Genomic DNA, 144,179 nt, shown 5'->3' with positions numbered 1-144,179 from the left:
GTCACCATCTGTGACCGATCAGTGTATTTCTGAAACACATTCATGGGTGTTATGGTTAACAGCACACAGATAGTCTGTCTATTTGCATGCAGCAAGGATGCAGTTATAAAGCACACATTAACCCTCGCCTGGGGCTAGCACAATGCTCTCTTTTTAATTCAATATCCTATCAAATTGCTCCTTTCTGAATAGCCTGATTAATGTGGAGAGGATGTATCACAATCAAGTATAATGAGAGAAAATAAAATGAATAATATGTTCACTTGTGGCAGCTATGCTGAGTAGCATCTGAAATAAATCATTGTATAGCTTGTTTCAAATATTTAATTATATGTGATCTGATTAGAAGTGTTTTGCAATAAAGTGATTGGTAACCCTCTAAATCAGATACCAACTATTCCTAAGGGACAGTAGAACTACACACTCCATCCACGTGATTGCCAGGAAGGCTCCACAGGCAATTTGCTGCACAATATTTCAGTATCAATACAATACAAAGCAATACTGATTTGCCACTTATTTTATGGGCAAGAGGAAGGCTGGTGTTGGGGTTGAGGCACTGGACAGGAACTTGGGAGCTCTAGATTAATTTCCTGGCTTAGCCACAAGCTTCTTCTGTGACTTTGGGTGAATTTCTTAATCACCATTACTGAGCTCTCCATCCATGAAATGGAATTAGTTCCCTGCACCACAGCACTATAGAAAAAACAACTACATTAATGATTGTGTGACCCTGATACAGGGATGATATGAGTCATAAAATAGGGCTGCAGAGAATGAAATCTGTCCCCCTCAGAGATAGAGGAAAGAACTCCATTCACAACGTGACTCTCTTCTAACTTCAAGCCAGAGCCCTGTAGATTTTTTTTAACTGTTGCTGATGTCTCATGGAAAGCTTTTGATAAAGAGTCAAGGTCTGATCTTCATATATGCTGAACACACTCTACTCTCACTTAGAGAAACAGTGCTTTGTAAGTACAAAGATTACCTAGGCTGTACCTGTCCTGGTGTGCTTGGTCAGCAATCAGAAAAGTGACAGGAACTCAGGTTGATATGCCCACACTAGCATGGTTAAAACAACTAGGCTTCTTGCGTGAGTAATATGCAAATGAGGCTAAATGTGGAATATCACCGAGCCTCATTTGCATACCTAATGAGCCACCATTTTTTTCAGAAGAGGCTCTTGCGCAAGAAGGAGCATTTACACTGCCCCTTCTTGCGCAAGAAAAACCCTCTTGCACAATGCCATTCTTCCTGAAAAGTAATAGGTGTAACGGCATTGCGCAAGAGAGTTATTCTTGAGCAAGAAGGGGCAATGTAAATGCTCCTTCTTGCGCAAGAGCCTCTTCTGAAAAAAATGGTGGCTCACTAGGTATGCAAATGAGGCTCGGCGATATTCCACACTTCGCCTCATTTGCATATTACTCGTGCAAGAAGCCGCGAGTGTAGACATAGCTCTAGTGTTTACACACAATCAGGGGTTCAGTGCAGTTGGTAAAAGCACACAGTGAATCCTGTGTACCTATTCAGGTTGCTGACCTTCCTCTATTGCTACTACACTGCTGTTTTTTAACCATGCCAATGCAGGTATTGCAATCACACATCAGATTGCACTCTAGACATGGCCATAGCATAATGGCCTTATCATCCTTCTCAACCTGCCATACCAGAAATGCATGACAAAAACCCACAGTGAGACACAAAATAATTATGCTTTGAGCATCATTCCTTTAATTTACAGAACATGCCCTCAACTTCAGTTGCATCATTTTTTATTTCTGATGTAAACCATAAGAGGGAGGAGACACAGTCAACGTGAAAAATGAACTTACCTTTAGGATTAGAATGTATGATATGTGAAAGGTATGTCGTTTACAACTAAGTGATAGTTATTAGTATCTGCAATGACGACTCTAATCCAATTAAAGACCTATGCACTGTGGAATCAGAGTGATTCTACCCAGCATAGGGAGTGGTGTGTGGGGAACTCCTGCATACAAAATTTCAGATCCCATTTTTCCACATGGATTCAATGAAAAAAATATTTGGGAATTAGAACAAGCTGGGAAAGAGGAGTGGAGTAGCTCTGGTGGATTCATATCTCTCACAGACCATGAGCGAACTGTCCAATCACCACAAGATCCATAAATGCATAAAGGCATCCAGTCAATTTATTGTTGACAAAGCACAGTGATAACACCTGGCAGACATTATGAGGCTAATAAGACATGGTATGCCCATGACAATGGACATAGCTCAGTGAATGGTGCGACTTTTCATTCTCCCGCTCAGCTGGCCAAAAGTAGAATCATAGAATCATAGAATACTAGGACTGGAAGGGACCTCGAGAGGTCATTGAGTCCAGTCTCCTGCTCTCATGGCAGGACCAAATACTGTCTAGACTATTCCTGATAGACATTTATCTAACCTACTCTTAAATATCTCCAGAGATGGAGATTCCACAACCTCACTGGGCAATTTATTCCAGTGTTTGACTACCCTGACAGTTAGGAATTTTTTCCTAATGTCCAACCTAAACCTCCCTTGTTGCAGTTTAAGCCCATTGCTTCGTGTTCTATCCTCGGAGGCCAAGATGAACAAGTTTTCTCCTTCCTCCTTATGACACCCTTTTAGATACCTGAAAACTGCTATCATGTCCCCTCTCAATCTTCTCTTTTCTAAACTAAACAAACCCAACTCTTTCAGCCTTCCTTCATAGGTCATGTTCTCTAGACCTTTAATCATTCTTGTTGCTCTTCTCTGGACCCGCTCCAATTTCTCCACATCCTTATTGAAATGCGGTGCCCAGAACTGGACACACTACTCCAACTGAGGCCTAACTAGCGCAGAGTACTCCCTCCAAGACTCTGTTTTATACACCAACACAAACAACTCTGCTCATCTCACATAGCTTGTGACTGTCTCCAACCTGGGTGTAGCTTAGGTTTAGTTACGCATTATAGATAGCATTGATAAATATAGTACCAATCACTTGTTTATTCAAGTCACATATAGAAGTAACGTACTGAGTACATGAAAGGAAAATAAGGAGTCAATGATAGAAATGTCTTCCTAATTTCCACATGTTCCCTGATGCTAGATTAATTGGAACTGTGAGATGTAAAACTTTAGTTGAATACTTGAGTTAGAGAGGGTGAAACAATTACATGATGGCAGAAACTGTACATAGACAATGTTAAAACAATAATTGTATAGGACTAATCTAAAAAATGGCAGAACAGCGATGCAGGGAAAAAACACAGGGGGAGGGATAGCTCAGTGGTTTGAACATTGGCCTGCTAAACCCGCAGTTGTGAGCTCAATCCTTGAGGGGCCCATTTAGGGATCTGGGGCAAATCTGTCAGGGATGGTATTTGGTCCTGCCAGGAGAGCAGGGGACTGGACTTGATGACCTCTCAAGGATCCTTCCAGTTCTATGAGATAGGTATATCTCCATTTATTATTATTATCCTTTTCATAAAGAAACTGAAGAGCTGCTCCATTTCAGCTGCTCTGGCTTTAGGGATTATATTTAGGCCCTGAGGGCCACAAGCTGCTAGAATGATAGGAGCATAGGAATTACCATACAGGATCAGAACAGTGGACTGCGTAATTGGACACCTTGTCTGACAATGACGGCTCAATGACGGCTGCGTCAGAGGGAAATGCAAGAAACGATCAGGTAGACAATTATGGAAAACACATCCCCAGGAAAAATTTCTTCCTAACCGTTCTTAGTAGATATAGAGATTGGCCACAAGATAAGAAGCTGTACATTTTCAGGCCCTCAGATGATATTATGATGGTCCTCAGGTACCATTATGATGGTCACCATAACAGAATCCAAGTAAATATATTCTGCAGTCTGTGGAATAAGCTGTGGTCTTCTATCTTTATTGGATGTAGGAGTCTAGCTCTGGGTCCTGGGATCAAATAGTTGGCTGAACCTGATTTATCTTCAAAATACCATTCATTTGTTTATTTAGTCTCCTCACAAATAATAATGCAGCATACTCCCCTGGGCGTTAGACTCACATTTGGTCAGCACTCAGACCCTGTGCTCAGTCTCTTTCAACCCAAGATTTGTCTTCAAGGTACCCAGACTTCCATCTCTTTATACATACAGAGAAGATTTTTTGAGTTAAAGATGCCATTTTTGTAGAGTTGGACCAAGTTTATAGACCTAACGCAAAATCCTGGATTAGACAAGGACTGCAAGACAAAGCCTTTTGTTTTTAGAGGTTATAAGAGTTGTGCAGTGATTACTGCAGAGCCTCGTCTTTGTATGTGGGGTCCTCTGTCATCATACATGCACTGAAAGTGCAGTTGCACTTGTGATCTGCATGACTTATTTGGCATTTTAGTTGCTCATTCTTGCAGTTATTAGTCGCACATTTCCTAGAAGCATTAGACTGCTTCAGGAAGCACTGCCTTTCTTAGTCTTGCACTGTATAAGAAGCTATTTTGAAACATAAGGCTCTGAATCAAAAGTCCTTTAAAAATAATTTAGGAATAAATTCTGCATGCATTTGCATCCATCTAGCTGGAGCAACCAGCAGAGATATTGCCAATCTATACTGGAATAAGCTTTTCTGTGCTGGTTTAAATTAATATGTTTTCAGATTGTCAGACAACAAATGACTCATCAAAAACAAAGGATGTTTTGGGTTGTTCGTAGGGGTTAATGTCTCACTGGGAGGAGTTGATGACTCAAAGCATCACTGTTGGCCCATTAATCCCAAACAGTCAATCCTCAGGAAACGCCCTGTGCCAACATCATTATTCTTATTAATTGTTATTTAAAATGTGCATGGATGTTTACATGTGTAAGATAGTTATGGTTGGTACATATATGACATTTCTTGATCATTAATGCCCTATACATACAGATTGTTTAAAATCACCTCTCACACTTATCCTCATTTTATAATCCATTTTATTCTGGATGATAGGTATTTTGTGCTTCCAAAGAAGGACATTTTAAATCACTGTTCTTTCTTTTTTACATAGTCATGTAGCTGAACTCATATAAACATGCCAAACATGACTCCAGTAAAAGCCAAGAGAATGAATTATAGGTAAATTACAAATTAATTAAATGGTTTTCAGGATGTTGCAGGATAATTATATGTACAAGCAGTAGAACTAGGCAAATAAACATGTTGCAAATTACTAAGAACAGAAATACGTACAAGGTATTTTAAATCCAATACAAATTCAAAATACTTTAAAATGGGTACAGTGCTGTTGAAAATATGTAAGTGACGTTCTCAAAGAAAAATGGCTGGTTCGGGAAATTGACACTGTGATACAAGCTTTATTCTATGGCTATTGTCCCCCAGCTCAAATCTTGCCAGGTCATTATCTGAGTGGGAATGAAGCATGGGCTATCCTCTTGATCTTAGCTGTGGTCACTTCAAGTCATGGTAGAGACACCGTGGCAGTGCAGTGAAGAGACTGTGCTACCCAGGTGGGATCCAACTTGAGTCTGTCTGCACATGCCTGTTTAGCACCTTTCACAACTTCTATACTCACTTCATGAAGCATTTAAAAAAATGAAGATGTCATTGGGTTTCTGAGTAGTACTGCTGAGGCTTACCGTGAGCGGCCCATCAGCATTTGCAATCCAATCCTCTGAAAGACCTAGGATGAGGATCTCTTCCTGTCCCTCTACGGCTGCCAGAGGACATCTATTCTTCTCTCTCTGCTCCTCCCCCATCCTGCTTAATCCTCCCTCATGCCTTCCTATGAAATCTGTTCCTTTTCCCCTATCCCTCAACCTGTCCTTTTTTCTGAATAATGAAATAAAGCCTCAACTAAGTTTAATAGATTCTTAAATCAGAAGGGACCATTGTGATGATCTAGAGTGTGATTACCTGAATAGGTCAGGCCAATGAATTTCCCTGAAATAATTCCTTCAGCATAACTTTTAGCAACATATCCAATCTTGATTTCAAAATTAGAGATTCCATCATGACTCTTGCTAAATTGTTCCAATGGTTAATTCATCTCACCATTAAAAATTACACCTTATTTCCAATCTGAACTTGTGTAGCTTCAGCTTTCAGCATGGGGTCACATTATACCTTTCTCTGATAAACTGAAGAGCTCATTATAAAATATTTTCCCCGTGTATGTACTCTCAGACTAATCAAGTCACCCCTTAACCTTCTCTTTAGTAAGCTAAATGGGTTGAGCCCTATTGAAGTTATCATCAAAAGGCAGGTTATCTAATCCTTTAAGCATTCTCATGGCTCGTCTCTGAACCCTCTCCAAATGATCAACATCCAGCTTGAATTGCAGGCACAAGAAATGGATAAAGTATTTCAGCATTGTTATCAGCAGTGTCAAATACAGAGATTACATCACCTGTCTCCTCCCATTCTAGATTCTCCTATTTCTGCATCCCAGGATTGTGTTAGTCCTTTTGGCCATGCATCACACTGGCAGCTCATATTCAGCTGATTATCCACCACAACTTCTGTGCCTTTTGCAGAGCTACTGCTTTCTAGGATAGAACCTCCTACTCTGAAAGTATCATCTACATTCTTTCTTCCTGGCTGTATACATTTGCATTTAGCCAGACTGAAATGCACATTGTTTGCTTGAATCCAGTTTACCAGGCAAGTAAGTAAACTCTGAGTCAGTGATCTGTCCTCTTCATTATTTACCACACTCCCAGTTCTTGGGTCATCTACACATTTTGTTAGTGAAGATTTTATATTTACTTCCAGGTCATTGATAAAAATGTTAAACATGGAGCTAAGAACCAGTCCTTACAGGACCCCACTAGAAACATGTACAAGGTATTTTATACCTTGCTTGATGAGGATTCTCATTTTACAGTTACATTTTGAAACTTCTCCATTAGCCAGTTTTTAATCCATTTAATGTGTGTCATGTTGATTAAAAAAACCAGAAAGCTATCAAATTAACATGTCATGTGGCACCAAATTCAATGGTTTAGAGAAAGGTGAATGTATTATATCAATACAATTACATTTATCAAACATAAAAAATGATAGCCAGTTAGTTTAACAGGATCTATTTTCCACAAACCCAGGTTGATTGCATTAATTATATTCCCTTCCTTAGCTATTCTATCTTGCAAGGGATTGATGTTAGATTGACAGGCCTATAATTACGTGGGTCATCCCATTTACCCAGCGCTTTTAAAAGTCTTAGATGCAAGTTATATGGATCTGAGAATTTAAAAATGTTGAGCTTCAGTAGCTTCTGTTTATTATCCCACCAGAGCTCCTACTGGAATGGAAAGTATGTCATCACCATCTGATGAGACTAGATCATCTGTCCCCCCCCCCCCAGTAACACGGAAGATAAATCTTTACTGAATACCTCTATCTTCTTTGCATGATTATTAATAATTCTACCATTTCCATCTAGTAACAGATCAAAAGCAATGTTAGGGTCCCTGTTGTTCCTAATATATTTCAAAATATTCCTTCTTGTCCTCTGTGGCACCTTCAAACACCAAAGGTCTATACAAACAAACTAGATACCATCCCAGCGGCAAAATAGACCTTTGGGCAATTTCACAAAGGTCATCAATTACATTGCAATGAGAAATTAATCTATATTCTCAATATGGAGGAAGGCCAGGAAGAATAAGTAAATCCAAGCAAGAGTAAAATTTTCAAATTAAATAGGCACCTAAGTTGTGCCGATAGTACTTAGATACAGGCAGTCCCCAGGTTACGTACAAGATAGAGACCGTAGGTTTGTTCTTAAGTTGAATTTGTATGTAAGTCGGAACTGGCGTCCAGATTCAGCTGCTGTTGAAACTGACCAGCAGCGGCTGAATCGGACACGCCTGGGGCAGAGCAGCTGGGGTGCTGCTGGGTCGGTCCCGCAGCGCCGCTCCTCGGCGATACTGGACCAACCCAGCAGCACCCCAGCTGCTCTGCCCCAGGTGTTCCCAAGTCAGCCGCTGCTGAAACTGACCAGCGGTTGACTACAGGAAGCCCGAGGCAGAGCTGCTCTGCCCCGGGCTTCCTGGAATCAGCTGTTGATCAACAGCGGCTGAATCTGGACGCCTGGGACAGAGCAGCTGGGGTGCTGCCGGGTAGGTCCCCACAGCGCCGCACCTCGGCACTGCAGGGACCGACCCGGCAGCACCCCAGCTGCTCTGTCCCAGGTGTCCCCAAGTCAGCCGCTGCTGAAACTGATCAACGGCTGGTTCCAGGAAGCCCGGGGCAGAGCAGCTCTGCCTCGGGCTTCCTGTAGTCAGCCGCTGATCAGTTTCAGCAGCGGCTGACTTGGGGACGCCTGGGGTAGAGCAGCTGGGGTGCTGCTGGGTTGGTCCAGTAGCGCCTCACCTCGGCGCTGTGGGACCAGCCCGGCAGCCCCCCAGCTGCTATACCCTAGGCGTTGGTGAGAAAAGCCTGGTCTGCTGGGGGGGGGGCACACTAGCTGCGCCCCTCCTCCCCCAGCAGACCAGGGAGACGCGGAGCGGCTTTTCTCACTGTGGAGGACGCAGGCAGCGGGACCTCGGCGCGTCTCAGCGGTCCCACCGCCCACGTCCTCCGCGGCGAGAAAAGCTGCTCCGCGTCTCCCTGGTCTGCTGGGGGGGGGGCCGCTAGCTCCTCATCTCCCTGGTCTGCTGGGGGGAAGCGCCCCCCATGCCACCGAAGGCGGCGACAGTGCGGGAGGCACCCTGCACTAGCGGGGCCCCCCCTCCGGTTCGTAACTAGGGGTCTGACTTAAGTCAGACTGACGTAACCCGGGGACTGCCTGTATATCAATTTGGCATAGATGTCAGCAAGTGCAAAAATAGGAAAATTACCCAATCTACAGGTGCTAGTGTTTGGTTGGCTGATTAGTTGGTTGGTTTTTTTTTTTTTTTTTGGTCATGGTCACATGTTCATGTGCACAAAGTTTAGAGCTCCAATCCTACAATGAACTCTTCTGGGCCTCACATACTTGTTTTTGGTGACACGGCCCTTAAATGCCTCTTCAGAATAATTGAGATTTCCATGAACTTTGCTCAGAAATGTGCAAAAAGATTTCCAAGTAATAAACATGCTTTTGTAATTTACTGAAACTTCGCCCTTGTGTTCCTGAGAAGCAATGTCCCCATTACTCACCAGAGAGGCACGCGAGCCAAGGAAGGAAGGAAAGGGAATCAGCTAATAAAAACAGGCAATTCCCTCCTTCAGTGTCTACAGTTAAACAAACAAACCAAAAAATAGAAATGAAATCCAGACTTTTTCCAAATGTGTCAATACCTGGATTAGGATTGTTTTAAATTGTGCCTTGGTCATAATTAGTGTGTTATACAATTAGTTACCAGGCTAAAATAATAATGCTACCACATCTGCTATCATCTGAACTGTTCAACCTTTGAGGCACTATGGATCTTTCCAAAGAAATATAGTCTCCTGCATTTTACACTTATCTTTTTATACTTCTTGTGGTAATCAATGAAAAATATTCCCCATTAAGCATTTTTGCCAGATTATAATTTTACTCAAATGTGAACTGAATTCAATGCATAAAGTATGGATCCAAGCCAAATCAAATCCAAATTCAAGGGTATTTGAGTCTCATGTCATTCAGAATATTGGGGGCTGGGAAGCCTAGATTCTAACTTTCAGTGTTCAAAGATGTTTGGACCTGGAGTTCTGGTTCATGCTTCTCACCAGGGAATTATTGAGTGATGTTCTATGGCTTGTTTTAGGCAAGAGGCCAGACTAGATTGTCATAATGGTCCCTTCTGGCCTTACAATTTAGGAATCTGAAGATATGTCTACACTACCACCCTAGTTCGAACTATGGTGGTAATGTAGGCAACCGGAGTTGCAAATGAAGCCCGGGATTTGAATTTCCTGGGCTTCATTTGCATAAAGCTGGACGCCGCCATTTTTAAATGTCCGCTAGTGCGGACTCCGTGCCGCGTGGCTACACTAGCGGACATTTAAAAATGGCGGCGTCTGGCTTTATGCAAATGAAGCCCGGGAAATTCAAATCCCGGGCTTCATTTGCAACTCCGGTTGCCTACATTACCACCCTAGTTCGAACTAGGGTGGTAGTGTAGACATACCCTAATAGAAAAACTGAACTTTCAATGTAAACTTTCATATTGGTTTCATCCAATATGTGATTAAACCTTTACTAGCTTCACATTTCATAGAGCCACAAGCAAACATTTAGTTTTTCATTCTGCAAGGAAGCACTCTGTAAGGTACTGAGTAGCATATATTATATACCTGTAGCTGGAGAGACAATTTCTAGAAAGTTTTCCAACTGGGGTAAAGTGAGTGGGAGATATTGAAAACAAGAAAAAAAATCTAGTTCTTTTTATTTATACTTAGCCTGAATTCCTTCATTTAAAAAATACTGGAAAGATTTTTTGGCATCTCCTATTTGCTTTCCACATACAAAATCGTCATAGCATGTGAGTTCATAATAAAGTGAACTTCCCAAATCTCACATGTGCAGGGAGCAGTTTCCATTTGTTAGGAACAAAGAAAGTGCAGCAAGATTTGTTGGTGCCAAGACAACAATCACTCAAATGACAATGGGCTAATAATGAGTACTACCAAAAGCTGTAAATTCTACTGCTAGTCAGCTGCAGGTAAAGCCGTATTAATTTTTTTGAATCTGTGGAAACAGAAATAATTTCCAACGCATGCTTATCAATTACAGCTCACACTGATAACTGTACATTTGTAAGCATATTGATATCCATTTCAGGTCCTGTGTTTTGGATGGCAGACAGACCTTGCTTCTTAGTTCCCCTCCTTCCTCATCTAACTGTTCACAGAGTCAACCTACTCTGAAATAAACTCACTATCTCAGTTATCGATGTGCTTAAATAACAGGCCAAAGCAAGCAGCTTCCTCCAAGTCACTGATATCAATGTTTTAAACTCAGTATTAGTAGCACATGCAGCAGCAGGAATCCCAGTATGAGTACTTATAGCAGTAAAGTGAAGCACTGCATGAGGATTAATGCTCTAACTCCTATATAACAGCCATGCTGCAGAAAGCTGTTCTAATGTGAATAACGTTTACCAACATGTTGGTTTCCCCCACACCCCAGAGACAGTCCTGCAGCGTATGAACAGTCAGGCTGAATCAGGCACCTCGTCCTCACTAATCAACCATTTCTCAGAGCAGCACAGATAACTTTTTTAAAAATATAGGAAAATGGAGGAGAGAGGATGAAGAGCTGGTATTTATTTAATGTCCTCTGGGGCAATGGGGAGCAGGAAGTAAAACTAGCACTGCCTCGGGCTCACAGATCAAGTTTATCCTTTGCATCCATCCCTAAAATATCCACATGTCAAGAGAGCCATGGTAATTTTAATCTCTTTATGGATAGCTCCATGTTGAGAAATGCATCTTTAGACATGTCTGGTGTGAGGAATATGAATAGGTGTCCCTGTAGTTTAGAATCAGGCACAGAGGGACTGGCTTGCCTGTTAAGCAAGTTGCCAACTTGTGTTGTAGCATCTTGGAGCACATGTCCTCTAGGCCCCTTTGGAATTCTTAGACATAGTGCGTGGAGTATCAGCGGTCCAAGAGCCACCGGTTAAAAACCACTGCTCTAGACAATGTCCACAATCAGCTGTTTGTTTTCTTGGTGGATCTATGTGTGTTCAAATACATGAATTCCCAGATGAATATTGACAGTTTAGTGAAGGGATGGGCAGAGGGCTTACTTCCTCCTCCGCTAGTTACAGGGGGAGGTGTCAATCAAGTATCTTGATTTACTACCCAGCTGATGTTTTAATGTGACAAGAGACTCAGGAGGTGAACGCAGGCCTGCATCTGTCCTCATATGTAGGTATGTCTGCTCCATGCACTAAGCCCAGGGTTTGGTTCAGCTTTAAGCCAAAGACTCCTTCTGTCTTCGCAGAAATTAGTCTGCCTTGGGCCAGAAACCCCACTTGACTCAGGTCAATGGACCCACTGGAGGATAAAGTCAGATTTCAGGCATTTTGCAGTATGGATGCTGTGCTTCCCAGCCCTTCAACTCCAAAACTTGCCACTCACTTCCCGGGAACAGAAAGCATCCTGTAAGTTCAAATGCAGCTGCTCAATGTTTAACCCTTCATTTCCACAGTCAGCTCACCAGGAAACCACAGTCAAAGCTAATACATATTAGCTATGATCGACAGCAAGAGGAAGTTCTGACTCAAGCACACTGCTAGTAAGTGGCCAGAAGAACATAGCCAGATTTTGGTTCACCTCTGGTATGAGGTGAGCAAGATGCTAGCCTTAAAGAAAAGCTTGAGAAACGATCATATGAATGTAAGAATGACCATGCTGGGTAAGAACAATGATCCATCTTGCCCGGTATCCTGTCTTCTAACGGTGGCTGATGCTTCAGAGTGAATGACCAGAACAAGGCAATCCATCCCATCATTGGCTCCCAGCATCTGGCAGTGAGGGGCTTAGTGACACCCATAACATGGAGTTGCAATCCTGACCATCTTGGCTAATAGACATGGATGGACCGATCCTCCTTGAACTCATTTAATTCTTTTTTAAATCCACTTATACTTGTGGCCTCCATAGCATTCCTTGGTAATGAGGTTGACTCTGCACTGTGTAAAGAAATATTTCCTTTTGTTTGTTTTAAATCTGCAGCCTATTAATTTCACGGGATGACTCCTGCCTCTTATGCTATGTGAAGGGGTAAACAGTGCTTCTTTATTCACTTTCTCCACAGCATTCACGATTTTGTAGGCGTTTATCTTATCCACCTTTAGTAATCTCTTTTCTAAATGGAAGAGTTCCTGTCTTATCAATCTCTCCTCATATGGAAGCTGTTCCACCCCCAAATCATTGTTGTTGCCTCTACTTTTTTCAATTCCAATACATCGTTTTTGAGATGGAGTGACCAGAACTTCAGGCAGTGTTCTAGGGGTGGACCCTGCTACCAATATATATAGTGCCATCATCTTTTCTGTTTTATCTATCCCTTTCCTAATGGTTCCTAATATTCTTTAGCTTTTTCAACTGCTGCTGCAAAATGAGCAGATGTTTTCGGAGAAATATCCACGAGGAATCCAAGATCTTTTTCTTGAGTGATATTATGGTTTCCAGTGTACATCACTTTGCATTTATCCACATTGAATTTCATCTGCATTTTGTTGTCTAGTTACTCAGGTTAGTGTGATGCCTTTGCTACTCTTCACAGTCATCTTTGGGCTTAGCTACCTTGAGTAGTTTTGTAACATCTGGAAGCTTTGCCACCTCACTGTTTACTCCTTTTCCTAGATCATTTCTGAATATGTTGAACAGCAGTGATGCCACTACATATCCTTGGGGGCCCCTATTATTCACATCTGTTCATTTTGGGCACATCTAGACTCATTATTTCATTATGAGCATTATTTCAAAATAATTCACGTTATTTAAAAATAACAAGGCGAGCATCCACACAGCAAATCTCTTATTTCAAAATGATTTCAAAATAACCGGCTTCTTATTTCAAAATAATAAACCCTCATTTCATGAGGAATAATGATTATTTCGAAATTGCTATTTGAAATAGCAGCAGTGTGGACATTCCACTGCTACCATTTCAAAATAGCTCCTTTCCAGAGCCATTCAAAGTAATAACTCCCCAGTGCTTCCTGGGACTCTAAATTGAGGTAGCACGTCCACATTAGGGGAGCATGCCTCGGACTAATTTTGAGGCTTCCCTGTAGTGTGGATGTGCTATTTCAAAATAGTTATTTGGGGAGTTATAATTCCGAAATAGCTTATTTTGAAATACATGCGTAGGGTAGACATACCCTTTGAAAGCTGACCATTTATCTCCTATTTTTAACTCCATGAAGACCTTCCCTCTTATCCCATGACTCCTCATTTTGCTTAAGAGCTTTTGGTGAGGGACCTTGACAAAGACTGAGAGTCCATGTACACTAAATCCACTGAATCTCCTTTGTCTGTGTGTATTTGTTGATACTCTCAATATTCTTTTAGGGATTCTTTACCATGTATATAAAATGGTATGTGAACAGCTGCCAACATTGGAGATCTGCATAGTAAATCAATGCAGAGTGGATCAAGTGGCTGAAGACAGAATACTGAAGAGGCAAGGATGCTGATGGTACCTCTGAAAACTACCCATCTTCTTGCAGATTTTACAAGGAATTTGTTTGGATAATGGGAACTGTATGAAACTTTCAGCCGTACATGCTTCTGCTGAGCTAGAACTGTAACCTTATAATTTCTCCCCTCCCGTGCACGTGCACACACACACACACACACACACACACACACACACACGAGCTAGCTGCCAGATGAAGGGCAAGAAGTGACCATGGAATTCAAGTCGGTAACCAAGGAATCTGTGATGATGCTACACCACACCACACCCTAGGTCTATAGTCAAGAGGTTCTTGTCATATAAGAAGCAATACATGGGGCCTGCAGCTCAGCAGGCTGGGATGGAAGTTTCCATCCTTGCTATACACAGCTTAATACAACCTTGAACCCTGCAAATGCAAACACCAGCTGGCCCTTATCAGCTTTAACCTATGCACTTGAGCTGGGAAACCACTAAAGCGGTAATCAAATGTGACCTCAGTCTTAGCTCATAAGAGTGATAAGAATGGTGTTGAGCCAGTATGCGCACACCCGGTAAAGAACTGTAATATAACTAGTAAAGGGAGTCCCGTGCCTAGTGAGTTTCACCAGGGACCTAGACCTCAGAGGGTGCCCTGGTTTCCCCCAGCTGGAGCCATGTCGACCTGGCCCTTGAAGCAAGGATCAGGGATGGGACTCCCCACGGTAGAAGGCACATAAGCATTACAAGTGTCTTTTACCCTTATATGCATTTCTCTGTAGTGCTTGTAATGTGAACTCTGTAATAGCTGTATAACAACAATTCAGCAACATTAACTCTGTAGTAGCAGTGACACAGTGAGACTAATAAAACAAATTATCCCTAATAGACTCTGTGTTGAAGCAAATCCATAACCCTGTTTGTCCATGGCCCTGTGAGTTGACAGTTCTATACGGGGAAAACATTAAGGAGCAACTCACAGCAGAATGTATGCTATAATCCGTAATGGAATGCTAAATTATATTCTATTGTTCAGCTACTATGTAGTATCATAATATACCTTATTTGAAATAGTCAGACAGAACCAGCCACTACAATTCAGATCTTACAATGAACAGATCTCTGGTGTATCTCTCCGCAAAAGAAGCTCTGTAGCCAACCCATATCTAGTACAGTAGACTGACTTACTAGTAGAGACATAAAGTCTACCTTGTACAGAAAAAACATGATATTATGTCAGAAGTAAAGGAGAGGGAGAGGCAAATAGAAAGAAAAGGAAAGCAGCTACAAAGGTTGCAGGATCAATCTACCAACATGTCATTCTTCAGTCACAGGATACTAGAACTGGAAGAGACCTCGAGAGGTCATCAAGCCCAATCCCCTTCCCTCATGGCTGGTCCAACCACCATCTAGATCATCCCTGACAGATGTCTATCCAACCTGCTGTAGCCAGACATACTAACCCCATATCATCCATCTTATTTGCCTCTCTGAAGCACAGGGCAGAGAAGGAGCAATAATATCAGCATAGTCTATGCTGGCTCATCTGATCCTGAGAAGCTGAAACACAGATATGTGGATAGAGAGCAGTTAAGTCAATAAGCTGGCCTCGAGGCTGCGGCTGGCACCTATGTTGATTCGAACACACACAGTCCCAGGAAGAGGAATTTCCCACTGAGAAAACAATGTCCTGTACTTCCAATTTAATCATCTCAATTCTCTCTTACAAGTGTAAATTAAGTTCACAACTCCCTTGTAAGAACTGGTCTCACAGCAGACAGACCAGCATCAATTGGCATTATAGATAAGAAAGAGAAATACGTGACCCCATGATTATAAAAGATGGGCCCAGCATACACTCACTTGGAGTGTCATTCTACCCTCTACCTGCTGGTCGGGTTAGGTGTTTGACCTCCCGAGGTTCTATGGGGACGCCCACCTCGTATTTTCGTCTTTCCTAGGAATTGAGGGACCGGCCCTGGCCTGACATGCTGGAGTCGAGAGGCACAGAAGGGGGTAAAAATGGTACCTGGATGTGGTCCTCTGTCTTAAGTGTACACATAGAAAGAGTAAGCTGTTACTTGGTACCATTATTTCTATTTTTCTATCTTTATCTTCTTTGTAACCATTTTTAAGACCTATATTTTGCTAATAGTTAAGAAATAGAACAATAGCCATTGCAACCATATGATTTATAAGCTTCCTCAAATAAACCTGTAACTGTTTAAGCTTTAACCTGCCTCCTTCAGTTGCTGTAACAGAACCAAGCACAATTTAAAAGAACTTCAGCCGGTCTAAAGGGACAGTTATAGGAAGAGCTTGGGCGTTTGGATCTGTGTCACTCCCAGGTGACAGGATCCACTGGGGCATCTTTCAGTCTTTCCCCAAGGCTGCCCGCTGCGAAGGAATTATGAAATTCTAGCAGCTGAAATCTAAGATGTAATAAGCTCTTCCTATATAACGGGGCGTCTGTTGGCCTGCTGGCCACCCTCTGCGATGGGACCCCGGTCCTAGCAGTAAAGGCACGGACGTTAAACCTTTTCTCGGAAACATACACACACACACTGCCCTGACCGTCGGCTGACACCTGCTCTTAAATGTCTCCAGTGATGGAGATTCCACAACCCCCGTAGACAATTTATTAAAGTGTTTAACCACTCTCACAGTGAGGAAATTTTCCTAATGTCCAACCTAAACCTCCCTTGCTGAAATTTAAGCCCAGTGCCTTGTAACACCCTTTTAGATACTTGAAAACTGCTACCATGTCCCCTTTCAGTCTTCTCTTCTCTAAACTAAACCAGTCCAGTTCTTTCAGTCTTCCCTCATAGGTCATGTTATCTAAACCTTTAATAATTTTTGTTGCTCTTTTACTAAAGCTTCAGAAGGCCGAACTGGAAACATTTTGCAAGATTCTGCATTGCAAACAAACTCCACGAGGAAACAGGAGACATTCAGCTATCAGTCAAAGAAAAGCTTGGCCTTGTTCAGAACACACTCGCTTTTTACCCCTCCCACAAGCTACAAAAGGGGTGGGATGAAGACCCCAGACTCACAACCCTCCAAAATGAGATGTGACCATAAATTGTAAGAGGTGGGATTAGGGGCATGTATGGCAGGAATGTGTGGGCCTGCTATGAAGGAGGAGGGGAAGGGAGAATGGGGATACAGGCAATGCTCTTAAGTGTCAGAGCTGGGATGAGGGATATGAGGTTAATGCTCTGTGGCATCAGAACTGGGAACAGAACACTGGGAAACAGTCTCTGCCGGCATGTAAAACTATGGATACACTTGCTTGGAATTAACCCCAATAAATATCACGTTGCCTGCACTTTGCACTCTTGTCTGCATGACAAGAACCAGAGGAGAGGGTGAAGGGAAAGCCCTCTAACAATAAACACATTCTAGAGCTGATCTGTCAGTTTAAGGCCATGAAAGATGGCCGAGCTTCTCAAAGAAGGAAGTGGCTGACTTGGAAGACAGAGTCACAGTGCTAGAGACTGACTTCAGAGAAGCAAGTGAGAAAGAAACAGAGCTGCATTGCTCCATCACTGCTAAGAGACTAAGAGAAAGATGCAGGTTAAAACTGAATGATGCAGAAAATAGATCAAGAAGACCAGAATTAAGAGCCTGCCTGAAAATGCTGAAGGAGAAAACCTAGTTTGGTATGTAAAACTGATTGTGGAGATGTTACAGCTGAGCTTTCTGGAAGAGGTGAAAGTGGAGAGAGAGCAGTGAGTGCTGCTCCTCCTGACCTGGGCCTCAATAATAATCAACCCAGAGACCTCACTGATTATCATCAGAAAAATTTAATTTTAAAAAAAGCCAGCGAGCTTGACAAGTTCATACTGAAAAGCCACAAGCTTCACATTTTCCATTACCTCTTTGCTCTTTTTTTTTTTTAAGAGAAGAGTACAGGAGAAATTCGCAGCAGCACTCTGGAGAGCAGATACCTGCTACAAATGGGTATTTCCATTCAAACTCTCATTCAGCTCCCAAAAATCAAGTATTATACAATATTGTTAATAAAGAAAAAAAACTACACACATGAGGGATATGGGATAGAAAGCACAAACTCAGACGTACAAGAAGACTCTCCAGAGTTACAGATAAGATGCTGGAAAACTCTTGGCAAATGGGAAAACCCAAGAAAAAGACAACAGGAAAATAAAGAGACAGACAAAACACTCTAATGACTATACTGGTGATGTCAGAAGTGAAAGAGAGCAAGACAACTCAGATACCCAAGTAGTCATTCAAAAGTAACTAGAATGGGACTTTTTGGGAGTCACTAGGAACGAGCAACTGGACAAGTAACCATGTTCATGTTATAAAGAGAATAATACAAAATGTACTTAAATTGAGGCAATCAGGTCTTTATTTTAAATTGGAGGAAATAAAGGCACTTTGGAGGGCTTATTTCAAGGTTGCAAAAGACTGTAGAAAAACAGAAAAGGTAAAAGAAGGAGCCTGTAGGCATTTTGTATATACCCAAATGATCACATAGCAATAAATCCTTAGGGTCAAGGCCCATAAGTGGAAAATATATGTCCCTTGGATTGCAAGAGCTGTCAAGTGCTCATTAGCAGGGTTTAGTTTCAGAAAAGCACAGTAATTTGGAACTGTGTTATGTTGGTATATCATTTGCGGATTTAGAGTAAAAGGGATGCAAAAGAAGGGGGGGAGTGGGGAAGGCTGAGGAGAATTAATACAAGAAGCAAATATGGAAGTTTACAATCAGAAAGTAAGACATATTTAGGCATACAATAGTGAATGTAACAGTTAAAAACTAGAGAAATATTGGCAACACCAGGGTTCATGCCATCAAAGAGCTAGACAATCACAGTAATTTCAGGTTTTTCAGTAAGTCAAATAGTTACTCTCAGTGTCTCTTCCTTTGAAAGTAACAACTTTGAATGTCAAAGGACTAAATAATGTCATTGAAAGGGGGAAAAAAGTCTTCCTAGAACTAATCTAAGAGTGGTTTGTGTTTTAATTCTACTTCAAGAAACTCATTTTCAGTGGGAGTTAATTATGGGCGTAAGGTAACCAGTTTCATCAGACATATTTTGCTTCAACTAAAGGAAATACAAGACAAGACAAGAAGATTGGGTATATTTGCTAAACATGTACCTTTCAGATTAAAGATTAGTTTAAAAGATAAGGAGGGATGAGTTATATTGTTAAAGGGCACAATTGCTGGGTTATTAATAACAGTGGGCTCAGTCTAAGCTCCTATGAATAGTTACCAATTCCATGGATGCTCCGGGGTTGGAGAACCCCTGGAAAAAAAAATTAGCGGGAGCTGAGCACTCACTGGCAACCTCCTATCAGTTCTTCCCCTTGTTCTTCAGCACCTCCCTGCACCAGCAGTCCTGCCAATCATCTCCTCTTCCACCCTCTCAGCACTTCTGACCTGTGGCAATCAGCATTTCTGTGGCACGCAGGAGGCACTGGAAGAGAGCAGGAGGAGCAGAGAAAGGGTGTACTTATAGGAGGTGGTTGAGCTGGACAGAAAGAGGGAGGCAGGGGTGAGGGCTTGGGGAAGGGGTGGAATGAAGGTAGGGCAGTGTGCAGAGTGGGAGTTAAGCACCCCTGGGGCAAGAAGGAAGCTGCCACACCAAAAAAAAAAAATTAATGACTTCTTTACAACATGGCAAGACTTTGGGGAAGGGTAAATTACAGTGCTTGTAGGAAACTCCTTACTGGGACAGAGCTGGAAAAAAGAGCCATGGCAGAAGCTGATTCAGTCTCTCATTGCTGGCAAGAATTGTATCAGGGAATTGCAAGAATCTGTAGTTGCATACTAGAACAGATTTAATGGTAATCTCTAAATCTTTAATGAAGCAGACTAAAAATCATGCACCAGCAGAAGTAATATTTGATGGCTAAGCTGGGTTAGAAAGATCACTTTATTGGAAAATGAATGGCTTGTTTTGGCACGCCAGAGATCAGGTTGCAGCAATTAAAGAGATTGTTCACTACCTCTAAATAAATCGCACTGACAATATAAATAGAGCCCTTCTCTAGAAACCAGGTAAAGAGGTATTTAGGGGTCAGTTGATAAACACAGCTTCAACTGAAAAAAAGAAAGAGCTCAAGAAAAAGTAGAACTAGAACAGGAAATTTTTAAAAATTACAAGACAGTCATAAAAACACATATGTTCAAAAAACCCACTGCAAAAATTTACTAATATTGGAGGGAAATTGAATACGTTGATGACAGATGCCACTGAAAAAGCCCTTAGGCATACCAAGCAGATGTCCTACGAAAAGGGAAATAAGTGATTGGCTATTGGCTCAAAGGCTTAAAATGGATTCAAAGGCAATATACTATACAAGCAAATAAGAACAGTCACCAAAATCACCATAATGAAATATGTGCAACTTCTGCTGCGGATTATAAAAATCTCTAGGACCTCAGATACTTTGAAGCTATGTTGAGGTCTCTGGAAGTGGAAAGTTGGTCAAAGGTAAGCAAAATGTATAAAGATACTTTGGGTAAAGAAATAACAGAAGTAGAAATCTTAGAGGCCATGTGAAGTGTGAAATTGGATAAGACTCTAGGACCTAATTGCTTTCCATTTGATTTTTACAAGATACTTAAGGAGGTATTGGTGGGTCCTTTGAGAAGTGTCTTCCATACTATTCTATTTGAGGGGCAAATGTCCACAACCTATGGTAAAAGGTACTGTGGTTGCTTTCCCTAGAAATGGAAGAGTTTCATCAACTGCTTATGCAGTTCCTATAAGCCCATCATTCCTAATGGCATATTTAAAAAGATCAATTCCACTTGTCAGCCATAGATCTAGAGAAAGCATTGACAGAATAGAGTGGAACTTTATGTTTCAAGTCTTGTCCCATATGTACTTTGACCCCCAGCTCCTTGAATGGATAACTGCTTTTTTAACCAGTCCAAAAGCATCTGTGCAAGTTAACGGGTAAATCTCTCTTTTCCGAATTACCCTCAGGGACTAGGTAGAGATATCTGCTACCTGTTTTAACTTTTTTGCAATGACTAGGGAGCCTTTTGCACAGAGAACAAGGAATAGCGAGTTCCTCACAGGAATTAAACTTGCAGGAATACATTAGAAACTACAAATAATATTCCATCATCTTCATATAATACTGTCTAAACCAAATATTTCCCAAAAGTTAGTTTTTAAAGAAACCCAAGATTTTAGGAAAGCATTTGGATTTAACGTAAATTATTCTAAATCTGAAATATTAGCTATAAACTTTCCAGACTTTGAAAAGTCATTCCTATAGAGAACATCAGTAAAAAAACAGGCAACAAATTCCATAAGATACCTGGGAATTCAAATCTCAAACAATCTAGAAGAGCTCTATAATTCAGATGTCAAACCTCTACTTCAGTAAATAAAAGAAGGTAGAGGGGGTTGGGGAGAGTAGGCCATTTCTTGATTGGGAAGAGCAGCCACAGTCAAAACGATTATTCTGCCAATGATGTCCATATAAAACCTTAGCAGGAATACAAAGGATGCTTTTAGAATTTAAAAGGAACAAGAAAGACCAAGAGTGATAACAGATGCCATGCAAACCAGCCAGCTTGAAGAAGTAGCGGGGCTAGTGGTGTTGTAACCCAACCAAATACCAATTCTCTATTGAACAAAAAAATTGCATCAGTTTAAACATTTCTAGGCTACCATGGATTAAATTTACACACACACACCCTTAGCAACAGCTACTCTATAGATTTGGGACAGAATGAGAGATAAAATCAGTTATTTTCCCTCACAATGACACCCATTGAAAATAAGCCAGATTTTAACCTAAATTTTGAACCAGAGAGCTTCAAGGACTGGGAGAGCCATGGAACACACAGTTGGCCAGCTATTCTGTAAAGAAACTTTTCTAACTTATTTAGAGATCCAAGCTAACTTTGAACTAGCCAACTCTCCCCTGATATCAGTAGTTTCACGGAAAGTACTTTATTACTTAACTTTCTAGAAAACCTGCTTTATATAAAAGCTAACTTCAATAGAAGTGGTGGCATCTGGTCAATTAGGAAACAAAAAAATATATAACTAGTTTATATCAATCTTTGCAGACAACTTTCCTCATAAAAATGTGTCAATTTATGATGTGGTAGGAAAAGGATGCAGATAGATAAATTGTCCCAGAAGAATGGAGGTTGATCTAGAAAAGATGACCAGAAATGTCTTTAAGATACTGTTTCAACAGTACCTTATACCAATCAAGTTTAAAAAAAAAGTGTGAGACTGAATGGGAATAAGTGTTGGAAAAACTGTGGTGAAGGAGGATATTCTACCCAAATATTGTGGAAGTATCCAGTCATTAACAAGTACTGGAATGCAATCTGTAACCAAATATCAGAAATTGTTGTATATTTAGTATTAGTAGCCTCTCATTGCAGAAAGAGAAACAGCTGACCTAGTGAGGAATAGTTCAAAAATATGAGAGGCTGTGGTTATAGAAAAATTCACACACTAATTGCATATCCTGCAAAACTGAAGATTAGCACTTAGATATGTTTTATCTTTTATTCAATACTTAAAAAAAAAAAAAGCACACCTATCCATCTTTAAAAATATTGGTCTTTGCTAGACATACTGGTCTATCAAAACAATATTGCCTTTGGATTGATTTTCACTAGAAATAACATTGATGTTGTAATGATTCTCACTCTCTAATATGGTCACTCCGTGTTAAATAGACATCTAATGACTATGTTCCTGTATAATGCCTCTTTAAACATTGTTGTAATGATTGTTGAGTTTCTGATATTTACATGGCAAGGATTTATAAACCTGTTAAAACACACAAACTTTATTTTATATGTACATGAAATAATGGATTAGAGGGACCTAACACGGTACGGCATTGTTGAGAAACTGAGTGCACTTTTCTCATTTCAGTATTCTAGGATAGACAATGGACTATAATTCACTGCAGCAGAATGTAAATCATTCCAAAGGAAATATGATTTTGGTCACATTATTAGCAGCCCACACTATCCACGAGACATTGAAGATTAAGGTTATATCTACACTTGCACCCTCTTTCGAGAGAGGGATGCAAATGAAGACATTTGAAATTTCAAATGAAGCCGGGATTTAAATATCTCATGCTTCATTTGCATACTCATGTTATGGTGCTATTTCGAAATAGTGCTATTTCAAAATAAGACGCTAAGACATGGTTATTTTGAGAGAAAACCTCTCTCTCGAAAGAACACTTATTCCTCATACAATGAAGTTTACCAGTTATTTCAAGTAAAGGGTTTTCTCTCGAAATAACCGCATCTTAACAGCGTCTGTTATTTCGAAATAGCTCGATAACGCAAATATGCAAATGAAGTGAGGGATATTTAAATCCCGACTTCATTTGCAATTTCGAATGTCTTCATATTCATCTCTCTCTCGAAAGAGGGTGCAAGTGTAGACATACCCTAATAAAGCTTTACCAACAACCAAAAAAGTCCTACAGCAGGAAGATCAATTCCCTGTTCTTCTGAGTTATAGATCAACACCAACAGCCGCTACTGGATATAGTCTAGCACAACTCCAGATAGAAAGACACTCAAAACTACTGTTCCAGACTCTTTCCTAAAGATACCTCCAAAGTGGCCAGACATGAAGAGAATAGCCAAATAATATAAAAAGGCAACAGGAGTTTACGAACACTTTTAAAGCAGACAGAGTGCCATCAGTAAGCTGATGACTTGTTTGTATCAATCTGGATGAGGAAAAAGAATGGACAGTCCAGCTGTTAGAGAAAAAGAATTCAGCATGCAGAGTATATGACAGTGGATAGTTCGACAGAAGCCGTCAACACCTAGAGTTTGTTCTTCAGAAAGAACAATCAACAGAGCAAACTTCACAAATGTCGTCATTGTGCCCTGCGGGCTGACAACAATAAGATTCCAAACCAACCAGAGACAGTCATTGCAACTAATGGACAGTCAGATGTCCAACTTGCTTTATGCCTGTGGGTTCATGTGATTAGAAAACCATTCTGATTCAGAGACACCTAACAAATTGATACATACTGAAGTTTAAAGATAGCATAATCATGTACATTTTGTAAAACATCATAAGTGGAAGGAATGGAAAACTTAAAGGAGAGGACTACTCATTGTTTTTAAAGTTACAGACTAACATAGCTCCCCCTCTGAGACTTATCTGAGCTAGTTACTGCTAGAACCAACCACTTCATTAAAGGATCTTATAGCTAATGCATCTCTAGTGTAGCTCTCTGGCAAGGAAGTTTTATAGCCAGCCCATATCTGTTATAAACAGCCCTACTTGTACAAGTAGTATGCAAGGTAAGTTTCTTTCGTCATATTTCTCACTGAAATACAGATAGGAGGGATTTCTGGATATTGGGCCTCTTAGTTTGTTAATACAGCCCAGGATTTCTGAGTGCTTCCATTCTAGACAATATCCATGGCATTCTCCGAACACCCACTCTTTTTTCCTGATACCATATGGGATTCAGAATAGATACTAGAAAGAAAGGGAAAAAGGTAAACATAAATAAGCAATACATATTTTAGTACTTACTTGATAGTGGTATATATATTAGAGATGTTAGATATCTAATATTCAGTTACATGACTATTCAATAGTCATGTGACCACATGACGTCTTAGTGGTTACATGACTATTTGATAGTCCCGAGGGGAGGTGCTGTAGGCCAGTGAGCTCCAGCTCCATTGCCGGGGAGCCCCCTGCATTCCCTCCCTGCTGCCTCTATATCAGAGGCAGCAGTACAGGGTGGCAGCAGGCCTTGTCTTCTGGGGGTCTGAACTCCCCACAGACAGAGGCTTCTCCAACCCCCACGGACAGCAGTCTTGGACAATAGACATGAAGCAGATTGGCTTGGGCATTTTAGCCTAGTTTCTGGTTTCAGATTAATGCTCTCTGTATCTTTTGGAAATTCTGAATTACAGAAGAGACACATTTCCAACTAATCTGTGCACTGTATTTAGGAATAATGCTTTAGAAATTTATACCTGGTTCTCCCTTTCCTTCTTTGCAATGTGCCCGAGACAGAAATGGAACTTTTAATCAGTTTCTGTGCAATCACATCTGTTGTCCCTGACCCTCTTCTCCTCAGTCCCTAGTTGCTCTATATTAAAAGTTTAATCTGTCTATTATAACACACCAAAAAGTATTTAGTCTCGTGAATTTTCTCTTCAAACACTTCACAGAACCATATACTCTGGAAGTAGGTTGAAGCATGAGCACTGAAGGAAGAACTTGGACAGTTATTGGTCTCAATAGTTGCTCTCCACAGATACTGCAGAAGCACCTTCTACCACTTTATAAGTAGCATCCAAAAGCTTTCACAGAAACATCTCTTGCCAAGTAGGAGCTAAGCACTCTTCCTGGCCTCCATTTAGTGACTGCATCTGATGAAGTGGGTCTTTGGCCACGAAAGTGTATGCTCCAACACTTCAGTTAGTCTATAAGGTGCCACAGGACTCCTCGCTCGAGGAGACTTAGGAAATAGCATCAACACTGGGACCTTGAAAGAATTCTCCCAAGGAATTATGGGAGTTTTCCAAAAAAATATGGGACTTTTAAACTCTTCACACATCATTTCCCTGAGTCCCCCAAAGCCTACCATTAATTGGAACTCTGAGACAGGTCTCCAGGGGCAATGTGACTATAGTAATAGATACACAAAAAGTGGGTAAGGCAATATCTTTTATTGGACTAACTTAAGTCACTGAATGTAACATAAGGTATTTTTACTACTTTTCTTTTTAGTCCATTTTGCCACTCTAACTTTTCCAAAAGTAGAGGAAGTTTTTAACAGTCACAAAATGACAAAAGGGAAATTGAAACTTTGCCACAGTATCTGGAGTTTTGAAAAGCTAGAGGGAAGGGAAAAGGAAAATAGGGATGGGGTAGAACACTGGGCAGCATTCGTTGTAGTAAGTTCAGAGGCAAAAAGAAAAAAGTGGAGAAAAGTTATAAATCCTTTATTTTTAAATAAAAAAATGTTTCTTTTCAAATCCATTAGTAAAAACATGAAAAGAAGATTTTTTTCCTGGATATTTTTAACCTGGTCTGCCTTTCAGAGCCCTGAAGCAAGGAACTTAAGTTTGTTCCTCATACTACCTGTAAGAGTTTAGAAAATGACATGAGTAAGAGATGCTGACATCCATGAGCCACAGAAGAGCTTATTTACTGTATAAGAATGTCGCTTTGGAACCAAAAAAAAGTGTGCTTGAGGAAATTTGACCATCTTGCTACAGGAAGTTGAATTATCTGGTGAATAGTGAATCCTTTGTTTTTATTTCATATCCCCATCACCTCCACTCCCTTTACCTCAGTTCTTCCTTCTTTGCCCTCACCTTACTTTTCCTGTGGTTGGCTTATCTTTTCTCAGGTTTGCTATTTTCTTCCCCATTTTATCCTTTTCCTTTCTCCATTTCCTCTCTCCTCCCCACACTGATTACTGTTATCATTCCTCCCTTTTATCAGTCCTTTGCCTTCCAATTTCATTAATTTTATTGGCATGAGTAGTTTCAGGAGAAGTCTTTCCACTTGATGCCACAGGAATCTGTATTTGAAAACAGCTGAAGTAAAAACAGCAGAGAAGCTCTTTGCTAGCTGGGACATACAGAAAGCTGTTCCTGTCAAGTCCTTGCTGTGGGTCTGTGTCATGCAGCGTTTGCTATTTTATTTAGTATCAGGTCTCTTCAGAGTTATTGCTGCAGGGACTCTACCTACTTTTAATAATAAATAATAAATAATAATAATAGCAGGTGATTTTCAGAGACCCAAGATTCCTGATCATCCTGCAGTCATGGCAAATTTAACCGCAGGGAGGAGAAATGGCTTGGCAGTTGCCAAAATAAAGATGGAAATACTGTAATAGTGCTCATAGGCTTCAAAGAAATGTTGAGTGGTGAGTGTCACAAGCTAGGTACTTATTTTTTTGTTTGTTTGTTTTGATAAATCAAGCCCATGATTCCTTAGGGTAAATCGGGAATTAATCATCACACAGTCGAAAAACATTCTTCCTTATTCAAGTAACATCACTTCAGTATGACAACCCCATCTCTTTAATGGGAAGATAAGGCAAAATAATCAAGACTACTTTAAAATGGTCTTATTACTTTTTATTATTCAGAGCTGCAAGTGTTATGAGCATGTGGAAGCAATGCAGAGCTGCCTGCACTCTCCATGTTCCATGAAGAAACCAAATGAGCAGGTGATTCATAGGTTCTAAGATCAGAAGGGAGTACAACAACTTATTCTATGTATAACCTAAGCATACACAGGTTGTAGAATTTCTCTTAGAAGTTGGATTGAAGCATGTGTTTTAGAAAGATATCTAATCTCACTTTAAAAGCTCCAAGTTGCAGTGCACCCATCACCTCCCTGGTAAACTATTTCAATGTTTAGTTACCCTTACAGAGAAAAAGGTGGTACTTATTTCAAGAATGCATTTATCTGACATCAATTGCCTGCCACTGTACCAGTTATACATTTGTCAGCAAAACTGATGAGCCCTCCTGCCCCACCTGTATTCCACTAATAGGTAGGTCTTCCGCGTGGGTCAATACATGTGGTAAATTGAATTACTAGAGTTTTTAACCCTTGTCTCGTGAGACTTGATTTCAAGTTCTTGGATCACTTCAGTGGCCCTCCCTTTGAACTCTCTTCAGTCTATCCACGTCTTTTTTAAAAAGTGTGCATATCAGAACTGGACACAGATGTTCTAGAACTGATCTTACCAACCGTGTGTGTAATGAGGAAGATCACTTCCCTACTTTTTCGGGATATTCCCTTTCTATACATCCAAGAACTGTGTTAACTATTTTTGCCACAGCATTGCACTGAGAGCTCATCTTGAGAGAATAATCTACAGTGATCCCCAAGTCACTTCTTTCTGACACAGAAAGAGCCTTCATATTTTTAAATTCTCAAACATAATATCCTGCATTTGGATGCATTAAAATGCATTTTGTTGAATGGTGACCATTTGACTAAGTGATTCAGAACAGTAGCCTGTCCTCATTTTTACTTTGTGTCATCTAGAAACTTTGAGCAAAGATTTTATCTTATCACTTACATCATTGATGAGAAGTTTAAATAACATTGGTTCTAAGAACTGATCCCTGGGAAACCCCAGTAGAAGCCGCTCCCACTCGTTATTGAGATCTCCCCATTAACAGCTATGTAACTGGATAGTGTAAGCCACAAGAATGAGGGTAAAAACAGCATCTGACTTACGTGAAGACTTCCAAGCTGCTTTTTGTTCAAGAATGGTTTGTGGTCTAACCACTATTTTCCACACTCATTGCCTAATGAATAGGCTACACTGAGCTCTGGGATCTCTTACCCCTTCACAGCAGTTAATGCATTACCGCTTGTGAGGTAGGTATGTTTCTTGGAACCAGCCCCTAGGAGGTGTTGAGCTCTGAGCATTCTAATTGACTTCAGCTGGGGCCTGGAGTGCTCAGCTCTTTTGCTTCCCACCCACCAATCCAGATAAAATCAAGATTTAACAGGATACAATCTGCTGTTGACTAGGCAGGCAGGCAGGCAGGCTGGCTGAGGACTGATACCTCCCACTCCCCAATTTACTATCCTATTAATCTTCCCAGTTTAAGAAACTGAACTTGGAGTCCTTCACCAGCTTCCCATTCAACTTCTTAAAACTGCAAAGTGTAGGAGAGGAATGAGTCCAGAGGGAGATAGTGGGAGAAAGAGAAAGAAAAGGGAGAAGAGAGATTATGGCAGTTTTGAGAGGAAACTGCAGGAATCCACTAGCTTTTGAAATGAAAATTACAGAGAAGGGGGGAAATTTTTTGCCCATATTTTCATTTTTGTAGTACATTAACATAATAGGCAAAGAGATTTCCCCCTTGGGTTTAAGCTGAGGGATCAGCTATGCATTGCTGGAAACCAGCACACATACCTATCGCCTAAAGAATCATCCCTATCATGAAAACATAAATGTTCAACTTGTCATACAATACCTCTCAACCCCTGCTGCCAGCAGATGTCCTACAGGTAGCCAAGCCTGATGTTAGTGGTCCTGGCATAGCTTTGCTTTTGCTAGTTGATGGCAACAGGGCCTGGCTTGGAAAGGAGGATTTGTCCAAGACTTGCACATTCCCCAGAAATGGATCTCCCAGTTATCACATCCCTATTCAACAGTCATATTTTTACCAGCTCCAACAGAAGTTTAGCCTCTGCTATGCTTCCCTTTAGAAGGGGATTACAAGAATAAAAGAAGCAATGTACAAATCATCTTACCTACACTTAACATTTCCCTCAAGATTATGGTAGGCCCAAATTTTCCCAGCATCCAGGAACAGAGTCCAGTCTGCTTAGCACCACATCTTATCTCCCCCTCCCGTTTCAGGGCTGAGATATTTTCATAGTTTCCAAGATCCTTGTTCCAATGTCCTCCTTTCCTTTGCCAAAGGCACCTGGTGAACATGCCAAGGAACCAAGACAGACCATCGAGGTGACTGAGCTATCTACAATCATTGTCAGACTTCCTGCAGACTTGTAAAACTACCCATAAGAGTATTAACTCTTTGCACTCACATAGCAGATAGTAAAAAAAGTCAGAAAATATAATACATATTACATAAAATATATACTCCCATTCTATCCAACCCACATCTTTAATCTATGGCAAACTTCATACAACATTGAAGTGGCTGTGATTTGCTAACAAAATAGGGATTAAGGAACACCTTATCCAGGATGGGTACTACAAGATAATATTACTGCTTTTATCTTCTTTCCTATGTTACTGGAGTATAGAGAACACATTGCAGAATGTTTCTGCATGAATCTTGTTAGTGATTGAATACTGAATTTCCTATTTATTTGACTCTAACTTCAAATACAATGTGTTTACTCAATTATGAAGTAGATGTTATACTGGGGAAAATAGTCTCAGAAAGAACTGGACTGATCCAACAACCATAGAAAGTAGTGCAAACCTTCTCATAAACTTCACTGAACATTGGCTCAGACCTATAGAGAGACATACAATACAGAGGTGCGTGTACATACTAGTCATGGGGAGAGAGCGAGAGACACGCTGCCTTTGCACCAGACAGTGTTTTGAAGATAACCGTGGGCATTGTGGATGCAGAGAATTAATGTATTGTAAAGTGATACTGAATGAAATTAAAACAACAGGATGCTGCGTTTCATCTACTCATACTCATCAGCGCTGAGTGCTAAGGTGATAGAGCACATTTTCTGGGAGGCTCAGAATCTCAGAGCAAATCCTTCTGTTGTTTTACTTTTCTCTGGGTTTTGTTGTGTTTCATGCTTCAGGTCACACTTGTGTGCACACCACATGAGGACCACACTCTCCTCTAAAGCACTGGGCCCTCTGAGGCAGTGTGCTGAGTGATGGTTCTGTTCCACTAAAGCACTTCATGCATTTCGCTTATTCCTGATTTGAAAACCATTCCTAATTTCAGGCTTGAGATTTAAGACTGAACTAAAATATAGCTCAGCCTAATCATGTCAAACTTTGAAGTATATCATCTATTAGCCTATGCTATTATATTTAGTTTCTGAGGGCAAGTGGGAAGTGCAATCATGCAAGCCATAAATCAGATGCATACTTTTGGTAAGTGCAGGAAATCCTTTAAATACATTAACCTTTACGTTTCACAGCCCTGTTTAGAACAACATGGATTTATTGGCATTGACAAAGTTTTCTGAAGGACCATCCGTGAAGGCATTTACAGAAGTAGAATCGCCAAAAGGAAAGATAGGTATGTGCATGTGCCCATGCACATGCCTAAAAACAGTAACAAATCTTTGTCTCCTTACCCATTTGGTATCTTTAAAAAAGAAAACTGGTGATTATTTATGTACGTACTGCTTGAGAAGATTCACATTGTGATGATGGAAACATTAGAAATGTAACTTAGCACAAATCGTGTGTGAGCATGTCTATTTGGAAGCAATCTGTTTTTTGTGACTAACTCTGTGGAGAAAGCTTGGCAAGTTGCCAACATGGAAATATCCCTGCATCTATGCAGGAAATCGTTTTTAGCAAACCAGAGCTGATCTGGGAGATTGTAAACTTTGCACATGACATTACATTCTTATTGGAACAGATTACAGAAAACGCAAGGCAGCACATTATGGATGATGCCGAAGCAAAATTAAGAATGCAACAAAATGGTGAAGCAATTCATTAAAACAAATTTTTAGCCATTGCACAAGGTAGTGTTTTAAACTCCCATGCTTTTTTACAATAATATGGAGAAGGCTGCTTAGAAAAACAACCTGGCTTGCAAAGGACATTCCTTCAGTTCCTCTTGAAAGTTTGACTAACTCCTTGATAGGAAAATACTATTGAGCAGCCAATGCTTTCCACATTTGGCTAAATGTGATACCCAAAATACACAGAACACTACTTCACTCTGAAAGGATTTCAATACTCCTATCTGAGTCATCTGAAAACAAATAAAATGAGACCTAAACAAATAAACCTAGTTGTGCATGGAAACATATCCAGCTCTCCAGCTTGGCTGATGTTCTGTTTTTGTTAGTTTAAAGCCAACACATGCAATTTTAGTGGCATCAGGAGTTATGCAAATATTGACAACAAATTGCCCAATGTGCTTTTTCCCCCTGTAGGTGACTGTCAAGAAGACTAGGTGGTGCTTCTAAGCACCTTCTGCATTGGACAATTTTCAAAATCCCATGGGATTAGGGTCAATTTCAGGAACTTTCTATAGAGCATATTTTCAACATAGCAATTATGCTGATTTAAGATATTTATGATTGCTATCCTCTGGGACTTTATTTTTCACCAGGAATTTAGCTGAAGTCAAACCAAACTTTCAAATCATATTTCACATATTTGCACTGGATCCAGGGCTGCTGTCACATGTTTATGCCCCGTGATTGGTTGCTAGTTTGTGTCTGCTTTAATCTGCTTTTGGTGGTTGGACTGACCAAGAGAAATTTGATGGTGAAAAGTGAGAAAATCAAGCTGTGCTCTGAAATTGTAACATATCTGCCATTAAAATTTTGTCACTAACTTATTCCACTGAGAGGCAAAATAAAAAACTCATTTCCTACAACCCAGAAGCAATTAATCATTAAAAAAAACAGATGCTGATCAAATTCATTTAAACGCTTTATTGTCCGCATGGAAGAGGGATGAACTTGTCAAATCTGGAATTGCTGTAAGCTAAAGAAGAAATTAGTGAGTGAGGTAGAATGATTTTGCACTTGATTGTTAATTAAACAAAGGCATGGGTTTACACAAAATCATTATTATAAAGTTTCTTCTTTCTCTCAGAATCAAAAGACCTAGCCATCATCATAATGTCAGCTAGTTTTACATTCCACTGTTCTGCCACTGCATTAGTGCTCTTCAGATTTAGGGCTTGATCTTGCAATTTATCCACATGTCCAATCAGGGAGCATTTGAAGCAAGGGTTGTGATATTTAATGCAGATTTCTCTACAAAGGCATTTATGTACTACATTCATCACCATTGTGTCTGAGCTCTTCACAGAGAAGAATGGAACATTAAATTAGTGGAAGCCATAAGGGAGAACACTGCCACCTGTGATCCTGTAGGGAAACCCTGTCCCTCCCCCCCCCCCCCCCCCACACTGTGTCATTAGAACTCAACCTGCATAAAACCCAGATTGCTAGGCAGTGTCCATGCTGTGGGAAAACAGGGAAATATGACAAGTCAGGGTAGCTCCCCCCTCAAGCCATGCCAAGTTACATGATATTTTAACAGCTGCCATAAATTGCAATTCAAATCTACCAACTGGCGAGAGCAAATCACAAAAAGCAAAATCACAAAAGCAAAAATCCCCCCAGAAATGCAACATTATCTCAGTCAGGAAATTCAAAATTCTAATCCTTACAACAACCACAATACAGGCCTCAAGTATGTATGTGCAGACTGATAATGCAGCTGCGTGGCAAGGTTTGAATTTGATGACTTTGGTGCATACAAAATCTCCACAATGACCTCTCCAAGTATATTTTCTTTGTACAATTCTTCACCTTTAAAAAAAAAAAAGGGAAAACAATGCGATGGGAAAGTGAAATGACTGCACAGGGCCATATATAGCTATTCTTCTATAGACTCTATTTGGGTGAACTCCCATCTTCTGCAAAATCCTGAGTAATCTTGTTTTTCTCAGGAGAAGAGCGAGGAGTAAAAGTAAAGGGTTGAATCTCTTTCCAACCTAGATTGCTTGGTTCTCTATTGCAGCTTCAGTATCATATTCAGCACTTACTAGCTCACCTGCATATAGGAGGAGGAGCCATTGGATTTGGATTTGCTTAAACGCCACCTGTTCCCCTTGGGCAGCAGGTTGCACTGAACTCCTGTAGTAGGGGCATCCCCCCTTGCATGGTTGCTGAAATTCTGTCCTTCACAACACAAATGCACTTCAAACTCCTCTGCAGGCATCACAGAAAGGTCAGGATTTGCCCTGTGGTGCACAGGGGAATGGTGTACCATGGAGTGCTCTCTCTCATCTCGCTGGGAACTTGTTCACTCTCCAGTCAGTTTGTATCTGACTTAGCAAAGAACCTTTTCCTCAGGGAGATTGTCATTAAAACCAACTCTGAACTTTAAATCTAGAGGGAGTTAGCCAAGAGAAAGGGGGCAGGGGAGGAAGAGCATCTGAAGCTTTCCATAATGTGAGACTAGGCATCATGTTTGGATAACAGAACAGCCAAAGAGAATTTCACCCTTTCCACCCCCACACATAAGAGAGCTTTCAACCCACGGACAAATTTTCGTAAAGGTTATAGGCTTCTAAAAGGGAGGCTTAAGAAGGAAACTGCTTCTTCACCCATAACTGCTGCCATGATGCTCTGAGACAGTTGGGCCCAGACTGTCATTTCCCCTGTTCAAACTGAATAGCACTTTATTCTGCAAATAGTAAATTTGGGTTGTCTGCTCAGTGACAGTGAAGGTTGTAAGAATCTGGCTCTAAATCGTTATGTAGCCTCTATCACTGTAGGAATCTAAGCTCTTTCAGAGTGTAACAGGGCAAACTGTTCTTTTCCTGCCTTTCTCTCACTGTGGGTGGTCATATCACTGTTTTATCATTTGCAAAGTATGATTACCTTTTAAACTGCACAAAAGGTTCCATACAGTATGTTAAGGAAAACATCACGTTGAGAGCCTTGTGCTTACAAGGCTGTATTTAGGAGCATTGCTATATATCAAATCTACATAGAGCCATTGGGTGTATTTTACTTGATCCTTCTGTGTTATTTTGCAGAGATGATGAGAAAATGCACACTTCTCATAGTTCATGTAAACTGAGGTCATGGAGTTGTTGCACTTTCATGGGCTACATTCAGAGCACTCTGTATGCACGGATTCTGCCCGATATTAGTAACATATTTACCTGAGTTTTCCCCCTCCTTTTTATTGGCCTGTTTCATTAGCTTCTATCACTCTTCCCTCTCTCTCTCTCTCTCTTTCTCTTTTGGTGTTTCTAGGATATCCGTCACTTTAGTAGCTGAGCTTCCTGTGCTAGTTAACTAGGACCTACTACTTCTGACATTTCTCAGCAAGTAAGATGCATTGCTAACATGACATAAGTTCCTTTCCTCCCCCGAGCTGTCTGGTTTTCTCCATCTAGTCTGGCTGAAGTGACAGACTTTCTCCCCCAGTCAAACATTTGTTTTAGGAGGTATTTATATACTATCACTTCTCCCCTGCATCTTCCCCACCCACCACTCACAAACATATGCCATGGTGGGAGGACATTCTAGTTTCACACCATTTGCAACACTGAAATGACACATTTTCCTACCTCTAAGTTATTTCTTTCAGTAGAGAGGTTTCTAATTGCAAAGGACTGGGCTCTCTTCAGGTCTACCATGCTCTGCTAGGAGATTTATTTCTTAGAATTTGTCTGGAAAAGTCTAATAGACACAAAGGCTATGTCTAGACTGGCATGATTTTCTGCAAATGCTTTTAACGGAAAAGTTTTCCGTTAAAAGCATTTGCGGAAAAGAGCGTCTAGATTGGCACGGACACTTTTCTGCAAAAGCACTTTTTGCGGAAAAGCGTCCGTGCCAATCTAGATGCGCTTTTGCGCAAAAAAGCCCTGCTCGCCATTTTCGCGATCAGGGCTTTTTTGCGCAAAACAAATCTGAGCTGTCTACACTGGCCCTTTTGCGCAAAAGCTTTGCGCAAAAGGACTTTTGCCCAAATGGGAGCAGCATAGTATTTCCGCAAGAAGCACTGATTTCTTACATGAGATCGTCAGTGTTCTTGCGGAAATTCAAGCGGCCAGTGTAGACAGCTGGCAAGTTTTTCCGCAAAAGCAAGTGCTTTTGCGGAAAAACTTGCCAGTCTAGACGCAGCCAAAGGAAATAGTGATTATGCTGTAGATTTAACCAAGAATTCTATTACAGTAGGATTATTCAAAAATCTATAGAAAGGATTAAGTTGTCTAAAATGTGAGAATAATTTTGATGTATCCTTGTGATGATATTTTCATGAATCAGGCAAAATCATCAACCCCCTGACTTTGTTAGTTCATTTCATTACATCTCTCCTCATGACAAAATATACCAACAGCCATATCCATAATAGATAGTGGCCTTAGCATCAGGTTTAGAATTCTTCAAAATCATGTTGAGATTAAAAACTGTGATTATTCCATATTAGATACACTGAACCATATCAAGTGTGGTTGCACATGGATGCCATACCACTGAAAGCGACAGAATTATCCCTGCTTACACTGGGATTGACTTTGGCTCACTGAGCTCCAAAAAAATTTAGTATGGAGCGGGAAGGGTCTTTAAGAAGTTTTCATGTCTGTTCAGCATATCAGCATACCCCCGGATATTTCTCATACAGGGGTGAGTCTTACCCCATGTCATTGGCCCAAATTTCCATGGTAAGGATGGTGTTCATATCTTCTTGGCTGCACTATGTGAACAGGTCTTGGTTTGAGATTGTTCTAGGCCAAAAGATGTGGAAGATTTTTCTGAAGTGCGTTGCATGGCATGAAGACAGTTTGGACATGTCATACTTTGTCATTTCCCCATTATTCTGCACTATAAAAAAGTGTTGAAAGTACACAGGCCTGATACATCTTAAGTTTGGTTATGGTGTTATATTTCCAGACTGTATTTAAACTTCTGATGGTGTTGTTGGGTTTATTGATTCTGTTACAGATACCCTGGCTTTTTCCACCATTCCAGCTGATGGTGCTGTCCAAGTTTTCAAATGTTTCTATTAGTGAGAACATAATTCCCTGTCCATACTGGTGATGAGGTGACAATATTAAATATTTAAAATCAACCTGTCTTATTATGGTTGATGTTCAGCCCAATTTGCTGGATAAGAAGGGTATACATTCAGTGCCTCTTGGCCTGTCTTCTGTTGTATGCCACATTACCCAGGTGATAATGTTGAAAATGACTGCAGACATGACAGAGGTTTGATGGGAGCATGTAACAAAAGCCAACAGGTAGGTAAAAAACATGGAAATCTTGGAGAAGGATTGGAATGTGGGAAGAGTATGAGCTGTTAAATCAGGGATAAGGAAGAGACAAGAGAGAAGATAGGGGGAAAATCCAATCAGAGTCTTAGATTAGTCTGTGTATTATGTGAGAAATATGGGGAATAAGCAAGAACTTGAAATGCTAGTTAATACATATGATTGGCATCACAGAGACTTGGTGAGATGACACACATTACAGGAATATTGGTATAGAGGGGTACAGCTTGCTCAGGAATAACAGACAAGGAAAAAGGAAGAAGCATTTCTTTACATATTAAAAATCTATGCACTTGGACTCAGGTTGAGGTAGGTATAGGAGACAGACTTGTTGAAAGTCTCTGGGTAAGAATAAAGAGCTATAATACAAGGATGATGTTGTGGTAGCAGTCTATTACAGACAGACAATCTAGTCAGACAGAAGTGGTGGATGAGGCTTTTTTTAAAACCACTAACAAAGTTATACGACGCACAGGAACTGGTAGTGAGAGGGGACTTCAACTACCTAGACACCTATTGGGAAAATAACACAGCAGGGCACAGATTATCCAAGAAATTATTGGAATGTATTGAAGACTTTTTATTTTGAAAGGTAGAAAAAGCTACTAGGGGAGATGCAGTTCTAGGTTTGACTTTAACAAACAGGGAGGAACTAGTTGAGAATTTGAAATTGGAAGGCAGCTTGGGTGAAAGTGCTTATGAAATTAAGATACAGTTTATAATTCTAAGGAATTGGAAAAAGAGGAAGTTAGCACAATAAAGATAATAGATTTCAAGAAGGCAGACTTTAGCCCACTCAGGGTACGTCTACACTTGCACCTTAGTTCAAACTAGGGATGCAAATGTAGGCGACTGAAATTGCTAATGAAATGGGTATTTAAATATCCCATGCTTCATTAGCATAATCTCTCCCGCACGCTATTCCGATCACCAACTGATTCGAACCAGGAAGTTCACTCCGGGCCACATTAGTTTGAATCAAACCCCTTGGTTCGAACTAACATTACTCCTCACTTTTTAGAAAGATAATAGAACAACTAATTAAGCAACTGATTTCCTAGCATTTAGAAGATAAGGTGCTAAGTGAAAAGTCACCATGGATTTGTCAAGAACAAACTGTGTCAAATCAATATAAAAGCTTCTTGGACAAGGTAATAAGCTTTGTAGATGGGGAGAAGTGGTATATCTTGACTTTATAAGAAGGTAATGAGAGACACTATCAAAAACCTTACTAAACAGCCATATAAATACAACCTAAGTAGAGTTACTATGAGGTGGGTGCATAACTGGTTGGAAAACCATTCCTAGAGAGTAGTTATCAATGGTTCACAGTCAACCTGGAGGCGCATAATGAATGGGGTCCTTCAGGGCTCAGTTCTGAATTTGTTCATTATCTTCATCAATGGTGTAGATAATGGCAAAGAGAGTACACTTACAAACTTTGCAGATGATACCAAGCTAGGTAGGGTTGCTAGTGCTTTAGAGGAGAGGATTAAAATTCAAAATGATCTGGACAAACAGAAGAAATGTTGTGAAGTAAATAGGATGAAATTCAATAAAATACATGCAAAGTACCCCATTTCTGACAGAATAATCAGTGGCATACCTACAAATTGGGAACTTAGGAAGGAGTAATGCAGAAAGGCAGTGGGCTTAAATTGCAGCAAGGAAGGTTTATGTTCGACATTAGGAAAAACTTATCAGGGTAGTTAAGCACAGGAATAATTTGCATAGGGAGGTTGTGGAATTTCTATCACTGGAGATGTTTAAAAACAGATCAGACAAACACATATCAAGGATAGACTAGGATATGCTTAGTCCTGCCATGAATGCAGAGGACTGGACTTGATTACTTCTCGAGGGCCCTTCCAATCCTGTGATGGTGAAAGACAGGACATGAACAAATTGATGTGTACGATAAACAACATGGAACCTCTTTCACCACATAATTCTATGGCTCCATCCACACAGATGGAAGAAACTTTATACAGTGGTATCTCCCAGGAAAAAACATTTCAAAGGATGACTAGACTGTAAAAGTGAGTGACAGAACACCTCAGGAACTCATTCTCTTTCACCTGAGAAGGTAAATGAAGCAGGACTCTGACCTGAGAATTTGGTCAACCTTGTTGCTAGGTATATTTACTTAACCAAATCTAATTTGTTTAAATGTTGTTAAAGTATTTTATTTTTCTTGTAATCATTTCTGACAAATACTTACACTCAATTAAAAGTGGTTCCTTTTTAGTTGAATAAACTTGTTTCATTCTTTAATCAAATTAATTCAGTGTTCTGTTTAAACTGAATTGCAACTAACTTCTAATATTTGGACTATCTAGGAGAGGGCTAGACAATGCAGAACACGCATTTGGGGAGGGAGGTGGAATCCAGGAATAGGAATGTTTTGGGGTCACCCTGCTAAAGGTAGCCAAGAAAGGTGGAAGCCAGAGGACATTTGGAGTGTGCTAGGAGGCTGCAGATACACACAGATGCTTGGGTATGACCTGCTTGCGAGGGGCCCAGGCTGAAAGTTACAACATCAAAGCATTATGAGATACCCAAGGCTGCAGGGCAGGTGATGACAGGCCCTCACTGATCTGGATTGCACCCCAGAATGTCATAATTCCACTCTAGGAAGTATTTATCCTTTCAATGTCCCTCTGGGGAACAGAGGTGGTACTGATATGCATTTTACCCATAGGGAATTGAGATACAGAGGGTATGTCTGCAGTGCAAATGGGAGAATCTCAGCTCACATAGACAAGGTCAGGCTAGTGGGGTTCAAGCTAGTGCACTAAAAATAGCAGCGTGGATATTGTGGCTCTGGTGCAGACTCAGGTTAGCCACCAAGCTCAGGTTTATGTGGGCTTCAGTGCACAGGCATCCACCTGATAGGGAACAGTGTGGGAAAAGGCAGGAGAGGGAAGGAGAAAACAAAAGGAGGTAGAAGGTGAGGAGAGCAGTGAATTCAAAGGATTGTGAGAGTGAATAGACAAGGAATGAAATGAAAACACTGAAGAGTATGAACTTTCTGCATAATACATTGAGCTAGTGAAGAGACATGCAGCATATAGTGTGCGCAATATGGTCTCATGGCAGGAGCCAAGTATTTAATGGACTGGTGACTACATTGAGGGGGAGAGTCAGAGAATCTGGACAGAAGGCTATTGCAGGAATCTAGGGAAGAGAACAATGAATCAAGATTTTGACAGTGGATGGAAATAAAGCGTTTTAAGAAAAGGTTCACAGAGAGGGAGAAACAATAAGACTTGGTGATAGCCTGGGTCTGAGTAAGAGGGAGAAGTCAAAGCAACTCTTGAGTGACATGAAGGCCTGGGGAGTATAAACTGTTTCCCAGCAGAATAAGTTGAGTTAGAACAACACCCTAACACCATGCATTGTACATTTGGAAACACTGGACCAGATCCTACTCATGTACATCACTGTACAGCCAGGGTAATTTCACTGTCTCTAGATTTACACTAAAGATCATCTCATCTGAAGAACTGGGTATTTTTGTTAGTCTCTAAGGTGCCACAGAATTATTCCTGTTTTTTAAAGTGTTTTTAGAGTTACAATGGAGTACGTGGGTATTTTGCAATTTAATCTCCAATTAACCATATGTTTGGAAACCTATGGACTAACATAAGTCACGTTTGGAAAGAAATAATCCTGTTATGTCAAAAAACAAAACAGAAAAGCCCAAACAAACACCAGTGCGCTGTACAAAAGCAGAAAACCCCAAACCTCGGAGAAAATGTAGCTGGGGGGAGAAAGGGGGGAAGGAAGGGGGGGGAAGAGGTCTATAGAGGCTCACGGGTGCTATCTAGTGGTCAAAGCAAGACTTTACCTCCATTATGCTAAAACGAAATGTAGCATTATTAAGGCGCCATATTCAGCAAAGCACTGACACATTTCTTATTATGAACATGTGCTTAAATCTCATTGACTTCAATGGGATTTAAATATATGCTTGCATGCGTTACCAAATTGGAACTTAACACAGGTTGTTCATCATGGCATGGAGCAAATAGTCATGGCTTATTTATGGCAAAACATGTCATCTTTATTTAAAAAGGAAATAATGGGATATTCAAGTAATGGGAAATTTAGAAATTCAATAAATCTATTATATTTTACATTAAAATGTGTTAAAATGACTTAATACTGTATTATTGTTTACAGAACCAAAGAGGCACATTTGGAAGAAAAATGAAACCTTGCTCAAATGTGGGTGAGGTTGCCAGACATTATGGTGTTTTATGGAATAAAAAGAAAAGGTTACATCCTTTATAGTAACAGTAATTCTTCCAGATGTATTTTCCACATACATTCCACTGCTGGTGCACTTGTACTTTTCTGAACTCAAGTTCAGATTTTATAGGCCAGTAGTGTTCATTGGTGGAGGGGGCTTCATATGCAACCTCAGGGTATGTCAACATTGCATTTGCATTCCTCTCTCGAAGGAGGAATGCAAATGCAAACAAACAAAATTGCAAATGAAGCGCGGATTTGAATCTCTGCGCTTCATTTGCATAATGGCAGCCGGCCGCTTTTCCGAAATAGTGTATTTTGAGAAAAAAATTGGGTTATTTTGAAAAGAAACCCTTCCTTCCAAATAACTCTTAAACTGAATTTTTTAAGGCATAAGGGTTATTTTGAAGGGTTTCTTTTCAAAATAACCCCCTTTTTCCCCCCCTCAAAATACGCTATTTCGGAAGAGCGTCTGGCCGCCATTATGCAAATGTAGCACGGGAAATTCAAATCGGTGCTTTATTTGCAATTCTGTTTGTTAGCATTTGCATTCCTCTCTTGAAGGAGGAATGCAATGTAGACATACCCTCAGTGTCCACATGCTGTCTACTGGAAGCATAAAAGGCAGTGTGACCCTAGCCATTCCTCAGTTCCTTCACCAATACAGAATGCAGGTGTTATAAGAGTCTATAGTAACAAGGAAGTAGTGCAGGTTATGGAATATATTATAGAAGGACAACTACTCAAAGAACCACAATTACTGTAAAGTAAATGTTTTGATCAGTCAAATAATGTTTGGAGAATTTACATGATCTGTTTCGCTGGTGACCTTAATGGTAAGTAGAATAAAGAAAGAGGTAGGACGGACGGACGGACGGACACACACACACGAAACAAAGGTCTGAAACACAAATGCTTCTAAGGTGAGCATATTTTCCCACTGAACACACAAGTATTGAATAACTATAACTAAATTTTGATCTACCCTTGATCTTTTTGGAAATGCCCCATTCACATCCATGGGATTATGGATTTGAGTTCATTTCACACTTCTGAAGTATAGTACCTTCTATTCCTATTTATAGATGGGTAAACTGAGAAATAGCAAAGTTAAGTCATTTATCCAAAGTCACACAGAAAGAACAGTCAGAGGCAAAAAGAGAATTCAAACTTCAGGGCCAGGACCATGTAATCTTAATAGATGTACACTTCGCTTACAGATTTAAGATTCCAGTTTTGAAAATTGTAATGATTTAAGACTTTAGGCTGTAAGCTTGTTTTTACCCACCAGTTATGTCATACACACATACAATGTTTACAGTACTTTTTCAGAATCTTCAATGTTTTTTCCCCTATCAAACGTGATCTCCATTTAGCAAACAAGTTGCTGTACAGAAGCCTACAGATGATCTCTGTTTACTCCTCTGTCTGCGTAGTAGCATAACTGAGGTCAGTAAGACTGTACACAGTTCTGGGAAAACAAGTGGTCAATCATTACTAGAATACAAGAAGGGAAAGCTCACCTGATTTATTTTTGTGTAGAAAAACAGCCAAGTCATGAGGACTGCTCTTTTTTGGCTTTTACAATTAAAAATTGACGAGCACGCCAAACAAATCACATTCACCATACCAGCTTGAATAGTTCCACTGACATGAGTGAAATTATCTGCATGATGTTACAAAGGGTCAAAACCTTCTTGTCTATTTGTATACTCTGATCAATTGATTCATAGCAGTTGGCATGTTCATTCTTCTTCAGAAGTTTACGTTTGATTGTTTCACCATATTATACAAGTCTATGACTCTTCAAGTCTGTTGCATGCCATCCAAATGACCTGGATGGAAAGTTTCAACCACCTGTTTCAAAGTAGTATGCAGTGTAGTTGTAACACCGTTGGTCCCAGATTATTAAAACAAAATGGGTGAGGTTATATATTTTACTGGATCAAATGTTGATCCAAATAAAGGATATTATGTCATCCCCCTTGTCTATTTCAAAGTAGCTCAAAACCAGACAGCCAACATTAATATACAAAAAAACCTACTTACTTCTATTATGTTACTGAACCAACTTTTCACTGCCAATTGTTTCAATTCAGATGCTATCCAAAATGTTAGTCCCATAAGTCTGGGTCTGAAGTTAAATTTTCTGTTTTTACATCAACTATAGAAAAATATATTGACTGTCTAAAATAATCAGGAAGGTAAATTTGATCTATTTAAAAAAAAACTGGAAAAAAAATGAATTTCTAGTGAAATGTTCTCTCCAGTTATCTTACAGGATCAATTCAGAAGAAGAGAAGAATGTAGCCTAAACAGTCAAAGCTATCTTTGCTGTAAATACAAGATGAATTCCTCTCTCCCCAGAGCTGCCTTAGTATAATGCTCATTGAATTGCTTGGTTGAGATTAATATTTTCTTACTGCATTTTCCAATGTTTTGAGATGTATGTACCAGAGCTAATGAAAATATAGAAAATTTTGCTTTTCTAAACAGAAAAGAGTTGGTCCACTATAGTCTCCCATTCATCTAACTCCACCCTTAGGAAAACAATCAGGGAAGAGAAGGGCTTTGCATGATGGTCTAATTCAATGAAACCAGGTACCATGAAATGCCAGGTTTGAGGACCTTCCGATAAGATAGGCACTGCCAGCTCAAGCACCCAGCTAATTTCCGCTATTCAAGAAGCACTGTAAGGTAGAAACCAAGCAACATACAACACTACATGATAAAAAGACAATACTTAATTGCACATAGCAGCAATAGGAAGGGAGAATGTTCCTTGCAACTGATGCTAACAGGCAGACACACCTGCTGCTGTAATCTACCTTTGGAGGCTACTTAAAAGTATCAGCAAACCCTGGAAGGAGATATGTTTGCTCTTTCTTAAAGAAGCATTGTATGCATATGAAATATATTGAACATAGAAGATGTTGGTGAATGCTGTATGTTGATCACACAAATCAACCTGCGTGCACTGAAATTAATCCCAGAAGAAAATGAAGACCATATACATCAGTGTAAACTTAAATAGAGTCATTGTTTCCTATTTGTATATTCTGCTTGTTAACTTATATGTGAATTGAAGTTGTGTTATTTTTTTCTTAGGATATTAATAACTGTGTAAAAGATCTTGAAAGTAAAAATCAATTAATATGTAATGTTGTTCATATTCAAAATGCTTTAAACATTAACCAATTTTCACATGAGAACAGAGCTAAGAGACTCAGATTCTGAATCAGCATATGCTAGCACAGACACCTTAGCCCCAGATAAGTGTTGGCATCTGAATTAACGAATTTCCATGTCTGATCAGAACATAAAGGAACTGCCCACCAACAAGAAGAATGGTGGCAGAACCAGGACTAGAATCCTTGTCTCACCAACTACAGAACATGCAATTCAATCAGCTCTTTCAAAGCTTTTCAGAACTCTCTGCCCCACACACCATTTATACTGTAAAGATTAATGATTTATACCCACCTACCAGAGGTGGAAACATTGCACATTGTTTACTCTGTTTTTTATGTCAGTACTTGTAGAAGAAATGCTGTCCAATGTTCTCTCTAATCTTTTCCATCCATGTGTGGAATAATTTTATGTGTACAAAAGCATGTGTATGTGCACCACCAGTAAAAAACAAAAAACTGTGGGCACTCTGCTAGTCACTGGGCAGCATCTAAATCTCTCCTGAGCACCCACACAAACACTCACTTAACAGGGAACACTGATGCTTTCCTTTAGAAATTGCTTCCAAATATTTTGTTCTACAGTGCCTCCAGCCATCTTTAAATGTACATATTTATTCTGTGTGTGATTAAAGGTATGAAACATACATATAGCTATGTTGATAGGTATGATTTCTCTCAAAAGATCAATATTACTTTCATATGAGGTAGAACGAGCCCCCCTCCTGTTCTAGTGCCTAACCGCATTGTTCATCCTTATGCTATTCCCCCTTCAAGAAGAAAGTTGTTACAGTAACATCAAATATGACTGAAATTTATAGATTAATATACTGTAAAGCCAGAGGAAACCTTCTGCGCAAGATACCACAGAATTTCACCCAGTAATTCCGGTATCAAGCCAAGAGATACATGGCTGAATTATAGCACATCCTATCAAAATTGTGTATTTTTTTAAAATCTATTGATGGGGAATCAGCCACATGTATTGTCAAACTGTTGTAGTGCTTAATTACATTCATTGTAAAAAAGTGACTTTACAGAAAGACCTTATAAGACACCTCTACTCCCACTGACACAGTCACTCCCAATTCCTGTTTACAAAATAAACATAATGAAATGGAGAAAATGCACACTAGTTTAAATAAAAACATGATTTTAATATTGTTTACAGATTTACAATTATATCACATTACATTCTTTCTGCATCGTTCATCCCTCCTGCATATATTATGTCTTTCATTTCATCTGTACAGGTGGGACCTCCCAGGTCCAGCACTCTTGGAACCTGAACAGTTCCAAACCACAGAGCTTGCAAGACCAGCGAGGTCAAGTGTCTCCTCCCGGCTTTCGGCCCTGCTCCCTGCCAGTCCCGCTACCCCAACCCAGCCAGAGCTGCCCTCCCGACCCAGCTGGCCTCAGCCAGGATTTTACTGCTGGTCCTCACCAGTTGGGACTGAACTCTCAGGTGCCGGCCCTGGTAATTGGGCCACTTCCCCGCCACCACCCCCAGTTGTGCTCCCCTTCACACCAGACCCCTTGTTGCTGGGGCTGAATTCCTCACTACCAGCTCAGGCCCTAAACCTGGACAGCTGGGGCTCTCTGGTCTAGCAATATCCTGCCGGACCACAGAAGTGCCGGACCAGAAAATTCCAGATTTTAGAGGTTCAACCTGTATGTATAAATTCAAAAAGAAGTAGACAAACGGTGCAGTAAGGTACAATGATCTGCATAATGTATTCTGCTAATACTTATAAGTGGCTACACATTAAGTCTAGTAATAAAGTACTCCTCTCTTCCCTCTAACATATGAAGAAGTGTTTAGCGCTAAACTCAAAGATCATTCAGTCATCTCACAGTCAGTCCATTTTGTTCCACTACGTACTGAACTCTAAAGAAAAATTTAGTATTAATCTTCAGAATCAGCAACATTCACTGAAGTTCCTACCCAAGGACCATATTGAGACTGAGAATCCATCTCCAGCAACACCTAAACAATACACTCATTAGTATATGAATCAAAACAGTTGTTTCGAACATATGCATCTTCAAGCACAACTTGTGATGTACACAATGTTATTTCCTTCCAAATGGATCAGACCACACTTTTAACCCTACAAATCAAGAAAAGAAAGAAAGAAAAACACCATCAAGAATTTATAGGTTTTATATAGGTCAGAATAAATAGATCATTATAATTATTGTCTGACCTCCTGCATGAGAGGTCAAAGAGCTACACACAATAATTTCTGAATCAAATCCATAGCTTCTATTTGAGTTATAGCAGTGGTATCCAACATGCTAGCCACATGTAGCTAACTGGACTGAATAATATGGCTATTTGGCCAGCTGAATGTGGCTAGTTCCGTATAGTGGCTACTGCTTCAGAACTGGTTGGACATCATGGAGCTATAGCATATCATTAAGACAGACATCCTGTCCTGATTTAAAGAATTCAAGCAATGGAGAATCCAGGCAACTTGTTCCCATGGTTAATTACTTTCACACTACATCTACACTACGAGCCTCTTCCACAAGAGGAAATGCAAATAGAGCGCTCATTTGCATATGCCACACTCTCATTTGCATTTCCTCCTCGGATTCCTCTTGTGCAAAAGGGATCCAAGGAGGAAATGCAAATGAGAGTGCAACATACGAAAATGAGCACTCCATTTGCATTTCCTCTTATGAAAGAGGCTCGTGTAGATACAGCCTCAGGGTTAAAAAGCTGCACCTTATTTCTAGTCTGAATTTATCTAGCTTCCATCTATGATGTCTTTTTCTGCTAGGTTACAGAGCTATTATCAGACATGAAGCAAAATACAGGACTATGTAGCACTTTAAAGACTAACAAGATGGTTTATTAGGTGATGAGCTTTCGTGGGCCAGACCCACTTCCTCAGATCAAATAGTGGAAGAAAATAGTCACAACCATATATACCAAAGGATACACTTTAAAAAAAATGAACACATATGAAAAGGACAAATCACATTTCGGAACAGGAAGGGGATGCGGGGGAGGGGGGAGGAAGGAAGGTAAGTGTCTGTGAATTGATGATATTAGAGGTGGTACTAATATCACTTTATTTACTTGTAGACCTAAATGAGATCCAGTCACTGCCTAACTTTTTGGATAAACAGACTGAGCTTTAGTTTCAATCTATAAAGCAAGTCTTCCAAGCCACAAATCATTCTTATAGTTCTTTTCTGAAACAATCAAGTTTTCAACATCTTATTTGAAGTGTGGCCTTGGCTCATCTGTTACCGTGCACAGTTACATGCAGCCGGGGCTCATCACTTACCAGGTCCTCAAGGGTACCTGCTCCCATGGAGCCACCTCCCTCCGCTGCGCTACTGCCTCTATTTCAGAAGCAGCAGCAGCACAGGAGGAAAGCAGGAGCTGACCCCTCCCACACAGTATTTAAATGTGTGACACTTCAATTTTTTTCAGTGGTTACATGTTTACTTGAACACATGAATTTTAACATCCCTAATCCAACAAATAATGCTGTAATACATCTTAATAGATATGGGCTATTTCAGATACACAAATAGCCCGTTGTCTACAAGAACAAATTGCCAACCTTGAATAGCTAGTACCTTAAAACTAGTCCTCCCATTGCAATCACATTTTCTTTATCTATCAGCAAGTCTTTTTTACTGGCATAGTAAGACAGAGAAACTAGATGGAAATTATAACAGTACTTATTAATTAAATATTTCTGATAATGGAAACACTCAGTACTACATAGTTCCATGGTGAGAGCATCTATTCAGCAATGGAGTGCGCAAATGTACGTTTTTATAGTAAAGTAAAGTCCACACAGAAACTAAATTCATTTTAATTAGTTTAAAAATCGATAGTTTAATCTGTACAACCCCTCTGCATGGATATTCTGACACTGGTTTAAAAGTGGCAGAAATCTTCACACAAAGAGGTTGCAATTTCAAAACCAAATTATTCTAATAGGTATAGTTTCTGTGCAATGAAGATGCCTGAGAAAGTGGTTAGTACTAAAATTACATATTACAATCCTTTAAAAAAAGAAAAACACTGAATAATTAAATGGGCAAATTATTTTAACATACTTGCTTTTAAAATATGCTTAAATGCTGAAAATATATTTTTCAATTAGTGTTTTATTAAATACCATAAAAACAGAAATATACAAACTGATATACCTGGAGGCTGAACATCCTCTTGAACAATACCAGATCGATTTATTGCCTGTTCCTTCCCTAGTAAACACAACAAACTGTAAAATCACACAGAAAAGAAACAGCACATATTCTTACAATAGCTAATAAAATGCTATGAATCAGAACATGTGATAGTCTGATGCATTGGTGAACATCAGTCTATCCAGCAAAAATATAATAATCATACAACATGAAAGATTGCATCTTAGACCAATAAGAGCAAGTCTTTTTTGGATACTATAACCAAACCAAAAAGAGATAATGTAAAGGTAGGAGTACCTGTGTTTCTATGATTCAGTCTCAACTAGGGATGTCAATATGCAGTAGGATTAACTGATAATCCTAGATTTATTGGTTAATCTTGTCAACTAAACGTATTTTCCTCCCCCCCCCCCCGCTGCCTCGGTGTCAGAGGCAGCCAGCTGGGGAGGGGGAGCAGGAGCCAGTGCTCTTAAAAGCCGATTCCCCCCAGTACCTGCTCTGTGATGCCACTTTCCGCCTCCCCTGCACTGCTGCCTCTGTCATAGGCAACAGCGGGTGAAAGCGGACAGGAAGACTGCCATGAAACAGCCTCTGTCCCCAGGGCATCTGTACTTCCTCTGGACAGAGACTGCTCTGCCTCTCAGGATGCAGCCTCTGACCGTGGTGCAGCCTGGGCCCTCCGCAGACAAAAGCTCATACCCAACAGCAACCAGTATCGGGGGGCGGGGGGGCAAGGAAGGGGTCTAAGCTCCCCACGGACAGAGGCTTCTGTGGGGAGGGATGCTGGGGAGACTGCCATGAAGCTGCCCCAGATGGCTACGGACAGAGGCTGGTTCCCAGCAGAAGCCCCTGTCCACGGCAGGCCCAGGCTAGAGACAGAGCAGCCTGTCAGTGGGGAGCTCGGTGCTGGGGGGGGGAAAACCAGCTTTTAAGCCAGCTCCCCCCAGCACTGGCTTCTGCTTCTCCCCATTTGCTGCCACTGATAGAGAGGCAGCGAGGGAGAGAGAGGAAAATGTGTGTAGTTGTCAAGATTAACCGATAAACCTAGGCTTATCAGTTAACCATATAGTTGACTACATGGTGATATACCTAGAACAGGATGCTGATTTTTTAATATAGCTTCAGAAATGATGCTGGCAACTACAGGCCAGTAAGCCTAACTTTGATACCAAAGAAAGTGGTTGAAATTATATTAACAAACATGTATCAGAGACAAAGTCAATATGTTGAGAAAGAGTCAACATGGTTTTTTTTAAAAGGAAATTATGCCTCACTAATCTATTAGAATTCTTTGAGAAGAGTCAAACGAACATGTGGACAAGGATGATCCAATCAGTACCATGCATTCAGATTTCAGAAAGCCTTTGACAAGGTCCCTAATCAAAAACTATCAAGTAAAGTAAGCAGTCATGTGATAAGAGGGAAGGTATTCTCATGGATCAGTAACTGAGTAAAAGATATAAAATAAAATCTAGGAATAAATGGTAAGTTTTCATACTGTAGAGAGGTACAGAAGGCCCCCCAAAAATCTGTGCTGTTGTATGTATTCGTTAGTGATCTGGAAAAGGGGGTGAACAGTAAGTGGCAAAATTTGCAAGTGACACAAAATTTCTCAAGATAGTTCAAAGCTGACTGCAAAGTGCCACAAAGGGATCTCACTAAATGGAGTAACTAGGCAACAAAATGGCACATGAAATTCAACACTCATAAGTGCAAGATAATGCACATTGGAAAAAATAATCCCAATTATACACACAAAATGGTAGGATCTGAATTATTTGTTATTACTCAAGAGTGATATTGGAGTCATTATAGACAGTCCTCTGAAAACATCTATTCAATGTGCAATGTTAGGCAAAAAAGCAAATAGAATGTTAGACACCACAAGAAAAGGGATAGATAATAAAATATAAAATACCATAATGTTAGTATATAAATGCACAGTACATCCACACCTTGAATAATGCCTGCAGATCTGGGCACCCTGCGCCCTCCCCCCCATTTAAAAAAATGATGTTAGAATTCTAAGTGGTACAGAAAAGGGCAACAAACATAATTAGGAGTATGTAACAACTTCTATATGAGATGAGATTAAAAGAAAGACTGGAACTGTCCAAATTAGAAAAGAGAATCATAAAAGGAAAATCTAATAAAGGTCTAAAAAATCATGAATGGTATGGAGAAAATGAATATGGAAGTGTTATTTATTCCTTAACATAAAACAATAACTAGAAATCACACAATTAAATTAATGGGCAGAAAGATTAAAACAAAAAGAAAGTACTTGTACTTCTTCACACAACACACAGTAAACCTATGGAACTCATTGCCATAGGTTGTTGAAAAGGACAAAAGTATAACTGGGTTCAAAAAAGAATCCAATATTTTTATGAATAGTCCATTAATGGCTATTCGTCCAAGTGGTCAGGATATAATTCCATGCTCCGTGTATTTCTAAACATCCATATGCAAGAAGCTGGACTGGACAATGGGATGGATCATGCAATAATTGCCTGTTCTCAGCATTCCCTCTGAAGTATCTGGCACTGGTCACTGATGGAAAGCAATATACTGGGCTAGATGGACCACTAGTCTGACCCAGGATAGTCATTTTTACAAAATGGGAGTGTGGTTTTATAATATTATAATGTATCTTATTATAGACTGGGCTAGTATAGTAGCACTGCACATTAAAGTTTCTGTTCTATTTCCCCATCAAAAACTGATCACTTTTCTCTATATCCTGTTCCTCTTTACAATGCAGTTTTAAATATAAACTGCACACACAACATAAGGGACATGTTTAAGGTGCAACGTCAAGCATTCAAAAGTTCAGAAATTCTAGAATTAAGGCACTTCCCAATAGAAAGAACCTCTTTGTAATGATGTTCAACGTTTAAATATCTGGATGGAAAATTTCTGTTGGTATCTGCCACAGCTTCACCCTCCCTCACTCAGAAGAGTGAGAGGGAGAGAAACTGAGACAGACAGGGAAGAGGAGACTGACATCTGTTGGCCAAAGAGACTAAAAATAGAAGCTAAAGAGCAAGAGAAGCAGGCTGGGACTAGAAGTGGAAATATTAGTAGGATCATCACATGAGGAGCAGGGAGATGGACTATATTAAAATGTATATGGACAAGGGGGAGTGAATTAACATTGAACAGGCAACCTTAATTCTAGCATTTCTGAACTTTTGAATGCTTGACTTTGTACCTTAAGCATGTTCCTTATAATGTTGTGTGTGCAATTTATATTTAAAACTGCAATGTAAAAAGGAACAGGATATAGAGAAAAATGATCAGTTTTTGATAGGAAATAGAACAGAAAATATCAGAGGGGTAGCCGTGTTAGCCTGAATCTGCAAAAGCGGCGAGGAGTCCTGTGGCACCTTATAGACTAACTGAAGTGTAGGAGCATAAGCTTTCGTGGGCAAAGATGCATGCATCTGACGAAGTGGGTCTTTGCCCACGAAAGCTTATGCTCCTACACTTCAGTTAGTCTATAAGGTGCCACAGGACTCCTCACCGCTAGAACAGAAAATGTATCTTTATGGGAAGCTTCAGTCTGAGTAAATGCAGATTCTCAAACAGATCATAGGTTCTTACCAATCAGCATGACATTTAAACTGAAATAAAATGAAGGTCCCTCTGAAATTAATGTTACACTTTCCCTTCTATGATTCATAAATATTTTAAAATTCTTTTAATCAATGAATCACTATAAAATTTGTGTTAGAACAGAAATGTAAAATGTAGCAATCAGATCCTTTGTCGTCCATTATTAGTTGTCCCTTCTTAAAAATTAATATAAAATTTCTGTGCTTAAATTTGATCTATATTTTGCAACTTTTTTTCATCTAAGTTGTTATATGGCTCTTTGTGAATGTTGAAACAACAATCAACTCTGAAATCAACTGAAAGTTAGTTTATGCTCCCCCTGCTGGTTCTGCAACAGCAGAACACTTTTGACTTAGATAAGTCATGCATTAAAACAAATTGCTTTTTAAAAAATTGTTTATAGAATAGTTTAGCAGCAAGTTTAAAAATGATTTAAGAGACAAAGGAACAGTACATTAGAAAAGTACCATATTCTAAAAAATTAACTATAAAAAATAAAGAAGATAGATAATATAGTTTGACTAGCATTCAAGGAAATACTTACAATGTTCTAGTCACTCGAGTTAGCATAAATAGTAACTAAATTATCCCTTAAATTCACATTAAATAAAGATTATGTAGCATACTTATGGGAAGTTTTATGCACCTCTCAAGCTTCAAATACTCTCCTCTGTCTCATTCAAATCACTCCTTAAAACTCACTTCTACTGCAATATTATTCAGAATTGAGGGGGAGGAAGAAAAGATTTTTTTAAATAATACAGATTAAATAAAGCCTCCTCGGGACTGGTTCCTGGGGAGATGTGTGGGCTTAAAGTAATACAGATTTCAAGATATGTTCATGCCTCACAGGTAGGGATGTAAGGGAGTAGTCAACCAGTCGATTACCTGATAATCATAGGCTTATTAGGTAGTCCAGTCAACTACTTGCTCCCCTTCCTTGCTGCCTCTCCAGCCAGGCTCCATATAGCATTTCAATCTTTGAAACATACAAGAGTCGCTGCTGGGTCTCTTGTACATTTCAAAGGTGGAACAACAGGTGGCACTTCCGCCTTTGAAACGTAGCAACAGCCCAGTGGACTCTTGCTACATTTCAAAGCAGAAGTGCCCTTATTGATTAATCAAATAGTCAATGGAAATTCCAGTGACTATTTGATTAGTTGACTAATTAAAGCCGTCTCAGCGGGAGGCAGAGGCACAGCGGGAAATGGTGCGAGTGGGGACTGCTTCAGTTCCTGCTAGCACCGGTTCCTACTACAGGCGCTTCACATTTCAAAAGCAGAAGTACTGCAGGGAACACAGGATGAGCAGGGACTCAAGCAGTCCCCGCTTGCTCCATGCTCTCTGGTGCCCTCCTCTCCTCTCCTCCCTCCCCCCTGCTGCCTCTATGAAAAGCAGCAAGGGGGGGCAGGAATTGGTGCTGGGGGAAGGCAGCTTAAAAGCCAGTTCCTCCAGCACCGTCTCCAGGGTGCCATCTGCCCTCCCTCCCCCATCAGAGGCAGTGGGGGGGAGGGGAGGAAGATAGGGGATGAAGCTGTCCACAGGGGTCCCAGAGAGGAGCTGCCCCCGCCCTCTGCAGATGGGGCTGTTGCCACCAGGCAACCCCTATTCACGCTGGCCAGGACCAGGGGCTGGTGCTGGAGCACTCTCTGTTCACAGCAGCTAGTGCTGGTTACTGCAAACAGAGGCTGTTCTGGCACCAGCCCATTGGTGGCAGCCAGGGCTGGTCACGAACAGGGACTGCTGCCTGAGCAGCGTCTGCCCACAGCCAGACCTGGCCAGCACAAACAAAGGTTGTTCTGGTACCAGCCCCTGTTTGCGGTGGACAGTACTGTCCACTGCACTCAGGGACTGCTGGACTCAGCGCAAGCCAGGACTGAGCAGTTCCAGCTCATGCTGATTGCTGCACTTCTGTATTTTAAATGTAGTAAGAGCCCAGCATTTAAAATGAAGAGCCATAGCACAGGTGGCTCTGGAGTGGGCATGAGCTAGGACTGCTCAGTCCTGGCTTGAGTCAGCTCCTCTGGAGCTACCCCTGCTGCGGCTCTGCAGAAGTGTTTATTGACAAATTGTATTGACTATATGATTAGCCAAATAATCGCATTTAACATCCTTATTCTGGACTAGAGAGGTTCAACCTGTACTAGCTTGTTTCTAGTAAGTTTGTTGCTCTCTGTGTCTATATATGTATATTCCAGACACCATGGGAGGCTCTCTAGCAAGCAAACTAGCAAGTGTTATAGATATGAAACCCACAATCACACTACAGTTTACAATATAAAAGATTTTTTTTTAAATCACCATTCTACTGCTCAAGTAAAATGTCTTAAACAACAGTAATTCCAAGAGACCATACGTAGAATCATAGAAATGGAAAGGACCTTAAGATATCATCTAGTACAGTTCTCCTGCACTCATGGTAGGACTAAATATTATTTAGAATGGGGTGGAGAGCCTCAGGCCAGCCCGCAGCTTGCTCCCCCACTATCTCACCACAGGACTGGAGCACATAAAATCTAATAGCCTGGGCCCTTCTGGGTCTTAGGCTCTGATTTGCAAGAGGAATGTGGGGAGTGCCTTTTCCCCTTCTCAGTCAGGGATCAGGTGAGTGAGGGGTTTTTTTTTTGTTTTGTTTTTGCCCCCAACTGATTATTCTGTGGATCAGCAGCCCCCTAAACCCAAAAGTTTCCCCACCCAAATCTAGACCATTAGGTGTTTGTCCAACCTGCTCTTAAAAATCTCCAATAATGGATATTCCACAACTCCCTAGGCAATTGGTCTCAGTGGTTAACTACCCTAACAGGAAGTTTTTCGTAACGTCCAACATACACCTTCCTTGATGCAATTTAAGCCCATTGCTTTTTGTCCTTCTCTCAGAGATTAAGCAGAACTATTTTTCTCCCCCTCTCTCTGTAACAACTTATGTTGTTGAAAACGCTTATAATGCTCTCTCACGTCTTTTCTTTTACAGACAAAATAAACCCAATTTTTTCCAATCTTTGCTCATAGGTCATGTTTTCTAGACCTTTAATCATTTTTGTTTGCTCTTCTCTGAACTTTCTCCAATTTTCCACATCTCTCCTCAAATGTGGTGCTCAGAACTGAGCACTTGAAACCTAAGCAGCACAGAGTAGAGTGGAAGAATTACTTCTCACGTCTTGTTGAAAACATTCTTATTAATACATCTCAGAAATATATATATTTATTTTTATTGCAACAAACAGTGTCACACTGTTGATTTATACATATCTTGTGGTCCACTATGACCCCCAGATACCTTTCTACACTACTCCTTCCTAGGTAATCATTTCCCATTTTGTATGTGCGCAACTGATTCTTCCTTCCTAAGTAGAGAACTTTGTATTTGTCCTTATTGAATTTCATCCTATTTATTTCAGACCATTTCTTCAATTTGTCCAGATAATTTTGAATTTTAATCCTATTTCTCAAAGTCCTCCCAACTTGGTATCATCTGCAAATTTTACAAGTGTACTCACTATGCCATTATCTATACAATGGATAAAGGTAATGTACAGAACCAGTCTTACACCTGATTCCTGTGGGATCCTACTCGTTATGGCCTTCCAACATCACTCCACCAATAACTATTCTCTGGGAATGGTTTTCCAGCCAGTTTTTCACCCACCTTACATAGTAACTCCATATAAGCTGTATGTCTCTAGTTTTTTTATGAGAAGGCCATGAGAGACAATATCAAAAGCTTTATTGAAGTCACATCAACCACTTCAGTATGCAGCATGGAGAGAATTATTTGGGGGTGATGATGCTAGGATTAGTGATACAAGTAGGGATGTTAAAGTGTACCCAGTTAGCCATTTAATTGATAAATGGATTCTTATTGGTGTCAGTTGCGCTCAGTTCTCCAGGGAGGCAGCTTTGCTGTGAAAAGGCAGCAAAGTCTCCTCTCCAGAAGCCAGGCCGGCAAGGGCTACCCACTCTGATCCTGGGGAGAAAGATTCGGTGCCACAGCAAAGCCCCCACACCTCCCCAGGAGCCAGACCTGGGGAGGCTTTGCTGTGGGCCCTCCAGTATAAAGCTAAGCTTTACATTGCAGAGTCCACAGCAGGTGTAACCATGTAACCACTGAGATTTTCAGAAGTTACGCAGCTATCTTATTACACGATTTTCAACATCCCTAGTGCTAAAACCAGATCTATATTACACTTGGAAGGCTGGCTTAATTACAACTACATAAATACAATTACAGCAACATAAATAATGGAGCTGGAGTCGATGTACCTTAAGCCGAGCTATCTCCATAGCAGGAAGTCAACGGGAGCAAATGCTCCCGTCAACTTCCCTTACTCCTCGTGAATCAAGGAGTAGCAGTGGTGACCGGACAGTGCCCTCATAATTTAATTGAGCAGGTCTTTAGTAGTCCCTCTAAACCAAACACCAGAAGATGAATCTCTGGCCCATAAGTATAGTCAGATGAAGAACAGGGTTGCACCCATTAAAGCTCACAATACCATCTACATGTTTCGTTCGTCTTTAAAATGCTATCAGACTATTCGTTGTTTTTAAGGATGTAAAATCCCGTTTAAAAGGTACCTGGTTAACCGGCGCGGGCAGGAGGCTGGTTTACTGGTTACCCCTTTGTACCCAAGTAATGACTAGGCGAGTCAGGGAGGAATCACTGAGCAAACGAAGCGCTGTCTGCAGGGCAGGGAGCAGCACAGAGAGGGGGCGTGAGGGCGAGGCCCAGGGATTACACAGGGAGGGGAGCTCGGTGGCGGATACACCATGGGGAGGCTGCTCCCTGGGGCCCGTGGCACGCCCGGGAGGGCGGGGACAGGGAGCTGGGCACCTGGAGCGAGGGTGAGGGGCGCAGCCCGGCGGAAGCGCTGCGCGGAGAGCGGCGCGGGGCTCACGCCAGGCTCGGCGGGGCCGTACTCACTATATTGGTCCACCTGCCGCAGCGGCCGGAAGTAGATGGGGTAAAACGCCGCCCCCACTACGGCCACGAACCCGCCGAAGATGAGCAGCGTGCGGGAGTGTCGCCCCATAGCTAGGCAAGGCGAGGGGCAGACCTCCACCCTCTGACCTCTCACCTTCGACTGCAGTTTACCCGCTTCCGCTTCCGGGGCAAGTGCAGGCGCCACTGAGAAGCTAAGCCCCGCCCCTTCCCGAAGTCTCCCGCTTCCTCGCTGTGGCAGCCCCGCCCCCCACTTCTGCAGGCGCCTCGGGGCGCGTCCCCCGCTGCGTCGTAGAGGCGGGCTGCGAGCTCCGGGGGGCGGGGCTCGTCACCTCGCTTCAGTGCGGCCTGTGCCGGGATGGGGGCTCCTTGGCGGGGCTATGGCAGCAGCGGGGACCTCACGCGTCTCCAAGGCCGCGACGTGCGCCGGGCTTTGCACTCCAGCGGTAGCGATGGGGCTGGTGCAGAAGCCCCGTCGGATGCACAGACAGACAGACAGGAACTGGGGGGGAGAGGGGTGCAGTCAGCTGAGCGCAATAGAACAGCTGTTCAACACCATTTGACAGCCCGTGACGTGAATGATAATATACCCCATGGAAACCACTCATACATTCTGACTCCAATCTTTTCGTAGTTCCACCATCACCGTGCCTGTGCCTTCAGACACAGTAGAACAAGCAAACTAAGTTCGTGAGCTTTGTATTACATTTTTATCTCTCCAAAGATGCCAAAGTGGCTTTTTTGCAGATAACCAGCCCGATACTGCTTGTCCCGGAATCCAGTTCCTTGGGTACTTTGAATGTAACCTGTGCAAAGAAAGAAATTACTTGTAAGAGCACTATCAATCATTTTCTGCCAGGAAGATTTATTTGAGAAAAGGTTATGTTCTGCTTTTTTATATGTATAACAAATATCAATTAAGGTTGTCAGTCTTTGCTGGTTTTGCTGGAGGTCTTCTTGGACATACCAGATAAGGATAAGAGATTTCTTAGTTTTTAACAGAAGGCAAGATAATGTTCAATATTTTACAGCTTTTTCTGCCCTGCGTGATAAGGTGTTAGAGTTGTATATATTTCAAAAACTGAATAATAAAAGTCATTGTCCCTTTAATCAACTTTCACTTGAATGGTGACTCATAAATCTACAATTTTAGGATAAGCACATTGGACACAATCTGAATCTTTAATGTAAAAAGTAGGTTTTCCAATGCTCTTAGAAGGAAAAATAAACCCAAAACTTTTCAGGCTTTTATTTTGCATCATAAAAATGGAAAATAATGGTATACACTAAATTTTCAGTTTTGGATATTAAAAAGGACTAGTATTTGTAGTATGAGAAGACGGCATATTTGTCAACCTAAAGGCTGTGTCCTTTCCAGACAGATACAAGTGTTTTCAATGACAGAACTTGTACATAGTACAATACTTCAGATGTTGGGAAGTAGTATTTGCCAAATCCTGTTGGTAATGAAGCTGGTGGGAATTTGATGGGGAGCAGAATAAGGGTCATATCCTGTAAGGCTAAAATTCAACAGAGAGTAAAGGAACCTCGTGTAGCCCTACATACCACCTGCATTAAGGGCTCCACATATCTGTAAGAGATCTGTCAAAGCATATTGATTAGGACCAAGGCCTTAGTCCCGGGAGGGCAGGAAGCCTACAAGTCTTTCTATGGGTGTACATAAATGACAGATAATATTGAACTTCATCATCTAATGCAGCTCTTAATTACAATGTTTCAGGAACATATATTAAACAATAATTTTATCTCTATTATTAAATTGGCACAGTCATGCCATATGTTTAAGTTTGAAAGTATAAGTAAATAGTACAATTTATGTGAGTTGTTCATGGTAGCTACTATGCCTTCCTATGTGTGTGGACAGTTCCTAACTTCCTATAGGCTCTAGCATAATGCAGATAATATAATAGTAATAACATGTACCAAGGATTTCAGACCATGCAATGTCTTTTTATTGTAATTTCTATAATTCTGAGGTTATTATTAATAACTAATACAATTACAAGGTGCACTTTTCTAGAGATGTGACAAATGTTCTCAGAGCTCTTTACTGGCATTCCTATTTGACTGATGGCTTCCTGAGGAAGTCATCATGGGAAGTCTATTAAGGCAAAAAAATCCAGGAAACCTAAAGACAGGCATAAGATTATGGGAACTGTTAGATGGATCAAGCTCCCAGGTTCAGCTAATCCAGTATCTGACAGAGGCCGGGGTGTGTATCTACATCGGGACCAAAGGCTTCAGAACGAAATGCAAGAACTCCCACGGCAACAGCTTTGAAATAATCTGTTTCACGTAGGTCCCATCGTGGGCTCTAACAGCAATTGGTTAAACTTTAAATCCTGAAGTATGAGAATTAATAGCTCTTCTGTAATGTTACACACTAGCAGGGCTACCCCTCTGAGATTTCTGTGATGTGTTAGCACAAATCATTGTAACTCTTGGTCCATGTAAATGCATGAGCCCTTCTATCAGAGGCTCAGAGCACCTGCAAACTAAGGTATTTTTAATTCTCTCCCTTTCTCCCACTCCCCCATCCCGAGAGCGGCAGTTGGAGGAGAAACAATACACACAATTCACACTATACACAGGCCAGCGTGTCAGGCAGTGCTGGGCAGTCCCAGCAGCATCCACAGACTCAGATAAATAGCTCTAGGGGCGAGCAAAACGAGCGGGTTGTCCCCCTCCACACCGTTACACCCAGGGGAAGGTCAACGAGACTGAGGGAGGGAACAAAGGAGGAGCAGGTGCGCCTGGCGTCCCCAGCTCGGCTCATCCTTTCGTGCTGCACCTGCTCAGCGAGACTCCAGCCCCGCCCGGGCGGAGCCTCCTCCCCCCGCAGCGGCTGAGCTCCAGGAAGCAGGATCTGCCTAGTCCCCGTGGCCGGATTCCCCCGGCGGCCGCGCGCTCTGGCTGCCCTGAGCCGGCACCGACCTGCAGCAGCAAGTGCCGCTCTGGGCCTCGACCCGCCGCGTGCCGGCCCCGCGTCGCCCATGGGAGCAGCCGGCGCCTGAGCCCCATCGGAACCATGTGGCGCCCAGCGGAGCCCCGGCCAGTGCCCCGTGGGGGCCTCCTTCTGCTCTGGCTGCTGGTGAGCCCGCCTCCCCCACTCCCCGCACACCTGCTGCCGCGCCGCTGCGGGGCTGGCCGGGACCTACTGCCGGGGGCTCTGGGCTGGGCTGGGCTGCCAGCCCCTTTGCCCCGCAGCAGGCACTTCTGTCGCTGCCAGCCCCGGAAGCTGGGCAGGAGCCCGCTGTGCTCTCCGGTATCCTCTCTCCCTCCCTTCGCATCACACCCCTCGCACTCCCAGTACTCCCCCAGCTTCTATCACACTTCTCTCCATGCACCCCCTAGCACAGTCCCTAGTCACCCTCCCTCCACCCCAGCACACTCAAATGACCCCCCAGCAATGCTCACCCCCTACACCACCCCAGCGCACTCCAATGCTCCCCCAGCAAGCCCCCATATACTCCTCCATCCACTCCAGCACACCCACAGTTACAGCTCTCCAGCTGTCCCAGTATACTCCTCCACCTACCTCAACACACTCCCAATACCCTGTCCCAATACACACGCTATCCAACACAACACATTCCCTATGCACTCTTCCTTTCCTATACACCTCTCCTTCCACCCCACATTGCTAATACAGCCACATCCTTCTGCACTTCTCCATCCACCCCAGCATACATCCAATATGCATACCTCTGTCCACCTCAATACACTCTTAGTATACTCCACCAAACCAGTTCATACTTCCTTCTGTGAACTCCGACACAGTTCCAGTACATTTATCTTTCCATCCACCCCCAACCCATTACCAATGCTCTCCTGCACCCCAGTACACCCCTCTATCCACTCCAACATACTCCCAGTACAATCCCAAACATATCTCCAGTAAATTTGCCACACCCATATCCCTAATGAATGCCCTTTCTCCAATGCACAAAAATCCTGGTTCTACTCTGACATCTCTTCATTATTCTGCCCCACTACCACACACCTCTTGCTCCTTTATAATCCTTCTCTTTCTTCCCTTTTTTTCTGCTGCCCCAAAATACACATCTGTTCCCTTAAGAGCCTTTTCCCCTGTGCCTACCCAACTGCACCCTCTCCTGTCAACACACCACCCTCCTGCCAACCCTCATCAAAACATACTCTGATTTCTATTCCCAGGGATGATGATGATGACTTCCCCTGCCACCTCTTCCAATTTTTTCTAATACTGATTTTAAAAAAAAAACAGAATATTTTAGTTTTCAACTGACAGTATTTTAAACAAAGTATTAGCTTATTTACAGAATTAAATGTATATATCTAGAATCTAGAAAATTATATTTTTATCATTTGCACAGTAATTTATACACTTACTTGTCACTTTTTCACAGATCTATATTTCAGCCATCAAGCATAAAAAAGTTACAAATCTAGATCGCATATTGAAAGCACTTAAGGACCGTTCTTGTCCAGGGTTCTGGACTCCTACTCATGATCAATCATTATTAAAAAGAAGAATCCAATTATTTTCCATAGGGCTATATTCACTTCAATCCTAGGAATAGAGGGTTGGGAGGGACCTCTAGAATTCATCATGTCCAGTCCCCTGCACAAAAGCAGAATCAAGTAAAATCAGACTATCTATGACAGGTGCGTGTTCAACCTGTTCATAAAAAACCTCCAGAAATGGGGATTCTTCAGCTTCCCTTAGAAGACCATGTCAGAGCGTAACTATCCTTATAGCTTGAAAGTTTTTGGTATTACATAATCTTTAAATCTCCTTTGCTGAAGATTGATGCCATTACTTCGTGTCCTACCTTCAGTGGACATGAAGAACAATTGATCACAATCCTCTTTGTAACAACCCTTAATATATTTGAAGACTGTTACCATTCTCAAGACTACATAGGCACAGTTGTTTTAACCTTTCCTTGTAAGTCCACATCTTCTATTGGCCACCCACCCAATAGTAATATGATAACATTTAACTAGTTTTCTTATGAGAGGGTCATGTAGGACTGTGTCAAAAGCTTCACTAATATCAAGCTATATCTTGTCTCCATTAGACCAGTGATTCTGACAAAGACAGAAATGAGATTGGTTTGACATGATTTGTTCTTGACAAATACATTTTGGCTATTTCTTGTAACCCTGTTATGCTCTAGGTGCTTATAAAGTGACTGTTTAATAATTTGTTCAGGTGTCTTTCCAAGTATCAAAGTTAGGTTGACTGTTCTGTAATCCCCAAATCCTCTTTGTTCCTCTTTTTAAAGATAGGTCCTATGTTTGCCCTTGTCCAGCCCTCTGGGACGTCATCCTGTTCTTTAGGATTTTTTGAGATAATTACTAATGGTTCTGAGATTGCTTCAGTGAGTTCTTTAACTATCTTAGGATGGATCTCATTAAGCCCTGCCAATTTTGAATACATTTATCTGAATATTCTTCAACCTGTACTCATATTTTGATGAAGGATAGTGTGTGAGATTAAGAGTTGAAGAGTTGTGAGTCATTAATCTGGTAATTTATACCTAATGAAGACTAACTACCCTGGGCAAGATTTTCACAAGATTTTCAGCGCTTCGCAATCAAGCCCACATTTTCAAAGGAGTTCAGTGCTATAAAACCTGGCCATAAACATTAATCTGGAAGCCAAGATGCTGTATCCTGAATGTTTTTGGAAAACTGGCTTTATGTAGGTGCTTAAATGGGAGTTTTCCAAATCTGGCCCCAGTTGTGGGTTCTGAACATCTGACCTACTGCTTTGTAAAAGAACTTGGCTTCAGATTTCTAAATTATTGTGCCCTTCAACAGGCAACATACATAACTCTTATTGACACCATTTTAAAATTATTATTACATGTAGCTATTTTTTGTATGCATAAAAGGAGGGGGGAACTTCTCTTCTTGGTTTCTTATCTGATTGTCAAAATGTATCTTGAGAATGTTACATGTTTGCTGCCTGTGCTACCCCTACAGAAAAGACTGTGTTTATCTCTGCTGCCTACTCCTAAATCAGGTTTTAGATTACCATCTTTGCCTCTTACAACAACAGTTGCAAATTATAAAGTGGGAAATGTCACATTGCCTGTTAACTCTGTAGTGATATTAATCTTAAAAATGTGACCTTTTAAAAGAGGATCCTCATTTTGGCCAGACATATTTATCTCCTCTTATACAAACTTAGGAGTTGTTCACTATTTCTTTTTGCAGTTATTTTCAAACTTTTTTTCCTCATACGCAGGAGGCAGGGGTGGATATAGGGCACGGTGAACGGGGCGGCCGCCCTGGGCTCTGCGCTTAAAAAAGCCCCGCGCATGCGCTGTGGCGTCACGGCGCATGCGCCGTGGCAAAGGGGGGGCCCCGCAGAGTTATGATGCCCGGGGCCCCGCAAAACAGTCATCTGCCCCTGCCAGGAGGCATAAGGGATCTGTCGAAAAAGGCTTTCTTTCTCAACAGATCCCCCTCTAGACTGCTGCGTTTTGCTGACAAAGTGCTGAGTCGGCAAAAACGTTGGCCATTTTTATGCAAATTAAGCACGGGATATTTAAATCCCTGCTTCATTTGCAATGTCGACCTGCCTAATCTACATCGCTCTGCCGACAGAGGGATGCAGTCTAGACATACCCTCTGTGACCCAGGACTGGGTCGCATCCCATGCTTTGAAAACCACTTTCTTAGTGTACATTATTGATTTAGGAAACAATGAGTGATAACATTAATGTGATAAGTTTTGTGCAGTAAGTGCCATTAAAAACTCAACCTTTTCCATTCCTGAGGGATTGTGGTATTGTGGATTCTCCTCTTTTACAAGTAACTTATTATCCTTATTGCCAATACCTAGGTGGTAGTAAATAATGAGCTTTTAATGGCACCCACAATTTAAAGCAGCATAATTTTAGGACTCTGCTTTTACTCTCTTGGCCTCTCACTGAAGTCACTGGGGATTGTTTTGCTTTTGATATAGAATGAGCCCTTTGTGCTCATATTGGATCATTTGCACGCATCTTAAAATTCAGCATGACCCAATAGAGAACAGTGGGCCATGTTCAGATCTTGTGTAAACAGATACAGTTTCACTGAGGTCAGTGGAGTTTCTCCAGAGCTGAATTTGATCCAAGAATATTAAGAATCCCCCCACCCCCCAACAACTTGTTCGTTATCCTCAGCCTTTTTTCTTTTTGTTGCCTAGTATCAGTGATGTTTCATAGGTTAAAAGTCCACTTTCTCACCCATCACAGGTGAATATGGTTCTTCCCCTGAAATCTGGGTTGTGATAGAACTGTTGCAGTAAAAATCAGTGAAGTCTAACTGCCCCTCAAATTAAGAAAAATACTATAACCCTTATGGATGTGAAAATAACTATGTGAATCCATTATAAATTAATGCAGTGTTGTCATTCTGACTCTGTGGAGAGTTAGACTGTTAAATTAGCAGGACACTGTTCTGTTTTACTATTTCTGTGCCAAACCACGTGCATAATAGTGAAATTGTCAAGAATTTTGCCACTTAATAGTGCCTGTCTTGAGGTTTACATAACCCCCTTGCTGGCCTGGTAACCAGAGGTAATGCAGCAACTCCCAAGCAGCTCTGATTGACAGCCTCACAGCAGCTGGGAGAATAAAAGACCAGAGATGCAAAGGGATTGGGTGGCTGCCTGAGGAGCAAACAGGCTAAAGAAGAAAAATCATTCCAGCAAACTGGTGAGAAATTACCCAGAGACAATCCCACAAAGAAAGGATGATCAGAAACATAGGCATAAGAAGCCCACAGTACCAAAAAAAGTAGGAAGAAGCTCAGTGGGGAGAACTGTGTATTGATTCTGCCTGCCTGGTTTAAGGGCTAGGAATGAGAATCAGTGTAGTGTGTTGGTTTGGAGACTCAAATACCAAAAGGGGCTCCCAGCCCGGATGAGGCCCAAGTCCAGAAAAATCCCACCAGCTATAAAGGGAAACCTCTACACCCCAGAGGGACAGAAACTAAACACTTCATAGTCCAGAAGAGGACAATCACAGACACTCAGGCGATAAGGGCTGAATCACTGTCCTGCTGGACTAAGCAGATTGAGACTGACCAAAGCAGGAGGCTGATACATTAGTGCACTAACCCACACATGGAACTAAAGTTCGCTCTTTGCCTAACGTAACCCTGCCACTGATATACAAACTCTTGACAATGCCTAAGAGGGAGGAAACACTCAATAATAGAGCGGAAGGCCTCTGCTTTGAATGATCAAGCAATGGCGCAGGACCAACACAATGGCAGATACAAACCTTGATGCTACAGTTGCTGTCATTGCAAATAAGCCACCAGCAGCCACTCAGCCAGAGGTCCAAGCTGCAGCAGAACAGAAAAGGCAACAAATATTGGACATGAATAGCAACAGCAGCAGGATAATTGGATGAGGGCAGCACCCAGGACAGCCCTGTCCCCACTAGCTATGATTAGTTCATTAAGTGGCCCTGTACTGTCCAAGATGGGACATTAGGAAGACCTGGAGCCTTTTTAATGCCTTGCCATTAGTGCCCACTGGCACCTCTGCCAAGCATCTATATGAATAGGGGAAGCATAGATAGCCTATCAGGCCTTCAATCAACAATCCACTCTCAACTTCTAGAATCACAGAATACTAGAACTTTCAGGAACCTTGAGAGGGCATCAAGTCTGGTCCCTGCCCTCATGGCAGGACCAAGCACCATCTAAATCACCCTGATAGATGTCTATCCAACCTGCTCTTAAATATCTCCAGAGATGGAGATTCCACAACCTCCCTAGCAATTTATGCCAGTGTTTAACCACCCTGACAGGAAGTTTTTCCTAATGTGCAGCCTAATCTTCCCTTGCTGCAATTTTAAGCCTATTGTTTCTTGTCCTATCATCCAAGGCCAAGGAGAACCATTTTTCTCCTTCTTCCTTGTAACACTCTTTTAGGTATTTGGAAACTGCTATCATGTCCCCTCTCAGTCCTCTCTTTTCTAAACTAAACAAGCCTAGAATGGTAAAGGCAATATATTTGACCAGTTATGATTAAGGGAAGAGACTTACTGCTGCCATTTCAGAGAGCAGAGATTTACCCTGTCCATGTGGCCCTGGGCACTGGCATAGAAACTCTGAGATGTCAGAAGGAAGCACAAGAGGCCTGAAGCCAGACTGAGGAGGCAGCCAAACTGATGGTCCTCAAAGACCTCAAAGGTCCTCTGTGTCCTCCCCACTGCTGTGCAAGACTGGGTGCAGAGGCATTGACCAGAGACTCTAAAAGAAGGGGTAAGCCTAGCAGAATACTACTTCGAGACTGACATCCCGAAAACACAATCCAGGAGGCACCTGCCTCTTCTGGTTTGACTAGGGTTGCTCTTAAAGAGTGTGGCTGAACTGAGACTACAGGATGAGAGTCAGCCTCACCCCCTACAGATTAGATCTCACACTAGAATTTAGCCATAGCTTATTCTCTACCCTCTTCTCTGATGTCCAGACTATGGAGCTATGACAGAATAAGACCTTGAGTATATTGTCATTATAATATTGACCGGGGAATGTGATCAAAGCGCCTTAATTGCCCTGGTGACGGGGGAGCGTGCGAAGCCTCTCCCGCCTTGCCAGGAGCAAGTGGCGCTTTGAAGCCCTGCGTGCTGCTCGCAGGGCAGCGGGGAAACCGGAGGGGGTGGGGGAGCTGCGTGAAGGTTTCTTCACCCTTCCCCAGCCCTGCGAGGAGCCCGCAGCACTTCAAAGTGCCACATGCTCCTCGCAGGGTGGGAGGAGGCTTCCCAGGCTCCCCCACCCCCAGGCCCTCATTGGCCTGGGGTAGGGGAGCATGCCAAGCCTCTTCCAGGGCATGGGTGCCTAGTGGGAAGGGGAGGCAAAGGGGCTCCCCCACCCCCAGACCAATTATAGTAGCCCCACCTTTCTCATTTAGGCCCTGCCCCTTCTGGGGTGGCTTGGGGCTACTTCAAAAATTTTTGAAGTGGCCCCCAGGCAAAAATTATTGCCCATCCCTGCCATAGCGCATGTTAATGACCTAGATTTAAAAGCAGTACTGGATTTGGGTGGTGAAGTTCAATGAGAAGGAAAAATGTCCCTGAGGTGTCTCCATAGGGACTAGCCCTGCACTAAAGTCTCTCTAATGGCAGGTAGACAAACAAGCCACCCCATGGTAGGCCCAGCATGTAAACTACTTACTTGCTCCTGGTAAGAAGGTATTGGCCCCATTTCAAGACATTTTTAAAACAAACTCTTTTGAAAAGCCAAATAGGGATAGCTAGTTTAACAGATTAGAATCTCAGCAACCTCTGTACCTTTGAAGATGAGGTCTTTTCTCTACTGCAAATGAAGGCCAGTCGACCAGGGTGAGAAACAAGCTACTAGATGGGAGGGATGGGACCTATGCCAAAGAGACTGAGGCTGTTTGAACAAATGTGATGACTCCACTGGAATGGAGTAGATTCAAAGAAACTGTTGAGATCATCTAACCTGCAGGTTGAGCAAGAGAGTCTGGAGGCTTTATGAGATTTTGAGAAACAGAAACTATAAAGAGCTCAAGCAACTAAGGAGCAGAACAATAACAAGGGGGCCTGACTAAGGGAGTTCTGGCCTGGTGACCAAGTCTTAGTATTATTACCCAGTTGAAACTGATGGGCAAAAGACAGGGCCTGTATGAGAGTATTCACCAGATTGGGCCAATGAATTATGAAATCTGTCAGCCAGATCAGAAAAAAAAGGCAACTCTATGATGGCAACTTGCTATAACTGAGGACATCTTGAGAAGGACTATTTATAGCACTACAACTCTACAAGCCAAAGCTAGGATCACAGACAGTGTTATCAAAGGCAGACTCAGAAGTTGAGAAAACACTTGACCCACAAACAAAAGAGGGAGGGCAACCTCCAGGACAAATCATCACAGAATTACAAAGTATGTGGTACAGTCCAGTAGTCCTAATCCACAAGCCTAACAGCTCAGTCAGGTTTTTTATAGCTTTCTGTAAATTAAACAAATTATGGAAGTTTGATGCCTATCCAGTGTCTTGAGTAGACAACCTCATTGTACAGCTAGGATAAGCACATATTATATAATGACCTTAGAGTTCACAAAGAAGTATTGGTAGATCCCCCTACCAGTGCTGACTGACAGGTTCACAGCAACTGAGGGTATGTCTACACTACCCTCCTAATTCGAACTAGGAGGGCAATGTAGGCATACCGCACTTGCAAATGAAGCCCGGGATTTGAATTTCCCGGGCTTCATTTGCATAAAGCCGGCCGGCGCCATTTTTAAATGCTGGCAGTTCGAACCCCGTGCCGCGCGGCTACACGCGGCACAGAGTAGCTAGTTCGGATTAGGCTTCCTAATCCGAACTAGCTGTACTCCTCATTCCACGAGGAGTACAGCTAGTTCGGATTAGGAAGTCTAATCCGAACTAGCTACTCCGTGCCGTATGCCCTCCTAGTTCGATTAGGAGGGTAGTGTAGACATACCCTGAGAGAATAAAGCAGATGAGAAGCAAAGGAACGGGGAGCTTGCCAGAGCAGTTGGCAGGGTAGAGAAGGAAAGTCCTGCCAAGAAATTGGTGACAAGCTGCCCAGAGACAACACCCAGAGAAGGAATGACTGTAAATACGGTCTGAAGAAACCCATAAAGCCAAGTAACATAGGAAGGAATTCTTGGTACAGAAGGAGGAATTGTTGGGATTGATTGTGCCTGACTAGTTTTAAGAGCCCCGAGCTGGAACCCAGTGGAGTGGGTTAGCATGGGTTCACCTACTGACCCCTCAATGGAAATTTAAGGGGTTTCCAGCACTGTTGAGCATCACAACCAGCTAGCCTCAACCAAATATAAGGGGGAACCTGTACACACCAGAATGATGCAAACATACAGTCTTCATAGTCTAGAATAGGATTATCATAGAGACTCTGACAGGAAAGGCTGACTGACTGCCCCTCCAGACTATGCAACAATTCCCTTTGACCAGAGCAGAGGAACTGACACGTTAGAACCCCAGACAATGCAGCTGGAAATCATGACTGCTGTACTTTCCAAGTAGATTTCCAACTAGTAAGTGCATGGCCATTCTGCGTTTCATTCTTGCAATACACTTTTGGATACATTACAAACATGAATTATAACAAAACTGAGACTGGAAATTGGAAAGTCCCCACTTAATAGATTACTAATTTAAAAGTTTCTATAGTAGGAACATTTATTTTTAAAATTGTATTACCACAAAGTTAACTAAACAAAAACAAAACAAGGGTACAAATCCTATAAATTACAATAGGAGTGCTGATGATCTAGTCCTACAATGTGCTTAAGTGCCTTCTAGAGTAAGTCATATTCTTGGTGGATAGGACCTTATGTATCTGTAGGTATATGTGTTTGTGTATGTAATTCTAAAATTTAAACTGGCCAAATATTAGCCTAAAGATTCTAACAGTGTTTCTTCAATAATCCATCATTAGGCCCTGTATGAAAGGGTGTTTACATTTTGGATGTCTAGTACTATATTTAACATTTTAAATGGAAATGAAGCATGTGTAACATATCATTATGAAAACTATATTATTAATGAAGTTTAACACAGGCAGCTGGATATAACATTTTGAATTTTCTTTTCCAGAATTTTGTGCCATCTTTTGGAAAGGAGACACTCCTGACGACATCAGTTATCCCACAGTCTGACCAAAACATGGTTTATGAAGATTTTATTCACTTAAATGTTTTAGAAAAAAGAGTTCTTAATGATTCCGAAGTTTCAGTTCAGTATTTATGTTCTAAGCCTTGCACTGTCACTTTGGAAGCAGTCGCTTCATCAGAGTTCAGAACTGGTGTGCCAGTATATAAGAAGAGATGGAAGAATGAGAAGCATCTTCATATAAGTAGAACTCAAATAGTGCATTTGAAATTTCCAAGTATCATGGTTTACAGAGATGATTATTTCATCAGACATTCTATAGTAGTGCATACTGTGATACTATATGCATGGATTAGTCACAAACCCATTGGGGGTTATGATGCCAAGAGGAATGAAAGCTACCAACAGGCAGTTGCCAGGAATTATACTGTGTTGGAAACAGTTCCACCTTCTAAGCGTCCATATAAAGATCACAAAGTATGTTTTAAGTGGAACTCTGAGTATATGTGGAGGCTGCAGGCAAACAGGATACCTCAATGTCCCCATGAGAATGGTAGGTACAATTACATATTTCCTTTTTTTAGAGAGCTAAAATGAGACCAAAAAGGGACATTGTATAAGTTGTTATAAAAGTATATATAATTATCAGCAAAAATATTTGCCAGAGGGATTTACGTTTGGTAGCAAAATGATTAAAATCCATGATTTAAATAGCTTTGAATTAAATAATACACCCTGCTTCATTGGGTACAAGAATGATAAGATCAGGTCCTAAAATGGATCTCCCCCCTTAGAGAAGATGAGCCTTTGCACTGAGTGTGCATATGTGAAGTTTCTGCCTAGAAGGAAACTTTTGATGATACATAAACATCTAAAAATAGGGTTTAGAATACGATATCCATTTAATCTATAACTGTATCTCTGCTATGCTACACTTATCTATAAACAAAATCTTTTTTGTTCTAGAAAGGAATAAAAATGAGATAAAATATGGTGGGTCAGATTATGCTTTCATTTACACCCACAGACCCCTTTTAAAGACAGTGTATGGTACAGAAGTAGTACAAAATGTAATCCATTGTTTCAGAAGAAAGTCTATTATCACTGAAGCTGAACAGTTTTTGCCATACAGGCAGTCCCCGGATTACGTACAAGATAGGGACTGTAGGTTTGTTCTTAAGTTGAATTTGTATGTAAGTTGGAACTGGCGTCCAGATTCAGCCGCTGCTGAAACTGACCAGCGGCTGACTACAGGAAGCTGGAGGCAGAGTTGCTCTGCCCTGGGCTTCCTGGAATCAGCTGCTGATCAGTTTCAACAGCGGCTGAATTTGGACGCCTGGGACAGAGCAGCTGGGGCGCTGCCGGGTAGGTCCCCGCAGCGCCGCACCTCAGCGCTGCGGGGACCAACCCGGCAGCACCCCAGCTGCTCTACCCCTGGTGTCCCCAAGTCAGCCGCTGCTGAAACTGATCAGCGGCTGATTCCAGGAAGCCTGGGGCAGAGCAACTCTGCCTCGGGCTTCCTGTAGTCATCTGCTGGTCAGTTTCAGCAGCAGCTGACTTGGGGACGCCTGGGGCAGAGCAGCTGGGGTGCTGCTGGGTTGGTCCAGTAGCGCCGAGGAGTAGCACTGCAGGACCAACCCGGCAGCGCCCCAGCTGCTCTACCCCAGGCATCGTCGGCGAGAAAAGCCTGGTCTGCTGGGGGAGGGGGACACTAGCTGCGCCTCCCCCCAGCAGACCAGGGAGACGCGGGTGGCGGGACCGCTGAGACGCACCGCGGTCCCACCCGCATCCTCCGCGGTTTTGCTCCGCGTCTCCCTGGTCTGCTGGGGGGGGCTCCCCCCAGCAGACCAGGGAGACACAGAGCAAAGCCGCGGAGGACGCGGGCAGCGGGACAGCCCAGACACGCCATGGCTGTCCCGCTGCTGGCGTCCTCCGAGGCTTTGCTTCACGTCTCCCTGGTCTGCTGGGGGGGGCGCTCCCCCCCAGCAGACTAGGGAGACGGGGAGCAGCTTTTCTCGCCCCGGAGGACGCGGGCGGCGGGACCACAGTGCATCTGGGCATCCCGCCGCTCGCGTCCTCCGGGGCGAGAAAAGCCCCGTTTGTAACTGCGGATCCAACGTAAGTCGGATTCGCGTAACTCGGGGACTGCCTGTATTAGGCTTTAATGGCCCCTTACATTGGTATTGTTGCCAGTGCAATCCATGGGAGTACATTCATGTACTACTTTGTTCCTAAGTAGTTTAGTATGCTCTTACTTTATTCTAGCCTAAAACTGTGATGAGGCCATTTTAGTGAACAAAACGTTTGTCTCCAATAAAACTGAGCATTTGCTATAACATAATCAAATGGCAAGGGATCCAAGAGTTGCTTCTTCTTTAGTATGTTCCTTAGTACAGCCGTCGTATGTTGTGATCCAATGTGGCATCACAAAAGTATGCTATCACATTGAGATGCAACGTGACAACATCTCATGCTTTGGTTTAGCCATGATTGTTCCCCAAACACAGCTTGCAGAATACAGGATATGTGTAGAAATCGAATAGATGCACACATCTTGGTGCATCTAGGGAAACCAACATTCTGTCAGAAGTTCATTGGGTTCCTATTGGGAAGATCTGTATCTAACTACTGCAATTCCCTCCCACCCCTTTTTTTTTACCTTAGTACCACCAATTCTAGCTTCAAAACAGCCATGAGGAATGGACCCTATAAGTAACCTTCTCCAGGCTATAGTAAATTGTGTAAAGGAGAGTTGGCCAAACATTAGGAATTTGTTGTGTATTTGTGAACTGTCAGATCATAATGTTTGACCTATGTTTCAAGGTAGTTAATTTAAACATTTAACAGTATGTGAACATGGGGTGTCAATGTGGATTGACATTTCTTGGCAAACTAAGAATGATTACATTTGGCAGATGCTGTTGAGATCCTCAGTTTTCCATATGCATCAAGCGGAGAGAAAACAGGAATCGTGAAGAAGTTCAAGAAATTTCACAATAGAGAGCTTGAGACAATCAGACAGCATCAGATCGATTACCCAATGTAAGCAAATGCAAACCTTGGAAGATGAGTATATTTAATTTCTAAAGGCTAAAATCTGTTTTCACAGCCACCCTTGCACAGAATAATTACATGGTAAAGCAGTGTTTCTTAAACTGTGTTCTGAGGCACACCCATGTGCCACGAGGCAGTTGGAGGTGTGCCGTGGAGAACAACAGAATTTAAAATGGCCTCCCGTAAAGGGGCGGGTGACTTTTTTTTTTTGCTCAATAACTTCCTCCTGACCCTTTTTTTTCCTTAATAATTTTTCCCCGACCCTTTTCCCCCGACCCTTTTCCCCCCAGATTTTTTTTTCCTCAACCAAAAATCCTTGGTGTTCCTCATAAAAAAAAATATTGTTTGGTGTTCCTCGGCCTTAAAAAGTTTAAGAAACACTGAGGTAAAGGGACTCTATCCACCAGTTCAAGAAAGTGATAGGGCAGTTTGCCTTCTCGTTGCTTATAAGGGGGTTTTCAGCAGAGGAGAAGTGATAGGGCTCAGATTTGCCACACCAAATAAAGTTGAGCTCCCTTCTCCTCCAAATAAAGTTGAGCTCCCTCTTAATATTCCAGAAGGACAGAAATAAGGCCTCCCAGCTTCTAAACACCTTCCCAGGATATACAGAGAAGCTGTACTTAATGAAGAACACCAACACCTTTCCAGAAGCTTTCTCAAGCTCCATTGCTCTTTAGTCTCATGTAGGGATCTGAGGAGAAAAGAGGAGGATCTCCACCCATTCTCTGGTCTCCTGTTTCTCCCTAAGCTTCCCTCTGTGCCATATGGTTTTGGAAATGGAAAATTATCACTAGATTAGTATATCACCCTTGTGTACTAATGGACAAGAGATGTGGCTGCCAAACTTGTTGAGGATCCATGAGAATTAGTAGTTCTAGACATAGGGCTCTTATATCATCCATGTCTAGAAGCTCTATTTTAATGCACTTTCTACCTCCTTGTCTTTTTACACCTGGTAGCATGGCTGGCTCATGTGCCATGGTAGCAGTGGCTCATACACTGTAGCTACATTCAGCCTCTATGATGGCTTGTTTTGTCCCAAGCACTTGTAACTTCCCTGACTTCTGTTTGGAAGATCAAAGGAGTACATGAGCTTTGCTAAACTAAAGTGGAAAACGTGCCTTTGATTTTTATCTGCTTAGGTTTAAGTATCTATTCCCCAGATACTTACTGATGCTCTGTCTCCCACCCTCCTCCCTTATTCCCTGGCCCCCCTCCCCCATTCCCCTCTACTATTTATTTCGAGTGTTCACATCCCAAATTCATAACTCTGGTCATCTGAAGAAGCGGGCTGTGCCCATGAAAGCTCATGAAACCATCTACATGTTTTGTTAGTCTATAAGGGTATGTCTACACTACAGCATTATTTCAAAATAGCTTATTTCAAAATAACACGTCTAGACACAAAATGCATTTCAAAATAGTGTTTTGCTACTTCGAAATAGCGTGTTCACACTGATTGGATGCTGAATTGCATTTAAGGCTGGCCAGAACCAGTTCTGGCAGGGCATCAGGTCAGGAGTTACCTTTTGTGGCTGCTGCCTGAGGCTATCTGAGACTTGTGTTTAAAGGGCAACCCCCCCTCCCCAGACAGCCGGTTCTAAGGTTTTCCTGCTTGCTTGCCTACCTCGCTGAGGGACAGCAAAGCATTTTTTTCTCTGTGTGTTCTGGTTGCCCTCACTCAGGACACCACAGCACTCTGCAGCATGGAGCCGGAGCCACCCCTGGGCAATCTGGTGCTTCTCCTGGACATGTTGCTGCAACCTTGGCAGCATGTTCTGCAGGCATTAACACTCTCCCTGGTGTGCCCCATTGGGGGCTTGTGCCTCATTCCTCCCTCACGTCCTTCCACTTACCCCTCCCTAACCTCCCTTCCTGCTGTACAATAAAAGACACATGTGCTCATTAAAACAAAGCCTCTTCATTGAACAAAACTGGGGGAAGGGAAGGGAAATGAAACTCTGGTGAGACTGGGGAAAGGAGGCAGGAGAGGGGAGAAAAGAGGGTGGGAGAGGGAAACCTGGGAGGAGGGAGCTGGAAGGAGGAATCAAGGGGAAGAAGGGAGAAGTGAAGCTCAGGGCTCAGGGTTGGGGATCTCGCTGGACCCACTTGATTTTCATGCAAACCTGCTCCTGGGTTTGCATGTGGCCTTTGGTGGCCAGGCTGGCAGCTATCCTGCCTTAGACGGTCGTGTTCCTCTGTCTAGCCCAGAGATCATGGGTGTTGGGGGCATCCCCCCCACAAACCTGAATAAGGACCACGATCTCCACTTTGGACCAGGAAGGCACCCGCCTTCTCTGGGCCTTGGCAGGCTCCTGGGAGCTGGCAGACTGCTCCTGGGGAGTGGTGGAGGGCTGGCTGCCAGTGGCTTGTTGGCTCATGTTTTGGGGCCATTGGGTTGGGTCAGTGACTGCTGGCTCCGGGCTGGCAGGCTTGGAGCTGGCACAGGCACTGTGGCCAGAGTCAACCCCTTTAAGGGCTCCGGGAAGGTGGGAGGGAGAGGAGCGTTCTTGGTTGAGACTGAAGTGGCCACCAGGGCACCCTAGGAAGGCTGGAGACCCCCTATTTCGATATGTGTCTACGCAGCACTTATTTTGAAATAGCTATTTCGAATTTGGCGTTATTCCTCATAGAATGAGGTTTACCAAATTTGAAATAAGCGCTCGGCTATTTCAAATTAATTTCGAAATAGCGGTTTGGCTGTGTAGATGCTAGTAAAGTTATTTCGAAATAACAGCTGTTACTTTGAAATAACTTTGCTGTGTAGACATACCCTAAAGTGCTACCAGACCATTTGTTGTTTTTTTCTTAAAAAAATGTAGAATGTAAAAATCAATATGATCCATCTCCTCAGAGTGGGTTGTTTGTTTCTTTTGTACTTATGCAGGTTCACTATTTCAGTTTGGCTTTATTTACTCAATCACTGCGAAAAGAATCTGTGTGGAATATTCTACTTTATTGACCCAGAAGAAATGTATAGTACTCCTGCTGTATTTCTGAATGAAGAAGGTAATAATAGTATAAGGCTTTATAGAGTTACCTTACCGTCCCTGTCCCATAACAAAGAATGACATTTACAAACAGTTTTTTCATGTCTATTGTGCTAAACTCATGTCTGGCAGAATGCTTCATTTTGGCCCTGTGTGTTTGAAAACAAAAAATATCCAATGTATAACAGAATTTCAATAATCCTTACATCAAGCCTGCTTTAATTGAGCTATAGTTTATTTTTAAATAAAAGTATCAGTCCCATGTTATGCAGAGCATCAAACTCACTCTCTCTCTCTCTCTCTCTGGTGGCTTCAGACTAGATGATCGTAATACTCCATTCTGATGTTAAAATCTTGAATTCTGTTAATCTGATTTCTGTGATTCTTAGTAGTACAGTCAATTTATCACTGCATTGCTTTACAGGACAGGGTTATTGTGAATGACATTTAGGAAGCTAGCCTTAGCTTTAATATTTTTGTGTTTTTATACTCATTTCCTTGTTTTCATTTGTTGCTGTGTTTGTCAGGTTATGTTCATATACAGATGCATCTGGTCAAAGGAGAAGACCTTGCTGTGAAAACTAGCTTCAGCCTTTCTCTGAAACAGTGGTTTCGACTAGATCTCTCTTTTAATGGAGGACAGGTATGTCTGATGTCACACTGCCATCTTATAGCTGATGACGAGGGTACTACTCTCGGGGTTGGCAGAGGGCTATTTATATTTGGTTATTCTACCACTATCCCCTTTTACAGAATGGTCAAATAGAGGTTATATGATTTGCACATATTCTCACAGCAAAAGAATGAGAGATCTGAGATTTGAAAATAGGTGGTGGTGATTTAGAAGCCAATGTTTATCACACAAACCACACACCTTAGTAGTCATTGCTAGCTCTAGTGTAGCTGTGGCTGGTGCTAGAAAAGAGAAAGTTTTCCAGTGCAATGAAGGACTGGTTTCTGTGTTTGTTTTTCCATCTATTAAGTACACTTTTCACCTTCTCTTCCTCCAGCTCCTGTATCTTTCAATATTCTAAAAGTTACCCTTACCAAAAGCAAATCTCCCAGCATCTTTCACTCCTATAGAACTAAATAGTCATACCCCCTATTCAGTTTCCTAAGCTTTGCATTCATTTAGAGAACCAGTAGAGTACTGTTGTGAGGTCACATTACAAAATCCACTGCCCTTAGATGAAATTCAAATTTTACAACCTTATAACGTTAACAAACCACAGTCAGTTTACGCCAGCTCACTAAAAGGCACATCTAGGTCACTCTCCCTGCCCCACTTCTAATCTCTATAATAAACCACTAAAACACAAGAACTCTTCAAAATGTTTGTATCTTTTAAATATGTACATTTATTCTCTTTATTCCTGAAAACGGCTGAATTGGTTTCACTCAAAGTTTAAAAAAAAAAACCAAATTCATGGATTAAAAGAACTCCACCGTCCAGTTTAGCTCCAAAAGTAAAAACATTGACAAAACTGAAAATTACACTTTAAATGAAAATAGTTGTACAACCTTAACTCCAGGCATCTGTCTATAAATATATAAATGGGGAAGGCCAAGGTTTTACAAAGCTGCCTGATTTTTTTTCAAAGAAATAAAATAGAAATGTACATTTATTTTTAATTTAAATGACTACCTCATTTTAACATGTGTTTTGTCTTCCTTTCTACTATTTAAATAGGAAATTAAAAAAAATGTTTTGCTGAATAATTTTAGGTGTTTTTGTTTTAGCTTGCTTAAATTGTGCTGTGTAATTTTGGCCTTCACTCCTCGAAGCAGGAGTGGATTTGGCCAGAAGCCCAGTTCAAGGTGCAAATGTGAATGTTATTGTCAATATTAACATTAGGTGAATAAGTCATTTCCTGTTGAAGAGGATTGCATATTGTCACTTGGATGGCTATCTCAAGATATTATTCTGCACTCTTAGGGCTGAGTTAGTTAACATAGATTTGAAGTAAAATTTGATGCTTCTCTCTATGAGTTGATATGAAGGGAGCATAAAAAGGTTCATCAAAGCTCCTGAAACTATGGCCTTGTCTATACTACTGCGGGCTGTTGCCCTAATTTACACAACTTCAGCTACATGAACAATGTAGCTAAAGTCAACATACTTAGGTCTTCTTACTGCGGTATGTTTATACTCTTCTTGTTTTGCTGGAGTACCGGAGTCAATGGGAGAGTACTCCGTAGTGGATTTATTGCATCTGTACTAGACATGATAAATTGACATCCTCCCCCCACTGAATTGATTGCTGCCTGTCAGTACAGCGGGTAGTAAAAGACATACCCTATGGAAAGACAGGAGCAACAAAGTCAGATGAGGAGGACAGTCCAGAGCTTAGAGTGATAACCTGGAACTTAGAAGATTCAGGCTTCATTCCCTGCTCTGCCAGAGTCAAGTTGCTTAGTCTGGCTGTGCTTCAGTTGCTCATCTTTAACAATAGCCCCTATCTCAGGGTATGTCTACACTACCCTCCTAGTTCGAACTAGCGGGGTAATGTAGGCATACCGCACTTGCAAATGAAGCCCGGGATTTGAATTTCCCGGGCTTCATTTGCATAAGCGGGGAGCCGCCATTTTTAAATCCCCACTGGTTCGAACCCCGTGTAGCGCGGCTACACGGGGCTCGAACTAGGTAGTTCGGACTAGAGGGATGTTGGGAGGGTAAATGCATACTGTGTGAGGCACTCAGATATTACAGCAGTGGGAGTCCAATATGTACCTAAGATGGATGGAAGCAGCATGGCCTGGTCTAGCCCTGCAGAAGTCTCCACAGGACCACTACAAGGCTGGGAGCAACTTCTCTACAAGGCACACCTCTACACTCCCCTCCAAGACAGGTGTTTTTGAAAATCCCATCAGGCTATTTGACTGTGTCCTTCTTAAAATATCAAAAGATGAAACAGGATGCAAATTACAAAACTAAAAGCTAATGTATATCGAGTTATATTATGGCAGTTAGCCTGCAATACTTAGTCTATCACAACTAATATTTAATATTTTCCATTCCTTTAGATAGAAGTAACCTGTTCTGGGAAGAATATGAAAAGTTACCAGCATCAGTCTTTTAAGTAAGAGTAATTTTACCCTTTGCATAATAATGAGATCGGTTTTTGGTTGTGGAGCGGAGCTATGGCAGGAGAGAGGGGTGTAACTGAATCCAAAACTGCTTTTCCAAATATTTATACCCTACCTCTCTGACACTGTTCATCTGCTCACTCATGACACAACAATAATCATAGGGCGACATTATATTACCTGTACACATGTTAAATACATCATGAGTAATCTTTCTGAAGTTAATGAGACTATTTGAGATGTAAGTTACTGCTCAGCATAAGTATAGGTATTGCAGTCTGGTTCATGGGTTCTGATCAAAAACCACTTAAACTAATACAGTAAAATTTACTTCAGTGAGCTTTGAATCAGGCTCTTAAGGTGAAACCTTGGCCCCACTGAAATCAATGGCAAAACTGCCATTGACTTAAAGGAGCCAGGATTTCACTGGTAAGGTCCAGATCTGTTCCTCTTAAGTAGAGGACAAAATTTCCTTCAGCTTCAGGGGCATGAGGACCATGTCTCTAGTATCCACAGTCGGGGTAGCTCCTTCATTTGTGCTGTTCCAAAGAGAGAGTTAAAAGATAGGGAACAGAAGTAGATGTTGGGGATGAATTTAAAGTAGTCTCTTCCAAACTACGACAGGGTTATTGTTTGCTTTATGATACCTTCAAATTCACAGAGTACTGTATTGATCTGTCTTGCTTTCTAGTTTTAGAGAAGATTTCTATTATGATGACACGGCTGGATACTTTGTCCTTGGAGGCAGTGGGTACGCACCTGGCATTGAAGGGTTCTTTGGACCCATGAAATACTACCGTCTCAATATTCTGGAAGGAAAACAGGTACATGTAGTTTGCATGTGTCAAAGTATTGAGGCCAAGTTCAGCCATCATGTCATTTACGGAGTTTCCACTGATGTCACAGAGTTCTGAGTAAAGACTGATGACAAGATCAGACCCTTACGGAAGCAACAGCAAACATAACCTGTCACTAACAGGTTGAATTTGAGTGTTGAATTTGTTGAATTTAAGAGTTTCATCAATATGTGATCATGGGTTCTGTTAAGATCTAGTTACTTTAGATGCCTACAATATGTGTATACCTGCTAATAGATTTTAAGTGTCTTGATATTTTAAAAAATGCGGAGTGCTCTTTAGTTATAGCTGACATGATATTGAACACAAGGGATGAAATTCTGCCTTCCTTAAAATTTTAATAGCAAACGTCCTATTGATTGCAGCCCATTGCCCATTGCATCCTGATCTACACTGACTGCTCAGTATGGTCTGGTATGATCTGCATCATGCCATCTGACTCAAAACAAGTGCAAAAAGCATGATATAGTTTTGTTGTAAATAGTCCTTCTTCAAGTGCTTGCATGTGTCCATTCCAGTGGCATGTGCACTCACTCTGAGAACAGCTGCCAGAAAGTTTTCCCTCAAGGTTTGTGTTCATTCAATTCTGGTGTTCCCTGGAGTCGTGCACTCATAGCATCGGTATAAAGAGTCCCACCAACCCACAGCCCCTTCGGTTCCTTTTTACTGCCCATGACAGTCACTGAAACTACCTTGTCCTTGCAATCTATTTCTGTTATTAGATCACTAAGCAGAGTTTTGCTAACCTGAGTTAGTCTCTGTCTGGTGCCAGGCATGTCTTGGTCTCTGAGCTTTTAGCATCTGCTTGTGAGTGACTGCCATTCCAACCATCTTAAACACTTGTAGGAAGCTCACATGAGGGAATGATATAAGACCTGTAAAGAATTTAGGCCTCACACCAAAGAGGATAGAGACACCAGACCAGAAATTTATCCTCATGCAGGCAGCACTAAGACATCTCTTGGAGCTGGGTCACTTGGACTTAACACTGAGCACATCAGCCTCAGTAAGGTGAGCTCCAGCTACTGTTCTGCACTCTCAGTGCTGTTCTTCATCACCGGTAATAGATGGTCCTTCCACTTCTTGAGAGCCTCATCCCTGTACACCATCTGCAGTGCTAAAAAAAGTGCTCTTGCAAGAGAACCTTGCCACTGTTCACTATTCCCAGTGCCAAGGAAGAAACAGAAGATTGATAGACTCTTGGGGCAGGGAGAGTAGAGTGTGACTGACATTGTGCCATTCTGTGGCTCCAATAGCCCATGAAGCAACGTTGACTCTGGCCTCAGAGCAGGTACCACTATGTACTCAGCAACATCAGAGAGCCCCCATGACAGACTTACTTCCTCTGTTGGTACTGGCATCTCTGGCGAGGCAGGAGTTGACAGCAGCAGTACTGGCTGGAAGGTCCTCTATGACATGTAGGCCTCAGGTGCCTTTTAAAGGGAATAGTGATGGTCCATCCTCCCTCTCAGCAATGGTCACTGGCACCTGTCAGCTCTGTATCTCCCTGGTCTCAGAGAAAGGAGTCTTTAGAGCCAGACTTAGGAGGCAGAGTCATGTGTATCTGAACAAAGCCATCACCATCATTCCAGTTGTCATTATTGTCCCATGGACCCAGGCCATGGCATCCCACCCATGATGTGGCCACTGGAGTGGTGGCAGATGCCAGAACAGTGGCCATTATGGAACCACTGGCCTTTCCTATTGATGCAGGGGCCTCAGTCCAGATGTGATAGTCTGTGGCATCTGAGTCCAGAGCCACTACTATGGTACCAATCAGTGCAGGATCCAGGACCTATGCCTTGATACCAAGTACCAACATCTGGAGACCTATCCAGTGTTAAAGGTGAAGAACAATGCCCTCTACTGGTACAGATGTCTTCCTCCTCTTCTGATGAGGCAGTGATGGGAGGAGATAAAGCACCCTCTCAGGATGAATATAGGGTTCATTAGGAACTTGATAAGAAAGGCCCAAACCCTGGGGATCCAGATAGAGGAGGTCAGGGAGTTCTCCCATTCTTTGGCAGTTATTCTACTATCAACCCATCAAGAGTGATACTGTCTCTTAATGAAGCCGTTATGGACCTTGTCAAAGCATCGTGGCAAACCCCAGCTTCCATTTAGCGGACCGCAAGGAAAGCTGAAAAGAAGTACATCTTCCCAGATAAGGGTTATGAATTCCTATACACATATCCACAGCCCTGTCATTCCCATTCATTGGCTGTGTCAGGGGCTATAAGGGCCATGATTCAAAGCCAAAGATGCAAAAAAAAATTAGACTTTTTTAGCAGAAAGTCTATTTAATAGGTGGCCTTCAGCTTAGGATCATGAACCAATAAGCACTCCAGAGCAGATTTGGTTTTAATTCCTGGAACTTTGTGCTGATATTTATGGAGCTGTTACATGAGGAATCCAGACAAGGGTTTTTATCTCTCATGGAAGAAGACAAATCAGCCACAAAGGCATCCTTCAAACAGCCATGAATGCAATTGCAGCCTGATCTGTAGCCTCAGCAGTGGCAATGCACAAAAACTCATGGCTTCAGTCCTCACGCCTGCCACATGAGGTCCAACAGACTCTGATGGATCTTCATTTTGAGGGCATGCCACTCTTTTCCAAGGTGATGGACTCCAAGCTGCACAGCTTAAAGGATTCCAGGGACACCTGGAAGTCCCTAGCATTTTATACATCAGCAACCACAAAGAAAAATAAATAAACCTCAACCAGCCTCTCAATTCCTCACTCCACCTGCCCTGCAGGACTCTCCCAGGAAAGGGAGCAGGGGCTTTAGGAGAAGACTTCTTCAATCCTTGTGCACATCCATGCTGGCTCCTGCCCAGATGCTCTGGTGGGTCCAAGCAAGTCTTCTAATGGGTCACTTGGTGACAATGCACAAGCATAAAACTTGGATGCAACCTCTCCTGTATTTGTGGACAGTTGATCCCATTTCTATCAAGTCTGGGCCTTTATTACAGCAGACTGCTGGGTGCTAAGCATGATAACAGTGGGATATACCCTTCAATTCACTACTTCTCCTCCTCTCTCCCAACCCATGCTCTTCAGAGACCTTCTCAGGAGCATCTTCCAGCCAAATAAGTGCAGTCTCTGATAAGTGTGCAAACCATAGAAGAGATTCCACCAGAATTAAGGGGCCAAGCATTCCACTGATATTTCCTAATCCCAAAAGTCAGTGGTGGTCTCAGATACATGAAGAAGCTAAATGGCCACAAAGTCTCTTTGGTTTCACTCATTCCCTTTCTGGATCCAGGGGATTAGTATGCCTCCCCCCCCTTGATTTGAAGGATACTTACTTCCACATCTTGGCTTTTCTGGGATATAGGAGGTTCCTCAGGTTCCTTGTGAACCATGTGCACTACCAATTTGCAGTTCTCCCATTTGGCCTGTCAGCGACCCGTCAGATGGCAGTCACAGCTTTCCTGAGGTGGAAAGGGATTCAGGTCTCCCCTTACCTTGATGATTGGCTGGTCAGAAGTCAGACCAAGGGCCAGTTGGAGTCCTATATAAAGTGATTCCAGTCAGGATTCCAGCACTTAGGTCTGCTGGTAAACATGCAGAAATCACCCATTACAACAGTAAAAAGCTCCTTGAAGCCCCTGGCCCACATAGCCTCATGCACCTATGTGGTGCAGCATGTGAGACTTCAACTCAGACCTCTCCAGGTTCACCTGGCATCCTTATACTTGCCAAATTGATGCCATTTGGCTGCGGTTATCACAGTTCCATTAACGGTGATTGCCACCCTCAATTGGTGGCTAGACCATCTGGTGGTGCATGCAGAAGTCTCATTTTCAAGACCTCAGCCATTATTGTCTCTCATTACAGATGATTCAGTGATGGGCTGGGGTTATTACTTGGGTTCCCTCAGAACTCAGGGCCCTGGTCTTTAGGAGAGCTCTTGCTGCACGTCAATGTCAGGGAGTGCAGGTCAGTTTGTTTGGCTGACCAGGCGTCCCAGCCTCATGTCATAGGTAAGAACATGTCAGTTCTCACAAAAGACCATGACAGTGATATTTTGTATCAGACAGGCAAGGGGGGTGATGCTCTCACCCATGCTAGGAAGCATGTCACTTGTGAGAGCTTTCATAGCCCACTTTATCCACCTCGAGGCCTCTTACCTGTTGGGAATGCAGAACGAGCTAATGGATACCTCAGCAGATCCTTCTCCAACCACCACAAGTGGTCCATTTGTCCAGATGTCATGAAGACTATTTTCCAGAGGCGGGGAACTCCATAGAGGAATGTGTTAATGACAAGGCACAACAGGAAGTGTCTCCAGTTCTTTTCCCTCCTGTGTCACAGCACCATTTTTCTCATAGACACCTTTCTTCCTCCTTGGACAGAGAATCTTTTCTGAGAGTTTCTTCCCATTCAGATGGTCTTACTGAGAATCAGAAGGGACAGAGCACAAATAATCCTGATAGCCCCCTCCTTGACCCTGCCAGCATTGGTTTGCCACATTCCTAGAACACTCAGTGGCAATGCCAAACTCTATCCAGGCCTGCTCTCCCAGGACCAGAGCCACCTGTGTCACACAAGCCACAAGTCCCTTCATGTAACAGCCTAGGAGCTCCATGGCTGAACCCCACAGAGCTAACATGCTCAGAGCAGGTTTGCAAAGTCCCACTAAGGAACAGGAAGCTGTCCACCAGAGATACTTACATAGCAAAGTGGGAATGGTTTTCAGTCTGGTTTGTGCAGAAGAGTGTGTCACCTATGCCATCAGAAATACCATTTATTCTGGACTGTTTACTACACTGGAAGCAACAAGGTCTACTCATGCCATCTATTACAGTGCATCTGGTCACAATGTTATCTTTTCGCCAATGGCCCTTTCTGTGTTTTCAAACTGCATCTGTAATTGGTTTTTAGAGGCCTTGAGAGATTGTGCCCCCAGGTACATCAACCAGTCCCTCCCTGGGTCCTCAACCTGATATTATCAAAATTGACAAGACCCTCATTTGACCCACTGGCAATGAGCTCTCTGCTCTACCTCTCCTGGAAGTGACAGACAGGGCCGGGTCTGGGCACTGCTGAGGGCATCCACTCAGGGTGAATTGCTCAACTTCGGGGCTCCTTACAGCCACAAACTGGAGGCCCTTCCCAAATAGGCCACAAACCAGTCACACAGAGCACTTCAGCTGCCTACCTAGCCAGCCAGAAGCCTCATGAGCAAAACCCCTCTGACACCGCAGCTCTTCCTGTGCCCCAATCAGTCCCAGGCCTGCACACAGGTGAGGGGTTATAGAACCCAATCTCACCTACCCTGAACGGGTTCTTCCCGCTCTCAAGAAACCAGCCACAGTTCCCAGGTCAATTTACATTCTGGATCTTACCCACAAGACCACGCTGAGCCAATCCTTTAGAATCTAAAATCTAAAGGTTTATTACTAAAAGAAAGAAAAGCATGAGAATAAGTTTGTTAAAGGATAATATATTACATGCATCGAATCACCCAGTTCATGATACAGGCTCTTAGCAGAGATGCAATAAACTGCTATCTTAAAAGTCTCTGGTGTACATCCTGTGTCAGGATGGGTCCACGGTTCTTTCCGGCTCGTTATTCCCCGCAAGGCTGCATCTGGGATTCGGAACAAAAATGGAGACCAAAAAATGGAGGATGCCACATGGCACTTATATACCTCCTTGGTCTCTTCCAAGCTAGAGAATCACATGGTCAGCGGCCAGGCCTATGGCTTCATTCCCCAGGTGTGTCTTTGGCATTTAGAGATCTATTGTACCTGAATCCTCGCTCATCAGCATAGCCATTGAGCAAATCTTCCTGGCCCATCATTCTGCCTCAGACAGAGAATTTTCCAGCATCAATACAGAGGACATATTTATAACTCCACACACAGACAATATACAAGTATATGAATAGCATATACAGAATCAGTAGAAGGTAAGCCTTCATTTGACACCTCACATGGCCTCCTTTGTACCAACTTTTGGGGAAAATACCCCCCTTCTGGGTGCAGCCATGATCTGGCTGCTCCCCTTAAAATCCAGTAACATGACACCCCCATTTGACCCACTAACAATGAGCTCTCTGCTTTACCTGTTCTGGAAGTGACCTTTCTAGTGGCCATTATTTCTGCCAGAAGAGTCTCAGAGATCCGTGCCCTCATTTAAGAATCACAATACGTGGTATCCTTTAAGGTCTAATTGCTTCCTCATCCAGCTTTCCTCCCAAAGATAGTTTCACATCTCCATAGTAATCAGTATGTCTTCCCACTCATCTTCTATCCAAAACTGTATATCATCAGGGAACAGACAAGGCTCCACTCACTAGACATCAGATGTACATTTGCTTCCAGTGGACTAAGTGATTTCAGAAAACTATTCAACTACTCATAGGTGTTGCAGAGAAGAGGAAAGATCTTCCTGTCTCAGAACAGAGAGTTTCCCTAAAGATCATGTCCTGCATTCAGACATTTAAATTAAATTTAAATTAATGGAGATTGCCTATCTCCTAGAACTGAAGGCAGTGGACTTTCCAGGATGGGGAAGAGTTGGGAGAGACTATAAAATCGGTGGGCTGTAGTACTTTGCTCCAAGATTGTTTTTGGGGGGTTAGTGGGTGGAGTCTTGGGTGGTGGTGTCCTGTGATATACACCATGTCAGACTGGATGGATCTAGTGATCCTTTCAGACCTTAAATTCAGACTCTATGATATATTTTCCTAGAAAAATGCAGATATCCACAGCAATTGTCGTTACCAGCATTGCTATATAATGGTCATTTGCCTTTGTCTAGATTTCTAATCCTTTTTATGACAAAAAGATTATGGAACAGATTGAACTGTACTATGAGAGATGTGCAGACATCCAAGAGATAGTATCAGGGTATGGACACCTTGTAAAGCAAGGCCGAATGGCTCAAAAAGATTGTAAGTACTAAACTTCAGGATCCAAATATTAATATGTCTTGTTCTTGAATTCTCCCCTGCTTTGCTTTTATCAGACAGAGTGTGGATTGATGATGATTTTAATTAAAAAATATGAATTCCACCATGTAAGAAAAAAATAGTTTTTCTTCTCCATCTTGCTTGCTGAAAGGTAATACTGTGTTTCTCTGTTCTGGAAAGGTTTCTTTCCAATACAGTTAATTATTTTCTCCCGTAAGAAGAAACACAAATAAAATGAACAATAAAATTATTCCAGGTTAATAATGCTGCTGGAGAAGCCTCTGTTTACAGAGGGCAGGGCTGGCCACAAACAGAGGCTTCTCTGGCAACATCCCCTGACCTCGGTGGCCTGGGCTGCCCATGAACCCAAGCTGCTGTGGCAGCAGCCCCTGTGTGTTGGGGGTCCAAGCTCCTTACTGGGATCCCTCGCACACAAGTCCTGCTGGACTTGACACGAGCCAGGTCCAGAACCTACCCTCGCTGAAGCTCTGCAGTTTAAATGTAGTAGGAGCCAGGTTGCCTGCCCACCTGGCTCTTACAACATTTAAACTGCCGAGCCACAGCGGGGGCAGCTTCTGGAGGCTTCCTCAATTAGGGTATGTCTACACTAGCCCCCTAAACTAGGGAGGCTAATGTAGGCATTTGAAGTTGCAAATCAAGCCCAGGATTTAAATATCCGTGCTTGATTTGCATCTTCCCGGCCGGTCACCATTTTTGAAATTTACAAGTCTGGGACCCGGTAGGGAGCTGGTATTTTGAATTAAAACCCTAAATTGAACTACCTGTTATTCCTCCTGCAAGGAGGTTTAACAGGTAGTTCGATTTAGGGGCTTTAATTTGAAATACTGGGTCCCTGCCGTGTGTAGACACGGGCAGTTAGTCCGGTCTTGTAAAGTTCAAAAATGGTGATTGGCCAGGAAGATGCAAATCAAGCACGGGATATTTAAATCCTGGGCTTGATTTGCAACTTCAAATGCCTACATTAGCCTCCCTAGTTTGAAGTGGGGGGCTAGTGTAGACATACCCTTATTGACTAATCGAAATGTCAATAGAAATTATGTCGGCTACATGATTAGCTGATTACTCACTTGCTAACATCATCACTAGTCTTGAGTATTACATCAAATTCACAATGTTTTACAATATTAGAAAACAAGTAGCTGCAGCTGCATACACATTTTTAAAATTCCCAACAATTTTCATTATGCCAGAAGAACTGTTTAATAGTTACTCAATGTGAAACAGCCAAGAGGCAAAATTTATACCAAAGTATATATTCTGTTCCATAATGTTGGAGTAAAGTAAATCTAGCTGTATCTTTATTAATATTAATTATTATAGCATTCAAGAATATATATGGGACACCTGGAATACACAACATTATTGTGTGTCCTGCAAGACAATGGAAAAGGCTATCATAAATCATCTGTATTTTTTAAAAACTAGCTGTACCAAAATTTGCAGTTTTTCACTGTTTTCTGTCTCTTTCCTCTTCCCATCCTACATATCACTTTCTGATCCACCTTAGGAAAATCTTTTACATATAAGATGCTTCCAAAGACCTGTTAATTTATGAGATTGTTGTAGGGTGGTGCATCTCCCCCCCCTCTCGGGGGAGCTGCTAAGTTTCTGAGGCTCCTGAAATCACACCCCAACTCCACAGCATATAGTACTTCAGCCACTGTCGTAAACCTATAGCCTCCTCACTAGGGCAGTGCGGCCTAGCAGCTAGAGTCAATTACAAGCACCCTTCTCGCTGAGGCAGCGTGGCCTAGCAGCCAGAGTCTGCAGAAGCAGGTGCAGGCCTCATGGATTGGGAATTGAGAAGGGAGTAGGGGGACTCAGGCTCACCCTACTCCACCGGGTCCTAGCCCAGGGCCCTATCAGCGGTGGTATGGTCCACCACTAACTTGGTGGGGAATCCTTCTGCAACATGCCAAGTTCCTTGGAATCCAACCTCCTGCCCTGGGCTATTTCCTATCCATCTCTGCTGGCCTCTGTCCAGGGTCCTTCCAGATCCTCAGCAGTGTCTCTGGTGTCTCGCTGGCTGGTCTCCAGGTCTGGTCCCACTGGTGGTTTGACTTCAGGAGCCCTGACAATACTTTCTTCCTCTCTCCAGGCCTTTATTCCTGGGCTGCAGTCCAAGCATGCCCTGCAGGGCTGCGGGACAGGATTTCTTCAGCCATATGAGCCTGGTTAAACTTTGCTTCCACAGTGCATGACTGCTACACCGCATCACAGAGGTCAAATAGTTTCTTTGATTTTTTCATTTTGTTCAGGTATCCATGAAAACTATTATTCAGAGCTGTACTACAAATATGGGGATAAATCCAAATGTGATGCCTTTATCTGGGGAAAAGAGCTAAGGGAGAAATACCACAGCTTGTTCAAACTGCTGAGAGAAATGGATTTCAGTTCATCTGATGGTAATCATGCCTTTCTTTTGTCTTTCTGAAGTTACTATACAGTCTCCCTTAGAAGCTGGCACGCTTTGTCCTTTCCTCATGTTGCAGAGGGGTTTTTTTTTTCATATCACTTAACTTAAGGCAGGAAGGTCAAGCTTAACCTATAATTTGCACATATCCCATTGCAAATGAGGAATGCACACGACATAAAAGATGGAAACACAGGAACACATAGGGTTTGAGTGTCCTAAAGCAAAATGCAGGCAATTTTTAAAATGCTCAGTTATGGTCAGCTTTAGCCTCCATTATTCAAGTTGACTAATATCTTAGGGTGTGTCTAGACTACAGGGTTTTGTCGACAAAAGTGGACTTTTGTTGACAAAACTAAACCTGCATCTACACTACCGCTGAGTTCTGTCGACATAACATCGACAGAACTCAGCAGTTTTGTCGACGCTGGTAAACCTCATTTTACGAGGAATAACACCTTTTGTTGACAGAGTTCTGTCGACAGAAGACATTATTGTATCTAACCTGTCCTTTCCGTCTACACTGTCATGTCGACAAAGCAGCTTGCTTTGTCGACAGAACTGGATGTAGTCTAGACGCTCTTTGTCGACAGAAGCTTTGTCGACAGTATTTGTCGACAAAACTTCTGTTGACAAAAGCCTGTAGTCTAGACGTACCCTTACTGTTCAAACAAGTTCTATTAATTTAAACTGTGAAATTATCTGACTTACAGTCATGTTGTGGCCCGGTTATGATTTATCCTTATTCATGTTTGGTAGTGGCCCGGTTATGATTTATCCTTATTCATGTTTGGTAGTACCTTACTCTAAGAATTTCTTTGATTTCAGTGGTGCTGCTGAAGAGGAAGGTATTTTTGAGCATAAGGATAGCAGAATTTGTCCAATAAAAATAAATCACCGTTACACGGTTAGCATTTTGATTCAATCTGTTTTCACATGTAATAATTCTGCATCTTGTGGTGTATTTTTTAGCATCAGAAAACCAAAATGATACAGTTCTAGAAGTCGGCCAGAATATATTTGAGAAGGTGGCAAAAAGTCTTTCCAGAGCTGATGGGCTACACTACTTGAACTCCTCCGTCCCTTTTCTGATGGATTCTAGCTGCTGTGGATACCATAAAGCTTCCTTTTTCCTTGCAGTTATTTTTGAAACAGGACTTGCTGTGCCCATAGACCCTTTGCAGGTAATGTTATCAGTGTATCTGATCATCTCAGATGAAATTAATTCCTTCAAAAAATACAAGAAAGACATTTTGATGGTCTTCCCCAAATCTGGTCTCCTTCTCAGGGCATGGCCAATTGGCTTCCTTTACCTTGCACCTTTAATAGGTAGCTGGCCAAAGGTATTTCTGAATATACACTGAATATATATGCTAAGAGCAGTGGAACCTAATGGAGGAACTTCTCTGTCCTACTGCTAATGGGGAAATGGATTGATTGATCACTCCTAAAAGAGAGCAGCAAAGTGAACTGAGATGGAGGGACAGTCCTTCTAGGCCTCTGAAGAGACAGGATGAGGAGCTACTTTTCATCCATATTGAACTCCACATGGAAGTGCAGGCCAGCTTGCAGCCTTCAGAAATATAGACAGGAACAAGTTGATCTGCTAGCTCGCCCCTGCAACCTGTGATGAGAAAGTATCCTTGAGCTAATAGGGAGAGCAGGTCACAGTTATTCCCATCGAAAAGTCTAGGCACTGGGCAGGGCATAGTGATGGTCTCCTGGAGGAACAAGACTATATAGGACTAAAAGAAAAAAAGATCCTGGGGTCTGTTGTGCAAGAGCATAATATTGAGACTGGGAGGAAAGAGAAAACTCCCAAAAGTTTTAGAAAAGGATCTAAACTCCAAACTTTTTCAAATTAATCATAAGGGTCAGAATATCGTTGTAATTTCACAAGGTCAAACAGAAAGAAGTGAGGATCTGAGAAGAAGAAAGAGATATGTATGAAACTGGAGGCTGTTTTATAATGAACTTGGTGACAGCAATTTAACTATGAAATGGTACAAAATTATAAAATACACAAAGAATGTTGGGGTAGCCCAATGTCTCTGTAGAACTAGTCTCAGTGGGACAGTCATGTTAGTCTGTATCTGCAAAAAACAATGAGGAGTCCTGTGGCACCTTAAAGAGCAAGGCTACGTCTAGACTGCAATCCTCTTTCGAAAGAGGCTTTTTTGAAAGATACTTTCGAAAAAGCCTCTTTTGAAAAGGAGCATCTAGAGTACAACCAGTAGTTTCGAAAAAGCAAGCCACTTTTTCAAAAGAGAACTCCTAGGCAGTCTGGATGCTCTCTTTCGAAACAGCACAGTTTGCATTACATAGTGCCTTTTTTCGAAAGAGCACTTTCGAAAAAAGGCATTACTCCTCCTAAAACAAGGTTTTCTGCGATCGAAAAAACTGCCGTGTTCTTTCGATTTACTTTCGAAAGAACACGGCAGCAGTCTAGACGCAGGAGAAATTTTTTCTAAAAAAGGCCATTTTTTTCCGAAAAAACCCTGTGGTCCAGACACACCCCAAAAGATTTGTTTGGGCATAAGCATTTGTGGGTATAAACCACTTCATTAAATGCATCTGAGGAAGTGTTTTTTACCCACAAAAGCTTATGCCCAAATAAATTGGTTGGTCTTTAAGATGCCACAAGACTCCTTCTTGTTTCTGAAGAACTAGTCAGTATATCAGGAGGTGAAGTTAAAAGGTGCTCCCAAAACATTAATCTGAGGCAAAGTTTACCACTTTGTATTGAAGAAAGAGAAACTGAGACTTCGGTCTCATCTCGTCCAAACTACAAACATGCTCACTGCTAATTTCCTTTCTGGGTCCCCTTCAGATATTTAAAAAATGCTACCAATTGCTGATAACCTCAGCCACAGGTCATTAGTGCAGGCAGACCCTTACAGTAAGATTTTTTAAAAGTGCACCATTATGGCCTCAATCTCTTCTACAATGTTCAGTGATAAAACTCCCATTGACTTCAACAATAGTAGAGTTTTGAGAGTCTGCAAAAATCCTATCCCCTATTGTTCCAATTATAAACTGGTGCCTTTTGGTTCTCCCAGGATTAGCATCTGCACTATATAGGAAGGTTGTCTAGTGCAGTGTTTCTCAACCTTTTTTTGCTCATGGCCCCCTTCTGAGCCTCATGCATCATACGCTTGGCAGTTAAGTTAGGGTGGCCCCCTCAGAAACTTACTATGGCCCCCTAATGTTCTGGTTTTTTTCCATGTGGCCCCCTAGAAGTAAGGCGTGGCCCCCTGGGGAGCCATATGGCCCATGTTGAGAACCACTGGTCTAGTGTGGCAAGATGATGGGCAGTAATGCTCATGATGTATGTTCAGTAGAAATGTCATAGGGTTTCTTTTATCGCTTTCTTTATAAAAGAAATCCCAATTGCTTTTTGTTTGGGTGTTTCACCTGATACACCAATTATATCAGCCAATAATGCAGATGCACTTCACTCATTTTGTAAAGTCTGTGTGACCACATCACTATAGTTAATACTAGGCAAACTTGTTAGCTGTCCAACTAATTCTTGTATGTGTTTGTTGATTTTTCCCAGGGGCTCCTTTACAGTTTGGTTGGTGCTCAGGGGAGTGAGAGACTTTCTGTGATGAATCTTGGGTATAAACATTACAAAGGCATTAACAATTATCCATTAGACTTGGAATTATCATATGCCTATTATAGTGATATTGCACTAAAGACATCTTTTGATCAACATGCTATAAAAGGAGATCAGGTAAAAGAATTATAGGTATATTTGAATTTATTTGCCATTATAGCAGTTTATAATGCATTAATACTTATGTCTACTAAGCTTGTAACTTCAAAGTACTTTATCTAATCATCGCAACACCTCATGGAACAGTAAGTATTATTACCCCATTTCACAGATGGGGAAAACAAAGTCACAGAGAATGTGTTTTGATCACAACCCTAGGAAGTCAGTGTTAGAGCTGGGAAAGACCTAGTTTCTAATGTCATGCTTACTTCACTAGATCATGTTGATCTGTATTAAGGACTATTAAGTATCTATTCTTCTGTTTATTCTTTAAAACCCAGGCTTTATTAAATTCAGGGAAAAGGCCATGTATCTCTCCATATCTCTGACTTTTCCATAATCAAATATAAAATGTTTAGCTCTGTTTAATATCTATATGAAGACCTAAGTAAAATTATTTCACAACTTGCTTGTGAATAGAAACAATATAATTTTAGATTAACAATATTTAACAACCCTAAATAAGTGCTAGGATCTTGCTCTGAAAAAACACTTGGATACTATTGGCTGTTTAGGATTGTGATTTATAAAAGAAAGAAGGATAATGGAGGGATTTCAAATATTACAAAATCAGAACATACAAATTGCTAATTGAATTGTATTTACTTATAGGCCAATATGTAGAAATGTATGCAAGCATACCAGCGTCAGTTAAGGGTGTGATTTTGTTATTTTTATATAATTGGGCTTTTTTGCAACATAACTATTACTGGCAAAAGTCTTAGGGTAGCTGTGGCTATACTGGCAAAGGAATGCATTTACCAATGTATCTTATTTTGCTCAGGGAACTAGTATAAGTTACATTAGTAAAGACACTTATCTGCCAGTCTATACTAGGAGAATTTTGTCCATATAGCTATTTAAGTAAACCTTTTAGGATAGACTAGACTGTCTGCACTATCTCTTACTTCCAAACTATCCCATCTTTACCATCACCAGGGTTACCAAAGGTGGGAGCATTAGCGTAGACTAGCTGCCAGTGCTTTCACCACGTCAAATCAGTCTGTTCACCACCATGTCAAATCAGTGCGGCTCTAGACCAAGGGTTCTCAAACGTTTTCTTTTTGAGGCTCCTGCTATAAAAACTCCACAGCCCACCTGTGTTTTTCTGCAGTAGATTCAATCCAGGGCAGGCATTAGAGGGTAGCAAGCAGGGCAGTTGCCCCGGGCCACAAGCCAGAGGGGGCCCTGTTAAGTCAAGTTGGCTAGGCTTCAGCTTCAACGTCAGGATTCAGCATTATACCCTGAGCCCCCGTAACATGTAACACTCATCCTGCTGCCTGGCTTGGTTTAGTTTGGCAGACCCCAGGTAACCTGCTCATGACTGCCCAGAAGGTCCCAGACTCCTCATTGAGAACTGCTGATCTAGACAACATGATTGTAATGGTGCTAGTGGCTGCTGGCATTTTATCCATATTAATGCTACTTTTGCTCCCACTAGTGGAGCTGCACTGAATAGTGGCAATGGTGGAGAGCTTTAGAAAAATACATCTGGAGTAGATGGTGGTGGGTCTCTGTGCTATCTCTCAGGCCTGTAAGAGAACAGGAGGGCCTGAATGAATGGAAGAAAATGACAATGAGTTGGTTTCAGGATTAATAAACTGACCAGTGAAGAAAATATCACTGAAATCCTGGAACAGAGAAGGAATTATTCAAAATATCTGGAAACATCTAACATTTTCATTTAGGTGGGCAGATTTACTAAATTAATGTTTTCCTCTGTTCACTCTTTTTTCAGGCATTTGTAGAAACTATAAGACTAAGGGATGATGAACTATTAAAAGCCCAAACTAAAGAAAATGGTGATGTCTTTATGTGGTTAAAACATGAAGCAGCAAGAGGAGATGCAGCTGCACAGGTATGTCATCATTCTGCTGTGATAGGCAGGTTGGATTAAACAATACAATTGCTGGTAGTGCTGTCCCGTTGCTCCCTCCAACTTATTTCTTGTGTGATCTTTAGACTTTTCCAGTTCTTTAACCTGAGTAGGAAAATAACTAAAAAAGATGACACAAGGAAGAGAGAAGGGCACATTAGGGAACTTCATCTTGCATTTTCATTGCTTTACTTTGCTACAGCACTCCTTTTGATTCCCTTGGTGTGTATTCGACACTTGTTTTGTAGGTTACATGCAAGTAACCTACTGTGCCACCTGTTCACATTTTCTAGTGCATTTATTCCCCACTGAATTCAATCTAGAGACAGTAGTTGCATCTTCATATGTCAGATCTGAACTTGATCTATAATCTATACATGTTACTGATAGGAATTCCCCTTTGAAAATTACATAAGCAAGCTGCATTCAGAATACTTAACAGATTTAATTGTCTTCTTGATATATTTATAACCAGTGTAAATCTGTGAAAATAATCTGTCCCTATAACTCGAATTAGTTTAAATTTAAGATTTATTGTGATAGTTGCAATGTTTTGTTTTTAGCAACGATTGGCACAGATGCTTTTCTGGGGCCAACAAGGGGTGGCAAAAAATCCAGAAGCAGCAATAGAGTGGTACTCAAAGGGTGCACTGGAAACTGAAGATCCAATATTAATATATGATTATGCTATCATTTTATTCAAGGTAAGACATGCTTCCACTACAAGTTCCTTTCAAGCTTGTAGTTTGCTTTAGAGTATATATGCTTCAGAGTTGAAATAACTGAGAGAACTTTGTGCATTTTCTTCAGTGACATACTATGTGATCATCATAATACACTTAGGCTTAGGGTATGTCTACATAGCAAAAAAGATTTGTGTCAGCAAATCTCAGAGTCCAGGTTAACTGACTCAGGCTCACACTTCAGGGCCAAAAATAGCAATGTATAAGCAAATAGCTTTAGAGGGGAAATGCCGATGTTGGGTGGAAAACAGCAAGGAATAGTCATTTTCATTAATAGGTTGCATCTCATGCAATATTTAATTAAAAATCAAACCATTAATCTCTCAACAAAACATGAAAATATGACCACTGCAGAAATTCATTTCCCTAATCATATAACTGAAAAGTCTACTCAGAAAGCTAACAGTGTGTCCTACTACAATTCACTTGATTCAGGTTGCTAATATGGTAAGAACTACCCCCAAAATATCCTTCTTAAGTGCTATTATGAAGTAATGTGCAAAATGTATACAAGTCCAACTACAAATTCAGGCTGGGGCTGGAACTTGGGGTCTGTGATAAACCCCCATTGCTAGGTTTCAGAGCCCGCTCCACCCCATTCCTGAATGACTACATTGCTATTTTTAGCCCTGGAGTATGAGCCCAAGTCATTTGACCTTGGCTCTGAGACTTGCTGACTTGCTGTGTAGAACTACCCTTAGGCTGTATCTATACTAGCACTTTTGTTGGTTAGAGATTTAAAAAAACCCACACCCGATTGACATAAGTTTCACCAACAAAAGCACCAGTGTGGATAGAGCTGTGTTGGCGAATGGTGCTCTCCCGCTGCCAGAGTTACCAGGGGGGCAGAGAGCTTCCTCGGGTCCCCGGACAAGGTGGGGAGGCTTCGTGCCCTGGAAGGGGTGGGGCCTCAGGTGGAAGGGACAGGATTGGGAGCAGCCAGCCCTCAGCGCTGCCCGGACGGTGGCGCTGCCCCCCTCCCCAGCCATTCAGAGACTTTCAGAGTGACATTCTAGTGGCAATTTAAAGGGCCCCAGGTACTGGCCGCCGCTGCAGCCTTTCAGTGTGTGGACAGCCATAGTGAGCAAGACACAGTAGCTAGTTGCAGTTTGAATTTCATGTTGGTTACATTTTAAGAAAGTTTGTGACAGTAAGTGGTTTATAACAATGGAGAAGTAGCACTGAGAACTCCATTAGAAGTAAAAGGTTTCAAGGAGATTTCACTTACCATACTTTTCCAATTAGTAACATTATTTGAGCATGTGTTCAGGTGTATCAGATTAAGACACCCAGGCAAAATTATGAAAATTCACCAATCAGCCCAAGTACAAAAGCTGTTCATTATATTTTTTTTCAAAGTAAATGGCAGTTCTGAAGGGAAAAGGTATTTCACATGCCTATCAGAAGTTACTCACCCAGGTAAATTGGACAAATGGAATTTTCCAAGGTGTGGTTAAGATTAGGTTAAACTAGGATATTAAATGAACCGTACAAAGCCACACAGTTTCCTCCCTCCTTATTTGAACATTTTAAGATTTAGAAATAACAAAATATAATATTGAAATCTTAAATTTGCTTTTACAGTTATTAGCTGTGAATGTTTATTAGCATGCATGCCATGTTTCAAAATAATGATAATTTATCTATTCTTATTTTATTATGTTTGTTATTTAGGGTCAGGGTGTGAAAAAGAACACAATACTTGCTTTAGAACTGATGAAAAAAGCAGCATCCAAGGTAAAATATTTATAACTAGAACATTTATCTGGCGTTGCAAAAAAGGATCTGAGGATTATAGTGGATCACAAATTTAATGAGAGTCAGCAACGTGGTGCAGCTTCAAAAGAGGCTAACATCATTCTGAGTATATGAACAAGAATGCCATATGTAAGACACAAGAGGTCACTATGCTCAGCTGGAGTATTGTGTCCAATTGTGGACACAGACTATTGGAAAGATGGGGTCAAACTGGAGAAGGCCCAAAGGAGATCAATAAAATCTATAAAGGTTTAGAAAACCTCACCTATGAGGAAAAGTGAAAAAACTGGGTATATTTAGTCTTGAAAAAAGAAAAATGAGGGGCACCAGATTATGATCTTGAAATATGTTGAGGGATGTTATGAAGAGGACGGTGAACAATTTTTCTCCATAGGTAGTTAGGACAAGAAGTAATTAAATTAACCTGCATCAAAGGAGACTGAGGCTAGATATTAAGAAAAACTTTCTAACTACGAAGATAGTTAATCTTCCAAAGTTAGACAGGCTTTCACAGGAGGTTGTTCAGTCTCCATCATTGGAGGCTCATTCAACACGGAACCTTAGAGAAGAAAAGCAGAGAGAATAAGAGGAGCAGAACTCTGTCTAGATACCATGCGCCAAAAAGCTATACAGATTTCCTTTCCTGAGCTCCTGACACTAGAGAGCAAGTTGGCATCAGAAGATGACCGAAAGCATAGCTAAAACTGAGACGTGTGAGGACTTTTTTTTCTTTACCCACAGGGATTACATCAGGCAGTGAATGGTTTGGGATGGTATTACCATAATTTTAAAAAAGACTACATAAAAGCAGCAAAATACTGGTTGAAAGCTGAAGAAATGGGCAATCCAGATGCATCTTACAACCTGGGTGCCCTGCATTTAGATGGGATTTATCCAGGAGTGCCTGGCAGAAATCGAGTAAGTAAATAGTCAGTGATGTGATTTCTTATTACAGGGTCTGGTTTACAAATGTTGGTTTTATTCTTTAAGATGATGTATTTATTTATTGGGGAGATCATATTCTGCTACCTTTCTTACATGAAATCCCATTGAAGTGAGAGGCACTGCTTCTGGAGAATGGTGCTACTTGGCATAATGGGATCAAAGTCTGTTTCATTCCTACTGCAGATGTGTCTGCACTCCTCTGATCTGTGTAGTTCTATCTCAAGGATATCCTAGCCCTTTTAAGAGTGAAACACAAGTCTCATTAAAAATGTCATACAAAATATAATTTGCGGTACATTTTAAAAGTTGTTTTATAGCTTTTGAGGGCCAGATTCTGCCATCATTACTCCTGTATAATAGGTTTTTACTTCATGAGTAGCCACATTGACTTCCATGGTACTTGACATGAAGTACAGCACTATCCAGAGTGATTAAGGGCTGCAGAATCGGCCCTAGAACTTTAAACAGTTACACTGTAGTCATATCGAAGCTTCAATAAAACCGGCTACTTTTCTTCAAGACACATTTTAATTAAATTTCCTTTTCAAAGTCTGATTTGCAATTTTAATGCAAATTGTCTTTCTTAGCCTGGACCTAAGGACTTAATTTTTTATTTATCAAGAAAAAATAATATTTTATTTTCAACAGAGAATCCCATTACTCTTTTATGACCAGTCACATTGTTTATAGTTCCGAATGGTAAGATAAATGTTATCAAACCTCACGCTTTCAGGTCAAAAGGGGATGTCAAAAAATGCTGGCAAATGTGGTCTAGGAGTTGGTGAGTATGTTGAGTGCCTTAACCAGTGAGCATATATGCTGCAAACAGCAGTAAGAGCTATTCAGCAAATGGTGACAAGCATACTTCTCCTACCAGAAGACATAAATACATAGTACCAGGAGGCCCTCAACTTGTGACCACCCGAGTTCCGGCCCCTGCACTTACAACCATTTCTGTAAGTGCAAAAAGGGCTGAAAACCCTTGACTTAAGTCTTTGGCCTGCATTTATGACGGCGCATGGTGCCTATTGTAAATGAGGATTCGAGTTACAATGCCCCCTACTTGCGATGCTTCCCCCGGAACCAATCGCGTTGCAAGTCAGGGGCCTCCTGTAAACAATAATGGCATGCCCATAATAATACACTTCCAAGTTAATAACAGACCCTACAAAAACACCGTATGGTCCTGTATCCTTTCATTCACCAAAACCCTGAGAAAAGAGAGGAACTCCTATGTGCTGATGAAGCTAATATACACAGGCTCTGTTGGATAAAATGAGGGAGTTAGTTCCAAAGTCTTGGGCCGCTCACTAAAATACCAGGTCTCTATTTTACAGTAGAGGTTGTTAGTTGGAAGTTCCTGGATTAAAGAAATTGTTTACTTGTGTGTTGCTTTATTACAATTGCAGCATAAAACTAGTTGATTATGAGAATCGTATATTCTCCTATTTCCCCCTTATTCTGCTGTTCTGCTCTGTCCTGCTGAGCATCAATTACCTTATAAAAACTAGCTTTGTAAACTTGGGAATTGTGAGTCTGATACTGCAGCCCATATTCATTTGTGTAGTTAATGAAAGTCACTGGTACTACTTATATAGTAAGGGCTGCAGGACTGGACCCTGAGTTTTAGCCATTCATGCAAATGATTTCTCTGGCAACAAAAGGTCACCTAATTCACCACCAGTTGTAGCAACACTGGAAGCTGTAGTGTGAACAGGACTGCAGTGTTTTTACCGTTAACCCTGAATGTACTTGTACCTTACACTATTGCTATCTGGTGACTTATTGGTACCATTTTTGTCAGTGTCAACAAAGCCACACTGTATGGCCCCAGAAGCCAGATGCACATTTTATATATTCCTCTACCTGAGAAACATGCTACCACACTTTCAACTTCAAAGACATTTTTCCAGCCAAAACTGCTAAAGTGGTAGAAAAAATAAACTGATTTCCCTTATCTGTACAGGCAGCGATTAATCTGGCTTGTTCATTAATCAGGTTGCCATTATTTATTTATCTGTTTATTTTTAAATGAAGCACATATGGGGAAATAGTATTTCCCAAAGATGTTGTCATTTTTATCTTGTTTCCTTGCAGACACTAGCTGCTGAATACTTCTATAAAGCTGCTCAAGGTGGACACATAGAAGGGATCATACGATGTTCTCTGTATTATATCATAGGAAATATGGAAAACTTTCCTAGAGATCCAGAAAAAGCTGTAATGTAAGGAAACCTTTTTTTCATAAGAAAAATCTAATTTTGAAACTAATGATTATTCAGATCATGATAAGATCATTTCAGTTATGGAAGGTTCTCAATTCCTCATCTTAAAAAAGAGTGTTTTCATTCATAGCATTTTTCTTCTTGAGAAATCACTCCATTGCAATAACATTTGAATGTATGCATTTCTTATGTTTAGGAAATCGTTAAGCCTTCATTTCAGAGGTGCTGAACACCTGCAGCTATTTCCTGGAATTGCAGGTGTTTAGCATAGCTGAAAATAAAGTTGTTGCTGACCATTATTCCAGAAAGTCTTTTGGTTGATGAAACTGTTCACATGAAATTCATGACTATTGGTTTGTCAAAAGATATCTAATTCACAGTTTTTGTAAAAAGAGTTTGGTGGTTTCTTGGTACCTAGAACAACTGCATCATTTTCTCTAAAAAGAAAAAGGTAATTTTATCAGCAAAACTATAGGATCACGTGCTGTTTTTCATCTATCCAGAGAACTTCTGAGAATACTCATGGGAATTCCATGCAAAGATATGCACTAGTTCAACCAGAAGCTGTGGTCTTGATGCAAGCATTAGTGGGTGACATTATATGGTCTCTAATATACAGAAGGTCAGACTAGATGGTCTGATGGTCCCTTTTGGCTTTAAAAATCTTTGAATTAGTAGAAGTTGGATTACTTTATCACTTACGCCTGCATAGAGACCAACTTGTAATCAGTGTATAAATTACCACCTTTTGACATGCTGAATTTGACATAGAATTTTGTTTTGACACTGTACCAAAGTTTACATAGACTCATAGACTTTAAGGTCAGAAGGGACCATTATGATCATCTAGTCTGACCCTCTGCACAATGCAGGCCACAGAATCTCACCCACTACTCATCTATATCTCAGATATTGAAGTCCTCAAACAATGGTTTAAAGACCCCAAGATGCAGAGAATCCTCCCGCAAGTGACCCGTGCCCCATGCTACAGAAGAAGGCGAAAAAACATGAAATATGTTACAGAAATAAAATATTGTATTAGGACATTTCAACATTAATACTGCCTAAGAGACTAAATACATAGTAGAAATGTGTGCCTTTAGTGATAAAGAGACTAATCCTGCACTTGCTTAAGTCAAAGACAAATGTTTTATAGTTCTCAGTGAGAATAGTACTGGATTATGGTGTGTGAAATGTGTGTGTTTATTTATTGTCATGTTTCTTCTTTTGCAGCTGGGCAAAACATATCGCAGAAAAAAATGGCTACTTGGGACATGTAATCAGAAAAGCTCTCAATGCATATCTGGAATTGTCCTGGTAAGTTTGATCCGCACTGTCTGTGAAAACTAATTTGTTGTTATTACGTGTGTGATTTATTTTTATTAACTTTGTAGTAAAACAATATAACACCTCCCAACTTTAATGTGAAATTAGGATCTCCTTGAAGTCAATAACAAAATTTCTGTTTCCTTTAATGGAGCTGAGATTTTACCCAGTATGTCTGCCAGAAATGTGAATAAATACAACTGAAAAGAAATACACCAAAAATTAGGACCATATGGAAAGGTTGTCTTTTCACTGAACTGTAAGCAAAGCACAGTTATGGCTAGCTTCCCCCCCCCCCCCCAAACCTGGCCTCCTTTAGAATTTTTGTGTGTGCCAAAAAAAAAAAAATTGTAGTTGCAATTAGTGTAATTTATTTTGTATTTTAGTCTTACACAAACTTTAACTCTAAGGTCATTTATTCAAAGCACCCTTGACATACAATTCAAAACACCAAAACGTTATCACTACTGCTATAGCATCATTCAACAGCAGATCGGAATTCAGCACCACCATCAGATAACAATAATAAATGACTAAGCTCCCTAATTCAAATGGGCAGGTTAGCCTGGCTATTGCCAATTTGTTTTCCCCAAACTACCAGCATAACCTCAGTCTTATGTGCATTCAGCTTCAGCTACCTAATTGTCAGTCTTCCTCAGACACGGGGCTTGGCATTCAACAGCATTGCTGGAATAGGTGAAATAGACCTATAAATGGAGATTTAGATCTCTAACATGTGCTATGTGCAACTTGTGCAGACAGGTCATTTCACGTCAAAATTGTTCCCACAAAAATCGATTAAAATTAATACATTAAAGGGGGAAAACAATTGGAATTGGGATCTCATTGGGCAAAGCAGCACAAAGGCAGGAAAATACAATGTCTGTCCCAAAGATCTTAGAATAAAAAAATTCCAGACACACTAAAATAGACGTACAACATATAAACAAAAGCGGCGAGGAGTCCTGTGGCACCTTATAGACTAACAGAAGTGTTGGAGCATAAGCTTTCGTGGGCAAAGACCCACTTTGTCAGATCTGGCATCTGACGAAGTGGGTCTTTGCCCACGAAAGCTTATGCTCCAACACTTCTGTTAGTCTATAAGGTGCCACAGAGCTCCTCGCCTCTTTTGTAGATTCAGACTAACATGGCTACCCCTCTGATACTTAACAATTAACAATGTGCCTATGTAAGTCCATAGGTAAAATTTTCAGAAGTGCCTAAGTCACTTAGTTTCCTAAGTATATTTTCAAAAATGTTAGCTACTCAAGAATCTGAGTGTAACTGCACTGTGAATGTCTAAATTAAAACTGTCTCAGGTTCTGAAGCAATGAGGCCACGGCAGCAAGAGCTTCAGTGCAAGCTAGCCTAATGAGTAAGTACTCAGGGTTCCGGGCTGGCTTGTGTAGATTGCATTGAAGCAGATGCTGTCCAACTTTGCTGCTTCGAGTCCTGAATTAGCGAGATTAAAGCAAACTCGGGTATGTGTACTTGAGCTGCAATCACATCCAGTAATCCTAGACATACCCATAAGTCCAGAGGACTTAAGTGCTTTTGAAAATATCAAAGGTGACTGAGCCACTCAGGAATCTAAGTCCCTGGACTTTCTATGAGACTTAGGGTCCCACATGACTTAGATGCTTTTGAAAAGGTTGCCCCACATCTTTTTAATTCATAGTAGCAGCCAGCTAGCTTACTGATATCAATCACTTAATGCACCCACTGGTTGCCACCTGCTTGTGCAGTTTTTCTTCAATTCTCTCTGTTGTAAATTTCCTCCCAAATGATGTTTTTATTCCATGATGCTTTAACGTATATCAGTAGCCCAAATGCCTCTCTAATGGTTTCCAGATGGATTTTATGCCACTTCCCATGGCACTTAACTGTAACATTATCTCCTTTTCGCAAAACAATATTTTCTTTCTTTTTATTTTTCTTTCTTTATGTTGTATAATTTTATGATTTCACATTAGACATCTTAGATTTGTCTGCAATATTCTTTCCAAAATATTCATGTAGCTCTGAGCTGGTATTTTGGGAGGTCATTCTGCAGTTTATGAGAGTACATAATGAAGAAATAAAATTTACTCTGCATCAACACCATGGCAACAAGATGACTGTTTTTGCCCTATGGCCTTTCTTGAACTTTGAGAGAAGTAAACGGAGGAAAAAACAAATAACATAAACTGTCAGCCCTATTTCATTCTCTCCATCATGTGATTTTTTTTTCTGTCAGCATTTTTTTGTCTCATTTTTTGGTCTAAAATTTCCCCTAGAGCAGTGTTTCTCAAAGTGATCCATAAAACCATTCTGAGAAACTTGCTAACTGGCCGCTCCAGTGTGTTTATTTACTGGCTCTGCGGCCACGGAGCCTCACAGCTCCCATTGGCTCTGGTTTGCCATTTGCAGCTAAGGGGTTACAATGTCAAAGGAGCCAAACAAGAGGCACTAAATAGCCAAAGGAGCCTAAACGCAGCCTCTAAGTTTGTGCTCCGTTCGGCATACATGCTTATTTGCAGGCATAAGCATCTCAGTTTCTGCATGCAGGCACTGGATGAGGGCAGTGGTCCATCTAGTATCCTGCTCTTAGCAGTGATTAGTCCTAGAAAAAGATGCAAGAAATAATCTATTTATAATATAAGTTTCTTCCTTACCTCTGTCATTTGTGGTGGATTTATATTCTAAATATGAGGGTTTATATGCTTATTCATTCAAATCAGACAACTTGACCTCTGTGTCATAAAAATTGGAAGCACTCTGCAATTTAGTTTTTATGTAGCATTTTCTAATGTGTCAACCTTTAATCAGCCTAATCGTTTATTTTAAACAACACCCTATTTTAGCTCCATTAGTTCACAGGGTGCTAGAGAAGATACCTGTGTGAAAGAGGCCCTATTGACTCAATTCTGTCCTCAATTATCCCCAAGCCATTCCCACTGAAATCAATGAGACCTCTGTGTCAATAGCTGAGCATAGAGCTGGGGTTCTATGATGTAAGTCCCTTAATAACAGATAAACTCTCTGAAATATATAGTGTTTAGCTGTTCATATCTCCACCCCTGCCTCCTGCTGGCCTAATAGAATTATCACTGTCCTTGTCCCCATTTCTGGTTCTTTGCTGCTCCCCTTTGGTCATTCTGCAGTACAAGTATCCCTTCTGCCAAACTCCGCCCTTTCCATTTTATGAGAAACAATTGAATTCCAGGCATATCCCATTCTTCTGCGTGACCAAACCCTGATCTTGCTTTAAGTTATGATAAGAGGAAGCTGCATGCCAAATATGGTGGTCCTAGCTCTTACCATTTAGGAAGGGTTCTTGAACAATGGACTCACAGACAGACAAACAGACGGACGGACACACACCTCTAAAATATGTAGTAAGATTTGAGACTGCACAGAATGTTTGGACAATCTGGTGACTAGTTATGGAAGTCTCGCATTATTCAATTTGTTGATCGTTCTGATCTTTAGTTCACACTGAAAACCTCTGGTTTTGAATTGTCACCATGCATCTCACACACTGATAGAATTTCAGTTTGTTGCAGAAGGTAGTGCTGACAATGTAGCAGAGCTTTGAGAGTTGGCTACCACTCGCTGTTAAACAAATTAGGCCACAGCCTTAATGTACTGTTTTGCTGAACAAAGTGTTTTTCATGTGCTAGAGATCCCTAACTGATGGATCGCCTCTGGTAATCCTCAAAGTACTTGTGGATCGAGCGTGGAAACACATGGTGTTGACTGTTCTTGTCCCAGCTGTTTCTAGAAGACTTCAGAGCAGTGGTAGGCAATCTGTGACCTGTAGGCCACCTGAAACTTGTCAGGGTAAGCCTCTGGTTGGTCACCAGACAGGTTGTTTACCTTGCATTTGCAGGTATGACTGCTGCAGCTGCCATTGGTCATGATTCATCATTCCTGCGAACCACGGCCAATGGGAGTTGTGGATGGTCATATCTGCGGAGACAAGGCAAACAACCCATCGGGGAGCCTGCCAGTGGCTTACTCCAATGAGCTGTGTGTGACCCATAGACTGTAGGTTGCCCATTACTGCTTCAGACAGTTCAGTGAAAAGAATGCTTTGGAATCCTGTAGAAGCAGTAGGAAGATAGGAAACAAGCCTGCTTATTTACATGGGGCAGCTGGAATACAGTGCAGCCAATTCTCACTTGCTTCTCTGTTGCCTTGATTTCCCCATCTGTAAAATGGGATAATGATACTGACCTCCTTTGTGAAGCACTTTTTTGGCCTGCTGATGAGAAACACTAGATAAGATCAGGGTGGTATTATTTTATTGTTTTGGATATCAGCCTTAGCCTCATGGAATTATAGGAGAAGCTTAATTTTCATTTGAAAGACCACTAAGGCTGTGGCTACACTGTTGCTTTCTTGCGGAAAAGCTAGTGCAAATGAAGCTTGGTAAGAAATATCGCTGTGCTTCATTTGCATAATTAATGAGCAGCCGCTTTTGCGCAAGAGGCTTTTGCACAAAAAGGAGCTGTGTAGACGGCTCCTTTTTGTGCAAAACCCCCCTCTTGTGCAAGAGCTGTTCTTCCTCAAAAAATTAGGAAGACCGGGTCTTGGGCAAGAAGGGGTTTTTGCTTAAAAAGCCATTTATACAGCTCCTTTTTGTGCAAAAGCCTCTTGCGCAAAAGCAGTTGCTCCATTTGCATAAGCTTCTCTGCAAGAAGGCTACAGTGTAGCCATAGCCTAACTGTTTCTAGACTTCATAGTTGCAGAGAACACCTTATGTGATTTCTGGGGGTTCTAAACCCAGAAAGTGAACAAAAATCACCCCCATTTTTAAAGCCCATTTTGTGGAGGTCCTGGCCTTTATGAGTGAAGGAGACGAGGAAACAGGAGCTACCTGGAGGATCAGAATCACTAGCAGACTGCCAGTTACTGAAAATGTGACCTTGACTTTTATTATTTGCATTGCAATAGTGCCTGGAGGCCACAGCCAGGACTGGGGGATAGATTTTGTGCATGCGTAAATGGACACACACACACAAGGAAGACTGACAAATTATAGGAAAAGAAGGGTGGTGGGAGAGACAGATAAGCAGAAGTGAATTTGACAAATTTAATGTTAAGTCCATGTAAGTGGTGGTGGGTGGCGTGTTTTTGTTTGAGGTTGTGGGGGATGAAGTTCATTAAATATGTCATTTATAAAAAGGGTTATTATCACTTTGAAATGTTATTAAGGGTTATTAAGTCTTGAAAAAGGCTCTTACTTAGTGTCACAATTCAGCCTTAAACACCCAGTATTCTTGCAGGTGCATTTTAAAAGAATAAAACCTCCTATGAAGCCGAATCTATCTCAAAGCAGAAGAGAAGATGCTGAAACAACTCTAGACCAAATTCTGTTCTGTTATACCAAATGTGGCCAGTTGATGTAGCTGTTGCATGGAATATCTAGTCATTTCTTTCTAAACCTTGCTCACAGTTCTGCTTGCCAAATGGATGCTCCAGAATTTATGTAGTGTTTCTCTCTAAATCCTTGTGATTCCAGTTTTTTTTCTATTTTTGTCATCTATTTTAGGCATGAAGCTCTGCTGCATTATGTTTTAGCAGCAGAGGCTGGGATTGAAGTGTCACAGACAAACTTAGCACATATCTGTGAAGAGAAACCTGTAAGTAAATTTATTCACAATACATGGTCTTTTAAAATCAGCGGTAAAATCATCAGTATATGTAATACTAATAACTTTCCTGTGATATAAATGGAAGCACTCATTTTCTTTCCAGGAACTAGCAAGAAGATACTTAGCTACTAATTGTGTTTGGCGATACTATAATTTCTCCATATCTCAAATCAATGCTCCTGCCTTTGGTATGTATATCATTTTTTTTTATTAATTCAGATCCTGAATAGGATTTCAGTTTTAATAATTGGTTACAATGAGAATGTAACAACTTGGAATACTGTGTGAAATATTTATGCAAATGAGCAAATTCAGGAAAGAAAGGTCTTACATTCTTATCAATCTTAGACTTTTATTGGAGCTTAGTTTCCTAAGTGAATTATAAGATTCAAAAAAGTTTATCCCTATTTTAAAACACTGATACAATTGCTACATTACATTCTGAGACAATGTTTCATTGTTATTGTTATAAGTATAGTATAAAATAATGCAAGCTATTCAATGAAACAAAAAAACAACACAGTATTTTAAGCTAGAACCATAGGAGTCTATATCCAGCTCTGCTGAGAATGATTCACTCACTGGAACTTACAAGCACCACAGGTTTTTCTAATAGAGTTTGTAACATCCTGTGATTTAGCTGACAGCACTTATACACGTCATGAGCATAATCTTATGTGAGAGAAGCATCTAAATTTCATCAGACTCCTGGGGTGAAATCAATTGCAAAACGTCCCTTGACTCAAATGGAGGCAGGATTTCACACCTGCTCTCTTTTGGAATGAATCTTTAAAAAACTACAAATTTTTGTTTGTTAGTAAGTTCTCAGTCTTGCACTGATTGAAGTCAGTGGCAAATCTTCCACTGACAGTAGTGGGATTGAGCCCATAGAAAATTTATAAACTCTACAGTTTATAGAGTCTGTTTAGTCTGCAGAAGTGAAGTTAGGAGGGATCTGACAGCAGCCTTCAACTTCCTGAAGGGAGGTTCCAAAGAGGATGGAGAGAGGCTGTTCTCGGTAGTGACAGATGGCAGAACAAGGAGCAATGGTCTCAAGTTGTGGTGGGAGAGGTCCAGGTTGGATATTAGGAAAAACTATTTCACTAGGAGGGTAGTGAAGCACTGAAATGGGTTACCTAGGGAAGTAGTGGAGTCTCCATCCCTAGCGGTGTTTAAATCTCGGCTTGACAAAGCCCTGGCTGGGTTGATTTAGTTGGGATTGGTCCTGCCTAGAGCAGGGGGCTGGACTTGATCACCTTCTGAGGTCTTTTCCAACTCTATGATTATATGATTCTACAGGAGCTGATTGCTAAAGCTTATAAAGTCTGCAACACAGGCTCCTGTGAGGTTTATAAACTCTGCAGTATAGGCTTTTGTAGTGATCATATCGATGTTCATACACACTTGGACCAAGATTCCTCTTGTGGAGCATTCCACCACAATTCTCTATCAGAAACAGGAGTCCTTAAAAGCCATCCCAGGCATCACCAACTTCTGGGTGGCTCTTGCTATATTTCAAAGCAGAAGCGCCCTTATTGACTAATCAAATAGTCAATGGAAATTCCATCGACTATTCGATTAGTTGGTTAATCTAATTTTAACATCCCTACTCAATACTAATATTTTTAATGCCCTGATACTGTTACCTTCCACAGCTTACCTGAAGATGGGAGACTTCTATTATTATGGTTACCAGAACCACTCTAAAGACCTCGAGTTGTCTGTGCGGATGTATGCAAAAGCTGCATTAGAGGGAGAATCACAGGTATTTTCACTGTTATAAAACTATCTTCTTGAAATATCAGTTCTATGAATAAGCTGTGAATAGCCAGAATACTGGTTACTTTGGTTTGTTACACCTATACAGCGAACACACCTGCTAGTATAAATGTATCACTTATTTTCATGTATGATCTGAGTCAGGAGTTTGCTCTTTAACACTAAAAGGAACTAAAATTAGGCCAAAGGTGAAGAGCCTAGTTTGACATTACTCTTTTGGGTGTTACTGTAATACAAGTTAAAAATAATGGTGCATTTCCCTTAAAGTCAAGAGTTACTTCTGGGATAAACCTGGCCCAGTTTGTTTCCACAAACAGCAAAAAAATTCAGCATATATCCTCTCGTAATGCCAAGATATTCCAAGACTTTGTACCCAGGCCCACTGATGGGGTCGGGACAAAGCGGCTAGCTGCCTCAGAGACCTGCAATTCAAAAGAGCCCAGGGCTCCCGGGCATGAACATTGCTATGACAGGAGCGGTGGCATCTGGAGCTCTAGGCCCTTTAAATTGTCCAGTCAGCTCTCTGGAGGCGGGAGAATAGTGCCTGCCCAGTCCACCCTGCCCATTCTGCCCAAGGCCTTGCACCTTCTGGGACTGTGGTGCCATCCTGCTTCCCCCCACCTTGCCCAGGGCCCGGCAAGCTACTAGAGTCGGGACCCACTCTGAGGATCTTGAAACAAAAAAATGTCCAGTGTCTGCAATAGCAGCGGAAAGCGGAAAGCAAAGAGAAACAAGTGTCTTCAATTTTAAATGTGAAAGACACATCAAAGCTTCATCCTGCAACCGCATCCACACAGATCCTTGTACTTCTGCAGCATCCCACTTAAGTCAGAAATTTCCCCAAGCACATTCAGATGCAATTGCAGGATCAGAGCCCAAGTCATTTTGAGCTAAATACTACTCTGAGATGCATGTTTGAAACTTCCAATGGAGTCAGTAGAGTTACATGGGAGGAGACTAATTGGGAATGAATATGGTACATTTCTGCTTTGAGTCCTTGTATTTCTCTAGAACATAAAACATGCTGGAGTGATGTGCTCTTCAGCTATTGCTATACAGGCAGTCCCCGGGTTACGTACAAGATAGGGACTGTAGGTTTGTTCTTAAGTTGAATCTGTATGTAAGTCGGAACTGGCATCCAGATTCAGCTGCTGAATCTGGACACCAGTTCTGACTTACATACAGATTCAACTTAAGAACCCCAGGCGTCCCCAAGTCAGCTGCTGCTGTAACTGATCAGCAGCTGATTCCAGGAAGCCTAGGGCAGAGCAACTCTGCCTCGGGCTTCCTGTAGTCAGCCGCTGGTCAGTTTCAGCAGTGGCTAACTTGGGGACGCCTGGGGTAGAGCAGCTCGGGTGCTGCTGGGTTGGTCCAGTAGCGCAGCCGCTTCTCGGCGCTACTGGACCAACCCAGCAGCACCCCAGCTGCTCTGCCCCAGGCGTCCTGATTCAGCCACTGCTGAAACTGATCAGCAGCGGCTGAATCAGGACTCCTGGGGCTGAGCAGCTGGGGTGCTGCCGGGTTGGTCCAGTAGCACCAAGGAGCGGTGCTGCGGGACCAAACGGCAGCGCCCCACCTGCTCTACCACAGGCCCCGGGCTTTGCTCCACATCTCCCTGGTCTGCTGGGGGGGGCACTAGCTGCGTCCCCCCCCCCCAGCAGACCAGGGAGACGCTGAGCAAAGCCGCGCAGGACCCGGCCCGACCCGCGGCGCTTCCAGCTGATCTGGAAGCGGCCGCGGATCCGGCCCTGGGTCCTGCGCCGCTTTGCTCCCCGTCTCCCTGGTCTGCTGGCTCCCACAGCAGACCAGGGAGACGGGGAGCAGCTTTTCTCGCCCCGGAGGAGGCGGGCGGCGGGACCAGGCGTCCCGCCGCTCGAGTCCTCCGGGGCGAGAAAATCCCCGTTCGTAATTGCGGATCCGACATAAGTCGGATCCGCGTAACTCGGGGACTACCTGTATTTAGAAAGTATCTAGGGATGAAAAAATTAGATCTTTAGGAAGGTAATTTGAGAAAATGAAGCTCAATATTAACATGAGCATAGAATTAGCCTGGTAACTGTTTTGTTGTTTCTGATGCTCTTGTAAATGTATCATATGGGGGAAATAAGGCACTCATGTTTTTTCAGTAAAGATCACAGAACCATATGGAAAAGATAAAAAGTAATTGAAATTATTTACATTCTGTCATAGCTCAGTCCATTTCTCAGCGATAACACTTTCATTGAACTCAGTGGTGCAGAATCAGGGCTTAGATTCATGTATTTTCTATATAATTGTATATTTTATTTATTTTAGGGATTTTTTAATTTGGCCCTGCTCATGGAAGAAGGTAATTCCATTCCTCCCTACATTTTAGATCACTTAGAAATCAACAGGACCCTCCATTCTAGCAATATTTCTATCCTTCAGGAGCTTTATCAAAGGTGAGCTTATATTTTCATCTTTTAGTACAAAGAGCTAGAATTTTCTTACTTGTTACTTTTAAAAATGTCACTAGGGCTAGTTGAGTGCTCCAACCCCATGGTGTAACCTTAAATTTTATTGCCAAACTAGGCTCTAGCAATCTGTACCTGTTCTGTTTGTAAAATGTCTAAGATTGTATTTTAAAAAGCTAATGAGGGATAACAAAGTATTGACTTAGGAACAGGCTTCCATTTATTTCTACTTGCTTTGTTATTGGCCTTCATTTTGGAAATTCTGGTTTTTCTTCCAGTGTCATTTGCATATTCCCACTCACATTATTTGCTATTGTGAGCACTCAAACAGTGGAAACGCATCATCGCCGTGCCCGTTAAAGATCCTTCCCCCTACATTCCTGAACATTCTGAGGGCAGGGCTATAAAAAAGGGGGTGTGGGGCTCCTTGCTGCCTGTTATTTCCAATGTTAGGCAGATGTGAACTTTTCCAGTTCCAGCAAACCCAGATTCTCCTCTCTCAAGAACTCAGTGCTATATCTTAGCGGTTAGATTTTTAGTCTTAGGATAAGTCAGTTAATCCTTCAGTTCTGACTACAAGTTCCATGGTGGATCCAAAAGCTAAGAGACCTAGCTTCAAAAGATACGTGTATGTTCAACAGTGTTCCCGGTGTCAGATGCCTATACCAGAGGGCACTTTTCTTCATGGTGCTCCCTCTAGAGTACATATCCCAAGAACTTACAAGGTACACTAAAACAGGCTGTAAGAAGTTCTGGCTGCAAAACCTTCCAGAACCAATTCATCTACAGAGTCTGCTTCTAAGTTAAAAAGGCCAATGTCAGTTCCTGACCTATCAGCAACTAAGAAGATGAAGAGTACTATACAAAAGTTTCCAGTATCTACCTCAGGATCAGGATCCAAGACCTCAGTACAGTAAGTTTGCAGATAATTGGATCCGACTTCAACATGCTCAGACTCCATCAGAGTTGGCCTCAGAAATTAGAGCCTTTGGATCCTTCTGCTTTGGTTCCAAGGAAAACTGTGTAAGGCAAGAAGGCTTCCATTAGTAGGGCTAAACCACATTGAAAACATTTCTCGTATCCCTCAGATACACATCAGAGAACACCGAACCCTAAATCAAAGACTAAGGTAGATTCAAGTTCAGGATAGATTATCCACCACTCCTGATGATCATGTCACACCTGAAGATCGTTCCAGAGCCGACAGTTGATTCTTCATCACCCATTCAAATTATACTAGCCCCTATTGCAACAGCATCTTGCAGATCTGAAATCAGATTTGTTGGCAGATCTACAATGGACTAAAATGATTTCTTCCACTAAGGGATAATAGGAAAACTCCAACTAGTTATCCTCCTCAGTTGTCCTAAAGAGAGAAACAGAAAATTTTACACATGCCAGGTCCTTTAGTTTCTCCATAACCTGCCTGATCTGATTGGATCTGAGATTGTATACACAGTCTGAGGAAGGATCGACTCACATTAGGTATAACCACATACTATACAGTTTCTGTGCTCATAAGAATATATTTCTAGGTTTGGTGCCTAGAGAACAACATAGCTTCCTAGATGTGACATGGACCCTGAGTTTGGTTAGTGGCATAACTGGCAGATACCACGGTGTGCTGAATGGCCTTATTCACATAGACAATATAGGATTGTTCTGAATTCTTGTCAGAATCACTTTCATCTGAGGGGTAGGAAAGTGTCTTATTCTTCATCCCTGAGAGTCCAAGATCAGCAAACTTCACCTATTTCCCTGGCACATTCTCCCACCTTAATTTCTGATACTCTTTCAGAAGAGTGCAGCTTATATAGGGTATCAAGATTTGGAGCCAGAACTTGATGATGATGATGACGACTCTTTCCTGTATGAAAATATTGGAGTCACTTCACTTTCCTTTCCTTATGATGAGGCTTTACAGTTCCACAAACTTATGGACAAAGGGGCAATGGCACTACAATTTCATAAGTCACACTGGAAGAAACCTCAATCCTGTTTTAAAATAAGGTTCTCTTTACAATATTAGATAAGTTGGTCTACTCCTTCACTTTGTTAGGCTATATTGAAAAATGCTGACACATTATATCTATTGACCTACTAGTTTTTATTCTTTCATGCACACTCTATCCCTAAGACTCTAGTGATGGCAGGGGTAGATCAAAGATTCAGAAGAGGTCAATTACATTCCATGCCTTCTAACAGGAAGTAAAAGAATATGGATGCAACTGACAGACAGGTGTTTTTATCAGCATTGCTCAGAATTAGAGGAGCAAATGGTGCTGACAGCAATGTTGAATTATTAATGTCAGTTATGGGAAACAATATTCATGCTTTCCAAAGCACTCCCCAAAGAGCTAAGGAATCTGGCCAACAGCGTGAAAGTACAGAGGCAGGCAGAGGCTAAACCTGCTGAGAGATTCTTTACATGCTATAGATTCAGCAGTGGGAGTGGGTACTTCAGCTGTCATGATATTCAGACCTGCTTGGCTCAGCTCATGTACTCTCTGGCAGTATTCCCACTAAGCTGCACGGTGGCACAGCTTCACAGATGATTAATCAGCCTAGTTTGTCAGCTCCTTTCACAGAGCCCTGAGCCACTGACTGGGCAGGGCTAATTAATTACCTGTGAATCTGTGCTGCCATGCAGCTTAGAGGGAACACTACTCTCCAAGCATGTCTACATTAGGAAATTATTTCAAAATAATAACTTCAGAAATAACTCTTTTGAAATAGCGTGTCCACGCTGCGGGAAAGCTTTGAAATTAATTTGAGGCAAGCTCCCTTAATGTAGAGGTGCTACTACCTCAACTTAGAGCCCCAGGAAGCACTGGGAAGTAATTACTTTGAATGACTCTGGAGAGTAGTTATTTCGAAATAGCAGCAGTGAAGCATCCACACTACTGCTACTTTGAAATAACTATTTGGAAATAAGCGTTATTCCTCGTGGAAAGCAGGAGTTATTATTTTGAAATAACCAGCCCCTTATTTCAAAATAGTAGACTGCTAGTGTGGGTGCTCCACTTGTTATTTCAAAATAACTCCCTAGTGTAGACCAGTGCTCCCACGTGAAACCAAAATCAAAGGTAGAAGATCTTCCCTTCACAGGTCTTGGGGTAATTTAGTAATAACGCCAAGGAGATACTGGAGACAATGAAGGATCTGAGATCTACTGCAGGTCATGTAGGTGTCCATCTAACTCAGAGGAGGAATTTGAGACCTTTCTTCAGGTGCCATGGAAAATGCCATTCCTCTTCTTCCTCATCATCTTATTATTCAGAAAGGCAATATTTTCAGCATCAGCAGCCTTCTTTTACATTGCCACAGCAGAGGAAGCATCTTATGCCACAAATGAAGGAAAAACAAATATCAGTTGCAACATCAAGTTCAAACCATCAGACCTCAAGTTTGACATGAGAACCAGAATCCTCAAATCAACTTGTAACCTCTCTTCAATCCTTGCTATCTTTTCCAACTTTTCTATTATGTCAGTACTCACAATTCCGTCACATCAGACAGATGAATTCTGGAAATAGGGTATGTCTACACTACAGCGCTAATACGAACTAACTTAATTCAAATTAGTTAATTCGAACTAAGCTAATTCAAATTAGTGCATCTAAACCTAAAAACTAGTTCGAATTAGCATTTTGCTAATTCGAACTAGCATGTCCACATTGAGTGGACCCAGAACCAAGGTTAAGGATGGCCGGAAGCAGTGCTGGCAGGGCATCAGGTTAGGACTTAGAGTGTGGAGCTGCTGTCTCAGGTTAGCCAAGGGCTGTGCTTAAAGGGTCCCAACCCCCACCCCGGACAGACAGTTCTCAGGGGTTCCCCGCTTGCAAAGCAGTCCTGGCTTGGAGTGCCCTGAGTGCCCACACTTGGCACATCACAGCACTCGGCCATCAGACCGGCTGCACTTGCCGCAGGCTGCCATCCGGGGGGGGAGTGTCAATCAGGGGGCTGCAGGAGAGCTTCCACCCCGAGAAACCCGCAGAGTCACCCCAGTCTTCCCCATCGGGGGCTCGTACCCCATTCCTCCCTCACCTCCTTCCACTTACCCCTCGCTAGCCTCCCTTCCTGATGTACAAAATAAAGGACACATGTGTTCAAAAATAGAAACTCTCTTTATTGAACAAAACTCGGGGAGACTGGGAAAAGGAGGTGGGAGAGGGGAAGAGAGAGTGTGGGAGAGGGGAGGGCAACTAAAATGATCAGGGGTTTGGAACAGGTCCCATATGAAGAGAGGCTAAAGAGACTGGGACTTCTCAGCTTAGAAAAGAGGAGACTGAGGGGGGATATGATAGAGGTCTATAAAAGCATGAGTGGTGTAGAGAGGGTGCATAAAGAAAAGTTCTTCATTAGTTCTCATAATAGAAGGACTAGAGGACACTAAATGAAATGAATGGGTAGCAGGCTTCAAACTAATAACAGAAAGTTCTTCTTCCCAAAGCAAATAGTCAACCTGTGGAACTCCTTGCTGCAGGAGGCTGTGAAGGCTAGAACTAGAACAGAGTTTAAAGAGAAGTGAGATCAAGTCATGGAGGTTGGGTCCATGGAGTGGTATTAGCCGGGGGTAGAAATGGTGTCCCTGGCCTCTGTTTGTGGAAGGCTGGAGATGGATGGCACGAGACAAATGGCTTGGTCATTGTTTCGGTCCATCCCCTCCAGGGTCCCTAGTGTTGGCCACTGTCGGCAGACAGGCTACTGGGCTAGATGGACCTTTGGTCTGACCCAGTACGGCCGTTCTAAGCTCAGAGCTCAGGGTCGGGGGTCTCACTGGACCACCCTGATTTTCATGCAAACCTGCTCCTGGGTGGCCAGGCTGGCAGCTATCCTGCCCTAGACGGCCACTTTCCTGTGCCTAGAGCGGACATCGTGGATGAGGTCCACGATCTCTGCACTAGACCAGGCGGGTGCCCGCCTCTTGCGGACCCGGGAGCCGCCAGCCTGGTCCCGGGAAGAGGGGGAGGGCTAGGTGGGAGCGGGTAGCTGGTTCGTGCCGTGCCAGGTGCAGGGTCTGCTGGCTGGGTGCTGACAGGCTTGCACCTGGGACGGGCACCATAGCCAGCCTGTGCCCCTTTAAGGGCTCCGGGGCCGGGAGGGGGGAGACGAGTTTCCCTGGTGGTGCCCAGAGTGGCCACCAGGGAAAGCTGGGGAGGGCTACCCTCCCACTAGTTCGAATTAAATGGCTACACAGCCCTTAATTCAAACTACTTAATTCGAACTAGGCGCTAGTCCTCATGGAATGAGGTTTACTAGTTCAAATTAAGCGCTCCGCTAGTTCGAATTAAGTTTGAACTAGCGGTTTGTATGTGTAGCGCCTATCAAAGTTAATTCGAACTAACGTCTGTTAGTTCGAATTAACTTTGTAGTGTAGACATACCCTTGCTGAGTAGTTATGCCATTCAGTTTGATTCCTTCCCTCCACCCAGCTGTCCTGCCATTTCTCTCCCTATTTTGGGACTCCTCTGACAGGAGTGTGCTAAAATGAGAGTTCCATTCCTTATTGAAATCAAGAGCCATAGAAGGTGGCAAGGGAATTCAAAGGACAAGGTTTGACTCTAGATATTTTCTGATACCAAGCACAGACTGAAGGCATTGACTTATAGAGACTTAGTTTTCTTGACAACACAAAACAATTCCCATTCTGCCATCTAAATGAAGTAAAATATGTACTACAAGTTCACACGATAATCTGCAGCATTGTAGAACCATCTTACAGATAAATGAGGATGACCTAGATGTTAAGGCATAGACTTATGAGACTGGGCATTATTCTCAGTTCTGCTACTGAGTAACTGTGCATCTTTGCATAAGTCATGTAGGGCCAGTGCTAGCAGTCTTACTCTTGGGCTACATCTACACTGCAGACTTCTTGCACAAGAAGCCTTTTTGCGCAAGAGTTTTTGCGCAAAAACTTCTTGTGCAAGAGCACGTCCACACCTCAAAGCGCATTACAAAAGTGATGTGCTTTTGCGCAAGAGAGCATCCACACTGCATGGATGCTGTTGTGCAAGAAACCCCTTTGAAGCATCCACATGTGCCTTTTTGCGCAATAGCTGTAGCACAAAAGGGAGTTATGCCTCATAGAAGGAGATTTACCTACACCAGCAAAAGCCCTCTGTTCTGCCATTTTACTGTTGATTTACTTGCACAAAAGTGCATTTGAGGTGTGGATGCTCTGTAGGTTTTTGCGCAAAACCAGCCATTTTTGCGCAAAAACCTTGCAGTGTAGATATAGTCGTGTAGTCCCATTGTTATAGAAGTACAAAACAGAAATATTAAATAGTCAGCATTACTTTTTATTTTTGTTTATAGGTGCTGGAGTCATAGTGATCAAGAATCAATTAATCCATGCTCCTTAGCTTTGTTTTATTTTTACTTAAGAATTTTCTGGAGTAACATTTTGCATTCTACTCTGGTATGTATTATTTAATTGTTACATTAATCAGTACAATTACAGCCAGTGCCCTGACTTTGTATTGATCTAATACTCACTTCTAAACTTATTGCAGGTCTACTTCATGGGAACCTTTCTTGTGTCAATATCGGTCGCATTTGCAGTGCAGTATTTTCAGTCTCTGCCTGGTAAGTATTTGCCATGGTCAGGTTGAAATTATCTACAAAATACTACAGTAAAACTCCAATTGTCTGGCATCCGATAGTCCGGCACCAACTGGAACCCGGAAATGCTCCAGCCAGCCGGACAACTTGAGCTGCTGTGAGCCCCATGGACGCTTTTGGCTGGTAAAGGGAAAGGGAGAAGAGGATTATACCTCTGTGATGGGTCTGCCGGGACCTGCAGTACATCCCACCGGTGGGTGGGCGGGGAATGGCGCAGCAAAGAGCGAACCCTCCGCCGTTTTGCAGGAAGGCCGGGAAAGCCCTGCGCAGCTGCCGAGAGTGTCCGGGAAGGGAGTGGGCTTCCCATCGCCCAAACTGCAGTAGTTATTGCTGAGCAGGGGGGTGAGGGGTGGCGCTGCAGGACCAACCCGGCAGCACCCCAGCTGCTCTGCTCCGCCACTTGTCTGCCGCTAGTCAGTTTCAGCAGCGGCAGCGGCAGACTTGAGGAAGTGACGGGGCGGAGCAGAGCAGCTGGGGTGCTGCCATGTGCCAAGCAGGGGGGTGAGGGGTGGCACAGCGGGACCAACCCGGCAGCACCCCAGCTGCTCTGCTCTGCCGCTTGTCCGCTGCTCATCAGTTTCAGCAGCGGCAGACTTGGGGAAGCGGTGGAGCAGAGCAGCTGGGATGCAAAATTGCGGAGGGTTTGCTCCTCACTGTGCCATTCCCCACCCACTCCCTGGATGCAGTACGGGTACCAGCAGACCCGTGTCAGCCCTCTGCTGGAGTACCTCCCGATACTCCAGCATATCCGATAATCCAGCACCACCTAGGTCCCCAAGATGCCGGATTATCAGAAGTCTACTGTATATATAAAATAGGGAACATTGAAAATATAACAGACATTCCAGATTAGGTGCCAACATGCAGTTCATATATAATTTAAAGCAAGAAATGTCTTACAAATTCAGTCTCATCTCACAAGGCCTGCAAATCCTTAATTGCAGGAGCAGATCTGATTTACACAAGTAGTCCCGTTGCCTTCAGAACATCATTGCATGAATAAGAGTGTGCTGACTCAGGCCTAAAGTGCAGAATAATATTTTGCACCAGGCCTGTAATTTGAAATTGTGTATTGATATTTGCTATTTCCCTCTCCTCCAGAACAATTCACCAATCTCTCACCAATTCTAACCAAATGTGTTGTGATTAGAGGAGCTGAAAATCCTTCTTAGTATGTTGGATAACATTGTAGTGCTCTGTTTTATGCGAACGTCCTAAGGAGCTTACTGTTTTTTACATTTTCACTGATAAAGCTATACCATAAATCTATGAATAGACATACAAGTAAACTAATGGTTTTTGTTCCTAAGATCTTGGTTATTTTCAATATAATTAATGGACAGGTTGAACCTCTTTGGTCTAGCATCTTCTGGATATGACCGGTTCCAAATCAGGGAATTTTCCAGACCATGGGAGGTCAATATTATCTAGCAGCATTATCAACACTTCCACTGCTTATTAGGCTGTTGGAGGACATTTAGGGGGAAGTTAGAGCTAAATAACAGCACAGAACACTGAGAGGTAGGACTGGTGGCTGTAAACAAACTTTATGGGATTGCGGGAAACCTGGCCACACCCATGAAAAGTGGACATCTGGCTAACTAAAATCATTCCAGACAACAGATGTTTCCGGATCAGAGTGTTCGGGACTAGAGAGGTTCAACCTGTAGCTTGAAAACTGTTGCTTCCTTCTGTTTGGACTGATTGTCCCAGAAATGGGGGGAAAAAAGCTACTAATTAGAGAGCCCATCTCTCTTTCAGTGCATGATTATCCCTTACTATACTTTTTCTGGTGTTTTTTTGCATCCAGGTTTCAAATGCTTTAAGTCATCCATTTTCTATCACTTCTCTTAGAAAAATATTACCCACTACACCTCACTATTATGCTGTTTTTCCTAACATCCAGCCTAAGCTTTTTATTCTGGATTTTTATCCTCCTAATCCAGTCTGAAATTTCATATTTCTAGTTATACTCAGTGTACCATCCTAATTGTGTAACTTGTCTTCATTCTTAATGTTCACACCATTCAGACATTTATCGTGGCTCTTTGTAGTCATCACTTATCCAAGTAATGCATATTTGGCTCCCACAATCCTACATTACAGATTGCTCTTTCCAGCCCATGAACAATTCTTTTCATCAACTCTGTACTCCATTCTCTTCTTGAAACACAGACAACAAAATCTTGTCTGCTGTTTGCATCTGTAAATCACACTGTCAAAATATAACAATTAACTAGAATAATGAGTATAAAAGAAACAAAAAATGAAACAGACAGTTAGGTACTGTCCATTTCAAATGTCCTATGCTAAGAAAATATTTGTATATAACTAGATTTGGGTTAAGCAGCTATGAGAGAAATTTTTAACCTATCCTTAAAATAAAGGTTCAAAGAAGTAATTAGCATCACAGGAGAGGTTATGCTTTTCACTTTTTTTTTGGTTACCATTTGGGTTAAGTCTTTCTGACAGGTTTGACCATCACTTTAGTTACTGAAGTGTAAATGAAACCTGGTGCAGGTGACTAATTTAAATCTATTAGTAAGGCAGTGGTTATGAAGATTGCTAGTAGAACATTAATTTAGAGATAACTAGAAGGAGTAGATTATTTCCTTTTATAGCCCTTATCCCTCTCACCTTGTGAATAGTCAGACTAATGAGTTTATGACTTCAGGTGATTGTTGCCACTAGATTCAGTGGTTGTATTCTGCACCCTTAGGGTATGTCTACACTACAGCACTAATTCAAATTAACTTAGTTAATTCGAACTAAGCTAATTCGAACTAGTGCATCTAGACCTAAAATCTAGTTCAAATTAGCTTTTTGCTAATTCAAACTAGCATGTCCACATTGAGTGGACCCTGAACCAAGGTTAAGGATGGCCGGAAGCAGTGCCGGCAGGGCATCAGATTAGCACTTAGAGTGTGGAGCTGCTGTCTCAGGCTAGCCGAGGGCTGTGCTTAAAGGGTCCCGACCTCCACCCCGGACAGACAGTTCTCAGGGGTTCCCCGCTTGCAGAGCAGTCCTGGCTTGGAGTGCCCTGAATGCCCACACTCGGCACATCACAGCACTCGGCCATCAGCCCGGCTGCACTTGCCGCAGGCTGCCATCCGGGGGGAGGGTGTCAATTGGGGGGCTGCAGGAGAGGAGCCCGCAGAGCCACCCCAGTCCTCCCTATCGAGGGCTCATACCCCATTCCTCCCTCACCTCCTTCCACTTACCCCTCCCTAATCCTCCTTCCTGATGTACAAAATAAAGGACACATGTGTTCAAAAATAGAAACTCTTTGTTGAACAAAACTTGGGGAGACTGGGAAAAGGAGGTGGGAGAGGGGAAGAGAGAGGGTGGGAGAGGGGAGGGCAACTAAAATGTTCAGGGGTTTGGAACAGGTCCCATATGAAGAGAGGCTAAAGAGACTGGGACTTCTCAGCTTAGATTTTAGATGATTTTAGAAAAGAGGAGACTGAGAGGGCATATGATAGAGGTCTATAAAAGCATGAGTGGTGTGGAGAGGGTGCATAAAGAAAATGTTTTCATTAGTTCCCATAATAAAAGGACTAGAGAACACTAAATGAAACGAATGGGTAGCAGGCTTCAAACTAACAACAGAAAGTTCTTCTTCCCAAAGCAAATAGTCAACCTGTGGAACTCCTTGCTGCAGAAGGCTGTGAAGGCTAGAACTATAGCAGAATTTAAAGAGAAGTTAGATAAATTCATGGAGGCTGGGTCCATGGAGTGCTATTAGCCAGGGGATATAAATGGTGTCCCTGGCCTCTGTTTAGGAAGGCTGGAGATGGATGGCACGAGACAAATGGCTTGGTTATTGTCTTCGGTCCATCCCCTCTGGGGTAGCTGGTGTTGGCCGCTGTCGGCAGGCAGGCTACTGGGCTAGATGGACCTTTGGTCTGACCCAGTATGGCCATTCTAAGCTCAGGGCTCAGGGTCGGTGGTCTCACTGGACCACCTTGATTTTCATGCACACCTGCTCCTAGGTGGCCAGGTTGGCAGCTATCCTGCCCTAGATGGCCACTTTCCTGTGCCTAGTGTGGAGGTCGTGGATGAGGTCCACGATGTCCGCACTAGACCAGGTGAGCGCCCGCCTCTTGCGGCCCCGGGCAGGCTCCTGGGAGCTGCCAGCCTGGTCCTGGGAAGAGGTAGAGGGCTGGGTGGCAGCGGGTGTCTGGCTCGTGCCGTGCCAGGTGCAGGGTCTGCTGGCTGGGTGCTGGCAGGCTTGCACCTGGCACGGGCACCGTAGCCAGCCTGTGCCCCTTTAAGGGCTCCGGGGCCGGGAGGGGGGCAGAAGAGTTTCCCTGGTGGTGCCCAGAGTGGCCATCAGGGAAAGCTGGGGAGGGCTAGCCTCCCACTAGTTTGAATTAAGTGGCTACACAGCCCTTAATTTGAACTACTTAATTCGAACTAGGCGTTAGTCCTCGTAGAATGAGGTTTACCTAGTTCGAATTAAGCACTCCGCTAGTTCGAATTAAGTTCGAACTAGCGGTTTGTATGTGTAGTGCCTATCAAAGTTAATTTGAACTAACTTTTGTTAGTTCGAATTAACTTTGTAGTGTAGACATACCCTTACTGAGTTCCACCAAATGTGTGGGCAGCAGACCCAGTTGGTCTTCCCTGATTCCATGCCTAGGGCTGCCAGCTTTCCAACAAGATCTGCATTGCTGTGAGTGGAATCTGGTCCATATGTCTGGAAAAGTTGTCAACCCTACTATGTCACTCAGGCCCAGAGTAATATTTACTGGGGAGCAACTCTGATTTACACCAGTAAGCAAAAGCTCATACTTTATACTAGTGCAGAATCAGTCATAGGAGGGGAAGAGTGGGTCAGAATGGATCAAACAGAAGAGCCTGCCCATTGCTCCCTTTTTAATGGCAAGAAGTAGAGATTCAGTGTTAGGGCCACATATAAGCCCTTAGTTTCCTATAATTTTTTTACTGTTTAAAGGAATATTACACACACAAAAAACACTGTCCACGAGGAAAAGTGCTCATGATGTGCAACAGATAATAAGTCTTCAGTCAACAAAGCTGAAGAGCACAATCAGCCACAAATAAAAAAGGAGAGCAAAGGAAGGCATGCATCTAAGGACAAGACAGTTTATCATCAAACTGTGGAAGAAATGTTGTTGTGTGTTGGCCTCCGTCGGTCAGTGTTGACCATGGATGACGTATCCTAGTTCTCGTCTTGGTTCGTGGAAGAAATATGGACAAATTATGGAAAGAGGGTTTCCATTCTATTGTAGTTTCTTGCAAACTTAAAAACGTTATCTTCTAATCTTCATAGAATAACGGTATAGTGTTATTACAGTGACAAAATAAAGTAAAACCAGTTATTAAGGCTATGTCCACACTATGTGGTCAACGGGGGTGTGAACTGCAAAGTACACCAAAATGTTGCACACTAACTGGCCTCTGTGGACATAGAGGGTTCATCTACACTGCACCCTTAACTCTAAATAAACTATACGATTTGAGCTATGCAAATTGTGTATCTTATTTCAAATTAATTTCAAAGTAGCTTATTTCATAATTTGGCGCAGTCTACAGTGCCAAATTTTGAAATGAACCGCTATTCCAAAACATCTCTTAATCCTCATGGAATGAGGTTTACAGGGACATCAAATAGCGCTCCCATTATTTTGAAAGATATTTTGAAATAACGGGCGCGCTGTCAAGACACTTTTTGGGGATACAGAAGTATCCTGAAATAACGCCGCAATGTAGATGTACCCTGATAGTGCAACCTAAAAGATGCCTAGTTCACATCAATGTAGTCTTTTAATTTGCATTAGCAGTGTCTAAGAAGTGGGTTGTGCCCACGAAAGCTCATGATACTATCTACATTGATTGTTAATCTCTAAGGTGCTGCAGGACCATTCATTATTTAAGTTCTTTCAGTTACAGACTAACATGGCTATCCCTCTAAGGGTATGTCTACACTACCCCGCTAGTTTGAACTAGCGGGGTAATGTAGGCATACCGCACTTGCAAATGAAGCCTGGGATTTGAATTTCCCAGGCTTCATTTGTATAAACTGGGCGCTGCTATTTTTAAATCCCTGCTCGTTCGAACCCCGTACCGCGCAGCTACACGCGGCACGAACTAGGTAGTTCGGACTAGGCGTCCTAGTCCGAACTACCTAGTTCATGCCGCGTGTAGCCGCGCGGCACGGGGTTCGAACGAGCAGGGATTTAAAAATGGCGGCACCCAGTTTATGCAAATGAAGCCCGGGAAATTCAAATCCCGGGCTTCATTTGCAAGTGCGGTATGCCTACATTACCCTCCTAGTTTGAACCCTCAGACCCTCAGACCTTCAATACTTCAATGTGTTCTGCAGTTCATACCCCCATCATCCATGCTACAGCACAATGTAGACTAGCCCTATGTCAGTGTTTCTTAAACTGGTCTGTGGACCCACTCTGAGAAAGCTGCTACTGGGCCACTCCGGTTTGTTTACTTACTGGCTCCTATTCACTGCAGTTTGCCGTTTGCAACCAAGGGAAGCCGTGGGAAACATTGTGACCCGGGCCTAGTTAGGATTTGAAAAATCTCCATGAACAGTTTAGATACAAGTTAAGTTTTGGAAAACAGTCCCTTATAATCACATATTTCCTTTATTAATATACAATTTACTGAATCATTAAGAAATAATACTTACAACATATATAAAATATTCACAAATACATTATAGACTTAATTTTAAAAGCCCTGTTTTTTATTACCAGCTGCAACCGATGTAATTTAGGGGCCATTTTAATCCATACCACAAAGGTTCACAGTTAAAGTTATTGTGGGCTACTTTAATTTTGACATTCCCTAATTTTTGAATGTTTGATTTTTCTTTCCTGCACTTTTATTTATATGCTTGTATGGGAGACAGATCATGTACATGGATACTGCATCTACAATACTACATTTCAATATTTATTCTGTCTTTCTTTTTTTCTACAGCCAATGATTCTCATGCACCAAGGCTAGAACAGTCTCCAGATGTACAGTCTTCCACTGAAAACATTAGTGACACTAGATCAACAGAGCAAGAAGAATCTACTCTTACGAACAATTTAGCTCAGCATCCCCATTTAATCAGCTGATGTATAATTCTCCTAAAGAGCGGAATTCCAAAGCAAACATTAGGAAGGCATGGTTTTGAGCAGTCACAAAGCTAAGAGTTCACAACTGCATAGAATTGTATTAACAATGCACATTGTGGGCTATATCCTGCTCTTAGTTACACCTGGGCAAACACTGGCTGTGTCTAGACTACAAAGAAAAGTTGGAAAAAAATATGCAAATTGCAAACTGCAATTTGCATATCTTTTTCTGCTTTTCTTCCAAAAGCCTTTTCTGACATTTGGCCCGTCTACACAGTGCCAAATGTCAGGAAAAAAGCCTCTTTCGCAATATCCCTGCTTCCTCATAGAATGAGGTTTACAGGGATGCTGAAAAAACATGTCTGCTTTTCTGATTTTTTTTTTTTTTTCAGAAAAGCAGACATGTTCCTTGGACATAGCAGAGCTTTTCCAGGATACCTTTGATATCCCAGAAAAACTCTGCAGTCTAGATATACCCATACTGATCTAGTCTATCATAAAAAGCTGAAGAAATTTTTAGAAACCCAAACCAAGAATACATGTGGTGGATGCATTGTATGGTTTCATTTTCGATAGAATTAGGGGGAAAAAATAGGGGTCAAATCCTGACCCCACCGAAGTCCGTTGCAAAATTCCCATTTTCTTCATTATGGCTAAGATTTCACTCATGGTATCTATTATTTTACTAAACAGCATTTGCCCACACTAACATGCAAGGCTAAATTTTCTATAGCCCTGTTCCTGGAGGCCTAGCAGCCAGTCTTGTGTTTGCTTTGAATTTATGGGGTAGCTGCACAAGAGCAACTGAGTATAGGAGCAGCTTCTGTTACCAAATTTAAAAAAAATAGTGGAATTATCACACTAAATTAGTGAATAGCTTCTTCTCACATTCTTATCTGGGTAACATGGGAAGGGATTTCTCTCCAGTTTTTCAGTGTATCTTAAATTGTCCTTGAACTAAATTGCTGACTAGGTGTCATTTTCATTAATTAATGTGCTTATACATCACTTGGGGTCTTTGATTCCATGTTTAGAGGTCCAATAGGCTATAGTAATACATGCTAGTTAGGACAGTCAGGATAACAGGATGTAATTATGCAGAGCATAGATCTCATCTGCCTGATTTTAAAGCTATACCAAGTGAGTGGATGTAGGAATGACAGGCTGTGTGTATTCAGCAGGCGTATATGCATAAAATCATACAGATCAGATGTAATTGTTTCCATCTATGCATTGTGGGTTAAATCTACTTTCTTTGCACTATTTTATTTACAAGTGTAAATAAAATTATTTTTCTATTGCTGAATGTCTTGCTTATTTGCCTTTTTCTCTTCCATAACAAAGAGGATAGCTCCTCACAAATCTTTTGGTCATTACCTGCAGAGATTATATCCTTTCAGGCCAATTAATCTCATCACACTGAGATAAAGCTATGTCCCACTATTTGTAGCATGGTCAGAAAAGCTCAGCAGCAAAAGGGGTTGTTCCCCTCTGGAAAATTGTGACTCTTCAGTGCAAAAAAAACCCCCAAAAGCTACAAGAAGCCAATACATTGTCAGACTTTTCAGGTTTGATATTCTGACCAAAAAATTTTGAAAGTTTTCTAGAAAAGCAGAAATTGTCAGTGAAAATTTTCATTTAGTCAAAAACCCAATGTGGTGTCCTTTTTTGGCTCATCCTCACTGTTCAATTCAGCAACATAATCACAGCATCCATTATTAGCATGAACTATTTTTAGCAAAGTAGTTAGTTTCAGTAATAAAAACTTGAATGGTAGAGTAGCTTGATTGCTTGTAACATTGTACATTGTGGCTGAAAAGCTAGTTAGCTGGGGCCTGGTTCACAAGAACCTTTTACAGTGCTCTAACAAAATAGAGAGGCTTTAAAGTCAGCATAAATTAAATGTAAAATGTAAATGCAAAGGGCAAGTTTTGTATCTAGCTAGACATTGGTGTCAAACTAAATATTAATTGGCCCATTTGATTAAAGTAGTACAGTAATTATCATCACATTACAAACAAGAACCTGACAACACTGCAAAGCGTTAGAGACTTGATTTGCCAAACTACGTGCAGAATTGTGCATCTAATTTGAACATAGTTACAACAAAAGGGTAAGCAAATGGGCGTCTGTATCTTCAAATGGCCAGTTAGTCATAGCTAATAATATGTATATCAACGTTATCAGTGTCTGAGAACTTTGATAAAAGGGATTGTTGCCTAATGAATAGAGCACAGGGCTGGGACTCAGGAGGCATGGTTTTAATTCCTGTCTCTGCTGCTGAGCTACTGTGTGACCCTGGACAAGTCATGTGCCTCATTTTCCCCACTGTAACATGGAGATAATCATACTGGCCCCTTTGTAAAGAGCTTTGCGCTCTAAGGATAAAAACTGCTAAATAAGGAATAGGGATTACTATTCTTCTAAGCAGAAACATGGACAATTATATCTAATTTATAGATGGGAAAACAGAAATACAGAGAAGTTAAGACCCAAATTTACAGAAATAAAGTTAGTTGTAGTCAATGGATACTGCAGATGCTCACCATCTCTGCAAAATGTGCCACAAATATCTCAAATCAGAGACCTCAAATTAGTGGACATGCTGAAAATTCAGTCATGTGAATTAGCAAGGGTCACAGGGTGAGTTGGTGGCAGGACAAATATGGATTCAGGTGTTCTTAGTGGGCCTAGCCCCTGGACTGTGTTATCTCTTAATTTGTATAGTGATGAACATTAAGTATACAATTCTGCATGTGTATTAGAGTGTAGCTACACATAAGCATACATAAAACTAGTCCCAACCATGCTAACACTTTTATATGTTTATATTTGACATTATAGAAAGTTCATATAGAGGTATTGAGGGGTGCCTTATCCCAGGAGGCCCCTCGGGTCTAGCCCCTTTAAGGGCAGGGCTCATCCTTACTCCAAAGCCAAACCCTAAGGCCCCTGTCCCCCCACTCAGAGTTACCCCAGCCTAGCGGCCTGCATCCACATACCAGTCCGTTAGCAACAATATGGCCCCAAGGCCTAATCCACTGGTGAGTCCTGTCTTTTAGGGACAATACAACTCAGAGGCCTAGTTCAGAGGTAGGTCACCTCTATCAGAGACAATATGGCCCAGAGGGCTAGTCCTTAGGGGAGTCCCCACACACCTATTGCACTGATTGGATGAGAGATGGGGAGGTAGGGGGACCCAGGCCCTCCCACTCAACTGGGTCCCAGCCCAGGGCCCTGCTGGTGGTGGATCAATCCACTGCCTGTTCAGCAGGGACTCCTACCATAACATGCTGAGCACCTGGAGAACAATTTCCCACCCAGGGCTACTTCCTACCGTCTCTGGCTCAGCACTCTCTCTCGTTGTGTTGCTCAAGGGTATTGTCCCTTCAGACAATCTCCCTGGCCACAGCTGCTGCTGGAAACTCTGGACGCCTTCATTCCCCTGGATCTGGTGTTCCCTCCATGCTTCCTCCTCCTTCTTTTGCAGTCCTCCCCAACTGAGTGTCTCCAGAGGCTTTTATATCCTTCCTCCCCTGGGAGCATGCCCAGCAGGGCTATGGGGGTGGGGCCATTTCAGCCATCTGGACCAAAGCAACTCCCTGCTTCTCAGTGCGGGGTTGATATACCCCCCCACAATAGGAAACATTTCTTACGATTTTTGTGGTACTGTTGATGTCCAGACCATTTTATAAGCATGTGAGAAGACACAGAGCAATCCCCGTAAGACTTGCGTTCTAAAGGAACGACTGTGACAATTTACACCAATTGTGGATCAGCTCCTACACTGAACAAAGTACCATTCAACAATACGAAGTAGGGCTGTACATATATTGTGATTTTGAAAGTGTGTTTTTGTGGAGCTATGCACCTAGGAACAGATGACAATGGGGAATGTTCCGCTTTTGGTGCCTGAATCCAAAATTTGCATCCTCAGTACTCCCCTGCAACTGCTGCCTACATCACCCAGGCATCTATGCTTTTGCCAGCAAAGTTCCTTGGGACCTACATTTCTGCTGGTGCACATGCCCCCACCCTCAGTCCTGCCGTCAACTTAGCTCAGTGCTTAACTCACATCTAAGCCCCAGCCTGCTGGGCCTGATCTGGTTGACATGTTCAGCAGCAGCTTTAGCCTCCAATATTCAATGGAACAGGGAGTGGAATCCAGACACAGTGAGGACAGATTCTTCCTAAAAGTGTGTGTGGGGGGGGGGGGGGGGGGGGAGGAAGGCCTTTCCCTCACCCCTCTTTTTTCCCTGAGGCCCTGCCCCCCTCAAACTGGAGCTGGTCTGGGGAGCCCAAACCCTTTCACTTGCCTGGACTGGGGAGCCCAAGAGCACCCCCTGGCTCATATTCCCACCCCCTGGACACTCTACCTTAGGCAGGTGGAAGATCAGCAGATCCCACAGTTGCCATGTGCCTTTTATCCCAATCAACTTCCAGCCTGGCCTAGGGGCAGGGCGTAGGGAGCCAGAGATGCAGCCATGCCATAGGTATAAGCCACCCAGTAGCGATGGGAAGCTGTGGACCCTCCAGCTGCCTGGGAAGAGGATCAGGGGATGGGGACACAATTCAGGGACTGCTTTGGGGGCTTCCTGCACTCTGGACAGGGGGAGGGTCCACATGTGAAGGGTCCTGGCTTCCCACCACTGCATTGGCTCCTCAGACACTTATCTCGGTTAGGCTCCAGCTGATGGCTTGGGCAGGGCCTTGGTGGGAAGAAGAGAGATAGGGGTCCAGGCAATGGATGAACCAGACCTGCCCATCCTCATTCAAAAATGGGAGGGCCATGGTCTCTTGGCTCCCTGTATTCTGGCACCTCTGCCCAGGTCTCCCCCATCCTGGGGTGAATGTGCTAACCACTGCGCTCGCTGGTAAAAGGGGCTTCTTCTTCGAGTGGCCCTGTGGATGCTCCATTCCTGGTGTTGGGTCTCGTCCTGGCGCTGTGAATTGGAAAGCTATCAGAGCCGTGGTCTGCTGGACCGCGCATGTGCGGCTGCTTTTGGCAGCGTTCGCGCCATAGATCTATTGCGTACGGTCCAGCCCTGCTCAGTTCCTCTCATCCGCCCCCGGTCACGGACGGAGCTCCCTTTCTGTCTCTTTCATTTTAGTCAACTCCTGCCACGGGCTTCTTAACAATTGTAAATAGTTCAGAGCTGTTCATCAGTTACTTCTTTCTTCATCAGTTTCATTTTGTATGTGTATATATATATATATATCAAAATTTCCTCACAAGTTCGGACGAGCCATTGCGGCTAGCCGCAACATCAAAAAGGAAAAGAAAGCGGAGGACAGATGGCAGTGAGAGAACAGTTGATCAATTTCTCCCGGATACACTCAGCAATGCCTGCGCCCCCAGGTTTTAAAAAGTGCTCCATCTGTTGGGAAGCCATGCCAGCTTCTGACGGACATGATTCCTGCATTAGGTGCTTGGGTGAGACACATGTCTCCCAAAAATGCACCCATTGTACCAAATTAACCTCAAGGGCACGGAAGGACCGAGACATGCATCTCAAAATGATCATGTTTGGAAAGGCTCTGGAGCCTGATGCCATTCCTGCCTTGCAGACAGAGAAGCATAAGTGGCGGGCAACGTCTCCTGGGACGACCGTAACTAAGAAAACTAAGGCGTCCCCAGCACGATCCTTCCCGCCTACCAGCAAGGCAAGATGCCTTGAAAAATCATCTGGAGCTCCTATCCCATGGCATCAACTGGCTTCCAGGGCAAAGAGATCGCCTGAGCCGGAGCCGACAGTCCGAGCCGCATCGGCTCCAGCAGCAGCACAAAAGCCGGCACCGCTAACGGCTGCTCAAGCGGTGCTGGCTGAGGGGGGCTTAGCTCCTCCGGCACCGAATGCTCAAGCTTCTCTGCCTGCACCTCCTGCTCCACCGGCACCGCACGTTATACCGGCACCGGGTGCATCATCGGCACCCTCAACACTGCCCCCGTGTGGAGTCTCCTCAGCACCGTAGCCACGCTCAGCCCCAAACTCTCCAATGGCTTATGAAATTGACAAGCTTCACTGCCTAGCAAAGCCTTAGCAAAGGAAACTTACAAGGCATTGTCTCCATCTCCTACCTTTTCTCCAGGGCCATCTCCTTCTCCACCAAGGCACCGACGGCACCTAGACTACAGTGCCTCTCTTATCTTTCAAACACACAGACGACCCACCTATAGAGACACCGTCTATATAGAAGCGTGGTGCACTCTGTCGCGCTCTCGCTCATCCAGGCGGTCACCAAGTTGTAGATCATCTAGACCAGTGGTCCCCAACGTTTTGGGGCTGCCGGGCGCCTGGGGGCGGAGCCACTCACGCGCTCTGCGTACGGGGGCGGGGCCGCTCACAGGCCACGTGACTGGGGGCGGGGCCAAGCATGCACCGCACGCCCGAGGTCGGCACCGGCATGTGTCGCGATCCCAGGCAGGGGCTGCCCAGGTTCAGCGCGGCGCCCCTGGGGGCAGGGCCAAAGCCAGGGCCAGCGCCAGGGCCGGCAAGGGCATGTGCGGCACACCTGGGGGCGGGGTTCAGGGTCGGCACCAGCACGCGCAGCGCACCCGGGGCCGGGGCCGGCCATGCGCCCAGGGCTGGCACCTGCCGCACGCCCGGGGGCGGGGCCAGCCCAGATTGCTCCGCGGGCGAATGTAAAGGGCCCGGCGGGCGCCATGGCGCCCGCGGGCACCGGGTTGGGGACCACGGATCTAGACTATCACCCAGGCGTGTCTACTATGTCCGCAGTGCACGATCTTCACGATACTCTTCCCCAGCACGTTCAGAAGAATATTGTAGGCACTACTATACGGCTGACTATGATCATCTCCACCATGGGCACACTGCTTTATCTTACAAGGGGTCTTCATGTTCACACCGATCACGCAGTGTGCAATACTTACCCGAGCACTCACAGCAGACACATTAGCCACCTCCGTCGAAAAGTCCAACCGTCCATTACGAACAATCAGAACCAGAAGAAGGCCAATTGTCCGAAGCAGAAGATCTTCACCCAGGCATTTCCCCAACTGAGTGTTCCTCTTCTTCCCCGGACGAGGCAATGATTCCTGGTGACAGTTCTCCACCAGATGACCTGAAACAGTTTCAGGACCTGTTCAAAAGAGTGGCAAACACACAACAAATACAATTAGCAGACATTCCCATTAAGCAACATTGTCTCTTCAAGAATTTTCAAAAACAACAGCGAGTAAAGATCACCCTTCCCCATTGATGAAGCAATTATGGAAGTGGCAGATGAAATATGGCAGACCCCTACATCGGTTGCACCAACAAGTAAAAAGGTTGACAGGAAATATTTTGTGCCCGCTAAAGGTTTGGATTTCCTGTTCAATCATCCATGTAGTTGACGTGGCGCAACACAGAGCTAAAGCACCTCAATATAAGAACACATTGCCAGATAAAGAAAATAAAAAATTAGATATCTTCGGCAGGAAAGTTTACTTTTCTGCTATGTTGTTATTACGTAGTGCAAATTATATGGCCCATCTTGCAAACCACAATTTTGACAACAATTCGAAGTTTGCTGAGTTACTACAACACCTTCCAGATACTAAGAAACCCTTATTGAAGGCCATAGTCCAGGAGGGATATGTGTCCTGTAATACCACTTTACAGCTGGCCATGGATGTAGCAGACACAGCCGCATGAGCTACAGCTACGGGAGTTGCTATGAGACGCTCTTCCTGGTTGTCTTCTGCAGGCACCCCGCGAGACCTTCAAAATAAAGTTGAAGATCTACCCTTCAATAAGAACAAACATTTTGCAGCCAATACTGACGAGGTTCTCCGTTCTGGAAAGGACTCCCACACCACTTTACGTACATTAGGGATGTACACAACTCCTTATAGGCGCAAACGTTACTACCCCTATCAACGGAGGTATGACTACATGTTTAATAAACAACTAATACACGCCCAGGAAAACCAGCGCTTCCGTCAGCGTCCTCAACGCAAATGACCTCAGGCAAGCAGTTGGTCCAACCAACCTGCAGCAAAGCAACAAATTTGACTTCCATGTCGAGGATGCAAGCACGACTCTCATATTCAATGTACGCCAAAACTTAGTCCACTCTTTTCACCATCAGCTGAAGCCATACCATCACCATTGGTCCAATATCACCTCAGACAAGTGGGTACTGGAAGTAGTACTGTCTGGTCTCTCCATCCCCTTCGTCTCCATTCCCCCAACTATCCCACCTCCCCCGTCCCTTTTCAGGGACCCCTCTCACGAGCACCTGTTGAAACAAGAAGTTCAGCACCTTCTGACCATCGGCGCAATAGAGAAGGTGCCAAAACAGTATTAGGGAAAAGGATTCTATTCCCGATACTTCCTCATCCCAAAAAAGACAGGAGGATGGAGACCTATTTTAGACCTATGCAAGTTAAATCGCTACCTCTGGAAAAATCGCTTCAGGATGGTGACCTTAAATACTATCATTCCGTCGTTGAACAAGGGAGACTGGTTTGCAGTCCTCGACCTGCAGGACGCCTACTTCCACATCGCAATTCATGTGGCACACAGGCGTTTTCTCCGTTTCCAACTAGGGGAAGAGCATTTTCAGTACAGGGTACTGCCGTTTGGTCTGGCATGTGCAACCAGGGTCTTCACCAAAACCCTAGCAGTAGAGGCAGCCCACTTGCGTGGAGTAGGAGTAACAATTTTTCCCTACTTGGACGACTGCCTCGTCAGAGGCCAAACATGCGCAGAGGCGAGACAAATGGTAGCAATAACCTCTCGAACCTTAGCTTCTCTGGGTCTCCTCATAAATTCATAGAAGTCTTCACCAGAGCCAATTCAGGACTTGATTTTTATAGGGGCGAGGCTCAATTCAAAGACAGCACGCGCCTACTTACCCACCGAACGTTTCGGTGCCATCCAAGACCTAGTACACACGCTGACACATGCTCCTACGCTTCCAGTTCGCATTTGCTTACAATTAATGGGACACATGGCTGCTTCAACTACTGTAGTCCAAAACGCAAGGTTGCATTTTCGCTACCTCCAGCACTGGTTGGCCACAGTTTATACTACGGCAAGAGACAGCGTCCACAAAGTCGTGGTGCTACCGCCACATGTGCTACAATCTCTGCAGAGGTGGACCAAGCCACACAACCTTATGGTGGGCATTCCCTTCCATCACCCGCAACAGCGCCCATAACCGTCAAAACAAATAACAACAGATGCATCTCTTACCAGTTGGGGAGCGCATAGGGACAACTTGACAGTCCAAGGTCGCTGGTCCACGTGGGAGATGCTGTTACATATCAACGTGCTCGAGTTAAGAGCAGTATGACATGTGTGCCAACACTTTTAGTCCCATATAAGAAACACGACTACCAGAATCCTCATGGACAATATTGCCACCATGTACTACATGAACAGACAGGGAGGTGCTTGATTCTGATACCTCTGTATGGAAACAATCCGTTTGTGGAACTGGTGTATCCGCAACAACACCGTGTTGACAGCCTCTTATCTACTGGGCATCCACAACTCTATTGAGGACTCACTCAGCGGGTGTTTCCCCCAAGATCACGAATGGGAAATTCACACGGACATTCTGCATTGTATATTTACTCAATGGGGTTTTCCTATGATAGACCTGTTTGCAACTTCGCTCAATACCAAGTGCCCCTACTATTGTTCCAGGGGGGATAGAATGCCACTCTCTAGGAGATTCCTTTCTCTGTCACTGGGGAACGTAATTGCTGTTAACCTTTTCCCCGGTCATCCTAGTACCCAAGATTCTGGAAAAGATCAGCATAGAAAAGGCTCGAGTAATCCTCATAGCCCCAGCGTGGGCGCATCAGCCCTGGAACTCAATACTCCACCAGATGTCCGTCAGAACACCGTACACCTTTCCTCTTCTCCCGAACCTCTTGACTCAAGGCAACGGTTCCCTGTGTCATCTGAAACCCAAAACCTTGCACCTCACGGCATGGATGCTAGTTGGTTCAACTCTGCCGAACAGTCATGTTCGCAAAGAGTCAAACAAGTATTAATACACAGCAGGAAGGATTCCACTCGTGCAACTTATCTAGCCAAATGGACTAGATTTTAAGCCTGGTGTGACAGTAATAATATGGATCCCCACATGAAAAATGTATCCCAGATATTTGATTATGTTCTACATCTTCACGACACAGGCCTTGCAATAGCCTCCTTGTGAGTGCATTTAGAGGCTATTAGTGCATTTCATCGTGTGGAGGAGGGGTTCTCCTTGTTTGCTCACCCCACCACAAAGAGGTTCCTGAAAGGACTCACAAACCTCAATCCACCACGACGACTGCCACCACCTTCCTGGGACCTGGACCTTGTTCTGGACTCATTGACTCACCTCCCCTTTGAATCCTTGGCAACAATATCATTACAACTTCTTACCACTAAACTTCTGTTTCTGCTTGCCCTTACATCAACTCGCAGAGTGAGCGAGATAGCAGCGTTCATGTCATCACCACCCTACACAGTCTTTACTAAAGAGTCCGTGATGTTGAGATCTCATCCAGCGTTTATTCCGAAAGTTTGTTCAGATTTTCACATCAATGAGCCAGTTGTTATTCCCTGTTTCTACCCCAAACCTCATACTTAATGGCAAGACGCAGTATTACACATGCTGGATGTAAGGAGGACACTAGCGTTTTACATCGAACGAACATGACAGTTCAGAAAATTGGACCGTCTAATAGTGTCACTAGCGGACCGATCCAAGGGACAACCCTTAACTTCCCAGCGAATTGCAAGACTAATAGTCTCATATATTACCACCTGCTACTCCATACGTAATAAACCTCTTTCGTGCCCACTTAGGGCCCATTCTACTAGAGCAGTAGCCACTACAACAGCCTTTTTAAGAGGTGTCCCATTTCAAGACATCTACAAAGCAGCAACATGGTCCTCCCATTCTACTTTTATGAGGCACTACGCTGTAGTAAATCAATTTGCTGCTGATTTCTCAGTGGCTACGGCAGTTCTTTCTCGTACCCAAAAACCTTAATTCCGGAGCCCTCAAATGTTTGGGTACTACTCCAAAGTCACCAGGAGTGGAGCACCCATGGGGCCACTCGAAGAAGAAGAAGTTACTCACCCAGTGAGGTAACGATTGTTCTTCGAGATGTTCCCCGTGGGTGCTCCACGACCCACCCTTCCTCCCCGCGCCGGAATTCTATGTTTCTTGTTTCAGATAGCGGGTGAGAGGAACTGAGCGGGGCCGGACCATGCACAATAGATCAAAGGCGTGAATGCCGCCAAAGGCAGCCGCGCATGCGCGGTCCGGCAGACCATGGCTCTGATAGCTCTCCGATTCGTGGTGCCGGGACGGGACCCGACACCGGGAGTGGAGCACCCACGGGGCACATCTCGAAGAACAATTGTTACTTCACAGGGTGAGTAACTTCTTCATCACAGATTCTTTGCTTTAGCTTGAGAAAAGAGTAACCTGAGTGGGCACCTAATATCAGGTGGCCTAACTCCCTTCGAGTGTTGGATGGGCCTTAGGTAATGCTGAGGAGAAGGATACAGAGTATTTGATAGTTTAAGTGGCTCCCCATTTAGTGTGCTGGCTTCTGTGAATTCCTTTGACAGACAACCGTCTCTCCCTGGATGGGGAGCCAATAACTACCTTGGTTACGAATTCCCCTTAATGGCAAGGTGACTATGGCTTCCACAAAAATACCAGAGACACTTGACACTACATCACAATCTACATTATATCTTATTTAGAAAATACCAGAGATTTATATTTTCTCAATTTGTTTCCCGAACAGAAAGCTCAAATACTGGACAGTCTGGTTCAAAACTGGACACCTGGCAACCCTACCTATGCATCAGGCACTGCTCCTATGCCCCCCTACTAAATCTAATAGGATTTTCAAAAGCACTTCAGTAAGATGCCTAACTTGCCTAGCCTGTTAATGGGACCTAGGTTCTGACACTGTAAAGGTACTTTGTAAAGCCTGCTAGTTGTCTGTCTACACCTTTATAAATTTGACTCTTTTATCTCTTTATCTTCATTGTTTAACCAAAACACCTGAACTCTCCAGTCTGTCTTCTAACCCTGCTCTTGTCCTCACTTTCCTCTTCCCAATCTTGTCACTGGTTTGTTCATGTCCACTTCCTTTATCGCTCATCCACCTTCCCAGCCATCACTCATCAGCATCCAGGCTACGAGTGCTCCTCGCTGTTTTTTCTGAGGTGAACAGGGGGCCTGCTGTCAATCCCGAATGACAGCTTAAAAGAGAAGGAAAAGACCCAGCAAACAGGAAAGCTGCATAAACAGTCCTTTTATCATACCCATAGTTTATGTGGCCTTTCTTGTAACTTTATCAAATATATGCAGAAATTACTGCAATAAATATCTGCATCTGTCAGAAGATCAAGTTATGACAATGTATGACGTACATGCATAGATACTAGAGCTGAAAAATGCTTCACACAGCATACCATTGAATGGAATATAGTAATAAAAATAAGGGTGCATAATTATGAGGCCAATAAAATCAAGTTTATTATCCATCCTATGTTTAAACCTAGTTAGCAGGAGAGGTAGAGCTTAGCTTACTAGCAAGACTAAGCTTTTTCTGTCTTCCAAACTAATCATTATTATTCAGCTATGATGTGTTTGACTTTCTTGTCACACATTAGAGTAATATTAAAGAGTATGCTTTGTTAAAAAACAGTCTCCATATTGCAGTTGCAATTTTTGCAGCTGAGCATGGGTATCTGACGTCCCAAACCACTAGGCATGGCCTTGCCCACACTCCGCCCCCAAAATACCTGCTGTAAGCGTTCTGCGGGCAAAGTGTTCCTGCCCCCAGCACCTGCCCTCCCTGTGCTCCAGGGCTGGGAGGCTGGAGCCATGTACCATCCTCCCTCCCCAGTACTCCAGACCAGGGAGGCTAGAGCTGCATGGCCTCCTCTCTCCCTGGTGCTTGGGACTGGGGAGGCTGGGGTGTGCTGCCCCACCTCCTTCCCTGCCTATGGTGGGGGCGGGACCGCATCAGAGGGGGTGGCTCTGTAGGTGGGGCTGGGGACCTGGATCCTCCAGCCCTAGCTGCACCAACAGCCCATGCAACCAAGTGTGGGCATAAATGACTTTGAGTTAAAAACAGATGTTTAGGCACCTAACTTCCATCATAGATACCTATATTAGTTAATCCCACAATTATCTGAATGTGCAAGATGTGAGACTATATTGAAAAAGCATGTCCAAATAACAAAACTGACAAGATATGCATAAACTGTCCTTTGACTGCATTTACTGGCAAATCATAGCCGAATTCCTTCAATGCTTTGTCTGACAGAGCTGGATTATATACATCTAGAGCTGTGCTAGAGTTATGAAATGCAGCCCTAGGACATCCAAACCAAGACATTTAGTTGCTGTATTTTGGATAGGGTATGTCTCTACTGCAGAGTTAATGAAAGTGTTGCATCAACCCCTCTTCCATCCACACACAGGTCTGCTAGTGTTTCAAACCTAGGCTGCTCTGGCTGTAGTAGAGGCTGGAGCTCAGGTGTCATTTTAATCTGCCTGGGAACTCACCTGTTTTGCAGTGAAAGTTCAGGCTGAACAACTTGAGCACAGCTAATCATCTGATCCCGTCCCATGATTCTCCTCTCCCCCCACTCCATGTTCCAAAGGCCAGACAAGTACCACTATTCAGGAGCAATGAATCAAAAATCATAGAGTGGCTCATTTTATGGCAGCACAAAGAACTATAGGATATGCCTCCAAAAGTGCTCATGCAGTGCCAATGGCTTTGCAGTGTGGCTGCTCACATCCCAAGCTATGCTACTGTGGGCGCCAATCATACACTCTTGCTATCATAAAGATGTACTCTTAGGGTATGTCTAGACTGCATCCCTCTGTTGGCAGAGGGATACAGATTAGGCAGGTCAACATTTCAAATGATGTGAGGATTTAAATATCCCGTACTTAATTTGCATAAAAATGGCCACTGATTTTGCTGACTCAGCACTTTGTTGGCAAAAAGAAGCAGTCTAGAGGGGGATCTATCGAGAAAGAAAGCCTTTTTCGACAGATCCTGTAAACCTCCTTGCAGGAGGTATAAGGGATATGTCTAAAAAGGTTTTCTTTCTCGAAAGATCCCCCTCTGGACTGCCTCTTTTTGCAGACAAAGTGGTGAGTCGGCAAAAATGGCGGCCATTTTATGCAAATTAAGTGTGGAATATTTAAATCCCCGCTTCATTTGCAATGTCAACCTACCTAATCTGCATCCCTCTGCTGACAGAGGGATGCAGTCTAGACATACCCGTAGAGATGTAAATGGGAAGAGGCTTGCAATTCAGTTTACAGCACATGAGCTCAGGGAACTGAATGAAGTTGTTTCAGCCATCTGCGGGATTTGAACCCTGCTCAAGGTAAGAAGCAGCATTAGGATTTGGTTTGAGATTTGTGGCAATGGGAGTTATTGGCACAGAGAGGGATGGAAAAACACAAATTTGGGGGCACAATTTGTGCCCCCATTGATCCAGTGCATGGGAGGTTAGTGACCTATAGGCTTAGTTCTGCACAGTTCTGGCTGACCTTTCCACAGTGCTAATCAACAGAGCCTTGGTTAGGTCTTCGCTAGGCAAAAAAGATGTATTTCTCACCCATATTAACTCACCCATGATACAGACCCAGTGAAGACAAAGCTGTTAGAATTTCAGCCTACATTAGTTGGTGAAGGTAAATACAGGGAAGCATAGGGAAGGGAAGCATATGGTTTTCCTTCACCAGCCAGCACAAGTTACAATTACAGGTGCTTTGTCTTCACTAGGATTGCTTTGTCTTCACTACACTTCTTTTCCTAGCAAGGCCAAGTCCCCAAGGAGGGCAATGCAGTATGGCTCATTATCCATCTTCCATTTCCAGTCTTTTAAGTATGAATGGGAAGTTCAGTCTCTATAGCTTCACTGCAAAACAAGTGTGTTTTACACTGAGATAGCTAGTCTAGTGGGCTATGTCTAGACTGCAAGCCTCTTTTGAAAAAGCGCGTCTAGACTACAATACGTGGATCGGAAAATCGATCCGCTTTTTCGAAAAAGAGTGTCCTGACTACTGGACGCTCTTTTGAAATTAAAAGCCACCCGGAACCGCTTCTGCCAGGGCATGGGGGCAGCATTTCCTTCCGGGTGCTGCTGCCTGCCCTTTGCAGAGACGCGTGGTTAAAGGGACGCCCCTCAACACCCGTTGCTCTGCTTCTGCAGCTGCCTTTGCTGTCCCTCTCGGAGGTAAGCAAGGCATTGCAGTGCTGGTTTGGAGTGCTCAGCTTCCTGGGACACCCCAGCAGGTTTTTTGTTTGGAGGTTTTTCTGTTTTAGACCCGTTTTTTCGGCATGGAGCCAGAGCTGCCCCGGGCAGGCGATGGCCCCACGCCATCATATTGCAAGTGTTGCTGCATCTGCATGACACAGTCATGAGGCTACTTCCCCATTTGGACCCAGACCAGAGGTACGAAGGGATCGTCCATCATGCAGCCCCACTGCCCTTGCCTCCAAACTTCTTTGTGGACAGGCGTGTTTGGAGGCTTGACACCAGCTCTGACTGGTGGGACCGGCTCGTTATGGAGCTCTGGGATGACCAAGAGTGGCTACGCAACTTCCGGATGCAAATGACCACTTTCCAGGAGCTGTGTACCTGGCTCGCCCCTGCTCTGCAACCCACCTGCGGCCCGCTATCCCCGTGGAGAAGGGTCTTGAGCTCTGGCCCAGACCATGACGGTGCCCGGCGTTTGGAGCCCCTGGTTGGGTCCCCAGAAGGCTCGCTAGAAGGGCCAGGAGGGTCTTGGGGCTGGGACTTGCTGCACTTAAATAGCCGTGTGCTCTGGCTGCTCTGCTGCCACAAGTGGCTGTGAGGGTGCCTGTCCCTTTAAGGAATGGCTGCAGACAGGAACCAGAGACATGCAAGGCATGCCCCAGATTGTCCACCAGGGCTTCTTCCTGGAGGCCATTATTTTCGAAAAAATGGCCTCCCCGCATCCACACACACTTATTTTCGACGGATCTCCGGCTAAAAAGGCGTTCTTCCTCATGCAATGAGGTTTACCGCCGTCGAAAGAAAAGCCGCGTTCTTTCGATTTAATTTCGAAAGAACACAGCTGCAGTCTAGACGCAGGTGAAGTTTTTTCGAAAAAAGGCTACTTTTTTAGAAAAAAACCCTGAGTCTGGACACAGCCGTGGAGACAAGCTACTGCAGTTTTTACTTCAGTATGCCAACATTTGCATATGCTTTGTCTTTGGGTGGATTTTAGCATGGCAATTACCAAATGTAATCTGGTAAGAACACACTTTTTCCCTGAGTGTCAGAGCATCCTCTCAGATTGAGTCTGGGTCTGTGTGGAGTTATAAATGACAAACATGATCATCAGTGTGATCATCTCTAATAGGAATAGCTTAATGATATGCTAGGAATGTGTGAATACACTGAAATGTACCCCAGGCAAATTTTGTCCAATGGTACAGATGTTGACGTGACTGCATGGCTGTATTAATAGTCTTCCTGATGAATCATTAATCTGGCCTGCCGAAGCTGACCAAAGGAATAATACGTTTAAATTTTTTTTTCCATATTCAACCAAGGCCAGATTTGTAGATATTTGTATATGGCAGTCAAAGGGCAAATTTTCGGTCTGTATTTTCACTGTGATTATCTGGAGATTTCTATGTTGTTTTTCACAGCAGGGTAATACTCAGTTGGCTGTGTCTACACTGGCACCCTTTTCCGTAAAAGGGATGCTAATGAGACACTTCGGAATTGCAAATTCCTCGGGGGATTTAAATATCCCCCGCGACATTTGCATGAACATGGCTGCCGCTTTTTTCCGACTCGGGGTTTTGCCGGAGAAAAGCGTCAGTCTAGACGGGATCTGGCGGAAAATAAACCTTTTTCTGGAAGATCCCTTATTCCTACTTTCAAGTAGGAATATTCCTTGAAAGTAGGAATAAGGGATCTTCCAGAAAAGGGCGTATTTTCCGCAAGATCCCGTCTAGACTGGCGCTTTTCTCCGGCAAAACCCCGAGCCGGAAAAAAGCAGCAGCCATGTTCATGCAAATGTCGCGGGGGATATTTAAATCCCCCGCGGAATTTGCAATTCCGAATTGTCTCATTAGCATCCCTTTTATGGAAAAGGGTGCCAGTGTAGACACAGCCAGTTGTGTTTTAATAATCTACTGCTGACTATAACCCGTGGAGCTAGATTCACAAGGAGGACGAAGAATATGTCCGAACTGCAGTGTAAGCCCATGCTTGAGCCTAGGATCAAGCTTCACTCCCCCTTATGTCTACACTGCAATTGCACTAACCCAGAGTGCAGACTCAGGATCCCAGGACCATGCAGGGCTGCAGAGTGCAAGTCAAAGTAAGCTGGGACCCATGGTCCAAGGCCTATTTTCTTAGCAGTGTAGACACAGCCCCAATTGACTTAGGTCTTGGAAGTCAGCTGAAAGCCTTACAAAATTCCATGTGAGAACTTCCTTAGTTCTCTCTGCAATCTACCCTATTGAAAATGGAACCATCCTTTGCCTTTGCAAGTGTCAGAAAGTCTCCTGGATTTGCAAGGGGGAGTGAACCCATCCATAGGCATGAGAAGTAGAGGTGTGGGGGATGCTGTAGCACCCTCCAGATGTAGTGCCCCACACACCAATCTGGGCCCAGGAGCCCACTGCCACCTGGGGTCCCAGATATCAGCTCCAGAGGGTGCCAGTCACTGACCCCACTGCCAGTGGGGGTCCTGGCCACTAGTCCACAGGCTCCACTCTCAGCCCTGGGTTCCTGGTTGCCAGGGGCCTGCTGCCACCCACGAGCTCCTCTTCTGGACCCAAGGCTCTGATCATCATTCCCACACTCAGGACTCTGCAGCCACTCTCAGCTATGGCCCCAGCCTGGGGTGATGAAGAGCATGGAGAGGGTAAGGAGTGGAGCCGCACAGCTCAGCATCTGCCCCTAATAATTGTTCCAGCACCACTGAACCATCAACCCTTGTGCAAAGCGAGCAGCTTCCTAGTAACATGCAGAGCAAGCAGTAATGTTTTCCCATGGGGCAGTACAATTGTAGGGCTAGAGAAGCCACATTTCAGGGGTAAAGATCTAGAGACAAGGCTATAGTTATTTTGACTATGGTCAGCATATTGCTATGTGGATGCCAGAGCCCTAGGTTCAAGTACTGGTTTGAATAGCCTTAACCTAGAATTAAAATTCACTATATAGGCAGTCCCCGAGTTACGCGGATCCGACTTATGTCGGATCCGCAGTTACAAACGGGGTTTGCTGCCCATCTCCCTGGTCTGCTGGAGACCAGCAGACCAGGGAGACGGGAAGCAAAGCCTCTGAGGATGCCGGCAGCGGGACAGCCGCGGCGCGTTTGGGCTGTCCGCTGCCCGCGTGCTCTGCGGCTTTGCTCCATGTTTCCCCAGACCAGGAAGACGGGGAGCAAAGCCGGGGAGCACGCGGGCAGCAGACAGCCCAGACGCGCCGCGGCTGTCCCGCTGCCGGCATCCTCAGAGGCTTTGCTTCCCGTCTCCCTGGTCTGCTGGAGACCAACAGAGCAGGGAGACAGGGAGCAAAGCAGAGTAAAGCCGCGGAGCACGGGGGCAGCGGGACAGCCCAGATGCGCCGCGGCTGTCCCGCTGCCGGCATGCTCCGCGGCTTTGCTCCACTTTGCTCCCCGTCTCCCTGCTCTGTTGGTCTCCAGCAGACCAGGGAGACGGGGAGCAAAGCCGCGGAACATGCTGGCAGCAGGACAGCCGCGGCGCGTCTGGGCTGTCCTGCTGCCCCCGTGCTCCGCGGCTTTGCTCTGGACGCCTGTGGTACAGCAGCTGGGGCGCTGCCGGTTGGTCCCGTAGCGCTGCTCTGGGCGCTACTGGACCAACCCGGCAGCACCCCAGCTGCTCTGCCCCAGGCGTCCTGATTCAGCCACTGCTGGTCAGTTTCAGCAGCGGCTGAATCAGGAAGCCTGGGGCAGAGCAGCTTGGGTGCTGCTGGGTTGGTCCAATAGTGCCGAGGAGCCGCGCTACTGGAGCAACCCAGCAGCACCCCAGCTGCTCTGCCCCAGGCGTCCCCAAGTCAGCCGCTGCTGAAACTGACCAGCGCTGACTACAGGAAGCCTGAGGCAGAGTTGCTCTGCCCCGGGCTTCCTGGAATCAGCCGCTGATCAGTTTCAGCAGCAGCTGACTTGGGGACGCCTGGGGTTCTTAAGTTGAATCTGCATGTAAGTCAGAA

General features: G+C 42.8%; 2 protein-coding genes across 2 annotated transcripts; one reads left to right on the top strand and one right to left on the bottom strand.

Annotated features, from left to right (window-relative positions):
* Positions 1–45,125: 45,125 nt before the first annotated feature.
* Positions 45,126–56,885, bottom strand: SMIM20 (small integral membrane protein 20). Its single transcript, XM_006138170.5, has 3 exons — positions 56,705–56,885; positions 48,169–48,225; positions 45,126–46,100 (listed from the first exon to the last, which is right to left on the bottom strand). Exons 1-3 carry the CDS (start codon positions 56,811–56,813, stop codon positions 46,063–46,065), a joined length of 204 nt encoding a protein of 67 aa, XP_006138232.1. The 5' UTR covers positions 56,814–56,885; the 3' UTR covers positions 45,126–46,062.
* Positions 56,886–59,476: 2,591 nt separating this feature from the next.
* On the top strand, positions 59,477–126,252 carry SEL1L3 (SEL1L family member 3). Its single transcript, XM_006138169.5, has 24 exons — positions 59,477–59,834; positions 69,349–69,916; positions 72,279–72,405; positions 75,305–75,426; positions 75,935–76,050; positions 78,432–78,487; positions 79,186–79,318; positions 86,126–86,258; positions 88,556–88,702; positions 89,683–89,894; positions 92,270–92,449; positions 94,230–94,349; positions 94,931–95,071; positions 96,785–96,847; positions 97,610–97,786; positions 99,911–100,038; positions 101,272–101,355; positions 106,901–106,991; positions 107,107–107,191; positions 108,659–108,768; positions 111,078–111,205; positions 117,539–117,641; positions 117,736–117,808; positions 124,808–126,252. Exons 1-24 carry the CDS (start codon positions 59,772–59,774, stop codon positions 124,948–124,950), a joined length of 3,303 nt encoding a protein of 1,100 aa, XP_006138231.2. The 5' UTR covers positions 59,477–59,771; the 3' UTR covers positions 124,951–126,252.
* The last annotated feature ends 17,927 nt before the right edge of the window (positions 126,253–144,179 follow it).

The sequence above is a fragment of the Pelodiscus sinensis genome, chromosome 4, assembly GCF_052426305.1.
Source record: "Pelodiscus sinensis isolate ZL-2025 chromosome 4, ASM5242630v1, whole genome shotgun sequence".
Taxonomy (NCBI): Eukaryota; Metazoa; Chordata; order Testudines; family Trionychidae; genus Pelodiscus; species Pelodiscus sinensis.
Note: the sequence above shows the minus strand (reverse complement) of the source record. Positions and strands in the feature narration are given on the sequence as shown.

Coding starts and splice junctions, on each gene's coding strand:
- SMIM20 (XM_006138170.5), bottom strand. CDS start 56,813: ATGGGGCGACACTCCCGCACGCTGCTCATCTTCGGCGGGTTCGTGGCC. Junction 48,226..56,704: donor GCGGCAGGTGGACCAATATA/GTGAGTACGGCC, acceptor TGTGTTTACTAG/GGAAGGAACAGGCAATAAAT. Junction 46,101..48,168: donor AGAGGATGTTCAGCCTCCAG/GTATATCAGTTT, acceptor CTTGATTTGTAG/GGTTAAAAGTGTGGTCTGAT.
- SEL1L3 (XM_006138169.5), top strand. CDS start 59,772: ATGTGGCGCCCAGCGGAGCCCCGGCCAGTGCCCCGTGGGGGCCTCCTT. Junction 75,427..75,934: donor TGTATTTCTGAATGAAGAAG/GTAATAATAGTA, acceptor TGTGTTTGTCAG/GTTATGTTCATATACAGATG. Junction 78,488..79,185: donor TACCAGCATCAGTCTTTTAA/GTAAGAGTAATT, acceptor CTTGCTTTCTAG/TTTTAGAGAAGATTTCTATT.